This window comes from Colletotrichum abscissum, assembly GCF_030869225.1.
Source record: "Colletotrichum abscissum strain IMI 504890 chromosome Unknown Scaffold_53.1, whole genome shotgun sequence".
Taxonomy (NCBI): domain Eukaryota; kingdom Fungi; phylum Ascomycota; class Sordariomycetes; order Glomerellales; family Glomerellaceae; genus Colletotrichum; species Colletotrichum abscissum.
In genome coordinates, this window is record NW_026850465.1 from 1 (window position 1) to 111,976 (window position 111,976).

The following is a 111,976-nucleotide window of genomic DNA, read 5'->3' on the forward strand; positions in this document are numbered from 1 at the left end:
TTAAGAATTTTCTTAGTTATAATTATCACCTAAATAGCAGAGATATTACTTATATTGGTATAATGAAGTTAGTGGGTTTACGCTGACGCACTGGGAGGTGTATTGAAACTAATGGGTCCTCACTGTAGGTCGCGTCAAGTGAGGGCAAGTACCTAGCTAGGTACGGCAGGCGGGCACCTTCTTGGATTTTCCTCTGCTCCTGCCCCTTCCCTTCCCTTTCCTTCCACCTTTCTGCCTTCCTATCCCCTCCACTTCCCCCAAAAAAAGCCCCAAAAAGTCACACCCGACTCCCCGACACCCTCGCTCGTGTTTTAGCTACCGAGCTAACTGATTATGGCCCTAGACTGCATTGAGTAGAAGTACGCGGCGTCGCATACAGATTTGGCGTGTTATGCATGTACATCTACTGGGTCGAGCTTGGTGCATACTTCTTTGATTGGCCGGACGGTCCCTTTATCCCCGCTTTATTCACCCACCCTGACCACCAAATGCTTCTCAAGACCCATAATAAGGACGCGACCACTGAGCACCTCTTGCCCTGCTTGCTTCGAGGCGTGGATAGTGCTGGCTCGGTTTGACTGGGCTCTTGCCGACCTGATTGAGACCGACCTGGAGAGTTTCTCCTCTGTACCTTCCACCCACGTACCTTAACTGAGGGCTGCTAAGTGCTAAACGCAAAAAGGCCAACGTAAAGACGGTAATGAGTGACTGACACCATCATCACAAAGGGCCACCCTGCGGCGTGAACTTTTGCCTGTGCCGTTCCCTGGGTTCTTTTTTTTTCTTCCTACCAGGATTTTCTCTTGGTGTTTTGTTTGACGACGACACACAAGGTCCAGTACGGCCAACGACCTTTGCGAGCTCTGGCCCTGACTGCAACGCCTATCGTCGCGTTCACCTTCGCGTCTCCCCTCGTCGACTCATTCCGTCCTCGCCCGTCTTTCGAATAGACAACGAAGAAACCTTGGTCGGTCGGTCCACCAGAACCACTACCCCCATTGGCATTCGATCACCTTCACTTCCACCCACGTCGAGCCCACCCCTTCCGATTCACAAGCTCCTTTCCTGGAGTCTTCGACCGCTCGTCGCCAACAATACCTTCATTTCTCTTTCCACGCCTCCGCACCAGAGTGGGCAGTGTCTTGTGTCCAACACCAGAGCTCCCATCGCTACTTCGTGCCTTGGACCCTTTCGCTTCGATTCCCGTCATGTCTCGTGGTCTGGCTTGCCTTTAGTCTTGGCCCTTTGCCAGACAACCTGGCTCTTACTCGGTCTTTCGAGTTGAACCAATTCGCGACTTGCAACAGCCACGACATCTTCACGCCCTACCTCGAACGCACACTCTCCAGACAGTCCTCGCTTGCCGAGACGATTCAAAACGGCCAATGGTATCGAAACAATCCGGGATCTCACCCGCTTCTCTCCCACAATGGAACCACCGCAACTCAACATGCTGGCGCCACCGGCCGTGACCTCTCTCCGGGCACAGGCCGGCGTCATGGAACGGTCTTTGAGCGAAGATATCCGAGAGGAACGAGAAGAACTACGCGAAGCTGCCGAGCAGACTCTCAATGTCATTCTTGACCTCAACCTCGACGGCACTATTCGATGGGTCAGCCCGTCATGGACCGATGTGATAGGCACTCTGCCCGACTCGGTCAAAGGAACTGCGATAGCCGATCTGATCGTCAGCGAGAACAAGACGGCATTCGCGGATACCGTAGAGTACATGAAGAAGGACGACTCGCGGAGCCACAGAGTACGCTTCGCCGTCACAATGGGTCCACTATCCAGGTTGCTACCCGTTGAAGGCCTTCAAGACCAGGAGCCCAATGAGGCTGACGGAGGGGTTCCCGAGGCCATTGATCTGGAAGCCCAGGGCATCATGGTTTACGATGGTGTCTCGGGAGGAGAGAGTCATGTAAGTATCCATAATGCCGTTACCAGCCTGACTTTTTTGTTAACAAGGCGCCTGCTAGACTATGTGGATGATTCGACCCTATATTGCACCCAGAGAGATCAAGATTGACCTCCCTGCTGTGATTGTCGACTCTCTTGGATCTGGTGCTGAAGTCCTCGCAAGCTATCTCACGCAGCTAGCCGAGTCTGGCGTCGATGACCCCGAAAACCACCCGCCGCCTTTGCCCGTTCTGTGCCGTATTTGCGAGCGACAAATTTCTCCTTGGTGGTTCGAAAAACATACCGACTTGTGTCTGCAGGAGCATCGGGCAGAGATGGATGTACAGATGGCGCAGGACAGTTTGACGGACCACCGACACTCCATTGTGAAAGTTCTCGATGCTCTCGAGGCGAGAAAAAGCCGGCCACTCACAGGTGACCAACTATCTGGCCCTGCTGCTGAGTACAAGGGTCTGCCAATCGGTCCTCCTCTATCAGCCTCGTCATCCCCCGGGAGTTCCGTTTCGCAATCGAGAGAGAGATCAGGTGGGTTCGGTCATTCCAGAGCTCGATCTTTCGCCATCAGGCGTCCTCAAGCAAGGATCGTAGAGTTGCTCCTTGACCTCTGCGATACCGCCATTGAAGTCAGCACTCCAGCGGTGAAGGAGGCTTCGTCGCAAAACCCTGGCGAGATCAGGACGCAATCTCCTCAGTCCGAGTCCCGCATCTCACAAGTCATGCAATGGCAATCTCCCAGCACCAACACTCTGGAACAGGAGCAGGGCCTGGCTCTGCTCTGCGCCGACACTGAAAAGGCCGCGAAAACCAAGGTTGAAGCCGTCTTCAGACACCGGAAAATCATCGAGTATGCGGAGCGCATTAGAATTGAATTCGCGGTCATCGTCCAGGACTGCATAGATGAAGCAATGCGGAAAGCAGCTCGAATCGCAGCTGGTCGGCTGAGCGATTCGACTGAAGACGAGGAAGAGGAACAAGCTACACCGGCGCAAGAGGAGCTCTTCTTTCAAGGATCATTTGAAAATCCTTCAGCCCTCGCGGCCGCTCTGCAAAATGTCAGCCTCAATGACAACAACGACAGGCCAAGACCTACCTCCTTTGTGGAATCTGCGCGCTCAAGCAGCCCTAGAGAGTGTCCGACGCCAAGATCGAATTTGGGTGGTCTGAACCCAACTGCACCTGCCCGCGAGTCCCGGCGAGAGTCGTTGCTTTTCGAGAGTGACGCTGGAGACAGCGATGGAAGTATTCGCTCTTCTTCTGTGACTTCTCGACAGCCACCGCGTACCGACTCTCCGATATCTGAGTTTGGCGATCTTCGTCGTGCAGCTAGCTCGAGACAGCATCATCGTAGAAGCATCATTCTGCCCGGTACGTCTTCACCTCGACGACAGGAGTCACCTTCGCGTATGAATCAACCGTCGTCCCCTCTACGAATCATCAAGCCGCGCAATTTCCCGTTTCCACAAGATGGCATTACATCACCAGAAGCATCACCCTTGCTACCCGGGAGTGATTTCAGCTCTCCAGCTCATTTGCCAGCAAACCACCACCGGCGACAGTCCTCAGCGGCCATGTCCGAGTTTGTCATGAAAGGTCCACCATCCCCTAGAATGGCTGCCCACCAGCCTCCTCCTCAGGCAAGGCCGGCGCCTCCTTCCATCAAAGATTTCGAGATCATCAAGCCAATCAGCAAAGGGGCTTTTGGCAGTGTCTACTTGTCCAAGAAGAAGTCAACTGGAGAATACTTCGCTATCAAAGTGTTGAAGAAGGCAGACATGGTTGCCAAGAATCAAGTGGGCAATGTCAAGGCTGAACGCGCCATCATGATGTGGCAAGGCACCAGCGAATTCGTCGCTAAGCTCTACTGGACCTTTTCCAGCAAAGATTATCTGTATCTCGTGATGGAGTATCTCAACGGTGGCGACTGTGCGTCTCTGATCAAGGTTCTGGGTGGTCTGCCAGAAGACTGGGTGAAGAAATATCTGGGTGAGGTGGTTCTTGGCGTGGAACACCTGCATAGTCGGAGCATCATTCACCGCGATCTCAAGCCAGACAACTTGCTCATCGACCAAAAGGGTCACCTGAAACTCACGGATTTCGGTTTATCGCGCATGGGGTTAGTTGGGCGACAGAAGCGAGCGCTGGACAATCAGAATTCCGATCCCACGCCTGATCTCCTCAAGCAGGGGCCATTTGCCCGCTCAGCATCTCTGGCATCGTCTCGGTCAACCTCGCTTGACCTTCATGGTCATACTCACTCACCTAGCATGACGCCGCAGATGACACCTGACACTGGCTCCAGCGGGGGTCAGCCCTCATACTTCGCCTTGGGAGGGCCGGAGGCCCGACGAGTCTCCAGCCAGCGTAGCGATAGCGGTGGCAGCGAAACTCTTGCTCGCATGCTCAATAGCTTTACCTTGACCGATCAAGAGCACAATGTCCCGGCCCAAAACGCGCAGCTGACGCAGGATGATGCGAATGAAAGCACCGGACAACCGTCGCCAGACATGGCGGCACTCCACCACACTAGCACTCAGTCCAGCATTGACTACCTGGGAAAGAACACTCCGCCTCAGTCTACGATGATGCCTCCGCCGATGGCCCTATTCGATCCCGAAGACACCAACCGCCGTTTTGTGGGGACACCCGACTACCTCGCCCCCGAGACTATCAACGGTGAGAAGCAAGACGAGACCAGTGATTGGTGGTCTGTTGGCTGCATCATGTTTGAATTCCTCTACGGATTTCCGCCATTCCATGCCGACGAAGCCGAGCAAGTCTTCGAGAATATCCTGGCACGCAAGATTCAGTGGCCGGATGAGAACGAATGCGAACCAATCTCAGATGAGGCGAAAGATCTGATTAACAAGCTGCTCTGTATGGAGCCCCAGTCGCGCCTTGGAGCCAATCGAGAGGATAAGTTCCCTTGCGGTGGAGACGAAATTCGCAGCCACTCTTGGTTTGAGGGCGTCAACTGGGACACTTTGTTGGAGGATGAAGCTCAGTTCGTTCCCCAGCTCGAACACCCCGAAGATACCGAATACTTTGATGCTCGTGGCGCCGTATTGCAGTCCTTTGCCGAAGAGATGGAGGATCAGCTCTCGCCGCCGGTTTCTGGCGCAGGCTCAGACTATCATGACCGGCCGCATGACGCCTTGTCCAGGGTCCGATCTCAAGTCAACTCGATTAAACGCAACTTGATGCCTCTCCACATTCCTCCACACGTTCGGGACTTGAAGAGTAGACGGCTTAGTGAGCCTGTAGTTGCCGATGACTTTGGTAGCTTCGCCTTCAAGAATCTTCCTGTGCTCGAGAAGGCCAACAAGGACGTCATTCAGAAACTTAGAGCAGAGGCATTGGCATCTCAAAATAAACCTACCGTCGTGAGTCCAGGCGGCAGTGTTACTTCGCCTGGCCCAGCTCTCGAAGGCAGTCCGGTACTTGCCAATCCTATTCAAAGAACAATTTCCAACGCGAAGAACCGACCTCAATCACCGTCCGGCCTCAGTCATGCGGCCTCGTCTCCGAGCAGGGCATCTCAGCCATCGTCGCCATTACTAGTCTCGTTCGTCGCAGGCCAAGGCAGCGAAGGCCGGCGCAAGGCCTCCAGCAACTCCTCCAGCCTTTCACAGCAATCGAGCGCTCATCAGCCCACGTCTCTCGACATTCCTCGAGTGCCACCGAGCCTGCAGAAGGCAGCAACAAGTGTAGCCGCATCCCCCGTCAAGGGTCGTGGGGCTGCACCTCCACCGCCGCTGGCCCTCTCGCCGCAGAAGATCGTGTCAACGCCCAGACAGGCCTCCAGCAGCCGATCGAGATCTTTGACTGTTGGCTCGCAATCCCAAGAGGGGAGCCCCATTACCTCTGACGTTCTATCACACCACCGCAATCGTCGCAGCCAGGTCTTCGACATGTCACCTTCGTCGTCCGACAATGAAGGCGAAAAGCACAACGCACTTCTCCGAGTGCAGCGTCGCCGCCAGAGTTCCCGTCGCCTTTCCCAAATCGCATTTGACGGGGGCCCGATGTTCCGCCCACTGGATGTCTTAATCTGCGAGGATCATCCGGTCTCTCGCATGGTCATGGAAAAGCTCCTGGAGAAGTTGCGCTGCCGTACCATTTCGGTATCGAATGGATCAGAAGCTGTCAGATACGCCATGAGCGAGATCAAGTTTGATATCATCTTCTTGGAGTATAGGTTGCCTCAGATCAATGGCGCTGATGTGGCCCGTATGATTCGGGAGACTAAGAACACGAACTCGCATACGCCCATCGTCGCAATTACGGCCTATCTCAAAGAGTTGCAGGCTCCGCATTACTTTGATTCACTGATTGAGAAGCCTATCTCGAGTTCTAAGCTCACAGAAGTGCTCAAGAATCTTTGTCAGTGGAAGCCGGAATCGCCTGGCGTCAACTTCTCGATGTCACTTGGACACTCTCACCCTGTGCCCTCTGGCCTTCGTCAAACCAGCTCTCGAACAGACGATAGCCCGACATCGAGTTCATCGCTGTACGCTGGACGACCAGGTAGCAGCCTTATCACTTCGCGTGAGGACTCCATCAGTTCTAGTCTCTTCGGCGACTCCGAGTCAGTGTCGACAGATGATGTGCCAGTGGTGATCAGCAGAAAGGCTACTGGCGACTGGGACGAAGGTGGCCTGGGTATCAGCCAGGATGAAGTTATTCAACCGGCCAAATCACCGAAGTCACTGCCGCAGCTCCCACAACTGGTGACGCAGCAGTCTGCTCCGGGGCAGCTGGAGCACACTCGACGATCGGCACCGCCGCCTTCGGTAGAGAAGCTGAAAGCCCGGAAAGAGCACATGGAGAAACGCCTTGCCGAGGGTACAGATTCGGCTGACGATGAAGATGAAGAGCTTGGCTCCGGCCGTGACAAGCTATTCCGAGGCAAACCCTTACTGCCGAGCTCTAAGCTAGGAATCGAGATGATGAGGGCCGATAGCCACGACAGTATCACTTTTGGGTCCGAGAGTACGCCGGAGCCTGTCACACAAGTTGTGACACCTTCCAAGGAAATCGACATGCCTTCGTACGAGACTTTGCGGGCAGCAGCCACGCGTACGCCCCCGGATAGTGGCATAAGCTCAGAAGACAAGACACTCGGCCCCGGCGTTGACGAGACGCCAAAGCCGCTGCCGACAAACAGAGAGAACGCAGACGAAGAGCCAACGCCAAAATCTTTGGTGGATCGATCTGCGGCACCGGAGAACTAGAGCACAGGAGCGCTCGCATACCTAGCCAAAAGGATGCGGAGACATTTACCAGCCGACAAAGCGAGTTATGTTTAAGGCCGTCTCCAGCAGATATGGAACTTTTCTTTTTCTTCTTTTTGTTCAGTTGTTTACCCGACAGCGAGGCGTTTAGCGGGGATAACAGCAACACGCAGACTGCATCATTTCCTTGAGTTGATGGGGACTAGGAAGGATCATGGCGTTTATGGTTTTGCTTTCGCAGGTTCAGCCCGAAGGTCTCCTAAGGGAGGATGCGGGATTGAAGGACTGGGAGGTCTTCTATTCCACTACATGTTTTTGCATTGTGTGCAGGGCGGATGAGAGGATGCCGCACTGCCCTGCATCCCAACTTTCATTCTTCTGCACAGATTTCTTTGGGCAACTCACTCAACACCGCACACCACTCCCGACTTTATCTCCTTTTTTTCCTTTCTATATTGTTCTGTGTCTACATGATTTAGGCTTTCTCCTACAAACTGCATCTGGTTAACGAGAAGGGATGGACGGGGTCGATATTTCGGACGCGGCGGGGTTCTGTGACAGAAACTCGGCCTTTGCTAGACACGAGAAAAACAAACCGGGCAGACATGCTCGGCAATTGCTTATCGATCTATCATACTTAGCGCCGAGGGGAAGACTCTTGTTTCTCTCTTCTTTTTGCGTCATGGTTTTTGCATTCGGGTCTGACGCAGTGCCGCCGAAAATAAGGGGAGTCACGGCTGACTCAAAACAAAAGCCTCTTTTAAAAAACAAAACAAGACTGAATATAAGTATCATCAAACTGCAATGACGTTGATGGCTACGGCCACGCTTCCGCTCTCACCGAGACTCTAATAAAGTGTATTACTTGTGTGTATGCAACTTTCTGTCTGTTCTGGAGATGACAAAATAAGGTATGATGATGGCCATCCAAAGACACGATCCAAGTAGGCAACCTACGTGCTTTACCTACCTGAGGTACATCATCTCGTTTTTCCCCATCGGCATACTATTCATGGGATGACCCGAACAGTGGCAAGGCGTGGCTGAGCACGTCACGGAGGGGGAGGGGAAGGGAGCTCTCGGACTCTTGGCGGTCGAAGCGACGACGGATTTCACAACTTTTCTTGGGATTCTTGAAGAGACGGAGGACCTTGCCTTTGTGACCTTTGAGACCGTCGGGGAGTGGCAAGGCCTCTTTTTGGCTCGTCTGATGATTTTCAAAGTGAGGCAATCATGGGGTCGATAAGGTGCCTCTGAGAAACGAAGGTCCGGCCCGTCATGTGGCGGCGGCGATTTTACTTGGTTTCATGATCATGACAGCTGGTAGAAGGTAGAGCACACGCACATGTATATATTGAGGTTGTGTTGAGTTGGATGCTGGGATGGGATTTTATGCTATTGGAATTGATCTTCTCCTTTCTCCGTGTAGATGGTTTGGACAGTCTATAATAGGAAGACGTCACGCTACGAAGCCTAGCTCACTCGCGAAAGAGAGTGGAATAGGCCTCCCCCCTCTTTTGCCTACAAGCTCACGGTCTCCAGGATGAGGGGGTAATGCCTGAACCGGGGATAATTCGCCGGGCGGACGAAGAGCATGCGGAGAGAATTATGATTTTTAAGGTGTTCGGGCCAAAGGATTAAGTTTACCGGCGCACTAGATTGGCAGCCGTCCCTTACGTGCATGGCGAGTTGGAGGAGGACTACACTAAGCCTCCTGTACAGGACTCAGTCTAGAGGGCGAGCGATGAGAGCAAAGATGGAGGAGGGTGTAGAGCAGCGAATGCAGAGGCAGAGTCAAGCTAGAATGTGGAATCCGGGGGAAGAAGGGATCGATGATGTCGGCGACGATGCGGTGGTGAGCAGTCGGTTCATGCCATCATTGGCTCAAAGTACTGTGTTTGATTTCATCTCAAGTGTGCTTGCTTTAACAGCAAAAGTCTTGTCCTATATCATTCTGATGAAATGCTAATATTTAGAGTTTATGGTGCATGTTTTGAGACGCTTGTAGATTTTCATCCGCTCCTTGATATTTATATCTACTTTGGGGGGGGGGGGGGGATGTGATGTGTTACTAAGTTGAGAAGCTGAGGTCTCTGACATGGTCCTTGCCAGCGTAGGAGTGAGCATGAAAGAGCATGAGATGAGGGTATGAAGAATTGAGTAAGACCTCGAGAGAAGATGTGAGGACAGGAGGGAGTGAGAATGAGAATGAGAATGAGAGTGAGGAAGGGAGAGTGAGACGAAGAGTGCAAAGAAGCTTTGCCAATGTACGTGGCGGCCGAGGCTTGTGTGAAAATCGTGTGGACTTGGCACTTGGCGCTTGGCGGTGCGACGTTGACGACGACGGCTGCGGTGCTAGGAACGAGGGGAGACGACGACGTTGCGACTGAGGGAAAAAGAGGAAAACGGGCACGCGAGCACTTCCTCGATGGCGGCTAGCACAGGCTGCAAAGGAAAATTGGCAAAAGGCTTGGCGATGGCTCGGCATGCGGGAAGGACCAAGGGTTAGTGTGGAAGATTCCTCGCATAGTTAGTTAATTTGCCGTACGATGGATGATTTTTTTTTTTTTTTCAATTTTTCGTCGTCGTGTTTTCGAGGTTCGTCAACGCCGTCAACGCAAGCCCCTTCATGCAGCCACAACGTGCATGGGAGGAGACTAGGCCATGCCGGAAGTGCGGGTTTGCTGGGAGTCAATAGATCTGGCACGTTTTCGTTTTAGGGACGGTGATTGGCTGGATCTGAATGACTTTTGTTTCGGCGGTTCTTGTACTTCCTTTAAGCTCGTCCATGGGCGGCAGGCGGGCAAAAGGTGGCATGCCACGAGTGGAGCCTCACCTCCGTCGAGAAAGAAAAAAAAAAAAAAGGTGCCGTGTGTGGGTAGCAGCGGGGTTATTTTATGGGGAGGACGAGGAGGAATGCTGGCGAGAGATTGGTCCGACGATCCATCCGTCACCTTCTGTTCGGTCGCTTGTTGGTCACTTGTATCTTTTTTTCCTTCTTGACAGGAAGGCACGCGGAAGGGGAAGGGGAAGGAGAGGGGAGGAGCGGCCAGGCCAGACCAGACCAGTAGAGCAGCGGCGGAGGACTGGAGTGACAGTCTGCAGTCTGCAGCATCGTGCTCTTTCTCCTCCTTTCCCCTCCGCTCGCCTTGCTGCAGGTTGGGACATGGGGGTGTTGCTCTTTCTGCAGCCGCAATTGGCGGGGCGAGTCAGCAGGACATGGAACACCTGAGCTCTTCTGCTCAACGACAACGACTGCGACTGACTGCATGCGGTTGACCTCGGCCGGGAGAGGTAGACGACGATAGCTTACGGAGAATCATTGTTTGGGAGAGATTGGGAGGAAAGGGGATCAGTCAGGTCGAGAAGCACAAGGCGGGGGATCCAGGCATGGCAAAGATGGGAGGTTTCTAAAAGAGACTCGATGGAAGGGGACTGCCTGTCTTGCATGTGTTGGCCCATGGAGACAGATTGTGCCTCGTGGGATTTGGAGTTTGAAAGCTGAAGCTTGAGCTCTATTGCACACACTTACTATTACACAACCGCCTTACACTGCCTTCACAGCATTCTGGAGTTGAGGCGGAAATGGCAGATGATGGCCAGTGCTTGAAAGTAACATAAAAATAAAAAAGACTGCCCTTCAACGTGTGACTTTCGTTTTGTCTGTGACGGCCACAGTTGCAGTTGCAGTTCAGAGTATTTTGAATTCCTTCCCCCCGCGTGCCCTCGCACATCATCCACAGCACATGGTACGATTTTGGCCGAATTGGCAACGGGAACTGTCAAAGCTGATGGCTGCCAAGATGTGTACAAAGGTACCTTCCTCTCGTTAGGTATCGTGGTAGGTATCCGGAGTCCGTACGGAGCAAGTACATATCGGGTGAGGTGTCGTGTGAGAGAGAGCATCGGCGGTGGCAGGCTGGATCTCGGAGCGGTGGACAAGGGCAAGGTAAGGCAGGCGAGGCAGGATCTTCGGGAGCGACAACCTGGAAAGACCCAACGGGCCTAGCAGCTACTTGCTACCGCAGCTGGCTCGCATTTTACCTGCTTTCTTTCCTCTTCGGCTCTTCCTGTGCTGTACGTACTCCGCAGCCTGTGCGGCTTTGCCTCCAAGGTCCAACCAGGTGACGTAGAGCTAGTGTGCCCCGCCCGTTTTCGGGTTTGACCGCAGCTGGTCCCTGTGTCATTTTTCTGGTCTTCCCTCCAGGCTTTCCAGCTTGGTTTTTTTTATCAATCTTTTTTTTTTTCTTAGCTGGTGCTCACTCAATCCCGCTAGTCCAAAACCAAATAAAGATGGGAAAATAATAACAACAAACCACACACTCTGGCTCTGAACCCAAAGCTCAAACTCGGCTTGTCTTGCCTTGCACAAATACCTACCCGTACACAATATACACAGACACGCCTGTTCAATGGCCACCCGTGTCGCCTCTTACCTCATCACACTCCTCTTCTGGCCCTGACGTCCTGGGGGTTATGGGTCTTCCCACACTTATTCACCTTGATCACAAGGCGAGGTATCCGTACACCGTAGCCGTACACGGTACAATAAGAAGAAAGTGGAGGGAAGCTGCCATGAGTACGTCCGAGGTCGCGGCGAACTCTGAGAGGAAGCATGAGCAACCCAAAGGGTCCTCCTACATTCACTCACTACATACCTTCTTGAATGTGACCATGGACGCTGCCGATGCTACGAAAAGTCAACATCTTCCCAGGTACTCACTCATACGCAGTGTACCAAGGTCATAGCAGATGCCTCCCGACACGGGACATTCCTCTTCATTCTCCATGCCATCCCATGCCATCCCATCCCATGCTCTGGTCCATGGATCCCAGCCCAACCCCCAGTGGGGTGTAAGTGGGCAGAGTGGCCACACCCCACCACAGTCCCAAGCCCGTCTTCCTCTTCCGCCTCTCGATTCTCAAGTCTCTCGAGTCTGCAGTGCTGCACATCGTACCCCTGGCCCGCTGGGGTTTATTCGGTCTGTCCATCCAAATCACCCGGTTGGACGCGCTTACAGCAAGTTTGGCAATTGGCTTTTTCATTACTGTTATCGCTTTGTATCTTGTTCCATCAGGAAGCCCAGTCCCGCAGTAAGAGGCCAGAAGCCGCAGCAGCAGCAAAGCACCCCATCTTTCAATCTCTGACCCTTAGCTCCTCTTTGCCCGTCCGTTACCCAACCTAGGAAAAGATTCGAGACTACCCTGGCGACGCGGTACATGTGCTTTGTACACCACCTATAGTATCCGTATACCTGATGGTCGTCGACCTACCCAACTCAAGGGGTCCTTTCGGCACATCAGAGAACCGTTGACCCGCCGGTGAAGCAGCCACGGGATCCAATTCTCGACGGAGACTGGTCCAGAGTCCAAAGACTCGAGCGGCTCCTCGGGGTTCGGCCGATTCCACATCCAGGACATCTTGTCACTGAGGCAAGACATCTGCCCCGACCAAGCCCTCCACCATCCCGGGATCAACTTTGCTTATATCTGCTCCCGTCCCTCTCGGGCCCATCATCATTGCGCTCTCTTTCTCTCTTCCCGCCGTGGCCATCATCAACCCTCCTCTCCCCCTCCATCCTTTGCCTGCTTTCCTCAAGGTGAAGCAAGGAACCTCTTGCACCAGTGAACCTTGTCCGTGGGTTACCGTCCCATCCCATCAAGGTTTTGCTTTGGTCTCCCCGCAACCCCCCTACGAGACACATCTAAATACCACAGCCACCCGCCCTCTTCACAGCGGCGCGTGAGCTAGTCTCCCTCGTCACTAAACACTTCCTTCTCGCAACCCCAGGAAGTGTCTCGGACACCTCACAGTCTTTATTCACAATGGCGACTCATCACCAACGCCATTCCGCCCCCATTGGCGTGATTCCCGTGCCTCACGGTCCCGAGACGGGCCAGGAGCATGAGGATTACCCCCGGGAACACACCACGGCGCATGAGCGCGAGATCTTCGGTCACGTCACGCGTCCCGACGATTCATACACCACCGACGGTGTCTACTGGGCCGATTTGCCCTGGTGGAAGCGCGTCAACTTCGTCAACAAGGTCGATCGCGATGAGGCCGCCAAGGAGCTCAGGGCCACCGGCGAGATGATGAAGAAGGACCCCCTCTCTCCTCTCACCTGGTACTTCCGCAACGCTGTTCTTCCCGGTGCCGGTCTCGGTCTCGAGGGTTACGTTCTGTTCTCCATTGGTAACTTGGAGCCTCTTTTCGCTGCCGTCTGGCCTGAGTGCTGGGGCAAGGGACACGCCGTTTGCACGCAGAACTGGGTCGCCTCTGTCACATATCTCGAGATTGTTGGCATCATGATTGGTCAGGCCGCTGTTGGTGTAAGTTCATGAACCTGCGCCTTTGAAAAAAGAAAAACCAATTCTAACAGAATTCCAGGTCATTGGTGATTGGATTGGCCGTCGTTGGGGTCTCATCCAGGATGCGGCCATCATGTTTGTCGGTCTGCTACTTTTGACCGGCTGCTGGGCCAGCTCTCTCCAGGGCTGGGTCATTTTCTACGCCTGGTCTCTCTTCTTCTACGGTTTCGGTGTTGGAGGTGAATACCCCATCACTGCTACGTCGTCCATGGAGAACTCCGTCACCGCCGGCCGTCTGTCTACTCGCGAAGATCGTCTTCACCGCGGCCGTAAGGTCACCATGGCTTTCCTCATGCAGGGATGGGGTCAGCTCATCAACCAGGTCGTTCTCATCGTCCTTCTCGTCATCTTCAACCGCGGATACGGCAACGGCCCGTACACCCAGTCCGCCGCTCAGTACACTTTCCGCCTCTCTTTCGCTCTCCCCGCCATCGGTACTTTGTGGCTTGTCTACTACCGTACCTGGAAGATGCCGCGCGCAAACCAACAGCTTGCGCTGGCTAAGAAGAAGCAGGGTGTCACCGGCTACGACGTGAACGCTCTGAAATACTGCTTCCAGCATTTTGGTGGTCGCCTCTTGGCTACTGCTGGTACTTGGTTCTGCAATGACGTTTTCTTCTACGGCAACAAGCTTTTCCAGGGCCAGTTCATCTCGGTCATCTCCAGCAACCCCGATTCCCTCCTGACAAAGTGGACGTGGAGTCTGATCAACGTCGTCGTCTCCCTTGCCGGTTACTATCTCGCCTCCCTGTTCATCGACAACAAGCTTTACGGCCGTAAGATGATGCAGCAGGTTGGCTTCTTCATGTGCTTCGTCATGTTCGTCATTCCGGCCTTCAACTTCGGATACTACACCAGCCCGGCTGGCGTTCACGCCTTCCAGGCCATGTACTTCCTCAGCTCTTTCTTCAACCAGTTCGGACCCAACTCGGTTACCTTCCTCGTCGCCGGTGAGGTTTTCCCTACCCCTATCCGCGCCACCGCCCATGGCTTTTCCGCCTGTATCGGCAAGGCCGGAGCTCTCCTCGCCTCCGTCTTGTACAACTACATCGACACTCAGACCAAGTTCTACGTTGTTCCTTGGTTCGGTCTCGCCGGCATGGTCCTCACCTACTTCTTCCTGCCCGACACCACCGGTCTCGATCTCAAGGAGCAGGAGCGTCGCTGGACGTACATCCGCAGCGGAAAGGAGGCCGAGTACCACGGTGTCGCCGTTCACCCCACCCATCTCAGTGTCTGGGAGCGCCTCCGCGGCGTCGGCAAATACTACGACGCCGAGAAGGACCACAAGGCTCAGATCGAGGACATGCGCAAGGAGTGGGAAGAGAGACAGGCGATGCAGGGCGAGAAGGAGCCCGAGGTCTGGGAAGACCCCGAGCTCTTCTCCGAGGCTATGCACGGCTACTTCAAGGAGCAGCACAAGGGCAAGTCTCAGGGTGGTGTGATGCACGACGCCGATGTGTCCGAGTCCTCGTCGGCACGGGAGAAGGAGGCGGGTGACGAGATCCAGCCCAGCCCAATGCTGGGAGCGAGGCAAGATCGCACTGATCTCGACGAGAAGAGAGGTTAATCGTGCATGAAGTGGTGTTTGCATTATACACATAATGAGGAGTATTAAAAATGGGCTTTGGAGTTTACAACCATGGGCGGACTACTTGCATTGGAACTGGGGCTTTGGGTAGAAGCATACTCAGCATGGCGTATAAGACGCCCGAATATATTCTTAACGTATTATGACTACCATACTTGTTGTCCTTCTTCTTGGTGACTTGTGTTTTGATACCTGCCGGACTCGATATCTGCTAAACAGCCTTGCTGGACACGTACCGGTGGTATAGGGGATATCCGGTGACCTAGGTAGATGGACATCGGCATCTCGTCCCTGGGGGGTTAAGGAAGCTTAGTATCGAGACTCGCAATCTAAGTAAATTGCGCCAGAAGCTTGATTGTCTGCTGGAGTGGGTACCTATATAACACCAAGCCAGCTACGAAGGTTGCGCGACGGCCTCGGCGATCCCGGCAGACGGCAGACGGCAGGTGGCAGGTGTGTGCCGTGCCAGCGTATGGTGCTCAAGGTATGGACCACGTGAAAGGCTGGCAGCGCTCCGAGTCGTTGTCATTATGCATGCAAGCACCTGCATGATGAGAGTGCAAGTTCTCTGCCATGGAGGTGTACTTGAGGCATACGAGCGCGTTCATCCTCGGCGGGCCTTTCTTTTGTTTTCAGAGGCCTGAAAGTTTCTTGGTAGTTTGACAACCTTGTCAGAATTCATAGAGAACCTTTTGTAACGGAACAGAACGTATGAAATGAAGGTTGAAGCCTAGTGCTTGGGATAGGTCGGAATGAATGGGGTCTTGGAATTAGCAGGACGTTGGGGATGAGTAAAGTTTGAGATAGGTAGGATGTGGGACGGATATATCTCCCTTTCGACTTCACGATCCTCTGGGAATACGTGACAGGTAGTGGTGAAGAGGTGTGAACGACGAAGTAGTTCTAAGTATCAGGCTTAATGACGTTTGTCGATGAGGGACGTTGATGAATGAAATCATGGAGCAGTCGCGCCGACATCTCATTTGAGCATTTTTGCCCAACATGTATGTCAATGTAGGCATAATGGTGCCGTTACGGACAGATCGGTATCGAGCATTGAGGATTGTTTTATGTCTGCCGTCTTTCTCATTCATGATAGATAGGGCGCGAATCGGTCCTCGATAGAAATAGCACAATTGGAATATTGAAAGAATACAAACATTCTCTGTAGTTCTTCAACTTGACTGGCCAAGACGCATTTTCCTTCGTAGCCAGATGTGCGGATTGAATAACTCCAAGACCGCAAAGGCTCGCTTACAATGGCTGAAAGCATCATGGATACCATCATCTTAGGGCAAGAGTCCAAAAACCTAGGGATGTTGACCTTGGTAGCTCGGAGCTTTCTACCATTGCTGGCTCTACCTACCAAATCTCATACTTGTACCTCAGAGCTACCTCGTCTGCAACGAATTTCGTATGTGTACGGTTCTTTGGGTCTGCTGTGGCAGCTCCTGATTCAAACTTTTTCCTACTGATCTCTGGAGACGGGTCCGTTGTACCAAGATTTCATAAAAGGGACCTAAGGACGGATAGGCAAATATGTGTAGGCTTACTTCTTCGAGTTACACGCGTACAATTTGTTAGAGGTCTTGACCAGCGAGATGACCATCATGTCTAAGCATTCTCAAGCCCGATACAGATAAGTTAACTAAATTCTTAGCTGTGGCGGCCCATTTTCTCTCAACATCTTTCTGATATTCTTCGCCGTCATACCAGCCAGCGGATGAGGCTCCATATCCGGATCTTGGTCGGCCTTGACACTAAACTCAGCACCACCATCCACCGCCGCCGCCTGTGCAGGCAAAACGGGCAGATGCGTATGCGGATCATACACGGCGCCCTTGGGAACAACCTTTGTCTGCACCGTCGCGGACCCTTCTCTGAAGGTGCTCTCCGGCGGGCCCTGCGTGATCAAGTTCTTCCCAAACACCATCGGCGTCGTCCCAGACGCGATGTCCACCCCCTTGATCGTCCGCTCCTGGATCCTCAGCGCCGCCTCGGGCTGGTTAAAGGCAGAGAGGTGACCCGCGAAGAAGAGCCGCGTGAAGGAGAAGTTGTCGGCCTGCTTCACCTCCCCGGGTACCTGCCCGTCCGTGTTGGCAGACATGTTGACGAACCCGGCGCTCGCCCAGTTCGCCGTGCCCAGCTGCGCCGCGACGATCTGTGCACCAATCATGTTGCTGTCGTAGTCGGCGTCGCCGGTGAAGAGGGAGACGGTGATGCCCTGCTGGACGAGGTTCTTGAGCGACTGCGTGACCAGCGCCCCCGTACGGCTGTCGTCGCCCGTGGACCCGAAGGCGATGGCGGTCTGCACCGACGCCTGCGTGAAGTTGTTGGACGCCCCAATGGCGGCTTGCACGTCGGCCCTGTTGAGGTAGCTCACGAACGTGGCCGAGGGGTAGGGTTCCGGAAGGAGGAGGCGGATGTCGTTCTCGGCGCGGCCGGCGTTGACGTCCCAAAAGTCTTCCACGTTCTTGACGCAGAAGGCGTCGGCCTCGGCGCAGAGCTTGTCGGTCGGCTGGGCGTTGCAGGCGTTTTGACGGTCCTGGCAGCCGCCCTGGCCAAACATGTTGGTGAAGAGCTGCTTCTGCTGGGTGTCGTTGAAGGGTTTCACGTCGTAGGGGTTACCCGGGGAGACGGAGTAGTTGAAATAGGCGCCGAACTGCACGCGGGTGTCCATGAAGCCGTCCTCGATGGAGATGGACTTGAGGGGCACCTGGACGGTGCCGGGGGCTTTCGCCTTGTTCTGCTGGGTGATGAAGTCGGCGAAGACCGGCACGTAATGGCCGCCGTACGACTGACCGTTGATGTGTACGCCGTTGGCCGCGTACTGCGGGAAGGCGCCCATGATCCCCTGCATCACCTGGTAAAAGACTTTCGCAGCGTCGGCCGTCGAGTTGGGCGTCAGGGAGACGTCCATGGAGGAGTAGGTCCCGCACATGGGGTCCGCGGATGTGCACTGCTGGGGCACGATCTCGGCCGTCTTTGGGTTGACGGTGCCGTTGACCAGGTTGGTGAAGGAGAAGCCGACGGTCGCGGGCTGGTCGACGAAGAGCAGGTTGCTCACCGTCGACCACGAGTTCGGGTTGTCCACCACTTTGCCCTTGGCGTCGATGGAACAAGGGCCGATCTCGGTGAAGAGGCCGTTCATGGAGGACGCTCCCGGCCCGCCGTCGAGCCTGACGGTCAAGGGAGCTGCGGCGGCATTCTGTCGTGCTTCAAACATGTAAAAGTACATGTGCTGCGTTGGGCTGACGTCCACGTAGCCGGCGAAGCTCTTCACGTTGGGGTTCGTCTCGCAGATGCCGTTCGGCACCTCTTTAAATCGGACATTGACGCCTCCGGCCCCCTTGACCGTCTTGAGATCCGTAGGCTGCGCAACGAACTGCGCAGAAGTCAGAGATGAAAAGAAGGCAACGGCGCAAACGAGAGTAGCCCGCATAGTCGTGATGTTTCGCTGCCGCGTCTAGCGGACAGATCTACGTTGGTGGCTACCGTTAGAACAGTATGAACGAGCGGATAGTGTCGATCCAGATCGACCTATATTAACCAAACGAACGAAGCCTGCGTATACATACGAGTTGTGCCCTCGCTATCGGTAAAGAGCCATACCTTAGTGCCTTTAACGTTCCATCCAGCTGTTTGAAGGAGTGTCTAGTTTCCTCACTGATCACGAAATGGCATCGTCTCAGGGCGTATAAGCGTGGGTAATGCTGGGTCGTCTCCCAAACATGCTAGGTAGGAAAGCTTATTTGTCACTTGGGACACGGACTGTCGAGTTAAAACGCCGTGGATGCCACGGATTTGTTGTCCGTACCACTCAGGGTCCAAGATCAGACAAGGCTCATCCATCTCCAAGTCGGTTGGCTCGGCTAAGAGGGAGCCAGACGCTAGGTAAATTGAAGGTGCTGGCCGCCTCAAATCATGTTGGTGGCTGACAATTGAGCACGGGCAACGTAGTATATGACCCGACTTGCTTGGTTTGCCGTATATTGAGGAGAGGAATGAAGATGGCTGTATAGTGCGTACGAATTTCAGCCTCGGGAAAGCTAGCCACGGGTTTCATGAATCTCATGTTGTTTTTGAGAGTGATGATAATTGTACAAGTCGCCGTGGCTGGGCCTTGTAAAGGATGAGGCCATTGATGTATCAGTTCAGCCTATGTGAAGGGACGTGCTAAGCATATTCAACAACAACAAAAAGTTGACTACTAGTGAAATGCCGAAGACCGGTGGTCAAGTTATATAACCGCATTGAGTTCTTTCAACTGCCAGCTCGTAAGTTTTTGCCAAGGAGAACAACAGGCGAGCACTTCGACTGAACGCGCGATAAGCTCATGCGTCCCGAAAGCTGAAGGACTGGGATCCCCCTCGGAACTTCCGACTTCCGACATCAGCCGCAAGAGCCAACAAGAAACGCCCGTAAAGTCTCATGTTCCCCATTGATGTGATGATGCTTATATGTCTACCTCGTCTCCACATCGAAAGAACTGCGTGGGTCGTATCGAATTGTAAAGAGTTCCACCTGGCTATGTTTTCTTCAAGCACGACTAACGGCCTCCATGCTTAGTAATACGTGCTACGTGCCTCCTAAACGCACACATCACTTAGCGTCGACTGCCGGAGAAGAACTTTATTGATTTGAGCTAACGAAATGATCCGATAGTAAAGAGACTTGGATGTTCCGCTGATCGGACGAAGGAACGCGCGATAGATGAATTAGAACATCGGAATCACGAGGAATGCATTGGACGCTGGCATATGTAATCAAGTCAGTGTCTCTGAGTGGATAGCGGCATCGCCCGTTATAGAAAGTGGGGGAGGGGATTGTGCTTGGAGGGGTCACTCTAGATTAGACGTCCATAGCTTCCGAGAGCTTTCAATGACTTCTCATCTTAGCTCAACTCACTCATCCAATTCATCACCACTACTTCTCATTCACGTAACCTGATAGCCCGCTACTCACCGAGTATCAGACTATCATTACTGGACTGGATACATCCAAAAACGCAACCATGTTCACCGGCATCGTCGAAGAAATCGGAGGTCCGGACCCCTCATCTCTCACCCTTGACTCACCCCTCATCACACATCAAACTTGGAATGCCCTCAACTAACATCCCACCATCAGTCGTCTCCGAGCTCAACCCCAACGACGAGACAGGAGGCACCTCCCTCACAATCACTCTGCCAGAGTCCTCCACCCTCCTCTCAGACTGCCACCTCGGCGACTCAATCGCCATCAACGGCGTCTGCCTCACCGTCACGTCCTTTGAAGCCTCCGGCCCCCCCTCCTTCAAGGTCGGCGTCGCCCCCGAGACCCTGCGCATCACCAACCTCGGGTCCCTGGTCAAGGACTCGCGCGCCAACCTCGAGCGCGCCGTCCGCGCCGACACCCGCATGGGCGGCCACTTCGTCCAGGGCCACGTCGACACCACGGCCACCATCCTGGCCGTCACCCCTGACGGCAACGCCCTCACCTTCCGCTTCGCGCCGCGGGACAAGGCCGTCCTGCGCTACATCATCTACAAGGGCTACGTCGCGCTCGACGGCACGAGCCTGACCGTGACGCAGGTCAATGACGAGGAGGGCTGGTGGGAGGTCATGCTGATCAGCTACACGCAGGAAAAGGTCGTTGTCGCGAGCAAGAAGCCCGGTGACACTGTCAACATTGAGGTGGACATGATGGCAAAGTATGCTGAGAAGAGCCTCGCGGGGTACCTCGGCGGTGCCGGCAGTGCTCCGTTGGAGAGAATGGTTGAGCGGATCGTAGCTCAGGGACTTGGTGGCAGGTCTTGAGGAGAGAGTACATGTGCCGAAAAGAAAACGCCATTCTTACTTATCTAACAAGCTTCTTTTATACAGCTACTTCATTTAAGCAGTGGGTTTAAGATGCGTTCATTTGTACAAGCCGCCATGCGACATATACAACTGGGGAACCGGTGCGTGCTACCCCCGCGTCCCAACCAGCTTCGATACAAGGGGACAAAAAAACAGTTAATCGGAATCAATCGAGTGACTGTATTCAGGACCAATGACGAAGAAAAAAATAAACGAACTCATATAAAATTACAAAAGCTCAGCCCCCCTCACGGGGGGCCTACGAAATCCCAGGAGACTCTGACCAGCCTGAGGTATAGTGATGCTAGGATTTTCACGAGACCCGAACTCGTGACATATGGGTGCGCGGCAGTTCAAACGAGGACATTCCCCGCCACGCCATAGGCCTTGGTGAAGGAATAATATCTTTTGTGTTATTATAGAGGGCGGGTGGTGAATGTCAACCCAGATAGGTGGGTGAGTCTATGCATTGTTTCCCGTATTTTCACAATAGGGGTATTCTAACCATCATCAAGCATCGCCCCAGACCTCGGCTAGCCGTTGACTGACGGCCTTGGCAATCTTCTTGCGCCCTACAAGATTGGGCAGACCGCTGATAACCATCTCCCGTTTCCTCTTTAGCCCTTGCTCGCCTGAGCCGCACTCCTGAAACGCCTTGATGAAATCGTGTGGTGTCTTCCACCGCTTCTGAATCTCCAAAGCCTTCTCTCCCGTAATGCCCCTAGTCGTCATAAGCATTTTAAGGTAAATATCTCGTAAGGTCATCATGTCCGACTTGGACGCCAACGACGCAAAGGCCGCGTATGTAATGTAGTAATTCGTCGTAGGCTCTTTCTTCCGAAGGTGTTCTAGCAACGGCAAGTAGTTCTGTGCTGTCAAGGCCGGTGTCGGAATGACCAGAAGAGGCTTGCATTCGTACATCTTCTTGAGCATGAATGTCATCCGCGCAAGGTACCGGATCGTGTCGTCCATCTTCTGAGTCTTCTTCAAAAAGTAGCCATTAACTACTTGTGTAGACGCAGTGGCGGATCGAACCATTTCCTCAATCTTAGAAAAATACGCCGAGTCCAAGGCAATTTCCTCGACTATGTAGACAACGTGTTTGACTCCAGATTTGCGAAGTCGGAATTTCTGCTCATGAAAACGGCCATCCTTGATACTGCTAACAAGGTCGTCTAGTCGCTTGCGCTCAACAATCCAATCCAGCACAACCTCATCTCCCTCTGCGCCAAAGCGGGATAGGGCGTTGGGATCGTGGCATTTGGCGATCCATTGTGCATCACCGACGTCCAGAGCTCGCATTATAGGTTTTACGCCCTTTTTGGTGAGCTCGTCTTGCATGTAGTCGCGATCCTTGACTGCTCGAACTTCGCGGATGTCAAGAGCGAGATGAACGGTAAATGAACCAGGTGCCAGCCGAATCGGGACGAAGTTTGGTAACGATGCCTCATCCGAGACCACTGGTCCATTCGCGACAACGCCTTCGTATTCTGATGTCGTTCTCGGCCGTTCCACTGGCTCGACAGATGGCGAAGCTTCTCTATCTAACGGTATGGAGGTCAGATCAACCCCACTGGCAGGTCCGGCATGCGTACTGGGGCCTGCGGTAGCATGGCCGGCTGCGCTGCTGGCTTCTGCGGTCTTTTTGATGCGTTCAGCAACTTCCCATCCCTCATCGGTAAGAGAGTACCGCCTCTGTGGGCGGCCTTTCTCGCAAACAAGATCCTTTTCGATGAGCGTCTTCATCGAGTTCCATGCCGTGTAGTACTTGCCAGGGTCACTGGGTGCAGAGAAGGATGCGTCGCAGTGTTCCTGAGCCAAGTCTATGAGGCTGGCTTTGGTTATCCCAGATTGTACACCCTTATCCAGTGTGGAGAGTGATAGTAAGAGAGCGTAGGCGCCTGAGCGATATGTTGGAACGTAAGGCTTTACCTTGCGTGCTTTCTTGGGTGGAGGGTGCTCGTCATCATCAGCAGCGCCGCCGAGGGATGTGCGGTCTTCCTTGGACAGCCGTGGATTCTTAGGCATGGGCAGACCGTTTGACTGGCAATGCTCCTTTAGCTTATCAGTCAGACGTGAAGAGAGCTTGTCTCCGAAGCCCTTGAGCTGGGTGAGCTGACGTGGATGCTGAAAGGTGATGGGGCATGCCTTGAGAGACTCATAGGCATTTCGATAAGTGGAGGTGCTCTTCATGTTCCGTTCTCTCGCAGTGTCCAGCCACTCCTTGACCCAATCAAGGAGCAGGGGATTGGCGTATTGCTCGTGTTCGCCAGCCATAATGCTGCTGTGATGTTGGAGTTTCCTTGCAGCGTCGGTACGTCAAAGATCATTGCCAAGAACTGGACAACAAAAAGGGCATCTCTGCCGGTGTGTATGCAGCCAGGCTGAGAAATTTGATTTCCAAAACAAACAAATCGCCCCAAAATGCAGTTATCTACCAGGATGCCGAGCGTGCCTTGCCGGCTAGAGAGAGGCGAAGAAGAGGGCGGGAGAGGAAGGAAACTTGGAGTCGCGACGCGCAGACACGCTAAGCAGTGGCACTTGGTGTATAGTGGTCATCACGAATCCACGTGACAGGCAGTGCCTATACAAATATTCAATTCTTGCGCCAGGGCCATCCGGCGTTCTGAGGGCTGAGGGGCGCCGATCACCTCCTGTGCAGCTTAGTGAGTGACAACCGCCGATTAAGGTACTTCACTAAGACCACAGCTTCAATTAATCTTTCCAAAAAAAAAGAAAAAAAAAAGAAAAAAGGAAGGAGAAAAAAAAAGAAAAGGATCAAATCGTTTTTTATCGGGAACATCCTGCGAAGCTTTAGATATCTTCAGAGAGTAAACCAGGCAATATCTATGGCGACGAATAGAAGTCGCCAATATGTCTCGAGCGGCAGTTTAGGTGGTCCGTCACAAAAGTAAGTAGTGCCCCTCATGAACCTAACGCTGAGGAGGGGCAATCCGGGCTGCGACCCCACCCCTTCCTGTTGCGGTGTGCTGCATCCATCCAGCGCCCAGTCTGACTTGCATGATTGCATCACGGGTAATGGCTACGGCGGGGCCTGCCTGTTAATGTCGCTGTTGTTCTCGCATGAGGTAAATGGCGGGGAGCTGAGGTGAGCCTGGCAGAGACGCAGGTAACAGATGAGTGGAGGCAACAGCACACTGGAATGGCGGCCACCGCATCCAGTTTCCTGGTCAGCAAGCACCTTATTGTAAGGTAGGCAACTGGCAAACTACCGCCCTCCATTTCTCTCCACTGTTTCCTCGTAAACATCCCCAGCTCCATTACCTACTACGTTGCCTCTTTATTTCTCTCCTTCATCCACCCTGGCCATCGCTTTCCCAACACGTTGAATCTCTTTTGAAATTGTCTCGTTCACCCATAGCCATTCGCTTGAGTCCACAGCCCGTCATGTCGGACGAAAAGATCATCGCCGCTTCGCAAAAGCACCCCATCGTGCCGAACCACACCTTCAAGTATGGCACTGCGGGGTTCCGGATGAAGGCTGATCTCCTTGACGGTGTCACTTTCCGTGTCGGTCTGCTTTCCGGCCTGCGTAGTCGCAAGCTCAATGGCCAGGCTATTGGTGTCATGATCACAGCTAGCCACAACCCCGCTGCCGATAATGGCGTCAAGATTGTTGACCCCATGGGAGACATGCTTGAGCAGGAGTGGGAGTCGTATGCTACTAAGCTTGTCAACAGCTCCTCGGACCAGGAGCTTGTCGACAATTACAAGGCCTTGGCTTCCCAGCTCCGCATCAACCTATCCGATCCTGCCCGCGTCGTTTACGGTCGAGACACCCGCCCTTCGGGCCACAAGCTTGTCGCTGCTCTGGCCGATTCCTTCGAGGCCACTGGCGTTGAGTACACCGACTACAAGATCCTCACCACTCCCCAGCTCCACTACCTCACCCGATGCGTCAACACCGAGGGCACGCCGCAGTCGTATGGCAAGGTCAGCGAGACTGGATACTACGAGAAGTTTGCCGATGCTTTTGTCAAGGCTCTCAAGGGTCGCAAGGTTGACGGCCAGTTGACCATCGACTGCTCCAATGGCGTTGGTGGTCCCAAGTTGACCGAGTTCCTGAAGCACGTCCCCAAGGACGTCACTGGCTTCGACGTCAAGGTTGTGAACGATGATGTTCTTCGCCCCGAGGTCCTCAACCTCGACGTAAGTTGCATTGCATCCGTACCACTCTGTGCCTTAGCTGACTTGTGCAGTGTGGTGCAGACTTCGTCAAGACCAAGCAGCGCGCCCCTGCTTCTCCCAAGCCCATCCCGGGCGCTCGCTACTGCTCCTTTGACGGTGACGCCGACCGCTTGATCTACTACTACACCGACCCGGACACCGGCTTCTTCATGCTCGACGGCGACCGGATATCCACCTTGGCTGCTTCCTTCATTGGCGATCTGGTTCGATCTGCCGGCCTTGAGAAGGACTTGCGCATCGGCGTCGTTCAGACTGCTTATGCCAACGGTGCTAGCACCAACTACATTGAGAAGCATCTCGGATTGCCCGTCGTTTGCACGCCCACTGGCGTTAAGCACTTGCACCATGCTGCTCTCAAATTCGACATCGGTCCCTACTTCGAGGCCAACGGTCACGGCACTGTCATCTTCAGCCAAGATGCTATGCGTGCCTTCAGCGAGACGAAGCCCCAGTCCCCCGCACAGAAGGATGCCCTCGAGACCCTTGCCGCCGTTGGCAACCTCATCAACCAGACCGTTGGTGATGCGCTGTCAGATATGTTGATGGTGGAGGTGATTCTCGCTCACAAGGGATGGACTCTCAAGGACTGGGCCTCAACCTACTCGGATCTTCCCAATCGCTTGGTCCGTGTTGAGGTTGGTAACAAAGATGCTTTCCAGACCACGGATGCCGAGCGTCGCCTTAGCCATCCTGCGGGAGCTCAGGACGAGATTGATCAGTGTGTTAGAAAGTACACCAGCGCTCGTTCCTTCGCTCGCGCCAGCGGTACCGAGAACGCCTGCCGTGTGTACGCTGAAGCAGCCACTCGCTCCGAGGCTGATGAACTCGCCAACAAGGTCGCGGGTATTGTGAAGCAGTATGGCGGACTGTAGGCAAGTCGCCTATCTGTCAAAGGAGCAACGATGCGCTTTTCACGATAGAGGACAGTTGATGATTGGACTATTTGCCAAATTGCTTGGACCAAAATTACGGCGGATTTCGTAAAAGCTAGAGCGGACTGGTTACAAGTTGGAAGCTGCCCAAAGTGATGAAACGAACAGAAAACGAGACATTTGATATCCCTAGTCTTTCCCTACTCAAAAGAAGCGCAGCACATCACCCGTTAGATCTTTATCTTCAAAAACGTGACTGGATTGTAACTGGATTAAGTCACTCACCAGCTTATAGTTACCTACAGAAAGACAAAAAGAAGAAAGTAGGAAGCAAAAGACATACAAGCTAGATGGTTGGCTGTGGCCTCATGCATTACCCCCGGGGTCTCCCTGTCCCGGAGTACCCGATTTGAGGATCTACACAGTAACGTTGATTCTCGCGGCCCGCCCGTTTGGTGTGGCAATCCTCTCCAGCTCGTCGGGATCATCTCAATGCACCACCACCTGAACCGACTTCGCTTTCGCTAACCACCACCACCACTACACCAAGGCCAACCACTGATGAAAGGCCAGCCTATATCATTCATGATGGAGTTGGAAGAGTGCGTTCCATACAAGTCACGCAAAGGCGGGTCAAGGTCTGTACGATTCAAGTCGTCAATTCTTCTCTATCATACACATGCATCCTCGCAACCCTTGACGCTTGCCGGCATCGAACCCTTTTCCATTCTCTCATGGCAAGGCCGCTTTGGTCTTTTTTCTTCTTCCACTGATTCCTCCTCTTCAATACCCCCCCCCCCCCCTCCCTTCCTTTCGATTATTCTGTTTCTTGTTTGTACAATTCTAGCCTCATACCAATTGACCCAAAGAAACCTTGCAAAAGGACATCCAAGAGCAAACAGGGCAAAAGTAGAAGACATGAACTAGATAAACACATTACACAAACACTTCCGTGCTTGAACCGCCCCACTAAGTATATATAATAGAGGTATAGAGAGATGTCTGCAGACTGGCGAGACATATATCATGTGCTGTAGCTTTCGGCCGTCAACGGTGCTTTGTGTAGCACCTCCAAAAAAGAGGGAACCCATTCTGTGGGGAATTATGGCACACTGCCTCATCCCAGAGATGATGGTGCTCCGATACCCGCCCAAAACAAAAAAAATCAAAAAAAAAAGTCGATGTAAGTGATCGATGCGCACTTCGCTATCCCAATGCATGGTTTGCTCCTTTTCGCAAGAGGCAATGCGGCCACCATGTTGGTGACCTATATATCAAGTTTCGAGTGCGTGCGGTGCGAAAACTGGAGAGGTGTCGAGGGAGTGTCCTGGCCCAGGTGCTCATCCTGAAACGAGGCGCGCCGCATACTGATGACGGGTATAGGAGGCAGTGTTATGCCGTGGCACCAACCCCTATCCGAGCCGAGTCGCCCGATTATATCATTGAACTGAGCTGCCGAGCGTCTTGAATCGGTCTTCGAACGCCTTCATTCTCTCCTTTTCCAACTCTTGCTGGATACGTCTGGTCTCACGTCGCGCGGCTTCGCGCTCCTCCTGCAGCGTCAAAACCTCGATTTGAGCAGTACTCATGCGGGCAATGACATCTTGCATCTCCGAGTCGGCAACCGTAAGTGCCGTCTCCAGCTCAACGACCTTAACCCGCAGTCTCTCGATCTGCGTCTCGTCTTCGACGGACTGCTTCGGCATGAGACGGGGCGACCGCGGGAACATTGGCGATGGCATCGGGCTGAGACTCGACTTGCGAGGAGAGCGCATGCCGCTGGCACCGGGCGAAGGGCTCATACGGCGCAGCTGAATGCTTTGTGCGTCCTTCAGCTCCTTCAATTGCTCCTCGTGCCGAGCCACGCGCTCCTCGGATGAGATCTGAGCAGCTTGCAGTTGCTCCTCCAGGTTCTTGAGGCGACTTTGCAGGCGTGTGATGCGGTCGGCGTTAGCCTTGCGGTCGGCATCGCCACGAGCGACGGCTTCCGCGAGGCGCTGGCGGAGCTCAGAGTTCACGGACAGCTGGTTCTGAACTTGGGAGGCGAGTTCCTCAACGCGCTGAGCAGACGTACGGAGCTCATCAGCAAGAGCGCGCTCGCTCTCAAGGTGTGCCACCTCGCTGCCCGCCAAGCTCTCTAGTTGATCCTTGTAAGCCGAGGCTTCTTCCTTCGCCGCATCGCGCTCGAAGACGGCGGACGTCAGGGATGCCTCTAGCCTCTCGAGAGCCAGTCTCGTAGCCTCGTCTCCTACAACCATAGAGCCACTGCTTTCCAGATCCTTGATCTTGAGGAGGGAGTCTTTGTAAGCAAGTTGCAAATCCTGGAAGGCAGCCTCCAAAGATTCCGAAGTTACAGGAACAGACGCAGACTCATAGGTGCTGCCGCGAGCCATCGACGGGGGAATGAGAATATCTTTCTCCTTCAACAGTCCACGGAGTGCAGCGACTTCACCCTCAGCACGATCGAGATCCATCTTAAGGCCAGCGAGGCCCTTCTCCACTTGCCACTTCTGTTCGGCCGCCTCGTCAGCACGGCGACGCAATACATTGACCTCAACCCTCAGGTTGGAGATATCTTTGGCGAAGCCAGCTTGTCGTGGAGACGTCACCATCAGTCTCTCTCGCTCAACCTCCAAGGTCTTGATCTTCTTCTCATTTTCCCGATTTTGAAATTCTTGACGTTCGAGAAGGCTCTTCAATGCGTTGTGGAGAGCGTCTCTCTGGGCCTCGACGTCCTTCAAGCGCTCCGACAGCTGCTCTCGAGATTCGGTCACGCCTGACTTAACGGTGTTTGACCTGGTCAGTCCCAAGCCCGACGGCGCCTTTTGAAGGATGAATGGCATAGCCGTTACTGAGCTAGAACGGGCAAGGCGAGTCGAGCTGCTGGTTGCACTGCGGGCGCGAGTCTCTGGCTGTGGCGATGGTCCGGAAGACTTGAGAGCTTTGTTTTCCTGTCTCAAGACTTCCAACTCTTGCTGCATCTTGGATGATTCGTAGGTGAGATTGGCATACTCAGATGCTTCAGCTTCAAGGCCATCAAGCTTTGATTTCAACTGGGGTACGATCTCGTCGCGAAGGTTGTCTCGCTCATTCGTAGTGCTCTGAAGCTCAACCTTGAGGACTGAGAGCAGGTCTTCGAAGTTAGACTTCACCTGCACCTCCTCTCCAAGCCTGCGGCGGAGATCCTCACATGTGTGCTCCAAGTCTCGAAGACGATTGTTAGTATCCTCGTTGTTGATCTGGGCAACGTCCACCTGTGAAGCTTTCTCTGCCAGTTCTTTAATCTGCTGGTCCAACTCATTTCTTCGTGACCGTTCATCTTGCAACTTGTTGGTCAGCTCCAGTCGCATCGAAGCCTTCTCTTGTTCTGCACGACGTTGAATCTTTTCGACCTCTTCCTTGCTCTGGTCGTATTCGCTAAACTTGGCAGAGCTATATCCAGAGTCGGAAAAGTAATCGCTAGTCCTCCTGCCGGAGGCTTGTGGGTTGTTGATCTCGGACTGGAGCCTATCGACGAGATCCTCGAGATCCATCTCGCGCCGAATGGACGATGCCAGTTCGGCACTGATGGCCTTCAGTTCGTCCTCCATCTCTTCGATTTGTAGGGATGGGGCTAAGGAGGAAGGCGGTGGTGTGTATAAATTTGATTCGCAATATCCAAGCGCATTTGTTGGTGTCGCATTCCCTTTTCGAGGTTCTGGCAGCAGTGACGGAACTCCAGTTGTGAGAGGGGTGTCATCTGTCAGAGTAGCTCGTCGAGGCGAATTAAGAGGCGATGAGAGAGAGGAGAACTCTGTCGTCGAAGGTGACGGCGAAGAACCCCAGCCGAAGAAGTTGGCTAGCTTGGAAGAGCCTGGTGATTTGGGAAGGGGCTTGTTGATCGAGGGAGTGGGAGTTGATGTAGTAGGCGTGAGTGACTGTCTGAGCTCCAGGACTGTGGTGACTGTTTGCGAAGAGTTGTCTCGATCCGTTGATAGATTCAGATGGGGAGGAGTAGGTTTGGTAGCGGGTATGGACATGATAGAGTTATCATTAGTGTTGTGACTGTAAATTGACTCGGAATCTTCGTCCGTGTCCTCCTCTTCCTCGATGATCGGCTGAGGAGGTGTCGCTTTCGGTAGCCTCGGAGAAAAGGTTGGGGTGACGTCGGAGGTCAAAAAGGCAGGTTCTGACAAGCCGTCTGAAGGTTTTGTTTGAGGGGATGCAAGGTTGGTGCTTGGGTTGTTTCGTGAAGCAAAGTAAGCCGCGTCGTCTGCCAGGTCGGTAGGTGGGGGTCTGCTTGCAAGAGGTCAAAGTCTGGTTAGCTGCTGTTGGTACCGAAAGAGTCGTTTCCCGGCAGTCGAGGGAGGGACGACCCAGCAGAGGTCGAGCCAAGTTGGACGAAAAGGCAAAGGGTTCGGACTCACTGTATGTCAAGCTTCTGGTGAGCAGCTGGTGGCGCGAAGAGTGGGCGAACGTTGCTGTTGTTGCTGTCGGAAAACTCATAGAGGGTAGGGCTGTCGACAGAGTAGGACCTCGAGAAACGTGTTTCAGGGGCGGCAAAGGCCGAAGGTGACAGTATAGACGGGGTACTGGAACCAGAGCCGGTACCGTAGCTGGCGGCCAATTGAGAAGCTGTCGAGGAGAGAGGCTTCCGCTTGATCGCCTTGGCGGGATTGAAGGTAGGCGTTATGACTTGGACGGGCAGAGTCTGCGATCTGGTACGACCAGGCGAGGGAGAAGGTGAGGTTGCAGGGCGGTTGGGGTCGCGGTAGGGTGGGCGTCCACGGAGGTCATCAGATGAAGCGTTAAGAGTCTCAGATTTTGAAGGGTCTCCCGTGGCTCTCGGAGGGCGTTCGAGGTGAAGGTTGAGATGAGGTGGGCGAGGGTCGCGGGCCGCCATGATTATGATTAGGGTCGAGATCTGAGCGGCGGTGGCTGTCTCTGTTCATAAGTGTCTTACTCTGGCTTATCTCTAGAGCCAAGTTGGGAGGCAGCAAGAGATATTCGAGACCAAGCTCGTTGTCCATTTGGAAAAAGGAAGGGCAAAAAGAGGAAATGGAACAGTATTGGGGGGATTTTTGGGAGGGCAAATGGTGGAAGAGGCCGCAGGGTGGGATCGCAGACGGCGACTGGCCAAAAAGGGGCCATGCTCGCGCACAGGGACCCTTGGAGATGGTGTGGGGCAGTAGTTGCAGCGTAGCGCTTCTGCTTTGGCGCCATTTCCCGTTTGGGCGCTTGGAGATGGTTCGCCCCAGCAACCCCGGGGCCACTGATATTGGAACCGTACGTGACATCCATGACACGATGGGTGCTGGGGCCGAAACTTGCACGTCTTCTTCTTTTTGGAGTTTGCTGGGCAGAATGGATCGATCTGGGAGGAGGATCGTGCTGTGTGTGGTTTTGTGGATAGGTAGGTAGGTAGGCACGGAGGAGGTACTCCGTACTTGACCTTGGACATGGGCGGGCGAGAAATAGGTCGGAAGGTCTCAAGGGAAGGTACCGCGAAGAAGACTTTCGTGAGGTGCCGTCGTGCCGATTAGACGCGAGAGTCGCAAGAGGGTAGGTGGGCGTTGTGCAATGCGACTGGCTATTGCACTCGAGATAGGCCTTCATCTTGCTGTGCAGAGTGCTCCTGTGCCGTTTCCCAATGGCAGTCTAGAACAAAGCATCCAAGCAATCAGCAAATGAAGAGAAGATCGAACTTGGACAAGCGCCCATGTGGACTTGTAGAAGAGTATCCATCCGCCTTTCCCCAAGGCAGGTAGAAGGTGTTAGATGCGTCCTGTGGCACGGCGGTACCATGGCTCGTGGAAGGTGAATTGACCAATGGTCGAATGGGAGGCCTGGTTCGCGACATTCAGACACAGAGGAAACATCCTGGGCGGATCCAGGAGCAGCAAGGAGCAGCGTTGGTACCTTGCTCTAGCGCCCCTGGTCGGCGGCAGGGGTGAGACAACCGTTTTTTCGACGAATTCGAACAGGAGCAATTTTAGCCTCCTGCGCTAGCCCCGCCCAATCAGGTGAATCGGTACGTATTCCTTTCTCATCCATCCATCCTTGGGAAGGTACTCCACTCTTTTCTCCTTCCTCCCTGTCCAGACTCTACTGTACTATGTGAAGCACCTTCTCTGTCAGCGCCTCGCCGCCTCCACGCGGCGTGACAGGCTGGCAGCCAGCATCCACCCACGCACACGACACACAAACGCGCAAACTCACTTACTGCGTACCTACTCCGTACCCACGCGCGCACAGTCACAGTTCCATCAGTCTGGTCCGGGACCTGAGTCTGAAGCTCTGTCCACCTCATGTCCTTCCCTTGTCACTGACACACTGTCACTCATTGTCATTCAAGGTTCAGCCATGGCACGGCTGCTAATCGCTTCTTTCCCATGATAACCTCCTTCCTTGCTTCCGCCTGCACAACCACGGCTTGCCCTGCCTTGTGGTACCTTGCGGGTAGTATCCGGCCTCTCACATCCGCAGACTGGACGCACCTGTCCCTGCCCGCCTATAGCATACGAGTACATACGATGATTTTCACTGTCTGTGCTTCCCTGACGGTACCAAAAGAAAGAAAACTTGAAAGAGCAGAGCCTCTGGGAGGAGCCTCCCTTCGTGCCTTGCGTCCTTCCATACTTTCATGCTGCATGCATTGTGATGATCAATTCTCACAAACATATCTCCAAGCTGACCTCATCTTACCAATATCATGCAAGCTGCCCACACATGCCCCATTCCAACAATTCTTCGCACTTTCCGATCACCGATCAATTTTCTCCACCTCACTTCGTAGCCACCCGAACTCGACTCGAGTCACTCGGCTGCCAAACCACGCTCAACCCGCATCGTGTCACTGCCATTGCCATCTTTGACAACAATGCCGACTCGTCTTGTGTTTCGGTCCGCTACCCGACACAACGACAAGAAAGCCAAATAACGACAGCGATGCCGATGAACTCCCACCCGATTAGCCTTCCTGGTTAAAACGCTGACCATAGAGATGCCAAAGTCAGAACTCAGCCTGCTTGCCGCACACGCGAGGGAATAAACCAACATCACCTTACTTGGTCTTGGCTTTTTGTTTTCTTTCTCCTTCTTCTGCCAATGTTTCGTGCGTGTCGTCGAAACATTGAAACCGTCAGGCTTGCTTCTATCCAGGACACTCCCCGTCTTCGTCTTGTCAAACCTCCAGCCTCATTTTCGCCTCGCCGCTCAGACTAAACTGACTCTCTTCGCGATCACAAAGTTGCAAACGGCCTCGTCCGGTTTTCCGGATCCCACTCAGGGTTACCTTACCTCGAAGGTTCAACCCATTCCTGGTCACTTCTACCACCAACCGGGGGCAAACACACAGACAAGATCATGCCTCTACCACTCACTTCATGCTCTACTACCACCAGTTTGGACGCCGATTCGAGTTTGGATACCCGTCAAAAGTCAACGTCGGCAGCTCGGGTCCCTGTCATCTAGCCTAGAATGGCAACTTATGGCATCCACTGCACAGACGTGCCCACTCTATTCGTTCGAACACATGCTTCAGTCTGCTCGTGCTATTTGCACCACACGATGACTATTCAGAGTTTGTCTTTGGACTCAAGCCAGGCAAGAGGGTTGCAACAGCTGTACACTCCGCCCAGCCGCCACCGAGACCCAGACAAGCAGTCAAGCTTCCATGGCTTCTGATCAGAAGATCACCCGGGAGTTCGACAACTTCAACTTCAAACCCTTGGAACCACACAGCCATGCTGCATGCACGAAATTCGGCACGAGAGCGAGACGCCTACAACTAGGCTCGTGCGATAGTTGCCTTACCTCGCGTGACGGAGCTAGCATCGTCTCGCAGATCGTGCAGCTGAGCGACCCCCAATGCCGCTTCCCGTTCAACATCGATGGCAAATAAGCAATCCCCATCTAACTTTGGCGCCATGCACTCTGGCGATTGGTCACTCGGCCACCATATCGTCCCCCAAGATCTGTACCAGATCACACGATGGGATCCCATAGGGGTTGTGGTCCGTGGAGGCGCTGTAATATGCTTTGGCGCCTGCAGAGTATTACTCTGTAATTTTCCCCTGAAGCTTGCAATCTCCCCATTGGCCACCGGTCCAGAAACGATACTTGTTCAAAATGGACTAGCGCAAGGGACACGCATCTTGGTGTGTCGAACCCCGGTTCGAAGCGTGTCGAATGAGAATCGAGCCCTCACACGATATCTTGCCTTTGTTCTCAACTTCTTTCAACTTTCAGATCAGGGGCGCGATCGCTCTCACCACACCCTTCACCAGATCTCGGTCACCGTGAGACCATGGCCTCTGAGAGCTAGTGGAACCTCGGCGGTCTTTGGGCTCTAGTCTCCCTCAGCGAAATCAACTCGGTTTCTCCAAACCATGTTATGGTTGTCTGAGGACGAAACACTACGCGACAATATGAATCGGAGTTAGCGACTGCCCATGTAGACGCATTTTCACGTCGCAGCTATTAGTCTATTCAACTGTGTTTGTTTCACAACGTTGACAGAAAAGTGATGGATACAAAGACAATCGCTCTCTCTCGCAATCGGTCCGTACGAATTGACGCGAAGAAAGGGCAATGGACAGCGGGGTCTTTCCCCCATATATTTCTTTGGCATGCTCCGGCCTCCATTGGTCCAAATTGAAAGCAGGGTTTATCACGATCTCCAGATTGGTTGCGAAGGATGCGGCTGCTTAGTCGGTGATTGCTAGTCTAGTGTACTTTCCCGTCCGAACATCCAAGGCAATGATCACCACGGCGATGCCAATCACGTCCGCTGCAACCTCCCAATTCGGGTCGATGGGTAGGAGGCTTGACTTCGCACTATAAAGACTTGGCCTCCATGTGTAAAGGGGGACATGACAACCGGCCACGCCCATGTTGGCGGCTATTTCGGGAGTGTATAATCCGTACATCCTGGAAACCGCTATCCTAGCCAGTGTGCTCCAGGCTCCACGGCATGTCAAGATACTCATTTCCTTAATCATCAACCAATATTGATGTGGGCGGCACCGCCTCACTGGGCCCTCAAGCCGGCCTTGGCCTCAAATTTCACTCCGGATATTCCACCAGGTATCTAACTGCCAAGGCTCTAGGTCAAGTTGCTGAGTCTAAATCAGCGAAACAATCGACCTATGAGTTACTATCCGCTGCATTTGACCAGCAACCCTCGATCAATCCTCAGCCGAGGCGTGTTTGAGGCTCAAAATCTCAAGCTGCCACCCTACTGATTGCTATAGCCTGTCAGCTCCAATTTGTAGACCACCCTCCTAACGAAGAAAAGATTATGGCATCTTCACCATTTAGTCCGCACAGGATCACGAAGGTAACCCGCGCGACTGCGTCTAACAGGACTAGATACACGAGACAATTGTGGTATCTTGCGGCTTGGGACATCGAATCCAACTGGCTTTAGGACTTGCGATCGAAGCACACATATCTCGAGGAACGACATTCTCCGACTGGGTGGACATACACTACTCAGGGGTGGCCGCAGAGCAAGAATGCTCATCTCAGACTTTGCGATTGCCACACTGCAACTCGAGAGCGAGTAGATGGGCGAAAAGCCAATAGCTTGCACTACAAAAACAAGTTGAGAAGCATTTCGGGTCCCGGGAACGTTTTATCAATGACCTCCTGTTTTCAGAGCCTCACCAATCAAGACCAAATTGCAGACATCATGGTCGATTAGGTTTCTGAGGCTCCAAAGGGGTATCCTTAAGTTGGCAATCTGTTCGATGATTCTGCCTAGTAGTAGAACTCGGAATTTCGGCTCCGGAACGCTCCTCATCTAATGATTTCAGAGACTTTGAAATATCTCTAAAGTTTGGAGAGCAGTCTACGCCGAGTCGATTGCACATTGCGGGGTTCAGCGCGCCACCGAGGAAGGCAAAAGAAACGGATGCGATGTCGTTTCGCAAAAAGGATATCGCCAGGACAGTCGTCTGCAGACAACAGGAAGCATCGGCCAAGCTTTGTGGCGGGAAAAGACTAAAGGAGGCGGGCGTCTCATGAGACTGGGGGGAGCGGCTGCGTCGAGGCGAAAGCAGAGAAGTTTGAAGCTGTTTTCCATTCCGTGACGAGATCATCGCCGTTCGACTTTGGGCAGAGCGAGAAAGGCATAGCTTTGCTGCAGAGTTGGGGTCGAGTCCATGGCCCCACCTGACAAGCGTTGTTCTGTTCTAAAGATAGTGTCACTACCGCACTCCGGGAACTCAACATCGAACAACTCTAACCAGGGAGAGCCAGCAGCAACTCGATCACGAGGTCTCTTTCTCTCTACAATCTCTTCTGCTGAGGAGCAACAAACGGTCTTTGATGGCGTGGTTTAATGCCACTACTTTACGAACCGACCAGTCTCACTTGTCCATGCTGCTGACGCTAATTGCCGAAATGTGGCCGCGGTGATAGCTGTCGATGAAAGAGGAAGTCAAGTGGCGGGAGACGCATTAGTCGGCAATTGACCGCACAACAGTAAGAATTCAGACATGAGGTTTCCGGATTTTTATTCTGTTGCCTGTTGTCAGGGCTTGGTGTTCGGGGCTATTAGGGCTCTGAGGTCGAATACGAGGTTGGCTGCCCGCGTCGTTGCAGACCCTGGGCGCTGGCTAGCGGCCAAAGACGAGACTCTTTTGGCCGAAATAGCCTCAACCACGTCACATTTCCCCGTGTCCGGCATTGCCATGAGACGATTCAGTCTCAGCCGTTGATGATGGCGTTCATCCGTTGCTGTATGCTCATCGGCACCTCTGACAGAAACCGTCAGCTTGTAGGCTTGAGGGACGTATGGCTGCTATTTGATCATATTCACCACGAATGCAGATCATACGGCCAAATTGTTGCTGAGACGCCCAGACTAACTCATGGTACTCTGTAGGCTCTTCTCAACTCTTGTATCTCAAGTCATGCAACTTTTTTGTTCCGCACTCTATCCTGGGAAAAGACGGAGCGACCAGGAAGAGCCTCTGGGCATGGCAACAAGTTACATCGACGTGCTTCGTAAGGCTGAGTGTCAAAATGGTAAGAAGGTCCTGAGGTGCTTACCACATACATTACCGTAGGCGACGGGGATGATTATGTGACGCAATGGCTTGGTGGGAAATACCGGGGAGGGGGTAAGGGAGACGCCAGACCTCGTGTCTGCAGACGAGGGTGGATGTGCGGTCTGCGTTCTCGTTCGTCGTCCAACGACCAGGGTCGCCGTATTGGTACTGGCGCCGGACCAAGGCGGTGATGGCTGTATTTGCTTTGAAGCATTTGCCTATGCAGATAAGCTGCGCGCCTTTGAGCAGTTGAAGAGGCAAAACCGAACAGCAAAAAGTACGCTACACTTGGAGGTATCTCGCCTCACCGGGAGTTGTCATGTAAGATGCTTGCCCCATTTGGAAAACAGTTCGCACACGGTACGGGAACACTGACTTGCGTCCATGCCGTTGAGGCCGTTACCAGAACTCTTTGAGCTCAATACCGGCCACCACGAAGGAACATGCAGGATAACTCAAATTCATCTGCATGTCCCCATCGCCCCAGATCTCGTTTGCTGGTTCCCGGTAACTAGCTGACACACCACCTGACGTGGTACCCAAATAGCTCCCACCCCTCCCCTTCTGCTGGAGTGGGAACTACCTGGGTCGAGGCATCAGGGCAACTCGTCGCGCACACAACCACTGTACCGGTCTCTTCCACTGACATTCTTCTCCTTCTTTTCTCCTTGTCAAGTCGGGAGAAGGGCCCATCCTCCCGTCCATCTCTTACGCACGCTTACTCACGGGCGCCGTTCGATGACTTAACGAGCAAGGCCAGCCCACCGGATACTAGCGTTGAGAGACAAATGCTTAGCTGAGTCGGGCGAGCAATAATCGTGTCTTCTCGATCCATCGAGGCCATCGAGCAGGATTCTCTCCGGCTTGTGGCTCTCGTGTGGGAGAGTGAGCTCGCCGCGAGGGGAAGAAAGCCGTATCCCGCCTCCTCCTCTCCATATAAGGAGAGCGGCCGGCGGCGGCCCAGAACACATCGAGAAAAGAGGCTCCGGATTTCCCTCATCATGTCCAGCAACCAACAGCGGAGCACCGCCCGAACCGAAAAGACCAGACGGGTGATCACCACTGTCCTGCCCCTTGGAAAACCCAGCAACGCGGAAGCCCGTTGCCCGCTGCGGAGTTCCACTCGTCCCAAAAGCGGAGAGCCGCAACCGTTCCCGCTACCGCTCCGGACCGGTGACAACTTTCCCGTTCCTACCGGAACAGCAATACTGTAGGGCAAAGAGACCGGCTGCTGCTCAAACTGTCAGTGGTCAAATCGAAGCCAGGCAAAAGGGGGGGACGCCAACAACGTTTACGCCAGAGTCGTTGTCACTCCACCGTCGTGATCGTGGCTTGCTCGCCAGCAATACTGCACAGCAAACCAGAGAACCGATAACGAGACAATCAGACGCAAGCGCTTTACATCTCAGTGCTCTTACACGGCCCAATATACCACCGCGTATTACTCGGCATCAACCCGGCCCCAACATACCTTAAACTTCACACCAGAAGCCACACACCACCAAGTCGTTCTGTGGGCTGCCGACTCGACCACCATGTCGGGTCAGTCGAGTGCCTCATCACCCCTTATATCGACCCGGCGCCGCGCCTGTACTGCGTGTCAGCAAGCGAAGCGCCGCTGCGACCAACGGCTTCCCCGGTGCGGCCGGTGCACCCAAAAGGGGTTCGAAGACTGCAACTACCCGTCACTCGAAGCCGCCGTGGCAGCGGCGGACTTCAACTTCTTCACAGACGTCCTAAGCGGCTCCGCGGGCACGCCGACTGACTCCCTTCACAACATCATGCCCGTCCCCGTTGTCCCTGAGACTGACAACTCGTGGGCCCTATACTACAACAACGCCCCGGCGGCCGCGCCAACACCGTCACCTTCTCTTATGGCGCCTACCAGCGACTGCCTATCGCGAGACGCAGTCACGTACTGCAGCGAACAGTTTCGGTCCTATCCTCGGCGGTGGGTAAGCCAGAACGGCGTCGCCCCCTTTATCCACCCGGCGCTCTACCTGCCCACCACGAACGGGGCCGACGGCCTGCCCCCCGTGCTCCAGGACTGTTTCTGCGCGTGCGCGGCGTACGCCGCCAAAAACGACGAGAACGCGGCGCTGGTCCTCGGCGTCGTGGAAGCCAAAGCCACGGCGCTGCTCTACGTCCCCGAGCAGGCGGCGTGGACGTTGCCGCAGCAGGTCGCCTCGTTACAGGCGCTGGTCATGTACCAGATCATGCGCTGGTTCGACGGCGACATCCGCCAGCGCGTCCTCGCGGACTCGGTCGAGCCGTTGCTGGCGACGTGGACGTCGGCTCTCCAAGCCCGCGTCGGGACCGGCGTCTTCTCGGCCGAAGAAGCCATGCCGTCGTCGTCTGCCGTCATGTCGGACTCGCACATCCCGCCGCAGCACCAGCAGCCCTCTTCGTCGGCGGGATCGTACCCGCAACACGACCTCTCGCCGGATCACTCGCGCTCCAATACCCCCGGCGCCCGCCTCACAAAGGAGGAGCTCAACGCCGCCTGGCGGCGATGGCTGATGGCGGAATCGATCCGACGGGTACTCGCCATGGCTCATCTCGTCAGGGCGGTGTACTCTACGGCGAAACAGGGTGGCGGCGGCGGTGGTAGTGGCGGATACGGCAGCAAACTTGGCGGCGCGGGCACAACAGGAGGGCCCGGACAAACACAACAACATCACGCCGGCGGCGGCGGCGGCGGGGGACGAGGTGGTGGTGGTGGCAGCGGTGGCCACCAGCTCCCACATCATCATCACCACCCTCTCGGTCTCGCGGACATGAGCTTCACGGCACAGGCGCGTCTGTGGGCCGCTACCACGGCGGAGCGGTGGAACCGGTCCCGGGAGGGCGATACGGCGTGGTGGGTTGGGCGGATGGACTTTTCGGGCCTGCTGGCGCTGGCGGACCCGAGGGAGGTGGACGAGTTGACCGTCATGATGGGCGTCGTGTTTCGCGGCAAGGATACGATTGAGGATTGGGTTACGCATGGGCCGGGGGGTATGTGAGAGGTGTATATTGCGGGGGTTTCGTATATGCATGAGAAAAAGAAAGAGAAACAGAGACAGATAGAAAGAGGGGGGGCAGGGGAGTTGAGAGAAGTCATACCCTGATATTCTTGCATTGAGTTATACTATGCTGCCATATAGACAGATAGAAGAAGACGAGCACAAGAGGAAAAAGAGGAGGGTTTTTTTTTTTCTACAGATTCCATCGCGAGATAAGCATTTCAAGGCGAGCCTGGCGTTTCTCAAGGGCGGGAATGGGTGGTTAGGAGGCAGAGGGGGGTTGGGGGTCGGTTATTCAAAAAAAGGGGGTGGAAATCCATTTTCATACACCAAACTTCACTCAGCATCTGGCAGCATTAGTTTTTTTCCCTTTAATCCACAAGCATAGCGATGGGACGACGAAGATAGAGAGAGCGTTTATCATAATATCATTTTAGGACATACAATCTGGTTTGGCCATCCCCCCTTTTTCCCGTTGCTATCACCCTCTCTTCAAAACCCGGTGTAATGTGAGCAGGAGAGATGCAGGGCAGAGGGGGGTTGAGGGGAAGGGGGGGGGGTAGCACAGCGACAACGCCTTGTCTATAGATTTTCCGCATTCTACGAGTGTCTTACGATAACGAGGTCCGGTCTAATAATATACCAAACCAAAAAAAAACTTGGAGAGAAAGAGAATGGGAAAGAGAGAGGACGTCAATGTGGTTCAATATACCATTTCAATGATGGTACATGATGCAACGCCTTACATAGAGAGAGGCGCATTCAATATAGAAGGCGAAGAGTATAACCGCCAGATTACTTTCCCTATCTTCTGTCCATACTGCCATAACTTGACGAACAATTAATCAATAGCGTCAGAGCCGAATTGTATATCTTGTGTGTATTGTATTGTGCCATCTCCGTCGGAAGCTCTATCCAGTCCTGGCTGATCGTGTTCGCCAGCAAGCTTGGAGAAAAGTTCCCTGTACGAACGCCCCCCATGACCTTCACAAGTCTCTTCTTATCTGAAGTTACTCGAGCGAGAAGACATCGCTTGCTACCAAAAACATGCACAGTAAAGACAAAGCACAAAAGGCAAAAAGACGTGGGAGGTTCATGTCTGATTCATTAGTCATGATCTATTGTTGCAGGTGCTGTGACTGCAAATGCCTCTGGGACTCTATGTCATCTCTTCTCCTCCTTCTCTGTTTGTCCTCATATCCGCACTTTCATCGGCGGTGACCCTTTTTGTCATTAAGAACCAGAATAGGCAAAAAACCAAGAGGGTGTCATGTGTCATGAAAGAAGGCCGCGCCGTGCCTCCTTTGCCGGCGCAGGTTACGCAGCCAGGCCAGGACCATCTCCTCTCAAAATATAACCGGTGGGCGCAAAGAGCAGTGCAGGTTCGTAACCCAGGGCCAGAAGCCGGTGTTCTCAGTGGTTCCTCACCATGAGGACGTCCACATCTTAGACACTCCGGCTTTTGAACGAAACGCTGCGATGCTTGGTGATGAGCCCCTTATTCCAAGGGGCAAGCTATCCGAAAAGGTGGTGGCAACGAGGTTTCAGTGCTCAAGCCGTGAACGCTTAGCACATCTTGTACTCGCACTGGCCCTCAGCGGCACGAGTGGGGTCCTCGGTCAAGAACTTGTACTCAATCTTGATATCAAGGTCACGACGGTTTCTCTCGTTGGGCTTGACGTGCAAGGTACCCTTGACCTCCTCGTTAGCGTGCATGGTGATCATGTCCTTGAGGTAGAAGACAGTCTGCTTCCAGTGGGTGTACTTGGTGTGGGGGCCGGTAGAGAAGCGGATGGGCTTGTGGGCGGCGGTGAAGTCGATGTCGAACCAGGCAACGAGGGCGTGGATGAAGTCATCGCGGCGGGCAGAGAGGTGGAAGGGGGAGGTGAAGGCGAGGTCGGCAACCTGGCACTTGTAGAGGTCCAGGGTCAGGACAGCTGTGGGTTCAGTAACCACCGCCTTCATCTCGACCGTGTCAACCAGGGGCTCGGCGAGAGCAGTGGACTTGAGGGGGCTGTAGTCAAAGCCGTAGACGTTGTCCCAGACTGTCTTGTGGTCAGCCTCTGTTTGCACAATCCAGCGAAGCTTTGCTGAGGCAGTAGTCGTGTGTGGCACTGTAACTTACATCCAATCTTCTCGTCCTTGTAGTCGCCATCCTCGATACCAGCAACGAAGATGGTGGCCTTGTCGGGGAAGATGAGACCGTCGGGGTTCAGGTAGCGGTCACGGGCGTAGAGGACAGTGTCCAGCATGGACTCGTAGAGAAGGAAGTAGCCCATCCACTCGGAGATGATGATGTCGACCTTGGGGAAGGGGAGCTCGACCTCCTCCATCTTGCCCTGAATCAGGGTGATCTTGTCGGACAATCCGTTGACGGCAACGATCTCGCGGGCCTTGAAGATGATGGTAGACATGTCGACACCGATAACGTGCTTTGCGCCAGCCTTAGCGGCGAACCTGTGCAAAGAATACATTGTTAGCAATCGAGCTTTGTTGAGCTGCACAGTTGTGGCATTTTGTTTGAGACAGCCGAGCGTACGTACATGGACAGAATAGCGGTACCGCAGCCAACATCGAGGACGACCTTGTCCTTGAAGAGGTGCTTGTTCTGAACAATGGCGTTCATGTAGGAGCGGGTGCGGACCTCATCCTTCAACATCTCCTCGTGGATGCCGTGGTGGTCGTAGCTGTGCAGGAGCGCAAATGTTAGCAATGGTTCTGGGGTTTTGCGGTGGACAACTCTGTAGCTCTGCTGTCCAGCTTGCTGCCATACCTCTTGAAGTAGTGCTGCTCAGAGTGCTCCATGCTCTTGAGCTTCTGCTCAGCAGCGTCGACCTCCATATTGTCGCCTCCCATTTTGATTATTGGTGTATGTGAAATCTTCTTTTTGCGATGACTTTTACCGTCGAAGCTCTCTGGGCCGAAGAAGAAGAAGAGACGAGAAGAAGAAAAACAGGTCGGCTTGGGGTATGTGTAGGATGAATCGCCAAATACACTGGAAAGGATGAGGAAGGAAAGAGAATTTCAGGGTGGGAGAGAAAACACGGGCAGAGGTAGTCGCGCGGTGAAGAAGGAAAGGGTCGGCGGGGCAGGCTGGGCACTGGACCGGGGGAAGACTTTCAACACGATCGGGCAGAATGGACCTGACAGAGACTGGAGGGGAAGGAGGGACTGGCAAAAAAAAATAATCAATCCTGATTGCGCCTCGCAATGCCCGTCACCGCCTGCACCCTGCATCGGGCTCAGTCTCCACAACCCACTTTCGGCCAGACCACCTCACCCACCCGAAGTTTTTTTTTTTTCCTCCCTTGGTTTTTTTTCTCTTTTTACCCACCAAATAGGTAGCTTTCAGACTGTTAACACTGGCAGACCCTTACTGCCGGCCCGTTCCTCGCCCCTTGCCAGCGCACTACGTTGATGGAGTTTAAGGTGTGCGGGTCCGAAGAAGCTTTACTTCAGGTGTACATGAGTACAACGAGGGGCAACATTTTCATGCTTCCAGCAAACGAGTTCATCTTGTTAAACACAACAGCTTTAAGCACAAGCTTGACTGGAGTATCATGTAGATTCTTTTACAAGACTAGAGGAGTCAAAAAACAATAGACCAAAAAAAAGCCATCCAACGCCGCGCTATGCCAAGTACCGTCAATCAGAGTGTGCCTCGGTCCTTAACACCACCTCTCGTGTGGTTCTCTCCACTTGACCCCAAGAATATCAAATATCTTCTGCTCGTCCTGGCCCTCAACAAGCTCTCCTTCAGTCAACTTGGCGCGTCCGGTACCTCTCATCACATTCTTATAAAGACCTCTTTGGTTGAGTCGCATTCCCTTCTTCGACGCCAGCAGTCGTATGCTGCGATTGAAGATGTCGTTGCCTGTGAAGTAGATCAGTGCCGCCCCTATTTCGGCTTCTGGCACCACTAGGAAGTCCACACGTCTCCAGACTTTCCGGTACTCTCGGTCGTTAAAGCCTTCAATCTTTGGCAAAACGCAACAGCCGTGCCATTTGCTTCCGTCATTGTCCCTGGATCCCGCGAGCCTGGCGACGAGAAACCTTTGCGCTTCAAGTACCCCGATCAGGTCCCGCAGGAAAGGGATCAGTTCCGATGATGCCATGGTCCCTTTCTTCGTGACGATGAAGTCGATATCCCCACTGCTTTGAGCCCCGCGACGATAGCTGCCTCCAACGATGATTTGAACAGTAGGGTCCAGCTTGGCTGCCTCTGACCTGACTACCGCACTTAACCACTTCATCTCGCGCCTGGGGATGCGCGTGTTGAGGTCTTCATAGTGATCGATACCAATTCGTTGGTTCACAGTCAGCTTTGCTTTTTGCTTGAGGTCATCGAGCGTTCGGAATCCCTGAGCGATGTAATGGCTCGCCTGTGTGCTCCCAACACCGTAGATCTTTAGGAATGTCTGCAGAACCTCATCCATCGGATCCGACTCTGCATTTTCCAGTCGTTTGAGGCGATTGGTAGTTACAATCTCCTCAATCTTGTCTGCCAACCTTTGGCCAACACCAGGCAGTCGAATCGCCTCCTCAGCGGTCGAAATCTTGGCGGGTTGCCGCTTAAGCTGTGTAATGGCTTTTCTGTAGGCAATGGGTCGCCATGTGTCGTTGATACGCTCGTAATAGCTGCACATCTGCTGCAAGATCTCAATTGTGCGGGAGTTGGGGCTGTGCTGGTCGCTTCCTAGAGTGCCCCCTTTATGACACGTGAACTTGTCTTCCCAAGTCATTTCTTTTCGTCCCCTACTTCTTGCGACAGCTCTTTTCTTCCTTTGACGTTCGTCATCCGAGCCTTCACTGCCTGATACGTGTTCATGTAACTGCGGCGATGTTGCAGAAGCATCATCATCGTCGTCATCATGCTCCAGTGGCAGATCTCTAAACTGCTGCAGCTGGGAAATGACGTGTTCAAGCTCATCTTCTGGTGTAGAGGTTGACTTCTCTGCTGTGGCAGGGACATCTTCGTAAGATCCGACATCTTGTCGAAATGCAGCCTCACGTGTAGCCGTTGATTGCATAGCCTCTGTGATATCTCTTAGGACGGAGGGCTCCGCAGTATCGGTCGCATTTCCACTTGTCCTTCCAGAAGACTCCTGACTTCGAGATGGAGTTGACGGCGGTGGAACGTAATCCCACTTTTGGGGATTTGTCTGCCGCTTTTTCAGCGGCAAGTCTCGCACCGTTGTTCCGGTTGAAGGCTGAACAGTCTGAAGTGAAGTCTTGGGTTCCGCCGAGGTTGGCGAAGGTGGCGACTCAGGACAACCAGATACCTGATATTGCTTCTGTTTTGCGTTGAGCAGTGTCTTGAATCTGATACAGTCAAGCGGGAAATCCTCGTTCAGGACGGTGTACGATGACCCCTCGCTTGCCGAACCGAGCACATTCTCGATGCTCTTCCAGTCGAGGCGCCTGTCGACAATGACGTGCGTCGCATTGTCAAGAGATCTGGTCCACTGGGCACCAAACTCTTGCGCTTTCCGAATCCGAATCTTCCTGGCTGGCGCAATGTCATCATTTGGAATGAAGTGGAATCGCAATCCACGAAAGATCTGCTGCGCCTCGGGTAGCACCTTGATGGGCGGCTCTCTCTTTCTTTTCTTCATCGCGGCGATGGATGGCGAGTTATCTACGCGATGCGGCAAAATGTGTCTCGTGAGAGGAAGCGGCGTGGTAGCGCTTCTAGTAAGACTGGCCAACGGCTGAAGTGGTGGTCGAGCCAAGGTTTCTGGAATAGGCGTGTCTTCGATGAAGCTGAGGTCTTCAGTGGAAGGTTCCTTCCTGCCGGGACCCTTGATCTCGGCAAGTGGTGTCCGCTCGATGACTTCCTTCCGTTTTAGTTCTGTGAGAGGCGCTGATGCCGGAGCTGAAGAGGTCCGCCTGGGGCTTACGCGCCGTTGTGGCTGTTGGTGTTCTTGCTGGCGAGGAGGAGAAGGATGAAGGAGAGGCGGCTGCAATTCCAGCTGCGGTCTTTCCCTGAGTGGCTGGCGAAGTTGCGCCGCGGCTTGAAACGCTTTCAATTGTTGTCTTGTGCGTTGCTCGGCCTCGTGAAAATCATCGTCGTCATCCTCGCCATCCTCGCCTCGCCTGCCAATAGATTCAAGCTGGCGAAAGAAACGCGCTTTGTCTCTGAAGGATGTGTTTGCATCGGCCATTGTAGCAACTGTCGTCAAAGAGGCGCACGGGATACTTTTAGCTTCTCGTGAACCAACGTCATGTCGGTGGCGGTACGTCACTGTTGCCTAGGAGTCGTGGAACAATGGCGACGGAGATGGACGGAAAGATAGAGTGATGCCTGAGTGAAGTCGAGAGAGAGCGGCACACACACCAATACGGAATAGGTAGCTTAAAGGTGAGTTGTCATTTGACGACGTTGTGTTAATGGATGGAAGGGATGGATGTCATTCAAGGACGGGACCCATGAATACCTGGAGGTACTCCGTAAGGTGTTGGAAATGGCCAAATCTGGGTGCCCTGTGGGGAAGGATGCCGCATTAGTGCTGTGGCCACCTGCAAGTCATCCAATTAAGGTCGCCCTCAGCAGTGAACACTGACAGTTGCCCCATGTGAGGAACACAACGCAGAAGCATTGGGCGTCTGATAGGCAGAGGGCTACAGGGCCAAAGGGGTATGTGAGTACAATAGACTGCTTCCAAGCGGGTTTGACGCCCGCCAGGTTGCAACCGATCGACCCAAGCACCCAACAAGGGGATTCTGCAGCAAAAGCGGCTTGGCCTTGGTCAGCAGCGCGGGGACCTGCAGGATCCGGTGGGAGCTTCAGGTCATCAGGATTCCTTCCTTGCTTCCAGTTGCCGTAGTGAATTAACCTTCCCAACTCAATCTGAATAGAGTGAACACTACCTGCCTCAAGTACGTCAAACCACGTGTACTCAATACAATACAACAAAGAGACTCAAACCTACCCTTGCGGGCATGACTTAGTAAGTACAATAGATCGCAGCAGCATCGACTTCTTAGCAGCGGGCCAGTGTTTCGTCTATTGAAGTTGAATAAAGAAAAGGTGTTTGTTTAAAATCCTGGTCTGTAGGGCGAAAGAAATTACCCAAAATCGTGACGGGCCGGTCTGGCTTTTTTGACATAATTACAAGGACAGATGCTCGAGAGTACACCGTCTCATTCTTCGCTTCCCATGGTATCATCGTAGCTTTAAATCCAACTAATATATACAATAACATTTTCCTCGTGTCCTCATTCTCCTAGACTGTGGCGTTTCGCTCTGCCACTGTATCGTACAGCTGTCACTCGGCTTTACGGCTCGCCTGGCTCGGCAACTGCAAGCTGAGGCTTCTCCTTAGTTGGACCAGCGACAGTGCCATGAGCTGATTATCGTGTCGTTATGTACAGCGGGGCCGTGTCGAACTAAGAGCGTGTGCAGCATTGGTGCGCCGAGGAAGGGCGATGAGCCGTCAGTGTTGTGTAAAACCCATACTCATCGCGCTTCATTGCGCGTGTCCGAATTGTGAGGGATATTGTGATGACCCGGCAAAGTTGCGGGCATCCATCAAGGGAATGCTGTTGTTCTTCTCCATCGGCTGGAAAGAAGCCATATCGTTGGAGTAGCGGCTAGCAGCCTCGTTGTCCATATCGTTGAGCACCTCTCGAGTGAGCTCGACGTAATCGTAAGCGAACTCGCCAATTTCGGCATCGTCAATACCCAAGATCTCTGCCTCTTCGGTGGCACGGAGACGAAGGCCGGGAATCATGTTCATGATGAAGAGGATAGTGCAAGTGCCGACAAAGGAGTAGGCGCCACCGCTGAAGGAGTCAGCTAACTGATATCCGAGCTGGATCCAGTTGTGGTTGATCCAGCCTCCGTCAATTTCGGAAACGCCATCGAGGTGAGCAATGTAGTTGGCAGCAAAGAAGGCAGTGCAGACATTGCCTACGAGACCGCCAATGCCGTGAACGGCAAAGATGTCGAGAGCGTCGTCGATTCTGAGGATGAACTTGAGCTTAGTCGCGTAGTTGGCGAAAGCCGCACCAAGAATACCAAAGGGAACAGCAGCCCAGACAGGGACGTATCCTGTATCAAGTCAGCTAATCAAGTTTTGCATGTTTCTTTGCTGTGAATTAAACTCACCGGATCCTGGTGTGATGGAGACCAGGCCAGCAACGACACCGGAGCAGAAGCCCACGGTAGACCACTTGCGTTCCAGCCTGTAGTCCAACACGCACCAAGTAATACCGCCGACGCAGGCTGCCAGGTTGGTGACAACAGCGGCAAGAACAGCGCGAAGGTTGGCAGAGAGAGCTGAGCCAGCGTTGAAACCGAACCAGCCGACCCAGAGGAAGACGGTGCCGATAACAATGTGGGTGACATTGTGAGGTCGGTAGTTAAGTTCGTGGGTGCCGTGACCGCGGCGCTTGCCCAACATCATTGAGTAGGCCAGAGCGGCTGTACCAGACGCAATATGGACGGGTGTACCTCCGGCGAAGTCGAGACCACCCATTTTGTTGGACCATCCACTAGGGTTCCACGTCCAGCAAGCAATCGGGTCGTAGATGACTGTCGCCCAGATAAACATGAAGATGACGCAGGGGAGCATGCGGCCACGTTCAGCGACAGCTCCAGTCGCGAGAGCAACGGTGATGCAAGAGAACATGCCCTGGTAGACGGCGAACAGAAGATCGGGGAGGCGGCTTGAGCCAACAGAGGGACGGCCGAGAACGTCCTTGAATCCAAAGTTTGAAAGGTCTCCAATGAATGCACCAGCCGAATGGGAGAAGGTTAGTGAGTAACCCCAGAAGAACCATTGAAAACTGGTGACAGCCGTCGCCATGACGGAAAGCCAAATGAGAGAAAGTGCTGATTTTCTCCTCGCGAGTCCTGAGTAGAAGAAACTAGACGAAACAGTGTCAGTTGGTTGGGTTCCCAAAGCTGTCAGGGTGGAAATTGCCCATACCCGACGCCAGGAATCATAAGCAACACCAGCGCGGTGGCTGTAATCATCCATCCAATGTCACCAGTCTGTGCCTCTTTGTTAGCAGCCGTACCACAGGAAGCATATATCTGCGCTGAGGGTATTTGAAAATGACGTACCTCATACCAAATGTTCAGATCCTCGGTGAGAGAATCTCCTCCTGTGGGACCAGAACCATTGTAGGGTATGAGATGAACATAGTCGAGGTTTTCGAGATCGAGAGGGGATGCCATCGTGACGGTATTGTCGCCGCCGCCGCTATCTTATCGCCGAATCGGCAATTGGAGGGCCTGAGCCTGGACGTAGTCGTAGTCGTCGTGGATGGGAACCGAGAGCAGCACTTCACTAGAAGTTGGCGAGTTGCAGTCGACGGTCGATGATTGTCGTATTAAGAAGCCTGTCGGCTGGCTCCTCGTATGAGCGAAGCCTCGAAAATGAGCGCAAAGGGCTGTCGCAGGGTGATCGGAAAGGACAGCACTGGGTGAGACGACGGGATGAAGCAGTCAGAACGGGCGTGGGATGCGCGAAGCTTATGAATGTGGATGCCCCGGCGCCCCGACTGTCTGCGCAGAGTTGCGTTGCGGGCGGCATGGCGACTAGCCCTGCTTGTGGCGGGCAAGCTAAACGGGTACGGCTGGACTCGCCCGACGCGGCCAAAAAAGCCCATGGTCCAGAGACTCTCCAAGGAGTGCGAGTCTGTGAGAGAAGGAGGCCACAGGCTGCGGCTTGGGACGTCTGGGCCATCCCACGCAGACAGGCCCTGTCCGCCCTGGGCCAAGACCGCCGGCAATGGACTAGGGGGGGTGGCCAGAGTTTTTTCTCGGGGGTGAGGTGAGAGTGGTGTGTGTGGGAGGTCGTGGGAAGCCCTGCGAGAACGAAGCAGGGTTCCAACCAGGGCGAGCCGCGAATAAGGCCAATCGGTACAACTTGGGGTGTGCACTAGGGGGCAAGGCACGGGGGTGGACTCGTGGAGGCTTTGTCGGTTGCGACGCAGATCCATGGATTGTATCCGTACTCTGCAACTCTGTATTTGTACTACGTAGGTTGGTTCTTCTTCTCTTTTCTTGCTGCGTGTTTGTACGGATACGGATGTTTCCTCAATCCTGAAGCCTTTCTCCTGACTCCCTATGAAGCAAGTCAGCGAGCAACCTGAAGCAACGGGAATACGGCAATCGTGCTTGTCCAGTGCAGAATTGCAGGTTGGGAAAAGCAATGAAAGTGGTGCGCGGGAACAAGAGCAAGATCCCATAAGAAACGCCTTGGTAAGCAATTGGGGTTGAGCCAAGGTAGCATCCAGAAACCAGAAGGCTTGGGTTTTGATAAGACCCGACGGCTTCAAGACACAACGGCTTCGATACCATAGAGGACCGGTCACCCGTTTTCGGTCTGGCGTAGTCTACTCCATACGTCCGTCCGTCCTCACTTCCAGACCGGATCGTTGCTGACTTGTCAGACTTGTCATCAGACGACGACGAGGCTTTTCCTGCCTCCTGTGTCTGTGATACTAGTTAGTGCTTCAAGGTTCATCAAATAGTTGGTCTCAAAGTCATCTCTTCCCGTACAGTTGGATGAAAGTCGCAATCGAGAAATGCATGTGCTTCCAATTCATTAATCTGACCACGCCCATCCCCAGGCCCCTGTCCAGTTCAACCAGGGTCGAAATCGCCGCAGTTTGGTTATTGGTGGGGGATGAACGGGGGAGGAGAATCCGCAGAACCACAGGCCATTGTTATCAAAGCAAGGGTCTAGTCGTAGCGTGGATTCAGATAACAGCCACGATTATTGCAGCGCGCTCTACTAACGCAGACGCCAATTGCTGGACCGAGCATTCGTAGTTCTCCTCGCCTTTCAGAAGGTCTTGTGTCGTGTACGCAGGTTGTTTGGGCTAATGCCGGCTCGACCGTTGTAACTTGTACGGTACGGATGGGATGGATACCTACCTACCACTTGGCATCCTAATTATCCTGTAGCTAGGTCTTCGTACCAACACAGCCATAACAAGACCCCTCGCTCGCTGTACCAGTGTTTCCTTCAAACACACGAGACGCTCTGGTCTAAACTTTGCAGAATGTCGTTTCTCCTGGAACTTGGAATCACCGAATTTGCCGTAAGAGAGCCCCTGGCCTAAACAGCACTGACGGCCAGCTCCTGGAAGCCTCATCAAACGCGGTCGGGGCAGGATCCGACGCTGTGTCTGCAGATGCCGGCAGCTCATTGTTTTGCACATCACGGGCTCGGCGGTTGATCATTCAGAGGGACCATCGGCAACCATGGCTCGTTTTGTTGAATCAGCCAGCCGGCACCCGGCAGGCCTCAAGGGCAGGAGGCGGCGAAGCAAACGCAGCAGGGCAACGTGCGTGAACGTGCGAGACACAGCTGATGCTGATGCTAAGCAGGAGGATGGAATGGGCAGAGCAGCGCGTTGTAGCGGCCGCAAGGCATGTCAGACGCGGCCAGGAACAGCCGTCTACGGCCCACGAGCAGCGGATGAACACTACGTTTGCGGGCGACGACGACAACGACGACTTTGCGGCGTGCCGTCACACAGAGTGAGAAATTAGCGGCAAGGTCTTGGTGCAGCGGCCGCTATGGCCGCACAAGATCAAAAGTCGTGGAAAAAGGGAATAAATTCGGATGTTCTTTCTCTTTGGTTGATCTCTCTTTTTTGTTTCGGAAGAATTCCTAGGGAAAGGGATGCTGGTAGGTACCTAACCGGGTCTCAGTTGAAAGTCTTGGCCAAACGCCCGCGAGAGCTTAACGTTTTCTCGCAATAGGAATGAATACCTAGGCTTTAGGCGGTGCCTGACGGGCGTATCCGTAGCCGTGCTGCGTACCGTGAGAGTGCCGTGTCGTGTGTTGCTTGTTGCCCGTTGTTTGAGACGAAGAAGGGCATAGTAGCCGTCATCTCATGTCTCACTGAAACAGACGGGATTTGAGCTGATGATTTCCTGCGGCAGGGCGGGAACTCAAAGTCTGTCCCTCATGCGACGCTGGGGTCGCGAATAGACGGAAGCTGGAAGATTGACTTTTGAGCTGGTTAGAGTTGTTAGCTATTTCATCATGTCATGATTATGAATAGTGTTAGTTATTAAGAAAGATCGTGAAGAAATGACAAGTCTTGGCCTTGTTTTCGCATGTCGGGATGTTTGGTGGAATTCGGACAAGTTTGAGCAACTGTCCGTGGTGCGGCGGGCTGCAAGGTGAAGGTGTAATTGCAGCCAACGTACCTGCCATGTCACGGTGTGTGGTGCCTGCCTCAACATCGACAAAATTCGCAACCAAGAGCTATTCCTTCCCACCTGCCTGGTGGTGGTGATATCAAACACCTAACGCCAGATTGGGAAAGCGAACAAGGATGACAGGCAGTCCCGCCGCTACCATCCTGATGGGAGACCGACAGGCCAGGAGCTGCCCGAGAAAGGCAGCAGATGGCAAGGGCCCGACAGATCAGACTCCTCATCAGAGGCAAGGGCACCGGCCGAAGAGGCCGAGTAACCACATTTTGTCATGATAAGCTATTCGCCCATGATTGGTCGATAAAGCCCTGGTCAGAACAACGGCAGCCTCCCCCGGCCAGGGTCAACTTGCCAAGCACTGCTACTGTGCACTTCTGTGCTACGAATGGAAGCACATAGCGATGCCAGGTGGGGGCGAGGTCTGCATTTCGAACCTTCTTTGCTTTTTATGAACCCCTGCCGTCAATCTCAATCCCATCATCAACTACGGAGTACGTACATCCCTCCTTGTCCACGCAACTTCAACACCTCACCTCCTATCACCGACGCCAGCCTATGAGATGCCTCTACAGGATGCGGTCTTCATCATGTCCCCGTCACCAATTCTGGAGTCCTAAAATATCCAGCCGTCCGTCCATTTCCAATGAATGTCACAGCACCGACTGTCCTTGCCAATTGGCCTCTCTTTGTTATCGAAGCTATATCGAACCAACAGCAAACTGACTTCATATCAATCCCATCATCCTTGCTTGGCAGACTGGTCAATTGCAAAGTTGCACACGCAGAACAGCCACGAAGACGGATCCTCCTTCTGATACTACACCAGGTGTAACTTTTCTCGATCCAGAAATCCTCCGAGGCGCCCACCCTGTGTCGGAACTTGGTACCTACTTCCATCTCTCAATATCGCCGGTGCTTCATCTCGGCCTGCAGGGGCTGTCAGGTCGCCTTACAACCTGTTCCACATAAGCTGGCGTACCGAGTACATACCATCGGCTGCACCAAGCCTCCCGGCCGTTGGTTTGTCAACTTCCGTTGACCGAAACTATGTACGTGGACTACAGTCTGTTCGCACACCTTCCTCGCCTTCCAGAACCGGAATCTCGATCGGCGCTGCATCCTCTTTGCGGCAAGCACTTGGCAATACCACCAACTAGTGGTGCTTTTTATCTAGGAGATTCGTTGTTAGTTGGGCTGCTAAGGCATGGCAATGGAGTTCGAGAAGCATCAGCTCAGAGACCGTGCTCAAATTGAGCTGCCTTATCCCCCACGGTGGCCCTCGTCTATCTTCTCGCCATGAGAGGGAGCTCACACAGCCCACCACCAGGGCACCAGGGTTTGGCCACCACTTCCAGCCCAGATCAAATTGTTCAATTCTTCTCGTCATACAATCAATGACTAGGATATCTATCTCCCCGGATTAAAGGGGTTCCAATACCACCCCCAGGAACCTCCTCCGGCCACCTCGTCACGTCATTCGACCAAAGCTCCTGATCCGCACCAGGAAATCATTATGAGCTCCGCCTACCAAGTGCTTGGCCTAGACCCTCACACCCTCTCTGGCATATGTCTACTGCAGGTGTGTATATCCGTACCTTGACAAGACTAGCGCTTGATTATCTTGTCAGCAATGATATTACCAACGGGGCGTTGCGCCCCCATCTGCAGACTACAAATGTCTTTGGTCGGAGACGACCGCTGAGCATGAGCATGATAACTGTTTACAACACACAGACTGTAATGACAGCTCGGGTTTCTTCATCGACAATGAGCTAGAGGGCACACAGACATTCCACAATCTCCAAAGCAAATACACACTGCCATGCCGTCTAGGGAATTTTGAAAGGGGGGGGGGGGGGGTTCAACGGCATCGACAGTAATTGGATTACGAAGTGTTGACTGGCCAGGAGGTGAAATGAAATCACACGCGTTGCAGATGCGGAAGCTAAGCTCTGTAACACTCGAATCTTGCTCCAAGAGGAAGCTCCTTTTCGCCGTACCATGCGCTCGCAACTTGCTAGCCAGTAGCCACAGCGGTGGTCGCTGCTCGCTCCACAACTTGTGCTGCTATCCTCGGTCTTCACGGCCTCACTGCAAATCACCATGCATGTCCTGATCTTGAGGCAACAGCACATCCTGTTCCGGAGGGGGCCAGCCAGTTATCTCCACAATGAGCCGCCCTACCGCGAGCACCGCCCTTGGTATCGGTCCCGCCCCCAGGCGTAGTGTATCTCCTGGATTCATGGGTGGAACATGCAGCTCGGTTTCCAGTTTATCGAAGCTAACGGAACACGGATATTGTACAATTCTCAGGGTTACGTCTCCCCCGGTCCTGGCGTCAATCTTGTTCGCAACCAACTTCGGATCTGGAACTCTTCACCGTGGGTGAAGGCTGAAGCATGAGGAAGCAATCTCGCCTATCCGTCTAGCTATTCGGGTTTCTTCATGGAGTTACGAGGGCTTGCTTGCCCGAATGTTGTTGAGAGTAAAAGTCCGAGGCTCCGTCGGCGGTTTGCCCAGCCTGACGAGTTGATAACTCATCAAAGCCCAAACGGTTCTCTCAACCATGGACGACGCGGACATCGTGCGCACCTCGAGGGAACTGACGGGAATTAGGATATCGGGCCTGGAGTGACTTGAGCAAAACAGGGCAGACATTGAAACGTCCCTGACCGCACATCTATCGCCAAGAGGGAACCCATCGGATCTCCTCAAGGGCAGTGCCGAACGACTCAGTCAGGGATAGTTGGGGAATTAAAAATTTGAACAGACGATGACTGTTTCATGGGGTTGTGCTCGAAGCCGACCTTCAACTTCCTCGTTTCCTTCTCCAAGGTACTTCTGGCAGTTCATGCTGAAGGCCAACGCATTCCTCCTATGTCTGACGATTGAAGCAGATCACTCCATCTCTACCTCTCCCTCTGAACTCAAATCCGGCTGCAGCGGATAGAGCGGCTTAATCAAGCTGCGTGAGCGCCCTGGTTCGCCCATGATATCGTGCCTCCCTGACGGTTAGGGTGGGTAAGTGACGCCTTGCCTGTCTCCTTTCTGCGCTTGTGCGGACTCGTGCTCTTGCCGTCTGCTTTGCACCGCTGTCATGTTGTTGTTTATCTCTTGAGAAGTACGAGATGTACTCTTGCGACCTGCAAGCACGGGGTGCCTTTGCAGAAAAGGGAGGAGAAGTAGAGACCCAAAGATAAACTTGTCTACGATCAGGTAGATGGTACGTCGTCCGTGTCTGACGTGGAATCACGGCAGTGATCAATCCTGCTACAGTCTACCTTACTCTGTAGATGTTCATTCTACCTTGTTCGCTGCCTACAAAGACATGGAACAATCTCAATCTCTCACAGTATTATACAAGCTTTCTGCCCCAGGCTGCGGAGAGCATCCATCGCAGACACGCTGCAAAGCAACGGGCAGTTAAAGGCCATAGTAGTTGGGGATAACCTGGGTAGCTTAAATCAACATCCTTGAACTAATATCTTACGTCTTGGAAGACGACTGCTATCAATCACGTCTTTTTCTTCTCAAAATACACCCTACTGAAACCCTCTCTGTAATCAAAAGTCGCCCACGTACTTTTTGTTCTTAGCACTCCAGGTCAAATCCCAAACTAACCGATGAGAGACCCCCTAGGCAAAAGCCCCCAGTGACCGCCGCAGGAACACTTCCTCTGCTGCGCCAACACAAAGGTGAAGCCCGGCCGCGAGCCAAAGACGTCCTCCATGACGGCCGAGCACCGCACGCAGCGCCTCCACTGCGCCGTCTTGGCTTCCTCGGCTTCCTTACCGCCGCTGGCGCTGTTGCTGTTGCTGCTACCAGCGGCACCACTGCCCCCGCCGCCTCCAGCACGAGAAGTGGGAGGCGGGCCGACCAGCTCAACGCGTTTGAACACGTCAATGAACCGGCTCTTGGCCTTGCGCGCCGCCAGCGTCCGGCGATCGTCGTCCACCTCGAGGAGGTCGTAGTCTGCAAAGAAGAGCTTGGACGGGTCGGCCAGGCCGCGGTAGGCCCGGAGGTCCGTGTTGAAGAACTTGAGCAGCACGCCGAGGAAGGCGGGCGGCGGCGACGACGCGAGGAGCATGTTGAGCTCGCAGTGCATCTGGGCGGTCTTGATCTGCGCGTCGACGGCCTTTTGCGCGGCTGCGCCGGCGCCGGGCGGGTTCTTGCTCGCGAGGGAGGCGAGGGAGGTCTGGTACGCGGTGCGAATGTCGTTGTTGAGGACGGTCAGGAGGCGGTCGAACTCCTGCACTTTAATCAGGCTGCTCGAGGTGACGCGCTGCATCTTCTGGTAGGCCTTATAGAGGACGACGTGGAGGCCCTTTGCCTGGGAGGACGGGTCCGTGGCATTCTGCATCGCGGCGCGGCGCTCGTAGAACTCGATGGCGCGGTTGGAGAGGATCTCGAGGTGGAGGATGCGGCGGCAGACGGCGGAGAGGAAGCCGCGGGTAGAGGAGCACAGGAGGAGGTGGAGGGAGACGTCAGAGCGGGACTGCAGGTAGGCGCTCATCTCGGAGAAGCGCTGCGGGGTGAGGAGGGCGAGGAACTGCGGGTCGTCGAGGAGGGCGAAGAGCGAGTCGGTGAGCCAGGCGAGTAGGTCGAGGGACCACTTTGCGCAGCCCGCGAGGGCGTCGACGACCTCGTGCTCGTCGAGCGGGCTGAGCTTCTCGCGGATGTTGACGGGAGTATTGCTCGCGATCGTGATGAGGATGACGACGTTGCGTGCGTTGAGGGCCAGCATGGCGAACTTGCCGCCAAAGGTCCGGGGCTGGAACATACCCTTGTATCCGAGGTGGTTGAGGATGCTCAGGCACATCTGTAGCGAACTGTTCCGTACAAGACTGTCGTGGTGGGTGTCTTCTGAGTAGTCTACCGGGACCTTGAGCATCCGTACGATCTCATTGATCCAGTCAAATGTGAAGCCTGAAAGTGTTAGTGAGGGATTCGGAACGGCGACGGGAAACAACGCACGCTTCTTATTCGCAAAGGGTCGAGCGACGGCCAGTATGTCGTCGTAGTTGATGTTATTGAACGTCGCCGTCGACGCCGCCACAGTCAGAGCTGCCAAGGTGGCCGCATACGGTGCTACATGTATGTTAGTCAAGGGCAAGAGGGCACATAGGGGTTGTTTGGCAAAATACCATCTTGGTTAGAGTTTCCTATGTCTCCCAGAGGATGGTGAAGTCTGCTCCACTTGACCTTGCCGTCGTCTTGAACCTTGACTACAGAACAATTGGTCGGAGAGAAGGCCATTTGTAAGCCTAGAGTATCTTGTTAGCTCCATCAAGCAGTTTAGTTGCATTACTTGGACTCACATGGTGAATCATCCTGCAAGGTGAACCCCACTTGACCCAATGTCATGACTCTGTCGAGATTCATCTCATTGTAGACTTCCTGTAGAGTATACCTATCGCGGTATTCCACCGAGCCATCACTGAAGGCCAAGCAGACGACGTTGCCGTACTGGATGGTATGAAGACCAATCACGGCCTTATTGATGACTACGGGGTCGCACTTCTTGAGTCGACAAGTAGGCTTTGATGATATTAGACCAGAACTTGGCTTCTCAAGATCGAGTGACTTACAGCTGGAGCCGTTCCTGTACTATTCCTGCGACTTCCAAGCTGCTCAAAGGCAGGATGAAGACTTTGAGGCTGATCGCTAGGAACCTCCCACTTGTCGATGATACTTTGCGTTTCCTGATATGGGGTATTGGGTGTTGGCACGTAAGTACGAACTGCGAGGATGACGAGAGGAGCTCCCTGGCCATTGGGGTCCATGACCGACGGTAAAATCTCCAAGTGTGTCAGTTGCGTCGCGGCTGAGTCTACCGGTGTAGTGGATGGACCGCTGGGTAGCCAGGTAGAGATGGCGACGTGCTTCTCGTGCAAGGTAGGGTTAAGAGCTTGGCTGCCTGGCGGTGGCTTGGTATCGGATTGAGATTGCGGCAGTCCCCAATGAATGCCAACTTTCACTACTCGTATTTGCTTGTTGGTGGTGGCCAGGGCAATCCACAGGTAGCCTACTCTCTGTCAGTCACATGTGAACATATGTGCGGGTTTCACTACTTGCCTTTGTCACTGTGAAGTGCTGCATGTGTGATCAAGTCGTCGGATGAGTTGACACTCTCGAGCTCAAGTGAGGTTTCTTCGATTTTATTGTTGTTCTGAGCCCAAAACATCTTCAGATGCCCGTTTGTCGTCACACACAACAGAGCACTCTTGGATGGATTCGGGTGCCACGGGCCCCCGGCACGTACGAAGGAGCTTTCGTACCTATATTGGTTGCCATCTTTCACAGCCGGTCCGTGGCTCACCCAGTACTGACCGATCAGCTAGGTAGAAGGGTCTCGGGAGGGCTTGATGCTCACCTGTTTGCTTTGAGGAGCAAGTGGTAGCCAGTAGCTTCCGACAATGGCATGGAGGTCGTCGGAAGGGTCATGATCCCATTTCCGTGTTGCGAAGGGCCGGTTCAGAGTGATGGAATAGGTCAGAATGGCAACTCGGCCAGTCGCGTCGATGACGGCTAGTTCAGGGCTTGCTGTTGAGGCCCAGGCGAGGTGTATTATGGGGCTTGAAGGATTGATGCTGATGAGGTCAACTTTTGTAGGCTCACTGAGACCCCAGTCGCCATTGTCAGGATGAGAACGCAGGAACCTGGCTTCCAGTGTCTTTCCGTCTGGTGAAACTGAGGCTATTGCGCCGGATCTGGACCATGCGACTCCCCTACAAGAATTGTGAGATCTGGGATACATTGTGCATGGTTGTGGGATGTTTCTCACTGGCAACAGCCGCGGGTGCGCAGCTCATCGATCCTTTGGCGCAGTTGTTTCGTTGGAGGGCGGGCCGTATGAAGAGACAGGCCGCCAACGCCGTCGCCAAAGAGGTCGTCGACGTCGAGCTGGTCGACCTGCATGGCCCCATTCATGCCGTTTTCGAGCATGAGCGGCATCTTTTCTTCGGTCATGTGTGCGTGCGTGTTGGTGCCGAAATATCGGGCTGGCGCGCAAACAACACTCAGGGTGTCAGCCACGGAGACAGGACGCGGCTGGAGTGGTGTCTTAAGGTGAGAGATCAAGAGGCCGGCAGAAGCTCATTTTAAGAGCCAGAAGAAGCAAAAGTTGCCGTTACACACAGTAGGATACGTGACCCCCTCAATGAGATTAACAAATCTACGAATTACTGTTGTACTGCCTTGATGACTTTGGGGCTTGACAAATGGTACTCCCAGATGTGGCTGAATGGAGATTGGAGCAAAATGCATGTATCCGTCCTCCGTAAGTCGATAGTTATCATTAGGTGGATCGCGGCTCTTGAGAGGCGGACTGGGGCCAATGGAGTGCAGAGACAAAGTCCGCCAGGCCACACCTTGCCTCAGCCTCAAGTTCACCTCACGCACGCACACGCGAGAAGAGGTAAGGAGGAGTGGGGAAACTTCACATGAAGCTAGTCCAAGTTAGGCCTATCCAGATATCCATCAATAAGGCAGGAACCTTGGGAGTAGGAAACGGTGCTTGTGGCTAATGGATGTGGCTGGTGCTTCGACCCCAACTCCAGCATCTTCGAACTGCAGGTCGCACCCCATCATCAAACGCTGTGGGGAAGTTGGAACCCGTGACGTCCATCCAATGATCCCTGCAGGGTGAGAAGGGCCGGGCCCCTCTTCGATCGTGACAGGGGTGGCTGCCAAAGGACGGACAGACGTGGACAGACGTACAGGGCAGAGACGAGGTCAGTGTTCCCGGGCAACGGGCGTCCACCCCGTCCGGCTCGCCCGCCCTGTGGGTGCAGATGCACTGGTGTCGTGCTCTTGTCGCTTTTTTGGCCCCCGCGACTCGGCCGCGTTTCAGCCGACCGCCTTGCACGTCGGTGGCCGCGACAGGATGAAAACACAACAGCATTGTCCATTCGAGTACTTCGTACGTCAGGCACATACGAAGTAAGTAATTTTCATTTAAGGCGCCAATCGGCGATGGATGTTTGCTTCCATTTAAACTCTCCGAGCCTGTCGTCAAGATTGGATTTGTGTTCGTTTGCCTGGGTCTCGGACATCTGCAAAATGACGTCGGTTTCGCCAACTCTCTTCGCGAGGCGAAATGAGAGTTATTACCGACCACTTACCCATTATTCGTGAGGTGAAGATTCTCGCTGTAGCAAAAGATGCTGCTGCGGAGTATTTCCATCACTGTCGGGCGCGGATACATTCCGGCTACGCGTAGCCCATGAGTCGAATGAGGTATCTTGGGGTGCATCTGTGTAGGTGAGGCAGGCACGACGAGCAAGGTACCTTACCTACTTAGGTTACTGCAACTCACCGCTGCACCGACAGGCAACTCGTGCCCGTATACCACGGACAACCGCCGTAAGCTTGATACAATCGAATTTTGGTGATGAACGATAAAACAATGAGAGCACGCAGCGTGCTGGTATTTGACTTGAACGAGGCTTTGTGACGCTTCAGACTGAATTTAGTAGTGGCTAGGTGGACATTGCCTTGCCCGAAGATGCATCTCCAAAAGAAGCCCTTTCAGTGGGATAAGGCAACAAAGTAAAATACAATAGCCGAGTCATTTTTTCTCAAAAAAGGAAGAACAAACAGCGGGGTTGGCCGGCGTCATCCTCGTCATGCCCCAAAGACAAGAGAAAGAAACGGGCGAGCAGACTGGCAGGGGAGCAAAGCCCTTCCTTTGGAACTGTCTCCATCTACTACCATTCCCTCGACTTTGCCGGATTATACTGCGGATAGTGATGCCAGTGTCCAGGCAAAATTCCAGAAGCGCCCTTGGGTGCGATGGATTAAGCAGGCATGACGAACATGCGATCAAAAGGAGTACAAATGAAAAAAAAATTAAAAATTGTATCAATCGTGCTTCTTGTCAGATTTTGACCACCCGCATGATAAAGTGAGCCGAAGAAGAGGGGAACGAACGACAACAACGAGAGGGGGTGGAGGAGGCCGGAGGGAGGCCGGAGTGCATGGGTCATGTCCATGTACCTCGAGGGCACATGAATGCGGAAAAGTACATCATGTGGAGTAAAGTGTTAGGAGCAACAACTCTTCGGGATCAGGAGCGAGCAGGAGCAGACGGGAGCGCAATGCTCACCCAACTCCCGTCGACTTTTCGACCGGACCCAATGGGAAATTAAGCGACTTTTTGGAGACCGGAACCAAAACAGAAAGAAGCGCGTGCGCACCGAACGCAGACTTCAACAACAGCAAAGCACTAGCCACCGCACCGTTCCTTACCCTTTCTGCCTCCCGTACGGTGTATTCCCCGTGTGCCCATCCGTCTCCCTCTTTTCTTCGTGCCCTTTCCCTCCCGTCTTTCTTCCCCTGTCTCGTCTCTCTCTCTCACCTTAAATTACCTTGCCTTGCCTTAGGTCATACCGTAATAAAGTGCCAACCCACCCGTCCGTACCCTTCTGCCGCGCCGGGCCCTGACTGGTTTTGATCTGCTGCCACCGCTGTTCGGTCTTTTCCTGACCTGTGTTGACGGCACTTTAAGCCCAGCTCTAGGTCCCGCCTCTCGCTTGACGGTGTTCCAAGTCACGTCCGCTCCCCTCTCTCTCCTCCCATCCGTCCCCCCGTGCCCCCTTCTCCCTCCGTGCCCCATCATCCATGTACGTTTGCTTGCAGCCGCTACGGCTATGTACTTGTTAAGGTACCCTCGCCCGTCCGCTCTCCACACTTTGTCTTTCTTCAACGACACTTCTTCTTACTTTCCCGACAACAACGAAAACCCTTTCAACCCACCCCCGGAGAAAGAAGCCCACACTCCTGGAAATCGTTGAACAATGGATATGGTATAGAAAACGCTGCCCATGTTCCCGCAAATCTTGTCCCGGATCTTTTCTTCTTTCTCCCCCCCGTCCCCGACCACCACCGACGACACCAACGACGACGACATCAAAATGGACGCAACCCCTTCCTCCTCGGCCATGGACGTTGACGCGCATCAACAGCCCTCGTCTCCCTCAGATTCGACCCTTTCGTCACCTCTTTCCGTACTGTCAAAATCACCCTCAATACCCTCATCGCCAGAAGTCGCCCACGACGCGTCAAAACGATACCCCTCGCCCACCTCTTCAATGCCTTCAGGCGCCCAGTCACCAATCAAGCTCGAGGCCGCAGATGACTCCGTACCCGTCATCAAGCTCGATAGCGCTGCCGATTCCATCAATGTCAATGCCAGCGATGCTACTGATGGCCAGCCTCCCCGAAAGCGGCGTAAAGTCACGCCTCCTAAAGAGCGCACTACAGAGTACCTCAACCTGGAAGACTGCAAAGAAGACGACGGAAACTTGGCGCGTCTAGTGTCCGCTCTCAAGAAACGCAAGAAGATCGTCGTCATCGCAGGCGCGGGAATCTCTGTTTCGGCCGGCATCCCCGACTTTCGATCCAAGACTGGTCTCTTTGCGACACTGCCAAATGAGCACAAGGTGAAAGGCTCAGGCAAGCACCTGTTCGACGCCTCAGTCTACAAACATGACTCCTCTACCGAAAAATTCCACAAAATGATTTGCGACCTGGCTACAATGGTCAAGTCCGCCAAGCCCACTCACTTCCATCACCTGTTAGCGTCGCTCGCCGCCGAAAACCGTCTCCTACGCCTCTACAGCCAGAACGTCGACTGTATCGACACCAACATGGAACCGTTGAAGACGAACGTTCCCCTGAACGTCAAGGGTCCTTGGCCCAAAACCATTCAGCTGCACGGAAGCGTTGACCACATGGTCTGCTCAAAGTGCAGTGACATCAAGGCTCTGGAAACAGAGCTTTTCGTGGGCCACGAGGCTCCACTATGCAAAACTTGCGAGGACCTTGACATGGTTCGCACGCAGTATGGCCAAAGACGAAGTCACGGTATTGGTCGCCTGCGTCCCAGGATGGTTCTTTACAATGAATTCAATCCGGACGAAGAGGCCATTGGTAAAGTGTCGAGTGTGGACCTGAAGTCGCGTCCCGACGCGGTCATTGTTGTTGGCACCAGCCTCAAAATTCCAGGCGTGCGGAGGCTCGTGAAGGAGCTGTGTCAGGTCACGCGTAGTCGCCGAGACGGATTTACTGCATGGATCAACACGGACTCGGAGCCACAACACAACGACTTCAAAGACTGCTGGGACCTTGTCGTTCGCGGCAAGTGCGATGACGTGGCTCACTGGGCTGCTCTACCCCGTTTCGACGTACCCCATGGCGACCAGTCGGCCTATCTCAGTGAGGGAGAGGAGCAGAGGCGCCAGGACAGACTTAGCAGGGATAACCTCGAGGTGCAGCTCATTTCGCCGACGCCCGATTCACCGACCAAGTCTACTTCGACCACTACGTCGGATACAAAGAAGCGGAAGCTCGTCGACCCTGTCCAGAGCATCCCAACACCCACAGCCAGCCCGAAAATCAAGGCTGTCGAGGCTGCGAAGAAGAGTACCAAGGCGAAGCAAAGCAAGCTTTCATTTGGTGGCCAGCAAGCTGCTACTCCCGGAAGCGACGCAACAGCCAAGAAGGTTAAGAAGCCGTCCGCGAAGAAGCCCCGGAAGGACAACAAGAAGGCAACGATGCCCCCCAAGAACAGCGTTGCACAGACCTTCAAGACGCAGAAGAACCGCGAACTCGCCGATATGCCTCAAGAGACCTTGGCTGGCAAATTGGACAGCCAGCACTACCTCAAATATGTTGAAGACAAGCTTCAGTCTCAGCTTCCACCATTGCGACCGGCTCAAAAGCCTATACAAAGTTTCGTCTACAAGCGTGCCGAGAACACCGACGAGGAGGCACAGCAGGAGAATGTTTCATCACCCGCGCGACCGTTCGAGAAGATGTCGAGGCCTTCACTCGCTGAACGGCCAAAGTCTTCACCAAGCACTGGAGACAGCAGCGATGTACGCCCAATGACGCCTATGCATATCCGACGCAAGTCGGCCGACACGATATCCCCTGAGTCGATTCCTCGAGGCATGGAAGCCTTGATGGACTAAGGATAATCGTGGAAGCGTTATCGATTACATGATCACTTGACATCGATTGCATTTTGCTTTTTTATATTCATAGAAGACGTCAACCTGTTGGCACCGAAGAGTTCGGGCTAGACAGGTGACAGTCCACGGAGATTTGTCTTATTCACGAAACGGAGTTGGTATGGAATACGTCTCGCATCGCTTTATCTTGTACATACAGAGTACCTGCCCACTTGTATAAAGCAGCGGCCACAGAGCTCAAAGGCTCTTTGACGCAGGCTGCCATGTGTGGGCTCCACAAGCGAGGGCTTCATTTGGGCGGGCAGACGCTGAGAAAAAGTCTGCACTGGACACACTGCGAGATGAACAAGGTAGTGGGATAGAGGCGGCCCCCCGAGTCCGCCATGGGACGAACATGATCGTTAATATACCACTTTTCGCACGAGATACCTTTATTCTGGTATTACCTTTCTACTACAGGCTTCTGTGACCACCTCCGGTTTCCAGCGACGTTGATTTGTGCTGACTGATAGCGTGATGACCGCCGTGCCCGCTAACCTAGCACCCGAGATCGTGCCCTACCGTTCTGTATCAGAGGTAGGCAATTGGTAGGCCCGAGGACCAAGGGGAGACAAGTTCTATGGCGCAAGACCACCGAGACTCCGGGCATCACGCTTTACAAATGTGTTGAAGGAAGATATCAATGCAGGCCGTTGTCCTACCACAGTTTTCTTGTTGTTCATTCTGTATAAGGTACAACCAGGTGTGCTACAGCAAGGTAGGGAGGTAAAGTAGAACGCATACACAAATACACACACACACACACACACACACACACACACACACACACACACACACACACACTCGGGCCTACACTCCGCTAATTAGGACCAACACGTTCTGGACCACCAAGATGAACTGCATTCATAAAGGCTTTCTTGCTCATTGCAGTAATACCTGTCTACTACTTTGGTAGAATATTCTAATCAGGGCATGGGAGTTCCATCCGTCCATCCCTATGCGCTAGATATATCGGGCTCAGATCCGTATCTCCTGCTAATGCGACCGAGCGTCCGTAGGTATGACTACCAGCATGGGTACAAAGCCCCATCTCCAGTCTGCCACGCCGACGCCGCCGCGACCAACAAGGCTACGTATGCTCGCACCTAAACGAGGCCGACGTCATGTGACCAGCCTACAGCCAGCCAGCCAGCAAGGCTCGCTCGCTCGCACGCCTGCCTCCATGGAAGGCAGCGACCAGAACAGGGCCCGGCTTGTCTGTCCTCGCCTCACTAAAAAATCTCAAAAAAAAGCATGAGGTGAGACATGATGTTGTTTTCGCAAAACTCCAAAAACGAGTCCGTCCTGTACCATGCAAGTCCGGGTATGTAGTTTATCTGATCATTCCCTCACCCACAATGAAAATGCCCTGCCCACCTAGTACCGAGAACGCCATGCCGATGCTGATATTAAACACAAATCGTGACTGGATGGATATGCGCAAATGAAAACCCGTCTTCCAGTCCGTACTTTTATGAATGCGAGTCCTAAGAAGCCGCTGCAGTGCCATTTGCCGCCGCCGCGGCCGGTCTGTCTCCGTTGTGCTTCTTCACTTCTCTGTCCCGCAGGACTCTATACATGGCGCTCAGCCGATCGCCCGTTACTTCGTTGCTCGTGCTGTCAACTGGCCACAGGTTCGCCAAAAATTCCCTGAGCAAATGTTAGATCTGTATGAGATGTGAAATAGCCGGCGGAGAAAACTTACCAGAAGCGATTCTTCAGCGCATTGTCTCGCTCCTGAACGAATTCGCGATCCAGGAAGTTGCCAATGACAACCAACTCTTCTCCAAATATCTTGGCGCGTTCCTTGCTGGACTTGATCCTCTCCTTCGTCGTGACAAGAATTGCCTCAAAGTTTGCCCGAACCGGTTTGAGCAAGTACCACAACATGGCATCCGCGTCCTTCTCACGTTCTTCCTTGTTATCGCCCATCTTACGGAGTTGATCAAGTCGGTGAAGGGCTTGATTGCGACGCTCGTTGTCTGGTTGGTTTGCTCGCGGTGTGTTGCTCGACCTGCGTCGATCATCGCCATGCCGATGATCATCTGCGCGGCGATGTTTGCTACTTCGCTCCCCCTCATCGCGATGCCTTGGTCTGTCAGCTCGAGGAGACTGTTGCTCATCACCATTACTTTTGGTCCGTCGGGCTTCGTCCGTTCTCCTATGCTTCGGGATACGACCTTCGTCATGGCCTGAATGCTTCCTTTTGGAGTCAGGTCGCGGCGTGCCTTTCTCATCAGCGTTGCTGCGGCTGCGATGATGATCAGCGTGGCTACGTTCTCTGTCCCGATGCGAGCCGCTCTTTTTGAGGGCCGGCGGAGCAGGAGACGCTGCGCCACTGCCTACATCGCTGCGACGGTGTCCATTCGCCAATCGCTTGTTATTGCGATGGTGGTTTTCGACAGTTCTGTGAGCCAATGGGTCACTAGAATGTTTGGCCGCAAGCACAGAGAGCAGGTATTCCGAACGACGAACGAGGTGGACGGCGCCTGGTGAATTAACACCCTTTTCAGTCGCCTTGTTTCGTTCTTCCTTCTTTTCGATGCGGTGCTCCTCCAGGAAGAATTTGTCCGACATGTCTAGCGTGGCATCATCCCGGATTTGAGTCCAAGCCCCAAACCCGTACTTGTCGATGCCAACCAGAAGCATACCATCTTCTCGAGCGCCCCATTCACATGAATAGTGGGCAGCCTTGGTCGCATCGGCGAGACGGAAGGTCTTAAAGTCATCGCTCTTCCGAATGGTTTGCCTCAGCAGGCGAAGTTGTTGAGGACGTTCGACTGCAGTCTCTGCGTTCATCTTCCTGACTTCGCCAAAATCAACCAGAACAGCCTTTTTGTCCTTCTTCGTCAGAGACTTGCCAAGTTTTCGCTCGTCATCCATTAGACGCGTGTTATTATCATTGAGCGCATCTTCGCATCTCTTGACAAAATCGTCCAGTATAGACTTGAGGAAATCGCGGTCGCGCTCTCCGAGGCGTGCTTCCTGTACGATCTCCTCGCCGCGGTCATCCATAGATCCGTATCTGAAGAAAGCTTTGAGAAGGTTTCGCGTCTCCTTCTCGTTGAGTGGGCGCTTGGGGTCAGACAGCAGGGCGCGTTGCTCCTCGGCTTCTCGGCGTTGTTGTTCCTCCCTTTGTCGTTTCTTTGCAAGACGGTCGGACCTGTCCGTCTCATTTCGATTCTTCATTGTCGCTCTCCGGGGAGCGCTCTCGGCAGCAACCTTCGCCACATACTCCTCGTTCTTCCGCTGCTCTTCATCAGCCTTGATGACGGCAAGCTCCTCTGCGGGGATAATCTGGTCCCAGTCAAGGGCCAAGTCGTCCACCTTCACATCGGTGTATTGCATAAAATTGTCCCAGTCAATACCACCGCTGCTGAGATTCATCTTGTCATCCACCTTCGTCTTCGTGATTTCGGCATTCTCCAATATGGAATCAATGTCAAGCTGTTCAAGACGCTCTTGATTGCCGCTTTGCTCAAACATCTTCTGCGAGCGCATCTTGAGAATAAGCTGGATGTCTTCAGCGGAGTTGGGCCCGTCGATCTTCAGACCCTTCTTGTTCATTTCATCACGGAAAGCCTTGCCATCGTCAGTAACACCAGCTTGAATAGTCAGGTACTCGAGCAAGAGCTTATTGCGAGCACGTTCGAGCACTTCTTCTTCAACGGTCTCCTTTGACACCAAGCGGTAGATACTGACGGGCTTCTTCTGACCGATGCGGTGCGCGCGTCCCATAGCCTGCAAATCAGCCTGGGGATTCCAGTCAGAGTCGAAAATGACTACAGTGTCGGCCGTCATCAAGTTGATACCCAAACCACCTGCTCTAGTGGAGAGGAGGAAGCAAAAGTCGTCGCTGTCTTCCGCATTGAAGTGGTTGATAGCCATGCGTCGAGGGCCAGCGGCGATGGTGCCGTCGAGACGCTGAAATTTGTAGCCTCGAAGTGCCATGTAATCGCTGAGAATGTCTAGCATCTTAACCATTTGACTGAAGACGAGTACTCTGTGTCCATCCTTTTTCAGCTTTGTCAAGAGCTGGTCGAGAAGCATCATTTTTCCACTGCTGGCGATGAGGCCCTTGATCTGGTCTTCTCGACGGGTGCTGCCGGCGAGAACTCTCTCCTCGGCTCCCGCAAACATGTATGGATGGTTGCTGACTTTCTTCAGCTCCATCATGATGTTCAACAAGGAGTTCTTCTGGCCGGTTGCGCTGGACAACGCGGCGTAATTCCTTGTAAGAATGTTCTTGTAATAATCCAGCTGCACATCTGAGAGCTCGACACGAATGATTTTCTCTGTCTTTGGCGGAAGATCAGATTCGACTGTCTCTTTTGTGCGTCGCAAAATGTAAGGGGCGATAGACTTGTGGAGGTCCTGGAGCTTTTCTTGCGTATCGTTACCTGCAAGGTCTTCCAACTCTTCGTCGATTACAACCTTGCCAGGGTTGAGAAAGTCCATCAATGCGGACAGCTCGGCTAAATTGTTCTGAATAGGGGTGCCCGTAATCAAGATCTTGCAAGGCACGCCGAAGCTCACTAGTCTCGCGTACAGTTGAGACTCCTTGTTCTTCAAACGATGAGCCTCGTCCACAAGAAGAGCTTGCCACTTGATCTGCTGAAGAAATTGCCAATCTTGGAGAATCATCTCATATGAAGTGATGAGGGCGTTGAACTTTGGCTTCTTGGGGTTGCCATTGATCATTAGCTCGTTGTCACGAATTGTACTGCGGGAGGCTTCGTTGCCGAGATACACAACGTAGTTCATGTCGGGGGACCAGTTGTCGAAGGTATCGCCCCATGCCGGGATGACACTCAAAGGGGCAACAATGAGGAAAGGCCCCTCTTGCTCGCGTTCGTTGCGAAGCCAGCTGAGGAATGACACGCTCTGAACGGTTTTTCCAAGACCCATTTCATCGGCAAGAATGACGTTGTTTGCGCGAGTCCAGTTGAGACACAAAAAGTTCAGGCCTCTGAGTTGGAATGAGCGCAGTTCACCATTTTTGATGAAGTCGGGTTGCGATTCAAGCTTGGTCATCCTTGTTCGAGTATCCGGATTTGACTCCTTGCGATCAGAGACCCACGAACGAGAAGATCGGTCCAAGAATTGATCAATCTTGGCCTGGAAGTCCGCACTGATGGCAGATGCAACTTCCCATGTGCACTCGTCGTAGTAGCAGCCTTTCCACTTGACAAGGTATTCTGTCTCTTCATCACCGTCGCGAACAGCGACAACTCTGTCCACCTTTGTGAAATCTTCCAGTGCTTCTTCCGCACGCTCACGATCGAGGAAGAACTGCTCCTTGGTTTCGGGCGGGATGTCTTCACCATATCGAATCAGGAGCTCGTGCTCCACAATGGTTCTGAAGTAGTTCTCGACTCTACGATAGCCTCGCATGCTGCGTAGGGTCTCTGCTGTTTCCCAGGTATCGTGCAAGTGAGACTTGCCTTGCCACTTGACGAAGTATTCGAAGTCGGTTCTGGTTGAGCTCCAACTGAGTTCAAGGCCGTCTTTCAGCTTGTGTCGCAGGACCTTATCAATGTATGGGGAGTCGTCTACAACATCTGCCGCATAGTAATTGGGCGTAAGCATGTCCTCGTCCTCGTCATCGACGTCGCTTTCTTCGTAGGCGCCTTGTTGCACTTGCGCGGCCCGTCTGCTCGACCAACGCTTTTCCGCGAGAAGCGCGCTTGGCTGGGCCTCACGCTGACGGCGTGCCTTCTTTTGCAGACTTTTCGCGCGCGCACCACCGTAGTTATCAGAGTCGGAGTCCGAATTCGTGGAGGGTTGTCGTGCAGGTGTACCTCGTTTTGAGGCTATGCGAAGTCAGAATTGATGATATCGATGGCTTTGGAACCCGACGGAGTAAATGCTCACATTGTCTCGACGTCTCAACGCGTCTTCTTTTCACCACTCTTCGGTTAGTAGGCACCACATCAGATTCGGATTCATCAGATGAATCGACCTTCATTCCCAAACTGTCAGCGATGGGACAAGGCAAGCATCGGATCCTACGTACCATTCTGCGCTGCTGCGTCGGACGGGACTGCGGAGGAAAGTCAGCTTACGGCGTGGTCAATTAGAGCAAGCGTCAATCATACACTTCTTCTCAACCCGTACAGTTCTGGATTTGCCTTGATGTAGTCATCCTCTCGGGCAGGAGCTTTCCGCTTCGTGGGCCGTTGAGAATCATTGGAGTCCGAGTGGACGTCGCCAGCCCCATCGCTTTGGGCAACAGAAGCCGCGTCCTCGTCCATATCGAAGTCGGCATCGTCAGATGCGTTGTTCTCATCGCCGGAGCTCTCGCTTTCGGCGAAGTCGGGTGCGCCATTCATGTAACCAGACAAGTCGTTGGGATCCGGCGACGGTGACGATGAGGCGAGGCGTGCGGCATTATCGTGCATATCTGAGAGGTCACTGTCGCTCTGGTGGCCGGCAGCGACTATTGGGGAGGGAGAACCGCCCTCCGGCGACCCGTACCCGTTGGTGGGACCGGGTTCGAGGGGGCTAGACATGGTGATGGTCTAAGTCGAGGCTGCCTGCTATGGATGGAACGACGTTAGCCAAATGTTTGACCGTCTGAGGACAGAAGCGGAGAAAGAGCGTGGCCAGTGAGGTTGGGCGACCGATATCAACATGAAGTCACTAGGAAAACCCGGGCATTGATGGAAATCTCGACCTCGTCGCATCGCGGGCACGCGGTTGATGGAGACGAGGCTGAAAGTTGATGGCGATGCCATTGTGCCAGTCAGGCGGACTCAGAGTACCGTGACGTGTTACCAGGGCATCAGAACCATCCGGCGAGCTCGTTTCCATCAACACGAGGCATCTCAGGGATCGCCCATGTCATGGCAGACGAGGATATCAGGATGGGAGCGCGCCGCTGCGAGGCTGGCTTGATGGCTCGTGACGGGAAACTGGCTGGCTCTTGGAAGCCTTGTGACCAGGTGGAGGTAATAACTTACAAGTCATTAACGAATGGCCTCCAGGCAGCTAGTACCATTGATCTTGACCAGAAGAGGTATTGTGTTGAAGGAGGTTATGGAAAGTGACGTGCCTAGGTAGTCCGTAGGCCTGGCGGGTGATGGGTGGTGGTGGATGGAAAATGTACCGGTGGAGAGGCAGGAAAGAATTGAGGTGGATGCACGGGTGAGGTACAGGTGGTTGTAGCGCTATCCGCACTGAATCACCCCCAAAAGAAGTCGGTCGTTTTTGCCTGAGGCATGACCCGCCCTCTCGAGAAGCTATTTGATTCGCGGAGGCCAAGGTGAATGAGCGAATGGGAGAAGAGGATGAATGTGGAGCTCCCAGCCTCAGAGGTCGCACACGCCGTCGCGAGCGGGCAGGCAGTTCCAAGAGTTCACCGAGATTCGGAACCCCGCTGGCACCTACCTCACCGCTCCCGTCTCTCTTCCCCACTTTGGACGTCGCAACTCCGGTAGCGTCTAAAGTTGTAGACATCGGTCTCCGAAACCTTTATTGCTGTTGCAAATTCGAGTTCGAAGAATTGGGTGTCCACTTGCAGTCTTTGTATGTCATGGCACTTGAGGTTGTCTTTGTAGCCTCGAGGAAGTTGACAGATCCTTCCTGACGCTGGGCTTCGCGCGGAATTTGATCAATGGTTGGCTATGATCTTTTGGGGTGAAGTCAACAACTTCAACTCCCAAGTTCTACATCCGGCATCGACAGACCTATTTCAACGGCGTCTCTTGTGTCGTGTTCATGCTCAGGAAGCTTTGAAAATGTCATGTCACTCCGCGTAAGGCATCTCATCGTTGCATAAGTACCTTCCATAGTTCCGGGTCTGCCATTTAAGACTCTAGTAGCTTTCTCGTGCCTTATGCAACTGGTCAAATATTCGACCATCAGAGTAGATTATTCTTCACATTCTCCATATCTGTAGCCATTGCAACGGTCCCAAGTGTTAGAACCTCATTGGCTTACATCTTATAGGCTGCCGTCTCTACTCAATGGTGATACAGCACACGTCTTAACAGCTTCCTGCCCATACGCTGAATCTGTCAAATTCCATCCTCGGCGCTAAATTGCTGTTTCTATACCACAGCCACCGCATCATATATTTCTGCCTTCTCTCTTCTCATTGGGAACAATGAGTTATATCAAACCAGGCATCAGAAAAGTAGGTTTTCGTAGTATGCCCTTGTCTTCCACTCGTCTACTTCGTCTGTAACGGCCTACATTCACCAGGTGAGGTCACGTGAGCGCCTAGCAACAGTTAGGTACCTCTAAGGTACAGACAGCAAATCAAGTTCCAAACAGGCCAGCGAGGGCTGTGCAGTTCACGACGTTTTCCAGCATAATCGTATACCTCCGAGATGAGTCTTTGGACCTTGCCATTTTTTGGGTCTATGAGACTGCCCACCTAGGAATTACTACTTGATACCTCGCTTAGTTCTCCAGGGGTCTGTCTTATGAAGGAAACGGCGATAGCGGACGTATGGCAAGTGGCTCAGCAAGGTCCAACTAAGATCTCTTTCAAGGCTGTATGAGTCCCAAGGGAAATTCTTAGTGGATGACAAAGAAGCGACTGAGTGGACAAGGTATGGTTACGTATCAATCCACCTCTTTGAACCAAAAGCAATGCGCAAGTAGCAAAGCGGAGATCAACTGCCTCAGTGCGATCTGTCGACCAACCTTCAGCTCGAAAGATAAACATGGGGTCAGCCTTCTTGCAAAGATGTGCACAGGTGTGTTTCCAGCCAATATTGTCAACATCACATCTGCAAGGGACGTTCCAGACCTTGTGTTTGGCCTCACCAGGACCGTGATGTCAGGTGCTCCGGAAGTAGCGAACAGGTACTTTTTCGCTTGGTGATTGGAGATAAAGTGACACACAAAACACCTGGTAACCCTCACTGGCGGGGTAGTTGGCAGGCGGTAGGGTAGGGGAAATGCCCCGCCAAAACTTGGCCAATTCACACACTCACAACCAGTGACGGTGCGCACAAATTAGCTGACCGCTGTATTTCGCTGCCATAGCCGTGCGTTTCTCTCTCGTCTCTGCCACCTTTGCAACAACCTGGAAACACCAAATTCTTTTTCCCTTCCTCACCCAAGAAGGCCAGGTCGCAACGCCTCGACAATATTCGCCGTTTCTCCGGTCCTGTTGCTTTCCAGGTTCTCTGCCTTTCTCAAATACTATCCACAGACTCTACATCACTCTGATCGTCTGCAGAGGGACTCCCCTCTTTATTCACTTATTTTTTTGTTTTTCGAACCTGCGCAAAAAAATCTTGCCCCACCATCCCATCGCCAACCCCGCCTCGATCCGTCGGGCACCACCATCACCATGTCTGACAAACTCACCCGTGTCGCTATCGTCAACAGCGACAAGTGCAAGCCCAAGAAGTGTCGTCAGGAGTGCAAGAAGGCCTGCCCCGTCGTCCGCTCCGGAAAGCTCTGCATCGAAGTTACCCCCGAGTCCCGCATCGCCTTCCTCTCCGAGTCACTATGCATCGGTTGTGGTATCTGCCCCAAGAAGTGCCCCTTCAGCGCCATCACCATCATCAACTTGCCCACGAACCTTGAGAGCCAAGTCACCCATCGCTACTCCGCCAACAGCTTCAAGCTTCACCGCCTTCCCATGCCCCGTCCTGGCAACGTTCTTGGTCTTGTTGGAACCAACGGTATCGGAAAGAGTACCGCTCTGAAGATTCTCAGTGGAAAGCTCAAGCCCAACTTGGGTCGCTACGACAACCCGCCCGACTGGGAGGACGTCATCAAGTACTTCCGTGGTTCTGAATTGCAAAGTAAGTCATCCCTAATTTGGAATACTGTATTCTTCAGATACTAACTCTTTGCTCTCAAGACTACTTCACCAAGCTTCTTGAGGATGACCTCAAGGCCGTTGTCAAGCCTCAGTATGTCGACCAGATCCCTCGCGCCGTCAAGGGCCCTCAGAAGAGCGTCAGAGCCTTGATCGATGCTGTGAGCAGCTTGGGAAACAAGCAGGAGGTCTGCGATACTTTGGAGCTCAACCACATTATGGATCGTGAGATCAACCAATTGTCTGGTGGTGAGCTGCAGCGTTTCGCCATTGGTACCGTCTGTGTCCGCAAGGCCGACGTTTACATGTTCGACGAGCCCTCTTCATACCTCGATGTCAAGCAGAGACTGGCTGCTGCCCGTGTTATTCGCTCTCTTCTCCGCGACGACGACTACGTCATTGTCGTCGAGCACGACTTGTCAGTCTTGGACTACCTCTCCGACTTCATCTGCGTTCTTTACGGTCGCCCCGCCGTCTACGGTGTAGTCACCCTGCCGCAGTCCGTCCGTGAAGGTATCAACATTTTCCTCGACGGTCACATCCCGACCGAGAACTTGCGTTTCCGTGACGAGTCCCTGACCTTCAAGCTCTCCGAGGGTGCTGATGAGTTCATGAATGACAAGTCTCGTGCCTTCAAGTACCCCAAGATGCAGAAGTCCATGGGTGACTTCAAGCTGAGCATTGAGTCTGGTGACTTCACCGACTCCGAGATCATTGTCATGATGGGAGAGAACGGAACCGGAAAGACCACCTTCTGCCGTCTCCTCGCTGGCGCTCTCAAGCCCGACACCAAGGCTGCCGTCCCCGAGATGAAGATTAGCATGAAGCCCCAGACCATCACCCCTAAGTTCGAGGGTACTGTTCGCCAGCTGTTCTTCAAGAAGATCAGGGCCTCTTTCCTATCGCCCCAGTTCCAGACCGATGTTGTCAAGCCCCTGAAGCTCGATGACTTCATTGATCAGGAGGTCAAGAACTTGTCCGGTGGTGAACTTCAGCGTGTCGCCATTGTTCTTGCTCTCGGTATACCCGCCGATATCTACCTTATCGACGAGCCCTCCGCCTACCTCGACTCCGAGCAGCGTATTATTGCCTCCCGCGTCATCAAGCGCTTCATCATGCACGCCAAGAAGACCGCCTTCATCGTCGAGCACGATTTCATCATGGCCACCTACCTCGCCGACCGCGTCATCGTCTTTGACGGAAAGCCCGGTATTGACGCTCATGCCAACAAGCCCGAGTCTCTCCTTACTGGTTGCAACACTTTCCTGAAGAACCTCGACGTTTCTTTCCGTCGCGATCCCACAAACTACCGCCCTCGTATCAACAAGGGCAACTCCCAGCTCGACCAGGAGCAGAAGGCCAACGGCAACTACGTAAGTCGAACAACCGTGTGCCACTTTGACATTGACAGCAATCCTAACATGGTGTATAGTTCTTCCTGGACGACGGCGACAAGACGAGTTAAAGAGGGCACCTATACAGATGTTTTCCCTCGTCACGATGCATTCGACTCAGGCGTTAAGGGCGTTCAAAAAGGGCATAAGCGGCAACCGGGGAGGCGCGCTTCCGGCGGTCAGGATCATGGTTTCGGTTTAGAGGAGGCGAGCGCGTCCGAGGACGACGCCGATGGTGATGGATAACAACGGCGACGGCAGTCTACCCCCCCGTTGCCTGGTCCTATGGAGATACAATATTGGGTGTGCGTATGACTGAGTCCCCCCCTTGGTTTGAATGTGCGAAGGACGCTTTGCAGAGCCATGTTTGTTTTTTGTTGGCTGCACATTCATTTGGGACACAGCCGGACTCCATAGATTGAGGGGCAACGGATGAAGCAGGGTGACTGCCGTCGGTCTCTGCCACGATTTTGTGGCGAGAGACTTTCGTAAATATGGTTGAGCATGCCAAAAGGCAGACGTATCTTGAGAACAAACGACAAGCAATACAAAAAAGACCGTTGTTATTAAAAGCAAACGTCATTTTCTCTTTTTTTATTGTGAATGCTTCGACAATGACTACTTCGACAAGAATATACGCACCTACGTTAAGAATGAAACGAAGAATAAAAAAAAAAGAACTCCCTCTGGGAAAATAACGGACCTATCGACATATGATTCGACCATCTACGGGCCGATGGATCGCGAGGGCCAAAATCTGTTGACGGGCGCAGAGGAGGCCGGCCGGGCCGCGATGCGGAAGGAACGATGCCAATAAGTCTGTATGCGCTGCGGTCATCAGGCTCTCAGTGACGGCTGGTGATTTCGATACGTACTCGAAAGTCACTCTTCGCGGTCCGTCAGGGGCCCCCGAGGCTTGTAGACGCACGCCGCATCTAGTCCTCCTCAATCTCGCCCTCTTCAGACCCAGAGTGGACCGCCGCGTCCTCTTTATCCTTCATCGCGACGTCCTTTACAGGCTCCTTTTCCTTGGTGTCCTTGACGTCCTTGGGGGCAGCCGCCGCCGGCGGTGGAGTCCTGTTCTTGTGACGTGTAGTATCACGTTGGGGGGTGCGCTCACGGGGTGTTTTCTCTCTTCTCACTCTCTGCGACATTGTCAGCGATCTGGCTCGGGTGTGGTAGACTAGCCAGTCCGTCGTACCTTGGAGTCCCTTGAATCCCGTCGGTCCTCCTCATCCTCCTCGCGGCGGCGTCGGGATCCAGACGGGCGCTCATCCCCATAAGGGAGCTCGTCGTAGGATCCTATGCGGCGCCGGTACAACCTCTCCCGCTCTTCCTCTCTATCCCGTCTCTCGCGATCATAGTGGCTGTCGTCGTCGCGGCGAGAGCGATGACGGTCGTAATCACGGTCGCGATCGCGCTCACGGTCTCTGTCCCGTTCGCGTTCCCGCTCGCGACGCGGGGGAGGAGATAAACGACGTTCGCGTTCAGTCGAGAGCAGACTTTCCGCCATGGTCGATTTGCGGTGGTTGCGCTCACGCTCAGCGATAGCTTTCCGCCTGTCCGCCTCGTAGGCGTCCACCTCCGGGCTGCGACTTCGCCTGGTAGCACGGCCACTGCTGCGATGAGATCGCTCACCTCTGGATCTGGGTCTCTCACGGTACATGTCGCGTTCGCTGGAATCGCGACCACGTCTGCGGCGGCGATCGCGGTCGGCCTCTTCTTCCTTCTCGCGGAGTCTCCTCACATATCGATCAAAGGTAGCGACGCGAGCGTCTTCCGATGTGACAGCCTGGAACGCGGGCGTATCCGCAAGGCGAGCCTTGACCTTGTCGTACGTGTCATCCAGGGTAATAGGGGGTTCCATACGCTTCATGTACGCCCGGAGATCATCAGCCGCCCTTCGCTGTTGGCGTTCAGATTGTCTCTCATCGTCGGATCTCTTCAGAGATCTCTTTTCCTTGGCCTGTTGCGTACACGTTAGTTTTTGTCGAAACCTCATGTTGATTTTTCCAATCTATGACTCACGCGTTCGAAGAGAACCATCAAGATATCACGGTCAATGTTAGCAGTTCGTCGACTCTTCTTCATAACGGCATGGAATTCTTCGAACGTGGTCTGGGGAGTGATATCAAATCGCTCGTCCTATAGGGTATTAGCAGACTGGAAAAGGACAACGAGGCCAAGATCAACTTACGTCAATGACATCGTACACATCGTTCCTAGCTCCACGCATGGATTTCTCCTCTTCTTCGACGAGATCCCAGAAAAGTTCCTGGGGAGCTGAGCCACCTTGGCCGAGAATGGCCTTGTATCGGTCGTCGTTCTCGATGAGGGAGTAGATTTGGCGCCACTTCGTGCTGGCATTGATCTTGCCGTCTTTCCTGAGCTCAGTGAGGAGGGAGATGAAGCCATCACGAGCCTTACGCTCCTTGCGAAACTTCTCATTCTTTTGCTCCTGCTTAGAGTCGTTGAAAGCGCGCTCCAAAGCCTTCATGTGGTTTTGGAACGCAATCAGAATGTCAAACTTGCTCAGGGTCTTGTACTTCTCATCATTTTGGAAGGGCGTCGTGGATGAAATAAGGCTGTGCGCATCGGACCAGCGCGTGTAGGGCTCCAGGTTGAGCTTCGGAAGGAGGTCAATGAGCCCGTCCATGGCTGTCTTGCGCATAGTGGCCTGGTTCTCCATGTGGTTCTTCTTGAGGTCAACTCTGTACTCCTCAAAGAGTTGACGACGCTCGGCCTCGTTATCGGTGGACCTAAAGATGGTCTCGCCCTCGATCATGGGGCGCGCAGTCTTCCATCGCGTGTAGTGCTTGATCTCCGGATGGCGCTTAAGCATAGTCTCGAAGTCAGTACGCAACTTGGTCAGTCTCTCCTTTGCGCGCTCTTTGTCTTGGACAATCATGTCATGGCAGTACTTCTCGAAAGCTGCTTTGCGATCCTTGGGGTCCTTGATAGCCCTGTACTGAGGGTCCTTTGCAATGGTTCGCAGGGTCTGCTCCCAGGTCCAGTCCGTCTGAACGCCGCTGCGTTTGAGGAGCTTGGTGAAGGCGGCCTCTGCCTCTTCCTGCGTGGCGAATTCGGGCTCGTTACTTGCGGGCACGAAGGCCTTGGCCGTCGCGTCGTTGCCGAATGTCAGCTGGCGCGACTCGTGGAAGGTATCGCGGTGGTCGCGGTGGTCACGGTAGGAATCGTAACGGTCATTGTTGTACCTGTCAGAAGGCGCTCCTCGATCGTATGGTGCAGCCCTATCAGCCCTATTCTTGTTAGTTGGTAGTTGGCACTGGGGCAAGATGTGTACATACGCAGGCGTACTGGGGCCGCTGTTGGCACCCAAAGCCTTCTTGTAGGCCTCGGGCATCTCCCAGGAGCTCGACTTCGTCTCGGTATTATACCAGTACTTGCGACCGCCTTCCGCAGTGTACTCCTTCCATGGCTGATTCGCAAGTGCTCTCTGTGGCCAATTAGCAGCTAATCCTACTTATCCGGGGGAGTGCTCTTACTTCGGCCGGAGACATCATATCCTCGGGCTTGGTCCATTGCGTAACCTTGGTGGCCGCATTGTAGTAGTAGGCTCGGCCATCTGGCGTGCGATGCTCCTGCCACGCCGGAGGCTGGCCGTACGGGCTGCCGGATCCGTTCATGATGATGATGATGCCGCCTATCTATTGGAGATCTTGTAGATGTCTAGATGAACTCGGTTTTTTTGTCAGTCGATTATAAGTGAAGCAGCGATGCGTGGACGCTTTGTACGGCGAGTCAACGTGGAGGATCGAACAGGTCGTCGCGCGGAGGGGAACGCGAACAGATGCTACGAAGTTTTGCGACCGACGGAATGAGCAATTTGGCGCTTGGTGCACGGACCGGGGTAGCTCGGTGATCCCGCTCTCCAGTCTAACTTCAATCCGAACTTAAGTAAGCCAGCTGGCAGCCAGGGGAAAGCTCCCACACTGTGTAAGAGACACTCAACTTCTCACTGTCCTTCATGCGATTCAACTCATTGGACCTCTCACCGAACCTCTCTCGAACTCCATGTGCTTTCTCAGACTGAGAAACACTTATTTACCATACTTCTTTCTTTCTCACTGAGCAAAGCCTCAGGTTCAAGATCTCCTCTGGGAAGGAACGTCGCTAGCTCGCTAAGCGTTTGGTATAAGTTCCCTCGGATTGGCAAACAGAAGGACACCGTTGTGAAACTGCCCTTGGTGTCTTCTATTCATCCTGTATATATGGATGGTTGAGATGAGCTTTCATACTTGATGCCACAAACATAACCCAACATGGCTATAGACGATCAGATTCGGGAGCCCGCCGGGGTGGCCGAGTTCATCGAAAATGCGTTTCTCACGTATTTCATCCCCGAAGCAACAAATCTCGACCTCGAGAAAGCGTTTCAAGGCGTCGACGACACTAAAGCGCTCTTTGATTCTATCAAGCGGAGGGACACACTATTTTTCGGTATCTCATCAACCATCCCGTTTTCATATCTGCACCATCTAATATCTACCAGATGAGACGGTTGACGTGCTACTCGTGCTGAGAGCCCCTCTCATGGACGAAAAGGCACTACGATCACACTTTAGCCGCTTGGTCGTCTCAGTAGAGGCCCAAATCGTGAACAGCCACGCTTCGGATAGGGAGAAGCCATCGACGGACATTATCTTCCAGGGAACTGTTGAGGATACCTCGGATCCATTCATCGTCGTTGACGAACCTGAAGAGGAAGACTCCGCCTCAGACTCCAACGAAAAGGACGAGAATGCCGTCGCTCCTATAGATAGGCGAAAGAGGGAACCGCACATCTACGCCGTCTGGAGGCTCCCTGTCTTCCTCGCGCGGCCACGCATCCGCCTGCAAGGCCCCTTTGCGACCTTCACAGCCTCAGCCGGCCTCAGACCGGCCTCTGCAGCGGGCTCTGGCTCGGCCACCCCTCTCTCGCCGAACTTCCGCATAAACGGCGGTGCCGGGTACCTCCAGTCCGGCATGCCCTCGGGCCTGAACCTCCTCGAACCCTTCACCAATGATCCGGGCCTCGGCGGTGTAGTCCCACGTCTCTCCGCCCTCCGCGTCTCCCGCGTTGCCCCCGTAACCCAAGCCAAAGACACATCTCGGCCTTTGCGCTGCCTCTCCCAGCTTCGGACACGCATCTTCCCCGCCGTGCACACCCGAGTCCGCTTCTCCCGTCCAAACACCATGCCCACCTCGCCGGCCCTCATCGCCCTCTTAGAGGTGGACTTCACTCAATACTTCGACTGCCCCATCGAGCTCACCAGCATAGCCCTCTCCGTCGCCGATGGCGGTGTCGTAGACGACCTTAGCTCCCCGGCCGGCCTCACATTACCCATGACCTGCGTATCTCACGACCACGTCACGTTTCTCTACCGCCTGTCGCCGCAACAGCTCGACCTCCCCTCCAAGAACCCCAGCCGCGATCTCGACATCCACATCGAAGCCGTCGTGCAGAGGAATCCCGGCATCTGCTGCCCGCGTCTGAGCATGACCTGGACCACCACCCTCGACTTTACCCTCCCCGTCAACCCAGGCTTCAACGCGGCAATGCAGCCAATGCAGCCTATCCAACGCTCCCACCGCCCCTCACAGCTCTCCATCTCCGGCATCGAGGCAGCCCAGTCCCTCGTCGCCCCGGCCGTCATGCGCCCGGACTCCCTCCCCGCGCTCGAGGCCGCCACGCGCACCGTCGAGGCGCCCCTCCCGGAACTCGGCATCACCATGACCTTCTGCGGCCCCACGGAGCCCATCTACGCGGGCGAGGAGTTCTCCTGGACAGTCTACGTCGTCAACCGCAGCGTCGAAAAGGTCAACCCGGCCGTGACGCCGCGCAAGCTCGCTCTCGTGGCGCTTTCGAAGCGTCGGCGCAACGAGGTCCGGCTCATGCGACCCCCCTCGACGAGCGGGAAAGGTAAGACAGCCGCGGACGCAAAGGAGCTCGCGGATGCGGTGCTGGACGAGAATGTTCTGCATGCCATGCAGCGCAACTCGGTGGTCGATGCCACCGAGGTCGTTTGCCTCACTGCCGACACGAGAGTCGGACCGCTTGCACCTGGGGCGTGTCACGTCGTGGAACTCAAGTTCCTGCCCCTGAAAGAGGGCCTCGTCAACATCGAAGCCGTCAGGGTGATCGACTTGAGCTCGCAGGAGCACGTGGACGTCAGAGAACTTCCCATCATGTTTGTAGAAAAGCGACCAGTGACAGAGGTATCGGTAGCTGCAGTGACCGAGGAGCAAAATGAGGATGAGCAGAAGACGGACGAGTGAGTGCAATGAGTGTCTGGGTGCTTATAGATAGCACTTTGCTCTCTAAACCCCTAATATATTCTCACCAAAAGACCTTCAAGAACGATGCAAACCCAGATGCAAACCCCTTGGCTCCAAAGATGCTATGCTATGCCGTGTTCATCAAGTGTATTCCACGCGTCCCATTCCATGATCCCAAACAGTTCAAACCCTTGGGTATCCGTATGCTTGAAAGTCCATACACGCCATATCAATGCAGCCCACAAAATATCATTAAAAGTCGTCAAAGTCGTCTTCCCACCCAAGTCGTGCGTAAATCGACTTTGGTTTCTCTTCCTTCGGTGGTGGAGGCGGCGCAAGTGATGATCTGCGCATCGGAGTTGCCGCCACCTCGTCTCCCAGCACGTCCACCGTCCGTTGTTTACATGGTGTAGCCGGCAGGCCAATGTCTGGCGATGGTGACCGCATAGGCTCAAATCTCGACCTGATCACACTTCCCGGCACGCTTGGATGCTGAGCTCTCGCAGGCTTCCTTGCCATCAAGGGCGACGAAGGCGGAATTCCGGCCTCGTGCCCTCCACGCTTGATAGGTGTGGCCTGTATAGCAGATGATGGAGTACTGCCCATTATATCGATATGGCCCCTCCGTGGTCCCGTAGAGGGAACTCTCGATGCGCTGGATGGCGGAATACTCGACATCGGGATGAACAAATTATTTGCGCCCTGTGACTCTGTGCTCAAGGCATCGCGGAAGCGATGTGTTGCAGGTGTGACCTTGACCTGTACCGATTCAAACAGTGGATGTCGAGTCGGCGGTTTCTTAGACTCTGCGCCAGGGATTAGCACATCACCTCCAAAAACTTGAGGTATAAAACTTACTCTTAATCGAAGAAAGGCCCCCGGAAACCCGCTTCGCCGCATCCTCAACGATGGCCTTGCCCGCTAGGTCACGATTAGGTTTCCGAATGGCGGTGATGGCATCCTTCAACTCGGCTTCCACCAGAGCCTTCTTCTGTGCCTTGACGTCTTGGACCTTGACGTCATCCAGGGCCGTCATGCTTTGACTCCTGGAAAGTAGACCCGTCCGGTCCCTGGGCGAATTGCGATCGAGCTCGCTGTTTTCACGCTTGAAGCCGGGAATATTGGCCGAGGTTGCAGATCTCAACAACGCAATGGCGTTACCGGGACCTCTGGAAATACTGCGCCGCGACTGCTCCTTGAATAAGGCCTTTTCTATGTTGTTCTTCGATGAAGGCTTGACGGGACGCTTCGCAGCAGCTCCCGGCTTCGTGCTGGGCTTAGTCGAAGAAGGCTTGGCTTTGGGCATTGGCGGAGCAATGATGACGGGTCCTCCAAGTTTACGGTTGATAGAATCGCAGATCTCAGGCAACCGAGCAGCGAAGCTAGTGATGTCAGCTAAGTAAGCCTATGTGATGAGTGCAAACTTACAAAGGCATAATGATGTCAGTACAGAAGTCCTTTAGGGGGTCTGCAGACGCCCGCAACGCTGGATCCCCGGCGTTCGCCGCAGTGACTTGAGAACCCTCTAAGAATCTCAACTCATCAGAAGCAGTGGACTGCCAAATGGTGAGCCGATCAGCATGAACGTCTACCAAGACGGGGAAGTTGTGTTTGCTGCGTTTCTTCGGCTGTACTTCTGCTGCCTTCTCGCCATCCCCCTCGCCTGACAGACCAGGTAGTTGGCTCTCTCCTTCTGCCTCGGCTGTGCGCAGAGGCTCCAGGGCCAGGATTTCCAAAATCAATATCATCTGTAATTGCGTCTCGCGGGTCCTCAGCAGGGAAACATGGGACTTGATCTGTGCCGGTGTGACGGCCATGTCCTCGTCGCTGATTTCCGGCTTGTTCGAGCTCCACCAGGCGCGCACATGCTCGTCTTCACCAGAGTACATGCCGTCCTTGCCCAACTTCATTTTCTTGGTCTTCCTTCGCTTCAACTTGCTACCTTCGTCGGAACTATCAATGTGTGTCTTCATTTTTGAAATTAGATCCGGTATCGCTTCACGGTACTTTTTGTCGATTTGGACTGTTGTCATGACAAGACTCTTCAGAAACTCTATGAGGTCATTCATATCCATCGTGCCGTCGCAATCGAGATGGAACGCGGCGCGGGCTCGAGATAGCGGTCCCTTTGCAAAGTACGCAAGAGATCCCTATATCTCCATGTCAGCTGAAGCTTCTTTACCGCAGGGCAGGGCAGAATGATAAACTAACCATTGACTTGTAAAGTGCCTCGGTATATTGTGTCCTGATGGTGTCCATGATGTCGCCAGCAGTCTGCTGGGTAGTAGGCTCGGGAACGGGCTGTGGTGTCGGTTCGACTGCGTCCAGATGTGTTTGAATCCACTCGGTAGGCTCAGGCTTCGGCTCTACCGTCTGGGCCAGTCCGCTTGGCGTTTGCGGTCGTGAGAAGTCGTCGTCAGACCTCGTCCGCTTCTCCGCTCTTGTCTCGTCGAATGTTGACACCGATTGCGAGCGGCCTCTCTTCCTCACAATAGACTGCTGCAGCGCCTCAATCGCCAGTCTCTTCTCCTTGTGTCCTCTGTGCAAGGCGGGCGTTATCAATGGCATGGTCTGGCCTTGCTTAGACTCCCTTGCTTCTTCTGCAAGCCGCATGCGTGCGACATGCTTCCCGACCACCGTTGCCTTCTCGGACAAGGCCAGTAGGTCCACCCAAGGTCCTAGTTTACAGACGGTATAGAGGTTGGTTCCAAAGGCTGTAGCACGTTCGAGCGCGTAGATTGACTTGGAGGCTTCGTTGCGCGCAAGGAGCAGGCTCGGCCTCTCGGCGACCCGATCTTCGAGGTCAAGGATCTTGACTAGGGACTCGTAAAGGCGGCTAGAAGGAAGATCGCCGTGGGGTGAAAAGAGGTCGAGGCTCGACAGCGGGAGGTCTTCTCGGGGGAGCAGCATGAGCGGCTGCAGCGTGCATGGCTTCGTGACTGTGCTGGTAGGATGCACCTAGGTAACGCGTCAGCTATTGAAGGACATTGCCTGGCGCGCTGAGGGACCTACCTTGAGAACAATCGCAGCCTTCAGCAAGTCCTCCATGGCATGGGAGATGCTGCGCTTCCTCTGCGCCGTCGTAGGCGGCGGCAATTCATGTTTGGAGTTCAGAGATCCATCAGAGCTTGGCGTAAGGATTCCCGATCTTTGACGCGACGCGTCTGAGGGCGGGAACAGCCTGGAGGAAGACATAGATTCATAGGGAGAGGAAGTGGTGAATCGAACTTGAAAATACAGACTGGTCCTCAAGAAACATGAATTTCAAGTCCAGTGCCTATCCCACGTACAAATAACGGGTGGAGGGGTGAGTAATATTGCGGGCGACACTTTAAGTGACATGGGTTGAGCGACGGAGCGCGACAAAGTGATTTGGAGCTCGGAATGATCGAATGGCGTCACGCGTCAGTGATTTAGCGCACCGTCCAGCGTGTTGTGGTGGCCCAGACGCCCGGGCCCGGGGTACTTCGGAGGTTCCACTTTATCTTCAACGTCAACGGGAGCCCTAACCTCCGGCGCCATTGGCAGGCTCCGGGTCGACTTCACGGAGATGGGGCTCCTTTGGTAGGTATCAGTCAAGCTCATTCTTTTGTAGTAGTTTATCTTGGTGCTATGATACTATAGCATATGAATTGGATTCTAAAGTGTTTGACGCAGGCAGTATTCGAACCGGCCTTCTCGTTACACGTAGGTTTATGTTTCGTTTAAATAGCTTCATAATAATCACCAAGCACTTCGATGAGACCAAACTGCCCCATTCAGTTACTCTCAAAGTTCGATTCAGCGCATGTATATAAATCAACGCGTCTATTGTGGCTTTGGCCATAAGAGAGTGTTGTCTTCACAACGGCCATCACTCTCAAGTGCTGTCTAGCGACTGAAATTTACTTCTCTTGGGTCCCGGTTACTTCAAGCCGGTTGATTCTTGATTAAGCCCCAAGAACATTCTGGCATTCATTGAAACCTTGAATCTCCCTGCTCATCGACCTTGAATCTGCATGGCGGACTTTTCAGTCGGAATAGCCATATCGAAAAGTCTTGAGGCAACGGACCTTTTTCTGAAAACGCCATGCTTCAGAGGCATATTCATCATATTTCGTTAACATCGTCTAGTTGAACACGGAGTGATCTGCAGATAGGAAACACTTGACGCAGACCAGCCTCAGCTATGATTCCCAAAGAGAACTCAGCACTTCTGAAGTTCTGCCTGATAACCCAAGTCTGACTGATTTGGCCTCACTTGGCTGGCCCCCAGATTGGCCTCATTCAAATTGGCCTCGTTCGAGTCCCCAGAAATTTGGCCTCATCAGCGCCGCAGCCTTCACCCATGGCTACAACCTCTCATCCATCTATAAAATTCCCACATCTTTCCTTTCAATTGTATATTTCTTCTTTTCTTCTCCAGCTCTCTTAGCCACAAGGCTATGATCAAGTGTAGTATCTGTTCTTCCCAGTCTAACCAGCTGGGCAAGCATCCCTACGGGGATCGCGAGCCTGTTTTTCAACGGTTGACACAATTTTTATAATCTCGGGAAGACGAGCCTCTGTGTCTTCTCACTCTCCTGAGGCTTGCGGCGTTGCTCGCTCTTCTTTCTCGCGGCGCTACGTTTCGGCGTGGCTCTCCGCGGGAAAGGAGGCATGGGTTTCATCGAGGGAGAGAGGTTACACATGTCGGCTTCCCACCGTGTCCCTGGTATTACACTGCCTCCAGGCGACGCGAAAGGAATATTGATTCTGTCTTATTTTTCCCTTGTTCCAACTTCCTCATTGCGGATATCTCTGGCTTGTCCAGAGGCGCGAAGAGGATATCAACACACGATGTTAAGACCGCTGCCTTATGGTTCGTGTCTAGCTTGAAGCCGTCGATCATATGACGCTCACAGTAGTCATAGCAAATCTTAGTCATTACTCCAGTAGAACCGATGCCGACCAACAAGTTACTCCTAGTATCCAACACCAATAAACATCACTCACGGCAAAGTTTCCGCCCCTCATCGTCTATAGAAGTAAATCCATCCAAGCAAACATGAGTTGAACTCAACAAGAAAGGACTGCTACCTTAATTCATCCGTTCCTCGGCCGAGTCTCGCTGATATAGATTTATCTCCGCATACCCATAGACAACTTGCCTGGTTCCACTCCGCATAGGTCCATCTTCAAACAAACTGCAATTAGGAGGCCAACATCTCCTACGTCCATGCTCATCAAGAATGGAAACTAAAGGCGCGAATAGAAGAAGGAACTTGTTGAATGATCCGCTCAAGCGCCGAAACGCCCAGATCCTCCACTTACATGCTCCTCCAAACCCTCCGGCTCTGAATCAAGCTCTGCTTCCTCGGTATCAGAATAATCGGGGTCTCACGATCAAACACCCACCTCTCTCAAGCCTCGGCGTTTGATTCTCAGAAAGCGGGCTGCTTCTTGGACCATCCTTTTCTTCAAACACTGAAACGGAGAGCAGAAGAGATGTTGAGTAAGAGGCAAATCATCCCACTCGCACCGCCTCCCGTCGGAAAGGTTCGAACAAGTGATGGGAGTTGTCTCACAGAGGAAGGGGACGAAGACCCAAGGCTGAACCGTGTGTAGATAGAGAAAGAAAAAAAGGAGCTCGGTTCTCTCTCTGCGCCCCCAGAATGCGGAGGAGGGCCAAGAATAGGCAAAGAGACTGCCAAAACACCCGCTCAGACTTTGACACATGCACCAGCGGTAAATCACGAAGAGGAACCCACTTTCGGCCGGCATCTCGCTTCATAGAACGTTGGTCTCCCGGGCTCCCGTTGCCCGCCCGGCGACTTTGCCCCGTATGAAGAAGGGTGAAAGAGGGTTGAGAGAGAGAAAGAGTGTGTGTGGCGATGATGGTTTCTTCTGCCCTCAAGACTTACATGCTGATGCCAGTCTCTTTTGCGTGTTTGCCTTGCCTCGATAAGAGAATCGCCGCCATCTCTCATCCCTCATCCTAGCTTGAAGCTGAAGAGGATTGCTCGATGAACAGCCTTCCATATTCAAACACGCCTAGCTTATAGTTGCCTCGTTATCGCGAACCTCGACAGGCCCAGTGAGGACATTTGCTCAAACAGAATCAAAAGAAAAGGGCAAAGCCCTCACAGGCATGCCACGAGTCGCTGGAAACCCTCCCTCCCAACTCTATAACAGCGCACGTCCAATACGCAAGCGCGCGGACTGCTGAGAGATGGAGAATCTTGTAGGCAGGGAGGAAAAAGATCAGCCCGATTTCTTCCTATTCGCACACACGTTAAAAGAGTTCTTTACCATCCTTGGCGTGTTCCCCTTTTACCAAACTCAACTCAACTACACCCGCTCCCGTTCCCCATACTCTTCAGCATCCAAGTCATGGTAGACCTGGGGAGTGCCCTGTGTGTTTGCATATCCTAAGTCACACACATGCAGTCCCTCCCCCATGACGGGCTTTTATTGTGACATGAAGCAACGTTTACTGGGCAGGCGGGGGTGGCTCTACGAAACGTCCAAAGGGGCCAAGTCCCCGATATAGCTTTGGACTTCAAACGAAACTCAGCTTTTTGCGTTCTTGTCTGCAAGATCTCACGATGCCAGCATAACCTTAAGCCACATAGGCGCGGGAGAGTTTATCTGGTTTCAACCTGCAAAGAAAGATAGTCCTCGGCTGAACAATTCTGGCATATATCCGAAGCCGGGCGTAACGCAAACAAACGACCCGATTCCCGGCAACATCACGACCCGAGTGGGTAGCAGAAGGGCATGTTGAACAGCTGACGGTATCCGACGTCACATCAATCATCCATCGTCCTTCCTTTCCGTGATCCTACCTTAAACTCACATGCAGCCATGGATGTTTTGCTGTCATCTACGCAAAGACTTCTTGCGCAATCCCAGATCATTGCCACGGATCGTTGGGACGATGTCAGCACCCTGGTGTGTGCGGCTGTGTGCCGCAGGATATGAAACAGCCCCCGGGGACTTGACTTCACGTCGAGACCTTCGTTTCGAACCGCTAGGTAACAGCTTTTGCCCTCTTTTCGTCCCTTTCTTCTTCTTCTTCTTTTAAAATTTTTTTCCTTTGATGGAGTCTGTCCGAAGTCAGACTGACACAAAAGCATCATGGACCCAGGATGATCCGGGCTCGTAGACGCCATAGAGTGAGCAGTGCTCCCCAAAAAAAAAGACTCTGTGCAACAAAGGTTTTTTTTTTCAGATGACAATGGCTGGCTGGTTGAGGCGGAGTCTAAGCCATCCGTCATGCAGCCTTAAGCTTGTCGTATATCGTAGGTTCTTGTTTTGGATGAAGGTAAATCTAGCCAGAGGTCTCCCGGAGGCGTCTTACACCGTGGCATGGACAAGCATGCTCTCACCCGTTTGGTACTCAGCCTATAGAAGATATTTCCTTATGGTTTCTGAAGCCCGATCATTGCGGGCGTCGTTGTGACAATGATATTGATCTTACTATACCCTCCATGGATCGGACCACTGTAATCCGAAGTAGAATCTCTTCAGTCTTGACAAGAATTCAAAGGCCAGGAGCTGAAGCTCTTGCTTGTGACCATTAGCTTAATACAAGGTCAGTAGTCTAAGCTGAGCTCGTTTCCTACAGGCATCAACCGGTACTTTGGCCTCACTGACTACTCTCCTCTAATCACCGATGGGCCTCAGAAAAAGCCGGACTTGACTCTGACATACGCTCGACAGCGATCCAGGGGTGAAGAATTCGCGGAGATCCGCGATGCCATATTCTAGTTGCCGTGCCAAGAAAAAAAAACGAAGCCTCATCTGGGGTCCTCAAGGAAGCGATTGGATTCTCGAGGATAATCCTGCTTGGGCAGTTACTTCATAGCCTCATCTGAAGACTTGGCTAAAGTCTGCTCAAGGGCCATCTATGTATACAGATCGAATTTTGGGTTTCTTCCGCATCGAAATGTTCGATGATTAAGCACAATCGACGAGGAACCACATATTGGCATCCGGCCGACATGAATTGGAAGGATCTTGCGTCTTCTCAACCCTTTACGTGTCGGCCGGGGTCTCAACGACCCGAAGGCACCCTCTTCTAAGACAGGACATCATCTGCAGCCGAGCACTGAGCAGCGGAATCACGTACAGTCTCTGCTTGTGTCGAGGGAAATACTTACACTCGAGACCACCGATGGAGGGCATGTGCCAGCATCCTCCTCGGAGACAAGCACACATAGCTGCTTGACAGCGTGGCACCCGGAAACATGCGGACGAAAGGCCAGCGAATACAATTATTTAGCCCTTGTGTGCGGACAGTCAAATGAGAACAATCTTACCGTCATGTTCGTTTGTGCTTATTAAAACACACGATTGGCTTGCTGCGGTCTACATGGTCCTTGGCCTTCCAGTTGCATCGTTGTTCATCATCAGCAAAGAAGAGAGAGGCTTGATTAGCAACCGCCGTGATCATCCCTTTCCGAGTCAGCGACGGGCAAGATGATTCATCGGCACAAGAGCACGAGGCATCCGTACTGCCAGACATTTTTGCCGAGTCAGACAAACTCTTGAGCCCAGATGCCTGCTGCAGAAGTGCGCCTGAGACATTACATCTCACATGTAGAACCCGCCCACGTTAGATCGGCCGCCTCCCCGAGCGCCTACTCCCCCCAGCCCGCAGGACACGGGAGTTCTATCAGATCCAGATGGAAAGAGACATGACTGGCATATATTTTTTTTCGTTTGAGACAAGCTGCAACCAGGTCTCTCACCGGCGGTGAAGGACGTTGCAGGGCGGCAAGCATTGACCAGTCGATCGCTGTGCGCATACTAGCTGGCTGAGCTTCCGGCCGTTGGAGGATGATAAAAGCACCGAGACGAAAATAGTATGTGCCGTTCAATTATGTAAGTTGAATAGCTAGCCTTCGAGCGCTTGAGCACATATCATCGTGCGGTGACTTGGGAATGGCAACTGGCAGGCGTACTGTCACCGCTTGGAAGCATCGTGGACCGAAGGCTGAAAGAGAACAGTCGTTCACTCTCCAAGGCACGTGGACAGATCGGAAACGCCGGATCTGCCGCCACGCCGGCGATGGCCTCGGGACAATCATCGTCGACCACGCGGACGGCCCGTGATAATCGAACTCAAGAGAACAATCACAGAAAGGCGAGAGTCCGTGAGTTGCGCCGTTGCAAGTGCCGTTGCTGCACGTGCCTTTTGCGATCAATGAGACCCAGCCCGGGGGTTCGTATTCAAGATCGAGCCGTCGTCGAACACTGGAAAAAGAAGCGGTGAACAGTGATGCGTGTTTCTAGACTCTATAGAGTTGAGACAGAGTTACCCGTTAATGGCGTCGGCGATGGGAAGAATGGTTTGTCACCTCATCATTGTCTTTGATGGACGCGTTCGGTAGGTATTCCACGAGGCCTATGCTACAGGGATATCCTGGTTATTTCCCGAGCAGATCGTCTTAGAACTAACACGGCGCCGAAAATAGGGTTTGGGGGAGGTTTTGCTGAACCCACACGTGTTTCTCAATCGCGTTGTGAGCCCTGGCAGGAATAGACGATGATATCTGGATCCCCAATCATTTCCCTGCGTCATGCAGATCTCAAAATGAGGCTCGATGGAATCTGAGCTTGACTAGAGAACGCATATCTGTAGATGCATTGCGCCTCCTGCAAGGCCTGTATTGCTGCAAGTCATTGTGTTGCGCCGGAAGAGGGGTCAAGAGGGTCACAGCGCTGGTCTAAACTGCAACACAGCAAACCGAAGCCTTTTAGAATCATCTATTATCCGCGGCCAAATTATTGGTATCTCGGCACGCCCGGTCTTGTGTCGTCAAACTCGTGACGGGTCAGTAGCATTAGGCGAAGCGATCCGTCGGACAGTAAAACCAAGATATGTCCGGTCCCTTGCAGTAACTCTGCAGCATCTCCCCTTCCTAGCAGGGCCGGACCACGATGACGACCAGGTGAGGGGAGAACTAACGCAGGGAGAAAGCAAATAAGATGAAGTTAGAGACGACGACGACGAATCGCGCCCCGGTGAAAGAGCGGTGAATTGGTGTTCCTGCACACCATCATTGTTGGGTTATCCACCCTCCAAGCCGCAAAGTGGTCAGCCGATGGCCACAAAGTCCGCTAAAGACGGGCTCCAAGGCGCTGTTCCTGGTACCTGGCAGGTTCTGGAGCTGGTGCGGTTGTTGGTAGCCTAGTGCTGGTATCGAGTAGCGGGCCAGTTGTTAGTGCGGTTTGAAGATGGCGTCAAGAACTCCTCATATTGACGAGGATCAGTCGACAAACTAACAGCCGCCGGCCTCCGAGTCTCCAAATCCTTCAGCCTATACGGCGTGGCTGTGGACCCGAAAGCTCCAGGTTCTGATGGTTCAAGGGTACTCCATACTCCAGCGCGGCGAGCGACCGCTACGGATCTTGGAACCCCACAGGGCAGAGGCTGATCAAGTCAAGCAGCGTCGATCCAAGCATGGATGAGGCCTGACGTGACGGTTTGCTGAGAGAGCTTCTCGGCCATTGATGGACGGTGGTTGGCGCTTGGCGCTTGGCTGATGAAAGACGTGGAAGAGGATAACAGCGCAACGGCCTTTTGTCTGCAGTGACAGTTGTCACGTATCCGTCTGGCGGCAGCCGACATGCCTGGGTTTGGCCTGGATAACCACCCAAAAGTCCATCATTCATATGCCTGGACCGTTGGGCCCTCGTGCGCAGTAGGCTGCCCTGGAAAACCGCAAGAGATATTCGGGCACCCTTTGGGCAGCATCGGCATGCCGCCCTCCAGCATCGTGGTCTCGACCAGTCTGTTTCCCTCGACATGAAAGCGCGGCTTGACATCATCCGTACCGATTTTCTCGGCATACTGGACATGGAGATTTCACAGGGCTCGGGCGGAAAAGGCTGGCATTCCATGTGTGACACACGGCAACTAAGAAGGCATAATGCCTGTTTCTTCACTAGCCTGCGCGTTCCTCGATCACTGCGAGAGTGTCCGGATGAAACCTGACAACGAAGAGGGGCACGAGAGGGTCATCAAAGAGGGGCGGTTTTTGATGGCGTTTGTGGTTTATCGATAAAAAGGCTGACGGGGTTGTTAACTACTTTGTCGCGGGAGGAGGGGTAGATTCCTTGGCTGGTGTGGGCGAGGTAACACCAGGCTCGAAGGAGGCCACTGACGTTGAATGTATTCGAAACTTGTTCTGATGGAGTCCAGACTTGGCCTGGGTCGGGTTGAAAATATCCCGCTGTCAAACGAATGAACCACGCTGAAATCAGTTCGACCTGCAGAACTGGAACGTATCGTCGGGTTTGACGGACTGCGATAACTCGGCGCGGAATGGGCCTCGGATTCGATGTCCCGCTGAACGCAGGAGGGGTAGAAAATGCCACTAGAAGCTCCTCTAATCCTGCAGTCATCAGGATGCGGTCTTAGCGAACTGAGGGCCATCAACGGCGGCAACTGCGTGACGCGCGCTAGGCAAGCGGTGAAGTTCAAGCTGAAGTATAAGCGGCATGGCCCGCGAACACCAGGAACGCTAGACTTTGAATAGTTTCGGCCGAAGGTCCCAAGATACAATTAGTCTTGTTCCAGCAATGACCTTGACTGCCTGACGATCATAGCTCAGTGCCATTCACCGTACCCAACGGGTCTGCTTTTGACGGGTTTGTAATGCTCCTCTTGGTAAAGGACATCGGAGCGCCACCTCAAGAACCCCAGGGCTCAAAGTGCAAGTAGGTATCCATTGAATCGTTGCATCAGCGTCGACACCACCCTGTTGCCGCCGGGCGGCTCGAATTGGAGAGGATAGGAATGACTACCCACCCATCACACTGGTGACTTATCTGCTAGTGTGGCGTTTGCGGGGCACTTTGCATGCGACGCACCTCTCTACCCCATTCAGAGTGGTGGCTTCTCTCCTGACAGTGCATGGCTTGATGAATATCATCACCTGGCCCTCCATCTTCAGTTGTATGTGTGTGTGCTAATGTATGATAGTCCGGTGTCAAAGAGTGGGCTTGTTTCTCCCGGGCTCGTCAACATCGCGAGCGCCCACTTATCGCAAGGGGGACGTCGAGAGAAGGAACAGACGAAGAAGAAAAAACCGCAACGCCAACGGCCAACGGCGCAAAGTCAGCCAATCCCTCTACTCCATCCAACCTGCGGGAGGACGCAGTGGAGACGGATCATGGTCATGGCCTCGAGGTCTGTGTGCCAGTCAGTGCGGGCTGCGTCTCGGTATGCAAGGTACCAGGGGTAACGAGGGTGGGAAATGGTAAGAAAATTCGGATACAAGTGTGCTGAGTACAATAGCCCGAGAGACAAGACTGGTGTGATGAGACAATGAGAAATCATCGGTGAGGATGGAGAAGAAGAAAGCCTTGTAGAGACCTGGCCAAGAATGATGCACTTTGATCTGTGAGCGCCTCTGCCGCCCAGCACCATCCTCTGGTGTCTCGGACAGGAACGGCTTTAGCTCTGGCTCTGTATCCGCGAGATACGCGATCGCTAGAATCTTCGTAAAGCTGGGGATTGAAAGAAATAAAATAAAAGCGCGCCTTTCACCTGTCTTGAAATCCATTAAAGCGGTAAACGAGGTTGTTCCTGGGCTCCCTTGCTTGCTTGTCCTTCGTACAGCAGGATCCTGGTGATCAAAGACGGATCGGCCCTGGTCCGTCTCGACTCTCGAACAGCTCAAGACAAACAAGCTAGCTCCATCTGGATCATTGTCGTTTTCCTGAACGGAAAATACTCCGAGTCTCAACGGGTAGCCTCCGAGGACTGTGTCGTATTTTCTTCCACGCTGCTTGACGTCTTCAGGCTCTTGTACATTTGGAAGCGTGGAAATGATTGCAAACTGTATGTCCTGTTGATGGAGGTATCGCAGAAACCGGCTTGGATGTTTGCCGCCAAGTGCGACGTCCAATATCAGACCAGAAATGAGCCCTGTCGCCGAAGTTCTGGCCCATTGAGGCAGGCTCTGTCACTGAAGGCTCGCAGATACGGCCAGGTATCATCTCGAAAATAGCTAGTAGCGGACAATTATTGCCAAATGGGGATTAAGCAATATCATTCCAAAGAATAACACTTCAAAAGAAGGTGATGCAAATGCCGATTGTTAACGTTTCGTCACTCATTCGCCACAAGATGCCACCGACCCAAGTTCCTGTTCGCTCTGGCACGCCAGAGTGCCGTGTAAACCGTTGAATCCACAGATACTTCGTGGAAGGGCCTGGGAAACTGGGACTGAGGAGATAACAGTACGTGGCTAGGTGCGGATAGTTACTCAATCGAGCCGCCGTCCGCAGTACGCCAGGATCATTCATGGCTCGATATGCACTAGAGCTCCTCAATTCCAAGTTCGAGTTTCTGCGTGAACAACGCCCGCCTTCAATCCGCGTCGCCCTTGCAGGAGACCCGATGAGGAGGCCTTGATAGCGATGACGCCAGGCCAATCACTGACAACCACGACGAAAGAACAGCGGGTCGTTTCAGCGCAGCTCCTCTGAGTGAAGACGGCATGTCTAATTGGACTGTGGTGTGTCTCGCTGGGTAGTGCTGATTTCCCCGCGTTGTGGTGTTCGTTTTTCTTTTTTCCTTCTGCTGCCTCTCACGCCTCTCAACTGTCCCGGCCTGGCCATGGCAGACTGCATATCGAGCTGGGGTGGAAAACGCCATTACCATAATACCAAGGGGTGTTGGCAGACTGAAGCTGAAATGCTGAAGGAAGGATGATTCGGGCGTCCATGGAGCCGGTACGGCGAAACGGCCGCGGTTTGCTGAGAATGATACACACCACAGTTATCAGTGATGACCGCCATCCCATGCTCATCCCAGGGCATCCCGATTCTAGGCCCAACTATCGGGCGACACCTCGAGTGTGGTGCTGTTTTACTGGCCTGGCGTCTAGTGTCGTCGGCTGGCGTGGTGTGGCGATGGCAAGCCAGCAGGGCTTCTTGACTCGCTCACCGCTTCGGGTACAAGACGTGGGGGACCTGGGCTTCGGTGACCTGGGCGTCCCAAGTTCGAAGCGGCCGGCGCCAGAGATGACCGGTCACAAAATTCTGGTGCGAAGTTTCGTTCTGAATGCCAACTCGGCCCTGGCTCTCGGCCGGCTTCGTTTCCAGAATAGTTCACGACGGAGTACGAAGTAGATGGCTGTGGCTCCGCGCCCGCCCCGCAACCAATGCCCGCCGATTTTGAGGTTCTGTAGCACGACAACGGGCTGAGAAAGGGGCCATCGCAGACGATGAGCAGAGCCATGCATGCCAGTCCAATGCATTGCAGGCCAAGCGCAGGGCATGTGCAGCCAGAGATTCTCAAGATAGCAGAGAGAGCCGGTGAGATGGCTGGGGGGCTGCGTGGGACCTATTACGGGCAAAAGCAGCACGGGACGAGCTGTCATTGATGTTGTGTCTCGTCAGATGGCTGCGAGCCTGCGACAGGCGTGGCCAGTGATGAGGCCTACGCGCTGCAAGGATGTGGGGATTTCGACAAGGCCCCCCGGGCGATGGACAAATTGCTTGCATGGAAGCGAGTGAAGGGCCGCAGAGGGGATCTGTGGATTGAGGTCTGAGATGCCATCACAGTCGCATCCGTATCCGACGTTGAGAGTTGAGTGCCAACGTAGGGATCGTGTACTTCGTAGAGAGCACTGGAGCGAGCGTTGCAGAAGCCAAGGCGGTTGGACTTGCACTTGCACAATTGCACTTCCCTCGAGGGCATGTAGAGTCGGGTTGCAGTCGCAGTCGGGAACTGTGCGCCGAGTGGCATCTGGCTTGTCCACCGAGCTTCACCTTTGCCCTCGAAATACCTTAGCGGGCGGTAGGTGGCTAGGATGAATTGGTCTGTACTTGGAAGTGGTCTAGCTCTTGCTCAAGAACAGACGCAGCACCACGACCTTCCTGAGGTAGCGTGCTACAGGTGCGTGTTCGCAGGTTTTGGCACGGCCGTCCTTGGTCGTACCGTAACGGACCGGACGTTGGGTGTCCGAAAATACATACAGTCAGTGATGACGGGTGGCGATGGGGACTGAAAGGTTGCGAATGAGGTCTGTGGTGGACTTGGCTAGGAACGATGACTGCCACACGTGAGCAGGCGTTGATGTGTGAGTTGATTGACGCTTGATGGATTGGATGGCTCGAGGTGAGGACATTCGGCGTTGTATTCGAGGGTGGTTGGCGGCGGAGGAAGACGGGAAGAGATGAGGAGACCAGGAAAATTTCCTAACTGTCTAAGGTACGTACCGCATGGAGGAGACGTCGACGTCGAGACGGGAGCGAGTGGGGCATCTCAGACTTAGAGTATGGACGAGTACGTACCCATGACTAAGGAACGGGACGTACCCATGCTCAACGCTCCCCTTCCTTCTCCTTCTGGTCTCCTCACTTCACCGGGCTACGGAGTACATAAGGTACCTAGGTAGTAAACCTCACCTTTGCGGTTACCTTACCTAACCCTACCTTACCCTTTGCTTACCTTACCTTGCATTGCCTGCCCATATATCCTTCTTACCTTACCTAGAGGTACGACTTGGATCGTTTTAGACGCGGTGGACTTGGCACTTGCACCATAGTCGGCAAGGGCGTCCCGCCTTCTTTGTTTCTTTTTCTTTCCGTTTGTGAACAAATGAGGCTTGTTTTAGTGGTCTGCAACCGCTGCGTCCGTGTCCTCCATCCTCGGCACCTACACGTGTATTCGTAGTATCTACGGAGTACGATTCGCGAATACCCAGGTACCTTGCTTGCCGCAGGTAGTAGTCGTGGGTACAATTAGTGTACCGTAGGTTAGTGTGGTAAGGTTCCTTGGCTTCACGATGGAACCGATCATGACTCTGCTGCAAAGATTCAATGTTGCAAAGAACGCGGGATTCCGGCTTGGGCTGGATAAGCAGTTGCCGTTTGTTTCCGCCGTCAAAACTTGGTCAGGTAAGAGAGATGGGTTGTGTCTGCACAATTGAGTTTCAAAATATGCTACCAATCGCCCAAATTAGAAGCATTCGAGTCTTCCCATCTCCGGACCGAGCATCACCCGCAGCAGCAGGATGGCATCCAACAAGACTCGAGATGGATCCTGGATTGCTTCGCTGCAGGATGCGTGCTGTGCTGTATGTACACTACGGTCGTTGTACCGTTGCATTTTGCATTTTTGCAGGCCCTGCTTCTCCTCTTCCCCCTCCTCTCCCCCTCTCTCCAGCCTCTCTCCCAGAGTTCCCCTCCCCCGTCCCAGCCCAGGTGCCTGCGTACTAGAATCTGCATGAGATCTATCTTTTCACGTTGCTGCCGGGGTCTGACCTTTTTCCGTGCTGCACCTCGATGGAATGGGGCAGCTACAGGGACAGAGGCACAGAGGATGGTCTCACTCAATCCCGATGCCCATTACAATCCCAGTAACATCACGGTGCACAGCAGCCAGGGCACCTAATCCTACACCCACCATGGTTTCTTTTCCTTCGTTCCTTTCCAATAGCCCGCCTGCAGCTTGCCGACTAGGCAGTTGTCTATCCTCAAATGTTTCCTCTGTGGAGGTTGCGGAGATGGAGGAAGAGAGGGGAAAAGATGATCATGCTGTCCGTCACTTACAAACCAACCGTTCTAAACTTACAGTGACCATGAAGCCAGCCTGCCTATGCTTATCGTGGCTCTGCTTTAGCTCAGCCTGGAGGAAGCGGGCTTCTCGATGCTCATTCGCCCTTCCGTTTCAACACCATTCCTCAAGCCCCGGTGTGTTGCTGGGTCCTCCTTAACTAACCCATGTGCATGGTTGGGTCCTGGAATGGCCCCCTCCATTAACGGCCACGAACCTTTGGTCAGAAATCAGCGCAGAACCACATGGCACCATCCAGGCCATACAACCCGCTCTCTGGGAACCCAGCTTGGGCAGCTTCACATCAAGCCTGCTCAGTGTCTCCCCATGCTGACCGGACGTCGAAACAGACAACTGGTCAGAGCAATTAAGATGAGGCTGTTTAGGCTGCCCGGATGCCTGTAAGTGTACGAGGAAAGAAAAAGCTCCGAGAGGATCGGTCGGTGTCTTGGTCGACCCGACAAAACAAGCCCTGTCTTTCTCCCTCTCTCTCTCTCTCTCCGAGTCTGTCTCTCCCGGTTCCGACTCCGACTGCCTCCACAGTCCACACGTTGCGATCCGGCGATGGTGACAGCCGCGCTGCATCCGTGGACTCGTGTCGTTGGATTTCGATGTTGATGATCCTTGATGGGTTGTCACTCTAACTCATCCTCAGTCGTTTGTTTCGAACCTAGATTCTATCTATTCTTTCCCTTCTGCCATCCCACCTCGTTCTCGTCATCGGCATCCCGAAAGCCCTTGTGCAACCAATCGATTGCAGACGGATAGATCAGGAAACAACGTACACAAACTGCCCTGATGGACGATACCGTCCCTGGACCTTGTCTTCTGGGTGTATGGTGTAGTGTACACTCCACAGTTTGTGTGTGAGAGGGAAAGAAAGTGTGTGTTGCCATACCTGACCGGACTTTACCTGACGTAAGGTAAGCTTCCGTGCCTGACCTGAGAGACTAGAGTGGAAGAAGGTCCAAGTCTGTCCTTCCACGTTGCTATTCCCAGCCTTCTCCCGATGCCGCCATGATCCTCTCAGGTCTTCTTCCACGTCGCTCACCTGTCCTTCTATCTGATCCAACACCAACGCCAACACCGCAGCCAACGCCGGTACACCGATATCAGCACCAAGCATCAAGAACCAAGCACCAGCACCGACACCAACAGCAGCATACCGCTTATGCCAGGCTAGCCAGTCCCATCCAGCCAAGTCAAAATTTAGAAACATCACAACGTCCTCCAATGGCTACCCGCAGACGCTCAGGTACCGCAGGACGCCATGCACACTAGACACAGACACACAACACACGCTCCCTCATTCACACACCCCTCTTTTCCTCTCGTCTGCTCACCCCCCTGTTCCTGTTCCTGTTCCTGTTCCTGAGTCTCTTCCACTCACCTCTCTCTCTCTCTCTCTCTCTCTCTCTCTCTCTCTCTCAGTCTCAACTCTCGACTCCTCACAATTCTCCCGCTCAGAAGCCAAGGCCTTCACCCGCCCGCCCTCGTCTCGTCTTCTTGTCTTCACCCCCCCTCCCCCCTTGTTCATGGACCCCGACACACAACTCAACCTCCGAACGCTCCACCCAGAGATCCACCTCTCCACTGTCTTGAACCTGATGCGTTGTGTGCAGCTCGGTTCGTTCGTTTCTTCCCACTCGTCACGGACGGTTTCTCTTGACCACAGACACCACCACACTAGGCACAGGAACCCGCAACTGACCACCACCATTCTCTTTGGCTCTTCTCTCACACATTCTCACGCACACACACATACACACACACTTACTCGCTCTCAGCTTCTCGCCTCCCCCCTCCTCCTACACACGCGCACACCACACTAAAGCATCTCGACATCCTGTCCTGCATCACGGATCATGGCCACACCCCCGGAAAGGCCCCATAATATCCTTGCGGGATTATTCACATGCCGTCGTTCCCAAGCGGGTGCACGGTTGTACAGCTTATCCCTACCCTGTCTCTCAGTCTCTCCAAGCACACTCTTCCTCGCCGTACGGAATAGGTATGCACCAAGTTGTGTGTACATGTCTATGTGCGTGGTGTATCCGCACATCGTAGCTGCGTGGCTGCAAAGGTGGCCCAAGGTGCCACCGCCCGTCAATCTTTACATCGTTTCCATGTCAGTGCTGCCGCAAGTGCCGCATCCAAGGAACCAGGTGCTCTCTACTACGTTTCCCACCCCTACATGGCAGCTATGTACATAACCCCAGGACAGCCGCCCACTATCTTCTGTATTCGATCTCCGCGAGCCTCTCTTCCTCGTCTCCAACCCTTCCTCTTCCCTTACTTGAAGGTCTCCAGCATCAACCGGCTCCCAACGTCAATCTTGGAGTCGTGGAACCTGATCTCTGGCCTGTCTGTCATCCTGACCTGGTGCCGAGATCATTCACCCAAACTGTTTGTCACCCTTTCCTATAATCTCTTATTTTCCTTGAATGTCTATTTGTCGGTTTGTTCCTATTACGGAAGACCCTAAAAGCCCAGTGGTGCAAGTTGTACATGGCGCTCGGCAACATTTGAACACTGGCTTGTAATACGAACATTGGGTTGTTCCATTTGTTATATCGGGCTGGCCCATCCACGCCGAAACGGCATATAATACCTACTGGACGATGTCGACGACGAAACTGCTCTCAACGGTGGTTTGGCTTTCCAGCCTCTCGTTACCTACCAGAGCCTTGGATCGAAGAGACGACTTTACCGATTTCGAAACTGAAGAGGAAAGACAGGGCAAGGGCAAGGGCAAAGGAAAAGGAAAGGGAAAAGGCAAAGAAGGCGTACCGAATGTTCCCGTCACGACACCCGGACTCGACGCCCTGCCTACAACCGGAACCGATCCTGCGCCTGTCCTCGGGCCTGGGACAAACAATGGGGATCCAAACAATCCCAACAATGGAGGTGTGACCTGGCTCAACCCTGGCACTGAACACTCAGTCTGCGATGCCTTCACCCATCTGCCGTTTTTATCACACCGACGATCTCATCCGAGTCCCCGCCTTACCTCACCTGACTGACTCTTTGGACACCTCCGGACATTTTCTTTCCGTTTTGCTCTCACTTGACTTACATATAAATTGGATAAAGAGCTAACACATCTTCACAGCACCTCCCCCTAACGAGGAACCGCCCCCTCCTCCGGAAAACCCTCAGGTCCCGGAAAACCCTCCAAATCAGGATCCCCCTCCACCCCCTCCCCCACCAGAGGAACCACCGCCGCCGCCGCCGCCTCCTCCAGAAGCGCCTGCTCCTCCGCCTTCGCCTCCGTCTCCGCCTCCGTCTCCCCCGGCGCCTACCACCACCTCGGTTGAGAGTCGAAGGTCAACGACAACTCCACGATCTAGTCCCGTAGTCTCAACTTCGAGACCTCCGGTGCCATCTGTCTCGTCTTCTCCAACCCCAATTCGCTCGTTTCCTCCACCGGTCTTTTCACAGCCGAGTGCACCCCCACCAAACTTTCCCCAGCCGTTTCCACGACCAAGCTCAACACCAAAGCTTCCTCAGTCAAGCTCAGCGACATCTCTCATTGTTGTACTTCCGCCGCCAACTTCAGCTCCACTGACCACGTTGCCGCCACCTGCTCAGCCGACTGATGCTGGGAGCAGGAGTTCAAACCTCCCGGCGCCAGCTGCACCAAGCTCAACCTCTTTGACTGACCAGCACGGCGCCATGAGCGGAAATAAATCGCAGGGTATTGAGGGCAACCGTGGCCTTGTGGTTGCTCTGAGCACTGTACTCTCTGTGCTTGGAGTGATCATTATTATCGGGGCCATCTTTCTCTGCTACCGTTACCGCCGTGGCCGCCTGCCATTCAGCCGCCGGGGCAATAGCCCGATTGATGATGAGGAGATCGAATCGTGGAAGGCCTGCAGGACAATTGAGAAATGCACGACCGTGGTCGTGGATAAACATGACTCGGCTGGTTCTATTCGCAAGCCAGCCAGCGTGATCGTCTATCAAAATCACAACCAGCACCAGCCGCGCCCTTCAACGGATACCGCACCTCGCTCTCTGTATCACAAGCGGAGCATGGACAAGAAGAGTATTGATATCCCTCAAACTCCCGTTCTCGCACGAGCCCCAAACGCCCGCGTTGGCCTCACTGACGACGCCGTCGAGGGTGACCTCGCCTTCCTTCCATCCCCCAAGCGACAGAACTCCAGACTGTCCAAGTTGCCGTCCCCTCGTCATGGCAGACATCGCAGCTCTCGCAGCAGCGCGAGTGTCGGTAGTCTGCGCGAGCATTGGTATGGCTACCACACCGACACAGAAATGTCTCCCCGCCCTTCGGTGGACCCTTACTCCCGGATGCCTTCTTCGGCACACTCGGATGGGAGGCACCAGCGGGTTTACTCGTCTCCCTCGAACCCTCCGAGGCTTTCACTTGATGAGGAATATCACATGGGTGGCCTCTCCCCACGCCCTTTCCTCCGGCAATCAGAAATTGGTCTTGCCGTAGGCTGAAGTTACGATTCACGATTCTACGCCGGTCTATGAGATTTCTCTAACACCGAGCCTTGTCTTACAACCTACCTTTACGATTCTTGCAGGAAATCCTTCGCAACGAACCCTGCGGATGACAGGAGCACGCCACACGCTAGGCTACGACATTCGTTTCAGCCCTCGCGCTCTTCCCGCGGGACTGGAGAGAAGTGCGGGGTGTGCTATCGCGCGGGACTTTTTGTTTCATGTCCCGATGGATGGCAGCATATCTCAACTCCCCATGTGGCTTAACACCATCACGAGGGTGGTGGGTGAGGCCAGCCGTATCAAACTCAGAATGGAAATTCATGGCTCAACAACCCTCCCCGCCACCATTACTCTTCGGGCTTTCTTCGCGATGCCCTCTTCACAGTGGCACGCAAGGCTCGGCGGACGCATCTGACGCGACCCAACTCCCCTCTTATGTTCCTCTTAAGTGAGCGAGCATCATGACGCTTGATATTGCTACATCTGGCAAGAAGCTTCGATGTCTGAAACGACATCTTTTTTCCCTTTAATGGTGGCTCATTGGAGTCACTCATGACGGAATGGTGATGGATATACCCACATGACAAACGGTCTACTTGAAGCTGCAACGCAGTCCATTTTCTATATTTAAGTCTCTAAATACTTCGCCGGGCAACCAAACTTAGCTCCGAAACAAATTCAAATACAAGCCATATACCAAAGTTCCACGGTCTAGATCTCAACGTGATTTGCGCGATGTATATGAACCCGAGGTGAACCGCGCCGGTGGCAATATGAAGTCGTGGCTTCAATGGCGCCGACTACTCTGAGAGGCCACAACGAAGAGGTTGTCACAATGTCAGAACGGAAGCTTTTTGCGTGCGCGAACGATAGAGCAGAGCGCGGTTGCTCTGCTCACCATCCCATCTTTAGGCGGCAACCCTCACATCGACGTCGGCCACGCTGCTGACAAGACCCAAAAGTTCCCAAGAATCGCTGGTGAAACGCGGAACAAGGAGCATGGGGGTGAGAGGTGGTGCTAGGTACTCCCACCTCAGCAATCCGAAAGAAGAGAAAGAGACCTTTCAACACAAATAGGTGCCGGGACTTGACTGACTGACGGGCGGGAGGGAAGGGGAGGGGAGGGGGAAAAGAAAACCAAGATTTCGTGGCCAAGGTTTCGATGACACTCTGGTGTCGTGTTCATGGTTTTCCGTTTCTGCTCGCCGTGCCCCCCTCTCCCCTCCCCTACCACGGCGCTGGCCACATTGCGACACCTGCCATCCCAGGATGACGGGCACGATGGCAGGCGGGACAGGTGAAACGCGAATGCTCTTTTTTCTTCTCCTTCCCCGCCGCGGCGCCGGCGTGGGTGTTGCAACACAAAATTGGCACGTCGGGGACGAACGCGAACCGACGGGAGGAAGTCTGGAAGAAGGGCGGGGAAGATGTCCGGTCGTGGGTATGGGGGCTATGAGGTGGTGAGGTGAAGGATTCGTCTTTGACTTTTGAGTGGTGTCTTCGCATTTAGATACAGACACCTGAGATGCTTCTGTGCGTCATATCTGATCGTCACAACTTTTGGTTGGTGAACGCCACTATCGACTTGAAGGAATCGGATGGAAGTTCGTGAAGGGGGCTGCGGCGTGTCGTGTGTATTTGTCGGTTCATCATTACCCAGAGCGAGTTGGTATACTTATACGTCGCGACCGTACAGTTCTTTCATTCCATCTTCTTTGCTTGGTTTGTATTATTCCCTTCGTCGTGATGTGAATTTCATTCGTTCGGGGAAAAGGAAAGCTGTCCATCTTCGGAGCTATCGGGGGCAGCTGAATGGAGACAGACTCCTCATCCCTCGGATGTTTCTTACTTTTCACTGTTTTTTCCTCTTTCGAGTCTTCTGACACCTGTCATGACGTTTTTTTATAGGTGTAGTTCACCTCGGTTTCTGATGACTGGACACTGTTCTCCGCGTGCGCGCGTCTTCTTCGTGTCATATCTGCGGGTTCGCGATTTATTTCGGATGTTTGCGGGGAGAAGGGAGAAACATGGGAAGCAGGGGGAGGTGTATGGAGGCGAATTTCTGAGCTTTGGGAGTGTGCAATGGTTCTAGATTCGTAAGTGGGGGCAGGACAAATCGGGGACGGGGGTTACGGGAGGTGTAGTGTGAGGTGTGAATAGCAGGGTCAGGGAAGATGCGAGATGTCCTGCCATCCCGCTGCTATTGGGATGTGCGTTGATGGTTGTAATGGAGATGGGTGGTGATGTGACTTGAGTTCCGTCGAACAATGTTGGCAGGCGGAGGCTAGTGTGGTAGATGGATGTGTGTAAAGATATCGGTCGTTCTTCTTGGCTATCTTGCCATCGAAGAATTCCAAAATTGGATTCCTTGTGAATAGCTCTTTCGTGGGTTTAGTCTCTTCTCATACTACCAGGTAGGTACGTTTGTAAGGTTCAAGCCAGTTGCCAGTAAACAGTTTACTTCAGCTTAGATGGCCCTATTGGGCCCGATCATGGCGAATACCTTTCTAGGCGTAAAATGATGTCTAAGGCCGAGTATCACAGGAGCCACAGTCTGAGTTATTCATGCTCACACTAATTAGCAGTGAACTAATGAGTGAGTAAACTGAGTATAATGAGTGAGTGAGTGTAATGAGCGAGAGTGTTAGATGAGAACGGCGAGTGAGTGAAGCCATGGGATGAGAGAATGACAGATGCACTTAACGCGTCCGCACCTAAAAGCGGGTCCAGTCGCGTCCACTAGACCGCAAGACGCGCTGACCAACGACGACAGCGCACCTTAACCACTCGTTGTCCTGCCCACCGCTTCGGGAACCGTCTCTCGAATCTCGAAGGGTTTTGATTCCACCTCATCTAGCGGCAGTGAAAGGGTCTACTCGGCTACCTCAATAACTCAATTGGCCCTATTGCAGCAGCTTGGCAAGCTTAAGTATCCCCTGGTTCTTCGACAAACCACGGCTCATCTCGAGGGGCTTATCGCATGTTCCCTGCACATGAAAAACTTCAACATCTCGACTTACGGCCGACAAAATACAGTGAAATAAACAGCTCTTGAGGCCAGGGAAGGACGAGATCGGGTACTCTTTCATCGAACCCACGCGAATTCATGAGAAAGACGAGGCTTTTGAGGCCATCAAGCTAAGAGAAAGGGTCCAGGGGTGGTGTATGGAGTACAGATACAACTCCATTTCCTCCCAGTCTTTCTCCACAATAAATCCCTCCTAGCACCCGCTACCTCATTACCCTACTCCGTTCTCGACCCTCGACCTTCTCACTCGCTCTCACAAATCATGCCTCCGCGCAAAAGCGACGCGAGCCGGAGAAGCGACGTATCCAACGCCCGCTTCATCGTCATGGACGAGGAACCTTCCACCTCCACCACGCCGGCCAAGGCCGCGGCAGCACCCGCTACCGCTGCCAACGCCGCCGGCACCCCGTCGTCAGCATCGGCGGCCAAGCCCTCCTCAGCGACGCCGTCCAGTGTGCCCGCGCCGACGCCCGACTCTGCCGCCGCCGCCGCCGCGGCAAAGTCGACGCCGGCGACGACGGAGAAGAAGGAGAGTCAGACGCATGACAAGATGGCCAAGGCGGATAGGGATGCTCTCACAATCGAGGTAAGAGGGGAAATCCGTGTGATGCTGGCGACAATGTGCTGGGCTTGACTAATTATAACGTAACCCGTAGGATCTCAGCTTGCCCAAGTCCATCATCACCAGGCTGGCAAAGGGTGTCCTCCCGCCTCAGACCCAGATTCAGGCCAATGCCGTCTTAGCCATGGGCAAGAGCGCGACGGTGTTCATCAACTACCTAGCTTCTCAGTGCGTCAAATCTCTCTTTAGTCACCATGAGATTCTTTGTCCAAACAGGCAGCAATGGCATCCAGGAGCAGAGTCCATCTTTGTCTCGCATGTATGAAGCTAACTCATATTGTGATTCCTAGTGCCAATGAGATCACAACAAATGCCGGCAAAAAGACTGTCAGCGCTGAAGACGTCTTCAAGGCTCTGGATGATATCGAGTTCGGTTTTCTGCGAGAGCCCTTGGAGCAGGAGTTTGCCAGTGAGTTTGCCCTATTGTTTTGCCCTTGTCACCACTGAGGGTGTCCTTCAAATAAATCGTCAATCTGGACATCGCTACTCTATTTCGCTCATCTAAAGTACGCCATGAGAGACGTTACGACCACTAACTTGAGTCTCAGAATATACCCAAATCCAAAACGCAAAACGCACAAATTACCGCAACAAGGTGGCTGCCAAGAAGGGCGGTGCCGCAGCCGGGGCAGCAGGCACAGCATCAGCTGATGCATCCCTCCTCTCCAACCCCGACGACAGCGTCATGACCGCGGCATCCACAGACACCGCCCCCCGCTCAAAGAAGGCCCGTGTAGACGACTCGGCCATGACCGTTGACGAAGAGGCCGAAGACGCAGAGACGGAGCCCGAGGAGGAGGCTGAGGAAGAGGAAGACGAGGAGGCGGACGAGGAAGAGGAAGAAGAGGATGATGACGAGGACGAGGAAGGCAGTAGTGAGGAGATGCACGATGCGCTGGAGACGAAGGAGGGCGAGGGCAGTGACGTCGATGAGGCGCTGGACGGGGACGAGAGTGACTAAAGTCTCGTGATAAATCTCCTATTTTGGGGTTGACGAAGAGAATCTGAACATTGGCGAGGAGGACATGAGGTTACCTAGCGTGATGAAGGCAAAAAACAAGAACGGGCTGCAACAGGGAGCTTCGGCCCCGGTTTTGGGTCATGGAAGGAAAGTAATGCGAATGATTCTTTTGATAATACACATAGTTCGGTGCAAAGACGCCTGTAAGAGAATGCGATGCCGGTGCCCCTTTGTCATTCGTATCGGCAGTGTGTCGGCTAGGCATGGACTCTCAGCCTCTTCGTAAGAGCTGGCGAACGATATATCGCGGCGGCCCGGCCCCCTTCCTCGGAGATCCGCCTTTCAGTAACCCCTAGATCACGGTTCATCTGTACCGGAAGGAAACTATACTCTCAAAAGTCTGCTACTAATCTACGAACCTCCATGCCGGTAGGCTCATCGTCCGTTCAATAATCCTTTCTGTGAGAAGACTGTCCACCCTATTAGCACTCAGGTGTTACGACTTCAGCCTCATCCCATGAAGAAGAGCGAGAGTTAAACGCGTGTATACGCCACCCCCACAGGAAGCTCTTTACGACAGCAGTCATTAACATGATAAAGGCTCTAGTATATGCGTAGAGAGGAAGTCATGATGTCAACAAGATATCCAGGGCAGAAGAGGCCGACGGTAATACTCGAGATTATGGAACCTACTAGACACCAGAGTTTATAGTTGGGGGGGGTCCATGGTGATATGTCGTACGTACGAGCCGTATACCGTATTCGCCTTTGAGCAGCCTCGAAAAGAAAAGCGTACATCAACGTCATGATCGCGCCATGGTCGATGTCAGTAAACATTGAGGGTTGCAAACGCCGACTGTAAAACACTCAAGTCCTAACTCAACTTCAAGGCACTATGTTCCGTCTCCTCGGATGACATGCGAGAAAAGCAAACAATAACGCCATATCGCATTTCCCTCATCCTCTATGATGCTTGAATCACACATCCACTTCTTTTATACACAGACACCCGAACATGAAATACTGCTTTTGAACCAAAGCGACCATTTGATCCCATCTTTTCCGTTTTGACCTGCTTTTGTTTCCGCCCTTTCCGCCATTCCTTCTTCAGCATTTCCTAACGTGGTGTTTCGATGGACGGTGCCCTCTTTCATCCCCAACAGTTCCTCCGGCTCGCCCCTGGTCATCGCTGTCCATGTCCTATTCCATTGCCCATCCTTCCTCTTTTACACATGAGAAGGAACCGGGGGGTTGGGGGATTAGAAAGGTAATAAGAGCCCCCATATCTCCTCACCACAAAGACGAGACGAAACGGAAAGCAGGAGCAAACAACCCTCGTGCACTTGTAGTCACATAGTAGAACCTATCGCAACTTCGGAGGCGGCTGATCGATAGTAGAAAGGCACGTCGGGTCCGACGAGGCTTCCGCTTTCGCCGGGCGGTTATCTCATCTTCAGCCTTGCCGCCACACTGACTCGCATTGAGTCCGTTGCAATTCATCCTCGCCAACATCACCCCACTACCATCAATCACCACACGCCACCACCTTTCCACCAAACACCCTTCACCATAGATCCTCCCATCTCTCTCTCTCTCTCTAGCTCGCGCGCGCGAGCGGCACCCCACACCTCAGTTTTCCACTCCGGATCTCTGGGCCTCAGCCCACCCTCTCGACCGTTTTCGTCGCCAACTCTCAAACGGCAGACGCACAAGGGGTCCGAGAAAAGATCTTACACCTCACGACAGCGGCGCGGCGCTTCCATGAGACATCCATCGCCAACGGCCTTTCCCTTCCGATTATCATCTTATCCTCCCCCGAAAGTCCCGAAGACGTGGTTCTCTCTTTACACATTCGCCATGCCTCTTTCTCTGCGCATTCGCACATTTTACACACCTCTCTCCCAACGGCTCCCCCCCCCCAACCCCAACCTTGTTCTCCGCCTAAGGAGCCGCATCTTCGGTATCGTCAACTTTCATTACACCCTCCCACACGCCCTTGCTCTCTTACTCTTCTCTCCCCAGGCGGTTTTTTCCTTCATCGCGTATTCTTTCCCACACTTTTCCGGTCACACTTTTCACCTAACCTCCCCCAAACAGAGCATGCGCCAAAAGGCGCTCCTGTGACTAGTACCCAGGGGAGAACTCTATCAAAACCTCAAGGCTCTTTTGCGTTTTTCCTTTCTTTCTCTTTTTTCTCCCCCGTTGCGAGAGTTATGGAAAATGTAATCCGTTCTTGTCGGCACCTTAGATCGGCAGTTACAAAACCCCCGTACACAAGAAAAGTATCCTTCCCTTTCTCTCTTGTAAACCATTGTTGAGATTAATATTCGAAAGACACGGAGTTCATCCGCCTCCTAATGCCTGAGAAAGTCAACCAAAAATAATTGATGGACAAAGAATCAATCGTCCAACCACAGATCAAGAGTAACGAGAGTAACCGTGGTGTAAGAGCACATGGAGAACAGTGTACACCACCTCGGTACCCTGTCCCTCCCCTACCCTCCCCCTCCTTGAATACTCCTCCTCCATCTCTCCCCGGCCCCCCTCATTAAAAGAGTCCGAACTAGTTACCCAAAGCAACCCCATCCTTCATAACGGAAACGGGAAGGGAGGAGGTAGTAGAGGACGAAAAAGAGGACCTTCGGCTTCGGATTCTAGTCCTCTCTTCCCTCGGCCGAGAGGGCTGAAAAGGGGGAGGGTTGTTCTGCCTCAAGGCACGTGTGAGAGGGACACTCAGAAAGAGGTAGAGAGAGAGGAGGACTAGACCACATGTCCCAAAACATCCCACATCACATTCACCAGTCAACCTTCTTTCACCACCTTGAACTATCTTCCCGTGGATCCCGGACGACAGAGGCGATGTGGAAGGGGGGGCCTACCTACCTACATAGCACATACCTCATAATACTGGCGGTAAAGCGGCAATGATCTGTTTGTCGGGGAGGAGGGGGAGAGGGAGGTGTACGCCTAGGGACAGAAAGATCAGACACAGGTTTCCAAAACCTGCCCGCGGCAGTGAGTTAATGGACTGAAGAAGAGTACACAGACCCTTGTCTCACAACATGCCGGTCTTCGTCCCGATAACGAAGCCTTCCTTCTACCATGGAGAAACTCAAAGTCACGACCAGATGGCACATGCATCCTCCGGGGCACGCTGTTACCGGTCACCCTCGTCCATGCTTTAAATAGTTGTCCCATCTGAGCCGAGAGAGAGAAGGGGAAACAAACGTACAGACGCACTGCAGACGCAGGTTAGGCAGTAACGTTGATAGTAAACGTGGGCCGCAATATTGTAAGGGAAAATTAAAAAAACGTATTTGCATTAAAGAGAAGAAAATCAGAAAGCAGCACTATCCTCCAAATGTCCAAATGTGTCTCCAAACGGCCACCCCCATCTCATCTCTTGTCCGCACCGCCCGCCCGCCCGTCAGTCGTGCAACCGAGTTGTACAATCAAGAAACAAGGACAAACAAAAAGGATCCCAGACGAACAAAAACCAAACACGAGCCACAGGTGTTCGATCGACACGGCCCTCATGCAATCCAATCCCAGAGAAGCCTCCCTGCCACTGCCACTTTGCCGCGGGAGAAACGAAACAAATCCCACCCCGATGCCGGATCATGGCGCTTCCTGAGTTCCTGGTGAACCAAAACACGACGACCAATATCGAGTTTCACCCAAGAGCAATACACACACAACTCCATCGATGCTGCCGTATCGGCCGACACAAAGATAAAACAAGGCCAAAATCATTTGACCGCCGACATGCAGACTGGAAAGGGTCCTCGCCCATGTCAAGTGCCCCCCTCCAAGGACGACCCAAAGCGCTTTCGCTGTCTTTGTAAAAAGGGTGCACCCTGGATTGTGGGTAAACCTTAAAACCATATTGTAACTTGTCCTCCTCATGGTTCTTCGCTTTCGTGATAACCTTGACTCCCTGTCAGAGAAGGGCCCCGTCATGCCTCACGGGCCATATCGATATCAGAACACACCAGAACGTAAGTGTCCTTCAACGTGAGAGATGCTCTTGGTCTTGAGCATGAAAGCTCAGGCTCCAAGGATACCAAAGAACTGGCACTGTGTATGGCCTCGCGGCTACACCTTCCTCATTCGATGAGCTCAGGTGCTGCTGAGTAACGAGGCTCAATACTGCCATATTCGTTAACATTGCCGCGGCAGCTCATGTGGCTGAGTGATGTGTATTCAGTTTCGCGGCGATGTGAACGCGTGGACGTGGTATTCGTGTGGTATCGTGTATTCGAGAGGATGAGAAGGACTAACTAAAACAGCTCGTGAAGCGAAGCGAATCGGTGATGGAGGACGGCGATGGTATCAAACTGAAGTCGGAGGTGCCCGTGTGCCAACGGCGAAAGAAATCAAAAACAGTCGAAACAGAAAAAAAGGTGTTCATGGGTGATGATGAGTCTGCGAGAATCGAATCCAACAATGATCAACAGAAAAGAAACAATGCATCCTCCCTAAGATGCCAGAAACTTGGACTAAACCACGAATAGAGGCGCGTTACAGTGAAAAGACCATTCCCTCCGCCAAGGAGCTGAGCCCCTATGTTCCTAGTTCCCCACTACTCCTCTATCCATCCTTCTCGGCCAAAATG

At 53.5% G+C, this 111,976-nt stretch overlaps 25 protein-coding genes across 25 annotated transcripts; 13 read left to right on the forward strand and 12 right to left on the reverse strand.

Annotated features, from left to right (window-relative positions):
• Positions 1–1,309: 1,309 nt before the first annotated feature.
• Positions 1,310–7,151, forward strand: CABS01_14309 (uncharacterized protein; the record flags this gene model as incomplete). Its single annotated transcript, XM_060547649.1, has 2 exons — positions 1,310–1,921; positions 1,980–7,151. Coding segments are annotated over 2 exons (5,784 nt in total), but the record flags the coding sequence as incomplete, so codon positions are not given.
• Positions 7,152–11,779: 4,628 nt separating this feature from the next.
• On the forward strand, positions 11,780–12,337 carry CABS01_14310 (uncharacterized protein; the record flags this gene model as incomplete). Its single annotated transcript, XM_060547650.1, has 1 exon — positions 11,780–12,337. A coding segment is annotated over one exon (558 nt), but the record flags the coding sequence as incomplete, so codon positions are not given.
• Positions 12,338–12,977: 640 nt separating this feature from the next.
• On the forward strand, positions 12,978–15,093 carry CABS01_14311 (uncharacterized protein; the record flags this gene model as incomplete). Its single annotated transcript, XM_060547651.1, has 2 exons — positions 12,978–13,484; positions 13,543–15,093. The coding sequence occupies 2 exons, from the start codon at positions 12,978–12,980 to the stop codon at positions 15,091–15,093; spliced, it is 2,058 nt and encodes a 685-aa protein (XP_060393358.1).
• Positions 15,094–16,762: 1,669 nt separating this feature from the next.
• On the reverse strand, positions 16,763–18,556 carry CABS01_14312 (carboxypeptidase S1; the record flags this gene model as incomplete). The annotated part of the gene is made up of 1 exon (XM_060547652.1): positions 16,763–18,556. The coding sequence occupies one exon, from the start codon at positions 18,554–18,556 to the stop codon at positions 16,763–16,765; it is 1,794 nt and encodes a 597-aa protein (XP_060393359.1).
• Positions 18,557–20,128: 1,572 nt separating this feature from the next.
• CABS01_14313 (riboflavin synthase) lies at positions 20,129–20,912 on the forward strand (the record flags this gene model as incomplete). Its single annotated transcript, XM_060547653.1, has 2 exons — positions 20,129–20,159; positions 20,245–20,912. 2 exons carry the CDS (start codon positions 20,129–20,131, stop codon positions 20,910–20,912), a joined length of 699 nt encoding a protein of 232 aa, XP_060393360.1.
• Positions 20,913–21,464: 552 nt separating this feature from the next.
• On the reverse strand, positions 21,465–23,231 carry CABS01_14314 (crossover junction endonuclease MUS81; the record flags this gene model as incomplete). Its single annotated transcript, XM_060547654.1, has 1 exon — positions 21,465–23,231. The coding sequence occupies one exon, from the start codon at positions 23,229–23,231 to the stop codon at positions 21,465–21,467; it is 1,767 nt and encodes a 588-aa protein (XP_060393361.1).
• A 1,131-nt stretch (positions 23,232–24,362) lies between these two features.
• On the forward strand, positions 24,363–26,035 carry CABS01_14315 (phosphoglucomutase/phosphomannomutase domain-containing protein; the record flags this gene model as incomplete). Its single annotated transcript, XM_060547655.1, has 2 exons — positions 24,363–25,124; positions 25,175–26,035. 2 exons carry the CDS (start codon positions 24,363–24,365, stop codon positions 26,033–26,035), a joined length of 1,623 nt encoding a protein of 540 aa, XP_060393362.1.
• A 1,439-nt stretch (positions 26,036–27,474) lies between these two features.
• Positions 27,475–30,917, reverse strand: CABS01_14316 (uncharacterized protein; the record flags this gene model as incomplete). The annotated part of the gene is made up of 2 exons (XM_060547656.1): positions 27,475–30,310; positions 30,442–30,917. The coding sequence occupies 2 exons, from the start codon at positions 30,915–30,917 to the stop codon at positions 27,475–27,477; spliced, it is 3,312 nt and encodes a 1,103-aa protein (XP_060393363.1).
• A 7,689-nt stretch (positions 30,918–38,606) lies between these two features.
• Positions 38,607–40,076, forward strand: CABS01_14317 (uncharacterized protein; the record flags this gene model as incomplete). The annotated part of the gene is made up of 1 exon (XM_060547657.1): positions 38,607–40,076. The coding sequence occupies one exon, from the start codon at positions 38,607–38,609 to the stop codon at positions 40,074–40,076; it is 1,470 nt and encodes a 489-aa protein (XP_060393364.1).
• A 1,566-nt stretch (positions 40,077–41,642) lies between these two features.
• CABS01_14318 (protein arginine N-methyltransferase) lies at positions 41,643–42,932 on the reverse strand (the record flags this gene model as incomplete). The annotated part of the gene is made up of 4 exons (XM_060547658.1): positions 41,643–42,121; positions 42,202–42,533; positions 42,620–42,763; positions 42,850–42,932. 4 exons carry the CDS (start codon positions 42,930–42,932, stop codon positions 41,643–41,645), a joined length of 1,038 nt encoding a protein of 345 aa, XP_060393365.1.
• An 812-nt stretch (positions 42,933–43,744) lies between these two features.
• CABS01_14319 (uncharacterized protein) lies at positions 43,745–46,240 on the reverse strand (the record flags this gene model as incomplete). Its single annotated transcript, XM_060547659.1, has 1 exon — positions 43,745–46,240. The coding sequence occupies one exon, from the start codon at positions 46,238–46,240 to the stop codon at positions 43,745–43,747; it is 2,496 nt and encodes an 831-aa protein (XP_060393366.1).
• Positions 46,241–47,545: 1,305 nt separating this feature from the next.
• Positions 47,546–49,260, reverse strand: CABS01_14320 (ammonium transporter; the record flags this gene model as incomplete). The annotated part of the gene is made up of 4 exons (XM_060547660.1): positions 47,546–48,129; positions 48,187–48,947; positions 49,010–49,074; positions 49,147–49,260. The coding sequence occupies 4 exons, from the start codon at positions 49,258–49,260 to the stop codon at positions 47,546–47,548; spliced, it is 1,524 nt and encodes a 507-aa protein (XP_060393367.1).
• Positions 49,261–49,563: 303 nt separating this feature from the next.
• CABS01_14321 (uncharacterized protein) lies at positions 49,564–49,857 on the forward strand (the record flags this gene model as incomplete). The annotated part of the gene is made up of 1 exon (XM_060547661.1): positions 49,564–49,857. The coding sequence occupies one exon, from the start codon at positions 49,564–49,566 to the stop codon at positions 49,855–49,857; it is 294 nt and encodes a 97-aa protein (XP_060393368.1).
• A 1,440-nt stretch (positions 49,858–51,297) lies between these two features.
• On the forward strand, positions 51,298–51,580 carry CABS01_14322 (uncharacterized protein; the record flags this gene model as incomplete). The annotated part of the gene is made up of 2 exons (XM_060547662.1): positions 51,298–51,380; positions 51,424–51,580. The coding sequence occupies 2 exons, from the start codon at positions 51,298–51,300 to the stop codon at positions 51,578–51,580; spliced, it is 240 nt and encodes a 79-aa protein (XP_060393369.1).
• Positions 51,581–55,879: 4,299 nt separating this feature from the next.
• Positions 55,880–59,217, reverse strand: CABS01_14323 (RNA polymerase II Mediator complex subunit Sin4; the record flags this gene model as incomplete). The annotated part of the gene is made up of 8 exons (XM_060547663.1): positions 55,880–57,189; positions 57,238–57,351; positions 57,408–57,527; positions 57,582–57,801; positions 57,852–58,288; positions 58,348–58,588; positions 58,637–58,991; positions 59,048–59,217. The coding sequence occupies 8 exons, from the start codon at positions 59,215–59,217 to the stop codon at positions 55,880–55,882; spliced, it is 2,967 nt and encodes a 988-aa protein (XP_060393370.1).
• Positions 59,218–62,087: 2,870 nt separating this feature from the next.
• Positions 62,088–64,238, forward strand: CABS01_14324 (Sir2 family protein; the record flags this gene model as incomplete). Its single annotated transcript, XM_060547664.1, has 1 exon — positions 62,088–64,238. One exon carries the CDS (start codon positions 62,088–62,090, stop codon positions 64,236–64,238), a length of 2,151 nt encoding a protein of 716 aa, XP_060393371.1.
• Positions 64,239–65,764: 1,526 nt separating this feature from the next.
• Positions 65,765–70,789, reverse strand: CABS01_14325 (SNF2 super family protein; the record flags this gene model as incomplete). The annotated part of the gene is made up of 5 exons (XM_060547665.1): positions 65,765–65,927; positions 65,983–70,090; positions 70,152–70,239; positions 70,294–70,320; positions 70,376–70,789. 5 exons carry the CDS (start codon positions 70,787–70,789, stop codon positions 65,765–65,767), a joined length of 4,800 nt encoding a protein of 1,599 aa, XP_060393372.1.
• Positions 70,790–73,584: 2,795 nt separating this feature from the next.
• On the forward strand, positions 73,585–75,701 carry CABS01_14326 (ABC transporter; the record flags this gene model as incomplete). Its single annotated transcript, XM_060547666.1, has 2 exons — positions 73,585–74,044; positions 74,104–75,701. The coding sequence occupies 2 exons, from the start codon at positions 73,585–73,587 to the stop codon at positions 75,699–75,701; spliced, it is 2,058 nt and encodes a 685-aa protein (XP_060393373.1).
• A 689-nt stretch (positions 75,702–76,390) lies between these two features.
• CABS01_14327 (FF domain-containing protein) lies at positions 76,391–79,102 on the reverse strand (the record flags this gene model as incomplete). Its single annotated transcript, XM_060547667.1, has 6 exons — positions 76,391–76,600; positions 76,657–77,421; positions 77,484–77,600; positions 77,653–78,715; positions 78,764–78,912; positions 78,962–79,102. The coding sequence occupies 6 exons, from the start codon at positions 79,100–79,102 to the stop codon at positions 76,391–76,393; spliced, it is 2,445 nt and encodes an 814-aa protein (XP_060393374.1).
• A 636-nt stretch (positions 79,103–79,738) lies between these two features.
• Positions 79,739–81,734, forward strand: CABS01_14328 (uncharacterized protein; the record flags this gene model as incomplete). Its single annotated transcript, XM_060547668.1, has 2 exons — positions 79,739–79,916; positions 79,969–81,734. 2 exons carry the CDS (start codon positions 79,739–79,741, stop codon positions 81,732–81,734), a joined length of 1,944 nt encoding a protein of 647 aa, XP_060393375.1.
• A 252-nt stretch (positions 81,735–81,986) lies between these two features.
• CABS01_14329 (uncharacterized protein) lies at positions 81,987–84,929 on the reverse strand (the record flags this gene model as incomplete). The annotated part of the gene is made up of 5 exons (XM_060547669.1): positions 81,987–82,540; positions 82,593–83,116; positions 83,163–83,884; positions 83,946–84,692; positions 84,747–84,929. The coding sequence occupies 5 exons, from the start codon at positions 84,927–84,929 to the stop codon at positions 81,987–81,989; spliced, it is 2,730 nt and encodes a 909-aa protein (XP_060393376.1).
• Positions 84,930–93,907: 8,978 nt separating this feature from the next.
• CABS01_14330 (uncharacterized protein) lies at positions 93,908–94,519 on the reverse strand (the record flags this gene model as incomplete). Its single annotated transcript, XM_060547670.1, has 1 exon — positions 93,908–94,519. A coding segment is annotated over one exon (612 nt), but the record flags the coding sequence as incomplete, so codon positions are not given.
• A 560-nt stretch (positions 94,520–95,079) lies between these two features.
• Positions 95,080–95,373, reverse strand: CABS01_14331 (uncharacterized protein; the record flags this gene model as incomplete). Its single annotated transcript, XM_060547671.1, has 1 exon — positions 95,080–95,373. One exon carries the CDS (start codon positions 95,371–95,373, stop codon positions 95,080–95,082), a length of 294 nt encoding a protein of 97 aa, XP_060393378.1.
• Positions 95,374–100,895: 5,522 nt separating this feature from the next.
• On the forward strand, positions 100,896–102,744 carry CABS01_14332 (uncharacterized protein; the record flags this gene model as incomplete). The annotated part of the gene is made up of 2 exons (XM_060547672.1): positions 100,896–101,181; positions 101,387–102,744. The coding sequence occupies 2 exons, from the start codon at positions 100,896–100,898 to the stop codon at positions 102,742–102,744; spliced, it is 1,644 nt and encodes a 547-aa protein (XP_060393379.1).
• Positions 102,745–106,040: 3,296 nt separating this feature from the next.
• CABS01_14333 (DNA polymerase epsilon subunit D) lies at positions 106,041–107,361 on the forward strand (the record flags this gene model as incomplete). Its single annotated transcript, XM_060547673.1, has 4 exons — positions 106,041–106,364; positions 106,435–106,568; positions 106,691–106,809; positions 106,949–107,361. The coding sequence occupies 4 exons, from the start codon at positions 106,041–106,043 to the stop codon at positions 107,359–107,361; spliced, it is 990 nt and encodes a 329-aa protein (XP_060393380.1).
• Between the last annotated feature and the right edge of the window lie 4,615 nt (positions 107,362–111,976).